Source organism: Chionomys nivalis, chromosome 12 (assembly GCF_950005125.1).
Source record: "Chionomys nivalis chromosome 12, mChiNiv1.1, whole genome shotgun sequence".
Lineage (NCBI taxonomy): Eukaryota > Metazoa > Chordata > Mammalia > Rodentia > Cricetidae > Chionomys > Chionomys nivalis.
This window is the reverse complement of record NC_080097.1, coordinates 42,571,025-42,715,203: the sequence shown is the minus strand read 5'-3', so window position 1 is coordinate 42,715,203 and position 144,179 is coordinate 42,571,025.

Here is a 144,179-nt window from a genome sequence, read left to right as displayed (position 1 = left end):
ACTGGATCGGGCACACAGAAAAGACAGAAGCGACCATTCCACCCACATCTAGCTTGGTGAACGATTGGGTTTAATTGGGATTCCTAACAGGAACATGGGTGATTTAAGACAGCTACGTCACCCAAGAGGAATGCATCTCCCTACTCAGCAATTGTTAGCTATCTGTATATCCAGGGATGTGGGACCGTGCACATCATCTCATGAACCATCCTCTCTGTTTCCTTGGTGGGAGGTTAGTGGGCCCAGTCTTGTGAGGATCCCATGAAAATAACCATAGCTTTTCTGATTGTAAGTCAGTCATAGCCTTGTCATACCTAAGGACAGAGTTTCTTAGGAAACACCATGTCCAAGGTCACCTAACTGTAGCAAGTGTACAAGATGGTGGTGGAAGGGGGAGATTAGCAACCAGGGCCTTCTCATCCATTTGGTTGCTTGCTCCTTTTGTTTTGTTTTGTTTTTTTGTTTTACAAACACATACCATGTATCTCCTGCATGCCATCATTAGAATACAAATGAAGCCTTTGTCTAGGGAAGCTCTGAGTTTAATGGAGGAGGCCTTCTTTGCAATGTGGACAGAATACAGAGAGTTGGGCCTAGTGCACTGCACGGGGTGCTCCAAGGAGGTGTTGTATTAGAGTCCACCAGAGAAACAAGCAACAGCAAGCATAGAAGAAACAGAACGTATTATATGGAATAAGGTCATGTGGCTACGGGGGCTAAGTCTGATGGTCTACCCTCGGGCAGCTGGACAATCAGGAAATCCTGTGGCATAATCGCAATACAAGTCCAAAGGCCTGAAATTCGAGAGTCTTCATAGTATGTCTGAGCTCATGACCAGGAGCCTCGATGGCTCCGTTCCAGACATGCAGCATGCATGAATGACATACATTCAACCTTCTTCTACCTTTCTAGTCTTTGATGGTCCTCGATGGGGCATATGGTGCCGACTCCTATTGGAAAGGGCAGAATACTCCTTTATTGGCTTAAAAATTAAGGCCTTTTGGAGACACCCTCACAGAAATAGACAGATGGCTGGGTGCCCTCTAGCCAAGTCAAGTTGCTATATAAAAATAATCATTCTGTTGGCTGAGTGTCAGTGCAAGGAAAGGCTCAAGTAGCTTCCCAAGTTTTGTTAAGTGCTGGATATGAAGCTGGGCTAAGAAGCAGGAGATGCTTGACAGGGGTGGCATCTCAGCAGAAGGACCAGGTACAAGTGATGAGCAAGTGTGCAGACAGCTGAGGGCAACTGCCACCCTTGGCATGCTGCTAGAATCTCATGGGCCCTGAGCCAACAGGAAGCTCATATGCCAGGGGGAGGGTCCTGTTAGGTGGGAGCCATGATCTAAATGCAAAGACAAGGAAAAAGTTCACGAGCCGCAACGCTGTGGTGAGTCTCACCTCTGCAGCTCTTGAACACCCCTCTCTCTAACCTTTAAGACTCAAAGCCTATTTTGATATCTTAGTCCTTCAATATCAGTACTACATAGTTCCACTCCCTGAACTGGGGTTTGAATATTTATGTCTCCTAAATTTCATATGTTGAGACATAGTCTCCAAAGTGGTGATTTAAAAGGTGAGGTCTCTTGGAGGTGACTCATTCAGGGGGGTCTGAAATTCATGTTTTTATACACTCTCTTTCCATGTGAGGGACAAAGAAAGCACTATTATGAGGTTCAAGCCCCCGCCAGATTTGCAATCTTTTGGCAGTTTTCCAGCCTCCATACTAACTTTATATTTGTTGTTTATAAATTACAGTCTGTAGTATTTTGTTATAGTGCTGGATGGACCCGCATTAAGTGTTCTGCTACGATGACAGAGTACTCTAGACGGGGAAAATTATAGCAGGAGTTTATTTCTCTCACAAGTGCCCTCTCCTCTCAGAGTTAGGCAAAAAATATTTTGAAGCTTGTATTGAAAAGTAATCCGGAAATACATGCGAAACATATCTGTGAAAAAGAGTTCCAGAAGAACATGGAGGGACTTGTTCTAGGGGACAAGAAAGCTCTGTGTCCCTGCGGCATCAGCATAGGCAGCTAGGTAGGCTTATGGGGGAGAACAGCAGAACCAAGACGAGTCCAGTTTATGTGTAAGAAAGTAGTGGTTCGGATGATGTCTTCTATCAGCGTGACAAATGTGTTTGTGTGGGGGAGTGGGTGATGGTGGGTGGGAGCTCGTGTCTGTGCATGCATGTTTCTGTGTGTGTGGAAGCCAGAGGTCGTTGCTCAGTCTCTTCCTAGATTGCTCACTACCTTGTCTTTTGAGACAGGATCTCTTTCTGAGCCTGGAGTTTGTGGATTTGGCTAGGCTGGCTGGTCAATGAATTCTCTGGGTTCACCTGAACCTATCCTTTCCCCCTCCTCAGGGCAAAGGGTACAGCTGCTGTACTCGTACCTGTGGGTACTGCGGATCCAAACTCACGTCCTCTTGCTTATGTGACTGGCATTCGATCCTGTCTCGCCACAGGTCCTGCAAAGGGGAATTTTTAATCAATGCTATTGGGAGAGCAGAGAAGTCGTTTCGGGAACAAAAATACTTTGGCTCCGTACTTCACCCCACTGCACTGAGGAAACCTCCTAATGGATCCAAGAATTAGGCGCTAAAAACAAGGAATGTAAAATTAACCTGAGAACACTTGGAGTCACTATGGATAGTGGTGGGCTTTGTAAGTATGGTGTAAAATCTAGCAACCATAGAAATGATGGCTGCATTTGAATAGATGTATATATATTAAATATTCTGCATATCTGGGATATCATATTCAGTCAAAAGCCATTTGACAATGTGGGGGAAAAGTATTTGCAATTCATATCACAAAGCACTAATCCCTTTAGTATGAAAAGATTGAGAAATTGAGAAGATCCATAACCCAATGGAAAATGGTCAAAGGACATGAACATTGAAATCAAAAAGAAAGAAATGCAAATGACCTTCACCCATGAATAGGCAAGTAGCCCATTCATGATGAGAGGAATGCAAATCAAAACGACACCAAGAGATACCATTTCTTGTCTCTCCAGTGGGCAAAGGCCCCAACTCCTGACAAAATGCAATGTTGCCGAAGTTGTGGGGGAGTCTGAGTTTCCCCTATTGCAGAGTGTACAATCGACGACCTCTATGGCAGAACGACAGTGATGTCTACCATGTCACCAATGTGTCTGCCCTCGGGTCTCGTTGCCTGAGGATCCATCCTATAGTGTTCACCTGCCCTGGTGTGAAGTCACATATATGTAAAGTCCATAGCACAGACGACCGGAGCTTCCTGTCAACAGGGGATAGAGGAACTGGAACTGGGAAAACGCCACGGAGGCAGAAAAGGAAGAGAGAAGTTTCAGAGTATTCTGTTAAATGAGACAACCGAGTACAGTATGTAAATTACATCACTGATTTTTGTAAGATAAAAAGAGAAAATAAGCCAAGGTAGATACCTTTGTGCTTATATTTACGGAAAGAGACCCTGTGGAGATGGCTCACTAGGTAAGAGAGAGTGCTCTGGAGGCATAAGAATTTGAGTTCAGACTGGAAGCACCCGTGGAAGACTCTGGGCGCTGACATGCTCCTGTAATCCCAGCACTGTGGAAGGATAGGGATGGAAGGATGGCGAGGGTTTGCTGACCGCCTTGCTCCAGGTTTAGTTGGAGCCCTTGTCTCAAGGGAATAAGGAAGAAAGGGATATATTAGGACACTTGACCTCCACACTTGTACCTTGTTGAAATTAATCCAGAGTCCCAGAGCCCCGTTTACAGTGGTTCCATAAACTTACATTTTCCCAGGGGTACCAGCTAACTGAGGCGCAGAAAATAATGAGAAATCACCGAGGCTCATTCCTTGAGGCCCACGAGGCCATAAGGGACCAGATAGAAGGAATTCCCCCAGCATCATGATCCTTCTACTTGTGTCCTACATCCCAGACTGATGTGTGAACATCTGGGAGCTTTCTCTTGCTGTGGCAAAAGGTGTGCCGAAATCATATCATAAGGAAAACAATATTATTATGGTTCATGGTATCTGGGGTTTCTGTTTCTGTTTGTTTGGGACCTGTGGTGAGGCAGACTGTCACGACTGTCAGGGAGTGGGCAGCAGAGAAAAACTGACTACCTCACAGAGACCTGGAAGGAAAGGCAGAATTAAAGCTTAGAGTCCTGATATCCTTCTCAAGGATACACCTCCAATGGCCTAACTTCCTCCCACCGGAAGCCACCTCCTGCAGGTTCCACTGCCTCCGCATAATGCCTTCAGCTGAGGAAAAAGTCTTTAACACGAGAAACTGGGGAATCTTCCAGATACAGCTATAGTAACATCCTACTCCTCCCTGTAGACCTTCATCAGCACCGGCTAAGGGCTGGGCTCCATCTGCAGAGCACAGGATGCTTGTGGGCTGGCTGTCTCCAGCAAGCCAGTGGATGCTGTGGGGTTTTAATCTTCCTCAGCTGACAGGATGAGAAGAAGAGTCGGTGCACTTTGTGTTCGCTGAGTAACGGTATTAATGCCCTGGATTACCTTTGCCAACTCCCTTCTCTCCTCTGGGGTCTTGATAACGTTGAGGACATCTTCCTGCTCCCATCCAAAGATATCCAGCTCTCATCTTTGACCTTATTCAGGATGAATGAATGGTGGGGGCTTTCAGGGGAGTGAGTTCCTTGTCCTGCTTCCCCTCCCAGGAGCACCGCCCCCACCCCAGCAGGGGAGTTGACGGGACAGCCCTGGGACTCTAAGGACATTTCTTGCTCCAACAGCTCCTCCTCTTCCCTTCCTTTCTTCATCATTCTATCTGTCCCATGTATAGCTGGGTGGCAGTCGCTGTATTTGCTGCTTCTCCTCCGTGTCAACCTTGACCCTGGATGTAGGCACACAGGCTCTTTTCTGTTTAGGTCACGACAGGGAGCCATCCCAATGGCTGAGAGAAGGAGGCTGGTCTTGGTCACTGGGCAATGGTCTTGTGGCTGTCGTTGAGAGGGTATCTAATTGAGAGGATGCTTGTTAAGGAACCAGGCACCAAGCGTCAGTCTCTGAGATTCTTAAGAAGCTTCGCATTTTGCCAAGGAGACTAGGGAGAGGCCTAGGCTTTGGAACCTTCCAGTCAGGCTCACTGCATTCAAGGGATGGGGGAACTGTGTCCTGAGCCCAAGGCCAGCTGCTCAGGGTGCTGCACCCTCCAGAGCCTGACCTTTGGCCCCACTCTCATCTTCTTTGCTTTTCTTGATTATTGTTTCTTTCTTGTTCTTTGTGTGAGGGAAAATGCTGTGTCCTTCCTGCTTCTCCTGGAGGTCTTGAAGGACTCATGGGAGTCTGTCTTGGAAAGGCTTGGGAGTTTGGAAGAAGTTGCTAACCACCCAGATTGGGAGGCAGATGGGATTTGCCAAGCCCCAGTCTGTGGTAGGTATCTAGTGGGAGGCATTGGCAAGAACAGCTCCATGCCTCCCCACCACCCTGCCTGTCCTGGATCACACCCTTGGTCCCCCAATCCTTGCTTGCTTGATACTGGTGTTGCCCTGGCACCCCAGGGAGAAAGGAGAAGGAGCTGTGAGATCTGGGGTGGACCCCTTCCCCCTGTTGACCTCAGTTCCCCCCCCTAATAAAATGGAAGTTGTCTTGGGGCATCTCCACAGTCTCTTCTGCCTGGACTGTTTCCTGACTGCTCTCGACTGTATTGAATCCTCTCTTCAGAAATCTTTGGGGTGGTGGGGAGCCCCTCAGATAGGATATAGACAGCATCTGTCTGTCCTGTGAAGAACGTGGAACTGCTTCTGAAGAATGCCTTAAATAACCGGGGTGCCTTACATGCCAGCTGTACCGGGGTGCTTGCATCATGGAGCTCAGACTGCAGGGCAGAGTGGGTATCTGGAAGCCGGGGGCAGAATGAAGCTCATGCCCACTCCACCCACTCGGCCTGGCTGTCCTGTGTGTCTTTGCTCCATCAGCACCTGAGCAGAACAAAAGGCTGTGTCAACCTTCATCTCCATCTGGAAGGAGATTTGCAGTTTCTTTTCTGTAGGCTTGCAGGAGGGCAGGCCCACTTCCTGCTGCCCCCGCCCGCCTTCTCTTGGCTGTGCTCCCAGGTCTTAAGCCAAACCTGCAGAGAGATTTAGGCTCTCACTTCCAAGGGTATTTGGCCTTCCAGCACACTCTGGGGACCAATGGGGCTCTGTTTACACTCCCTTTACTTCTTTTTCCTTCCCTTTCTCCTTCTACAGCATTCAGTTTGCTGGGGGTGGGGGTGGGGAAAACAGGGCTGTCTTCTGGGGAGACCCAAGCTATTACGAAGGGTCTCATGTTTGGAAGGGGAAACGGTTAGACTGACCCTCCTGGAAGGCATTTTCAGGTAACAGTTGTTCACAGTGGACAGTTTTGTGGGCAGCCAAGGTTGCCTTTGGAAACTTCCTCTAGTTGCGGTCTTAGGGTCTCTCCTCCTTTTGATCCTCATCATTGCTCCTTAGATTTGCTTGTTTTGTGTTCCCTATTACATGTTCCCACTCAGAAGGACAGACCATTGTGCACGTTGTTGAATGGCTTGTGTGCCAAGGCACACTGGGAACAGAGCCGTCTAGGAACTGTGGGTCTTCCTTTGAAAAACATCAGCCGGGGGTGGGGGCAGGGGAATTCCTAGAGCAATAATGACTTTACTGCTGTAAGTCTTTGATACCGGTTTCAGAAAACCCCGAGAAGGAAGAGACATAACGGTTTCTTTCTTTCTGTCTGAAGCTGGTGTCCCACAGAACCTGCATATTTGGAAAACAAGTAAATAGAAAAGATGTACTCATGTTTGGATGTCTGAAATAGGTCCCCTCCTAGTCACTTCTCCCTGAACAAGACACCCCAAGACCAAGTTCTCAGCACAAAGGAGATTTATTTGTCCCAGAGATAGAAAGGACAGGGAATAAGAAACAAAGATAGGAGGTAGAAGATGAAGGAGAAGGGGAAGGGAACAGAGAACAGAGGAGAGCATACAGGGATATTTGTCCCAGGGGGATGAAGGACAGCCTCTGTATAGAGGGGAGTCATATGTGACACACAGGAAAATGGCAGTTTATAAAGGAAAAGCGGGAAACCCCTGAGTTAGGATAAGTTGTTTAATTTTAATTGGGCATGTTAATTAGGGTAGCCAAAAGGGGCTTTTGACTGTTAGACTTCAATACTTTGAGAGCTGGACCTTGGTAGTCAGCCTGGGGAGCAGAAAATGGCCAAATAAGGGAATAGACCTTGGTGGCTAACTTTAGGGATGCAATCTAAAGGCTTAGCAAGGTAGGGGGATGGGGGAGGGCAAGACTTGCCTATGTGCCATGCTCTGGTCTGTTAGAGCCTTTTCACTCCCTACATGAAGGGGCTTGTAGAGTTACTTGGAGGGGTTTATGGTCTGAAGGGACGGGATAAGGCCTGCAAGTCTTAGCCTTAGAATGTCAGCGTCTGTTACTGGGGCTTGGGACAAAAACTCCTCAGGAGAGATAGGCTATTATATTTTAGCAAGGAAAAGAGAATGAAATATAAACAGTTGCATTGTTATTAAGCCCCTACTGTGCTGTGTTACTGGCACTATATAGCTGTCCTCCCCCCCACTTCACTCCACACACATTTTATATGATCCTAAAGATAAAAAGAGAAAAAAATAACTAAAAAAGCCGGGCGGTGGTGGCGCACGCCTTTAATCCCAGCACTCGGGAGGCAGAGGCAGGCGGATCTCTGTGAGTTCGAGGCCAGCCTGGTCTACAGAGGGAGTTCCAGGACAGGCTCCAAAGCTACAGAGAAACCCTGTCTCGAAAAACCAAAAAAAAAAAAAAAAAAAAAAAAAACTAAAAAAACCCAAACCAACTGATATGCTTGCTCTACTTCCCATTTCACAGATAAGAAACTGAGTTAGTCGGAACTCAGACTCCACTTCTTTCTAATTCATTCTGTTGCCTCCTTGGTGTTTGTAGAACTTGAGCCTGACTGAACGACACCAGTGAGCAAAGTGTTTCTTAATGGTGCCCTTGGGTCTGAGTGCAGACGTGTTCATGGCCAAGGTCAACTTTGGGTGTCTTTTGGTATTCCTCTGGAGGGCAGTGTGTGTGTGTGTGTGTGTGTGTGTCCGTCCATGAGTGTGTCTGTGAGTGTGTGTTGACAGAGGCTGCTTGTTCGTTCCTGGCTGCCCAGACCTGAAATAATCACACAGAAACTGTATTAACTAAAGCACTATTTGGTCAATAGCTTAAGCATATTTCAACTAGCTCTTACATCTTAAATTAACCCATTTCTATTATTTTATGTTTTACCACGAGGCTTGTGGCCTACTAGCAAGGTTCCAGGGGGCTCCCTCAGGCATCTTTCTCCTTCAGCGGTGGCTACATGGCATCCCCCTGACTCTGCCTACTCTCTCCTCCTCTATCTGTTTGGAATTTCTACCTTGCCTTGTTCTGCACTGATATAGGCCCAAAGCAGCTTCTTTATTAATCAATGGTAGTCACAGCGTACAGAGGGAAATCCCACATCAAGTGTATGTATTTGTGTATCCATGAGTATATCTGTGAGTATGTGTGTGTCCATGGGTGTATAAGTTAGTGGTGTGTGTGTGTGTGTGTGAAGGGTGATAAACATTGAGCATCCTATCATAGCATTGAGGCTTGATTAGCGACTGACTACCTTTCAAGACTTAGAAGTTGCTAAACTGGGGAGAGAAGCCGGATTCTTCATCTGATGTCCATTGAATTGTAGGCTAATGGTTTTTGTCCTGTTTTCCTCATTCAAGGGAGCATCCTGGCCAGGGTTAGGGAGTGGCTCTGGAAAAAGAGCATCATTAGATGACAGATAGCCTGCCTCCTCTTCCATTCACCATGGTAGAGAAGAGAGGGAACATTTACTACCTGCTTGTTCCTTCATGAGAAAGGACGTGTGAGTGTTTGGGGCTTGGGACAAGCAATAAACAGAAGATTTAAGGATCATTTACTTTTTGGGCCTCAGTTTCCCCATCTGTAAATGGAGGTGACCATACTCACATGGCCTTTTATGGGATTAAGTAGAGGGCAGGGTGAGAGAGCAGAAAGAGGCGTATAGCAAGGAGTCTGGCCAAGTAGTCCCTTAGAAAGACCAGAGACTCACTCTGCCCCTCCGCCTGCCTTCCTGGATGCAAGCGTGGGGATTTCCAGGGCACTAGTGCTCATGCATAGGTGGCCACTTCTCTGCAGGACCGGCCTCCTGGCTGCTGGGCCAACAGCTCCCAGCTCAAGTGTTTCCTTCCGACTTCTCCCCACACAGCCTTGTAAATTGCCTGTGTTGGATTCTACACACACCTCAGTGGAAGGGGAATTACTTGCCAGATATACGGCGTCTGAGAGAAGGGCCTCTTATGAGTCAGTGTTCAAATATGTTACGGGCTCAATAAACAGAGGTGGTTTGTTGTAAATTAAGGAGAGGAAGCGAGGTGCCTGCACCGGCGCTTGTTCACCTACTGGTTCCTATTAACGCTCTTCCCCTAAGTGCCCAGTAATTCTCCAGGGGACTTTGCCTGGAGGGAGCGGGTGGGCAGGAGGAATGGCACAGCAAATGTTAGGCAGATCCACACAGAGAGGTTAAGAGACAGATAAGGCAGTCCCTGGGGGCTTGACTGAGCTTCTGGATGGGGTGGGACGAGGGCTGCCCTTGGGATGCTGCAGGGCATCAGGGCTGATGGAAGCAGGAGCATCCTGGCCAGGGTTAGGGAGTGGCTCTGGAAAAAGAGCATCTGCCTGTCATCACTGGAGTGAACTGGAGTTGCTACGCCCACACCCCAGTAAGAAGCCCATGCTTATTGATTGGCAGGGTATTGACTCTTGCTACATTCTGGGCAGAGATGGTAGGTTGCCATTAGGATTGCCAAGACCAAGGATTCAGCTAGAAAGAATGACGTGTGATGGGGTTTGAGTTGAGGCAGGGTGTGGGGCTGAGAGGAATTGGCCATAGATGAGACCCAGCTGAGAATCTAACAGGGCATCTGGCTGGCTGGTAAATCATGCCCTTGGGAGACATTTTCTGGTACTTTCTCCTCTTTATTTCCCTTTTTGCTAGGCCCTACTGGGGAGAGTTCATCCCATTCATGACCCTCCCATCCTGATCAAATCCTCTCTTGCCTCTCTCTCAGCCTGATAGATTTCAATAGTTCCTCTTTATACCAGGCATCCTAGGTGCCCAGGGAGATGCTAGTGAACTGTAGGGTATAGGGTGGAGGAGGGGGAAGACCCGGCTGGTTTTGACATCAACTGCTCATGCTGGTATCCATCAAGATGCCATTGTCCCCATCTGTCCTTTGTCACCCATCCGTGAGATTGCTGCTAGGGGATTCCTGTTTCCACCATCTGGCTTTCTCAGACATGTCTCTTTTTCTCGTTTTGTGCCAATGGCAATACTGTTTAGAAAGGTCATCTGAGAACCCCATATCTCTGAGACAAAATCCAAGTCTTCCAAGGGTCTCAAGGAAACAAGCTTTTGACATACAAGGCTAACCAGAGAAGGCTCTGGGCCTGTTGGCTTCCCATCCCAAAGTGCCCTGAAGAAATGGTTAAGGGAAGGCGAGTTGTTGGAATACGGTGGAGGAAGGAGCAGACTGTGGAGGACAGAGGGACAGATTCTGTGAATCAGAACTGCCAGGGACTGGGTATCATGTCGTTTAGTTCCCTTGGATTATGGGTGGGGACCTTAGGTCCATGAGACTGTGACATGAATGACACTAGTTTTCATTAAGCCCCCATTAGCATCCTTTCTACAGGTCAAATGCTCCAAGTCTAAGTAGTTAGAACAAGCTAGTGAATCAAACAGATGTGTTGGTCCAGGAAGACCCACTGAGAAGATGCTATGCTGGGATCTGGCTTCCCATGGAAGGAGCAGGTGCAGGTGGCAGAGCCTCAGACAGTGGCCCTGATGCTTGAAGTGTGATTCCAGGGATGGTTTGTCTGGGCTAGAGAGGAGTCCCTGAACTAGAGTCATCACCAAGGAAGTCTTGCAGAATGGACTTGCCTTAGGGACCTCACTATGCTCTGCTTCACAGCCCATGGGCAGTGCGAATGTGGTGGTGGAGGCTAGGGCTGAGACACGCTTTCTCACGGTAGAGATAAGAGCAGTGGTATTTATAATGGGTTTTGCAAGAGGCTCCTTTTTGAGACAGTAGATTTCAGAGAGGGGAGGAAGAGGGGAGAAGGGGAGGGGGAGGAGAACTAGAGGGAATGGGATGGTTGAGATAGGGGAAGCACAGAGATGGAGAACAGGGAAAGAGAATGATTGAGGGAGCCATTATGGGGCCAGTAAGAAACCTAGCACTAGAGAAATACCCAGGAATTCACAAGGATGACCCCAGATAAGACCCTAAGCAATAGTGGAGAGGGTGCCTGAACTGGCCTTGCCCTGTAGTCAGATTGATGACTATCTTAAATGTCATCATAGAACCTACATCCGGCAACTGATGGAAGCAGATGCAGAGAACCACAGCGGAACATTGGACTGAGCTCCCAAAGCCCAGTTAAAGAGAGGGAGGAATGAGAATATGAGCAAAGAGGTCAAGACCATGATGGGGATACCCTCTGAAACAGCTGACCTGAGCTAATGGCCTGACAGTGAGGGAACCAGCATAGGACCAAACTCGGCCCTCTGAATGTGAGTGACAGTTGTATGACTGGGGCAGACTGTGGGGCCACTGGCAGTGAGACCAGGATTTATTTCTACTGCTTGTACTGGCTTTTTGGAACCAATTCTCTCTGGAGGGATACCTTGCTCAGTCTATATATGGGGGGGGAGAGCCTTGGTCCTGCCTCAAAGCAATGTGCTAGATTTGTTGACTTCCCATAGGAAGCCTTATCCTCTCTGAGGAGTGGATGGGGAGGGGTGGGATGGGGTAGGAGGGGGGAAGGTGGAGGGAGCAGGAGGAGGGGAGGAAGTGGGAAATGAATTTGGCATATAAAATGAGAAAAGATAGTTTTTTAAAAATAATAATTTTAATGACGACCACAGCAGACAGAGAGTTCTGTGGATTGAGGAGAGTCAGGTGACATTTAGTCAATGCCAGCCTCGTGATTTGAACAGGGTCACATGTTTGAACACTGGGTCTTCAGCTGGTAGCACCATTTTGGAAATTTATGGACCCTTTCACAAGTGGGGGTCTTGGTGGAGGAAAGAGTCAGTGGGGGTGAGCCTTGAATTTTACAGTCTGGCTCCATTTCCTGTCCCCTTTCTGTTTCTGTCTCATCCTTCTGCAATGCCTTTCTTCCATGATGGATTGTACTCCCTAGAACTGTAAGCCAAAGCAGCCCTTTCCTCTCCAAGTTGCTTCTTGATAGGTGTTTTGTCATAGAAGCCAGGAAAGGAACTGGTCAGTTCATAAGTCAGAGGGGTCAAGGACACCATGAGAACATGCCTGCAGAATCAACTAATCAGGTCTTAAAGGGCCTCACAGAGACCGAAGTGACAATCACGGACCCTGTATGGATCTGAGCTATGTTCTCTGCATATATGTTAGTTATGGCTGTGTAGCTTGGTTTTCTTGTGGGACTCTTAACAGAGGGAGCAGGGCCTGTCTCTGACTCTTGCCTGCACCTATCTAGTCTTACTGAAACTTTATATGCCATATTTGTTTGATATCCACCAGAGAAGACCTCCTTCTCCTCCTCCTTCTTCTTCTGGAAATGGAAGAGGAGTGAATCTTGGGAAAAGGAGGGGAGGAAAGTGAGAGGAGTGGAGGCAGGGGAAACTGTGATCAGAATGTAATGTATGAGAGAAGAATAAAGCAAACAAACACAAGAAAAGAAATAGATGGTTGGCTGAAGTGAGAAGACAACAGGCTAGAAGTGCTATAGGAAGTGGGATGGGTGAATCGTGACTAAGCAGCCAAGTGTACAGGCAGGGCTACAGTTTGAGAAAGTTAGGCACAGTGAGTCTCACTGCGAGGGTTAGTCTGGGCTGAACCCTAGAGCAGGGAGGGCGTTAGCTTCAGAGCACTCAGCTTCGCTTTGGGTTGTGTAAGCAGAGAGATGTGATCCTCACATTTCATGGACAGGCTTCTGCGTCTCTGCTGGGAACAGATAATGAGCAGCTAGGTTGGAAGCCTGCAGACAGGCGGGAAGCCACGGCCTGAATTCGGGGGAGGAAGGTGTGGGTGCAGGTGGGGAGGAGAGGCCAGAGTCTGTGTGTGTTTTGGGGACAGCAAACTCTAAGATCATATCAATTTACAAAAATGTAGATGGGTTGGGCTCACATTTTAAATTACAGAGACTCATTTTTTTAATTGAAAATTTTTTCATACAATGATCAAGGTTTTGCTTTCTCCAGTCTCTTCCCAGATCCTCCCCATTTCCTCACCCATCCAACTCCATGCCTTCCTTCTCTGTCTTTAGAAAACAAACAGGCAAATAAAAAAAAAAACCCAAATAAATCAGAATATAATAAAACAAAGAGCAAAAAAGAAAAAGAAAAATCCTGAAAAGTGCATGTCGGACACACACACACACAGAGTCACACACACAGTCACACACACAGCCATACAGTCACACACACAGTCACACATTCATACACACACACTGTCACACACACAGACACACAGTCACACACATAGTCATACACACAGTCACATATACAGTTATACACACAGTCATACACACAGAGTCATACACAGAGTCACACACACAGCCACATAGCCACACACACAGTCACACAGTCATACACACACATACACACTGTCACACACAGAGACACACACACAGTCATACACACAGCCACACACACAGAGTCATACACACAGTCACACACACTGTCACACACACTGACACACTGTCACACACAGATAATCCATCAGAACACAACAACACTGGAGACTCTTTTTTTTTTTTTTTCCAGAAAAGCCAGCAACATCCATTTGTATGAACTTTGAATATAACACTGGGGGAAGAAATCAGCCTCCCCACCATCCGCCCCCAACAAGCCAGAGCTTGCTGGTCTGGATGCACGCACTGGTGACACTGGAGACTCTTAAGTTGGAATTCAGATAGAGCAGAGGATCTGGGACTCTGCTTTCTGTCCAACACATGCAAAGGGTTGGCAGTAACGACCAGAAGAGACAACAAGCTAATGTGAACCGGAAGAAAAGTTACAAGAAATAAAAAGATGTTATTTCAGTAAAAGGAATACAAGGATCACAACCCTATAAAATGATGAAAAAATACATACTTAGCCAGATCGCCTCAAATATCTGTGTGTGCATAGTTAATATACATGTAAGCACTTAGAAAAAGCAGGTGCAAAGACACAGAGAGAGATAAATAAATCAACCATTTTATATGAATATTTTAAACATATTCCCTTCACAAGCTTACCGAGCAGGCTGACAAATTTATTAGCTATATAGAAGATTTGAACAACTTGTTTAATAAACTTGGAAATAAGCGTATTGTTACACACAAATGTGTAACTTTATAGCTAACAGAAAATACACCTTTTTGGGATTAGATGTAGAATGTTCACAGAGATGCTCATAAATTGTGGTACAAAGGCGGCCTCGATAAATTCCGAAGGATAAACATCACATGAAGGCTTTTGACCAAAAATGCAACGAAACAACAATAGCTGGAAGCTAGGATTTTGAATGTTTTTTTTCTCAAAGAAATGATACAGATGAAAGGTAACGTAAGTATTCTGAGCTGGTCAGTACGGATTGTTGAAAGGACTTAAGCATCACATGGTGCTCCATGAAGATATGTAGCTACCCTACCTGCTAACCACACCCACAACCAAAGATGGGGGCTGGGGAAACAGCCTGGGAAAGTACACAAAACACTTCAGAGGTAGGAAGTATTACTTGGAAAGATTAAAGACATAAATGACTTGCAATTTACAGCAACGAAAATTACAGAAGCCAAGTCGAATGTTGCTAGGTCTTTGGGGAAGGTGGCTCATGGTGTAGGGAGGATGATGGTGGGCTCTTTGAAAGCTAGGCTCCATCTGGATGTGTTTCCCTCCTCTTCAGTCTTGCTTATTTCTCCTCTCCTTCCTCTTCTCCTCCCTCTCCTTTCCTTTATTTTCCTTTCTGACCACATAAGGATGAAAGGTGTAATGTCTTCTAACAGCAGAAGGAACCCTCTGTGGGAATCAGGGTTCCAAGGCCCTTTCTGACCCTTCTTCTTGGCCTCTGTGTTCCCTCCTGGGAGCCCTCTGACACATCTGTGTTTCTGTCAGCCCTCTCACTCTTATCTTGTTGTCTTCTCTTTCGAACCCTTCTAGACCACGAGAACCTAGAGGAGGGAGGAGTTATTCCAAGCAAAGTCCAGATATGTGTCAACATCCTTAGCTCAAAGAACCAATACAATCTGGTTGGTTGCCCCAAATTCAGATTCTTGTAAGAACTACCCGGTTGTTGTAGAAGATTATTTTAAGGTGTGTTACTTTTGTTGATGCTCTGGAACATTTGTTTAATGATGCAAAAATGTGTTTGATTAAATAAAATTCACCTGTGGTCGGGAGGCTGCATCAGCAACTAGCTGACAGGAAGCTGTAGGGAGGAGCCAGGTGGAGCAGGGATTATAAGGAGGGGGCGAGGAAAAGCAGGAGGACTTCTTGGGTGATGTGAGGAGGTGAGCTAGGTGAGCTGCTTGCTATTCAGCCTCTCTGGGAAGCAGGAAAAAGGGGAGGGGAGGCAAAAAGAGCAGAAAGTAAAAAAACATCATATCACAACACTCATCCCCCATCAGGCAACTATCCAAGTCTAATCAGAGTTGGCCAGCCATGTGGCAGGCAATGGGCTTGAGGTGGGGCCACTGGCACAAACATGGTCCCAGGGACCATTTGAGTGAGAGGCTGGCCCCTTTAAAGGGGAACATGGATTGGCTGGACTCTACAAGGGCAATCTGAATCTATCTTCATCTAAAATAACTAAAATACCAAAAGGGAAGTCTTCCTAAAGTCTGGCTGGAGAGGGTGACATGTGACTCAATGGCCTAAGACAGCTGCAGCTGGGACACAGACCACACAGAAGCGGCGCACAGCCTGGTGATGTCTGAGGACACAGAGCTAGCTCTAATCAGCAAGAGGAAAAATAAAAAAGAATTCACAACAGCTTGACACCCTCCAGGCGGAACCCGGCAATTTTATTTTTACTTGTTCAGGAGAGGAAGCGTCATCCCTGTTTCCACATTTACTTCACGCCAGCGGACTTGTGAAAAATGACCTCAAGTGTAAAATATTGTCTACCAAGGAATTAACTTAATAGATAATTTGGATTCAATTATTGGCTCAATACTAAAATTTGCTGGGAAAAGCACCGACAATATTTTATGACTGTCATATGATGCAGAGATTGTGAAATTAGTTATTAATGACTTAAGAAAGAGACACTTAAGAAGAGTCAGTGGGGAGGGGAACGACGGCAGGGCAACCATCATTTCTCAAGCCAGTCCGCTTTTGCTGACTGACCCACTTGCCTGGGCTTCTGTCCTTCTCTTTTTCCCCATGTGTGTGATTTGGGGCTGGAGCCATACGCGTGGTCTTTTGGAGCAATTAGAAGCTGAAGGTTGCCGCTATCCATCATGGAAAGGTGGCCGCCATTTCTGCCTGCCCTGAGAACTGGTTGTTGACCTCTGACCTCTGCTCTAGACCATTCATTATCTATGGCCAGCATCTTTGAGCGCCGACTGAACTTTTAAAAGTAGAATGAATTGCCCACAGTTAATGACCATTACTGGCTACCTATGACCGGATTGCTGGTGGGAGGAAGTTTTTTTTTTTCCCCCTCTGGAATCTCTTTGGTGGCAAGGATGATTCACCTCCGTTAGTAATTTGAAGTTACGGCTACAGCTATCTTTCAATTCAGTTCATTTCTTCCTTTTTTCCCATAGGTACTCACTGGGCTCTTACTCCACATTGAACACTCAGGAGAGATGAGCTAGCTATGTTCTCTGCCCACTGTGAGCTGAACCCAGGGGTTGCCTGCCAAGCAACGCAGCCAGCATTGAATGGGGAGGCATCCAGCTCAATGGTTGAGACCGAGATGGGGCAAGGGGTGGAGGTCACTGCTGTACACATGGCCCACAGCAGGGGTTATAAGGATAGAGTCACCTGGGAGGGACATTTTGAGATGCTAACCCGGGAGCCCTTTGAAGGAGCTGCTTGAGCAGTCAACAATGAGCCTGGGTTTTAGTTAACTGGTATCAGGATAGTTCCAGGAAGTTCTGGGATTTTGAGACTCAAAGAAAACACCACAAAAACAGAGTAAGGCTCCGTGTAGCGTAGATTTGTGTGTGTGTGTGTGTTTGTGTGTGTGTGTGTGTATGTGTGTGTGTGTTTGTGTGTGTGTGTGTTCGTCCATATCCAGAGAAAAATCAGCACTCTAGAAGAGAATACAGTACTGAGAAGACGGGGCCCTGGACACTGGTGGGAATGGAAGGGAGGGTTTTGAATTCAGCAGCCAGGGACTCAAGGAGGATGACACATACATACTAGGATGTCCGAGGAGGGAAGCCTGCCTTCCAATTGTGGCTGTCTGTGGTGAGACTCTGACAGCGAGAGCAAGCACCAGGGTAAAAGCTGCAAGATGGGAGTAGGTGTGACCTGTGAGAACCGGGCGGTGGTGGCCCACAGCTGTTGGAAGACAAAAGGGCAAATGTGGGTGGGGCTGGGTAGAGAATAGAAGGCGGGGGAGACACTGGAGCTGTGACAGACAGAGCCTGCTGTAGGGCCTGAAAGGCTGTCCCTCTGAAGTGAAGCTTGGGACCATTAACAATGGTGAGGCAGGATCTGAACTGTTTAAAGTGCTCTCTGTCTGTGCTGCGGCCGGGCTGAGGAAGATCACCTGGAAGACCCCCTTCTGAAGCTAACCCAGTAAGCCAGGTAGAGGAGGACTGGCTGAAGCAGGGAAGCATCCGAGTTGGCTGTTTTTTCTTTTAAAGGCTGCCAGGCTTTGCTGACAGAGTGTTTATAGGAAGGAAGGAGAGAACTACAGGTAGATTTTAAAGACCATCCCCCAGTAAATGTTGGGATTGCTGCATAAGCTACAGAAAGAGGACCGCATCTTTGGTGTCTTCCCCCTGTCTTCTTCTGGCATGTCCTTCTGAGTATAGCTCCCCCAATAAGTCACTCTCTGAAGGGTGTCCATCTCATTCTATACTTTGAAGGAACCCAAGTGAAGATGCTAAAAGTTAATCAGGCCTGTAGCTCCAGCTAATAGGGAGGCTAAAGCGTTGTCACTTTAGTGTGTGGGCTGCTACAGAGTGAGTTCAAAGACAACCTGGGTAACTTAGAGAGACACCGTCTCGGAAATAAAAGATGCTGAACTGTATAGATAGCACAAGCCCAAAGCCTGCCATCTAGATCAAGAAATGAGACATGATCAACTCCCACCAGTCTGCAGGGCTGTTCCCAGATGCCATTGATTTGTGCTGTTAACAGTGTAGATCAATTTTGTGTGCATTGCAATTTAATGTAAATGCAGTCAAACACCATGTATTCTTTTTTGATCTGGTTTTCTTTGCTTGAAATTACATTTGTTTACGGTCTTGCATGTATCAGCAAGTCATTTTTCATTGTATAGAACTGCACTGTGTGAGCAGTCAAGATTGTTCCCTGGTTTTAACTATTGCAATTGATCATCCCCCAAACGTCCTTGTATGCTTCCGTTATTATACGTATATGTAGACACTGTTTGACAGGTATATGTTAAAGTATGGAACAACATGGTTATAGAATATGCAAGTGTTTTGTTTTTATTTTTTCATGGGGATGGAACTCAAGACCCCGAGCATGTTAGATAAATTCTCTGCCAAAGGCGGCATTCCCAGCTCTGGCTTTGCTTCAATAGGTGCTGCCAGGCGCTTTTCCAGTGTTGGCGCCATTAGAATCTTTATATGAGCAGACGATCATTCCACTTGCCTCACAGACTGCTTGACACTTGGTACTGTCTCTTTTCATTTTAACTTTTCTAATGGGTGCACAGAAACATCCCATAATGTTTTTTATGAGCATTTCCATAATAACAACAACAGCAAAACAGGGATCAGTTAGATTAGCTTTTCATGTGCACTGACCAGTTCAGATATGCTTATCTTTGTAAAGAATAAAAGTCCATTAACAAAATTGGGTTGTCTGTCTTACCCATATTTAGGACCTCCTTGTATGTCCTAGACATACATCTTTTTGGATATTATATATTACACACACATATTTGGGGAAATAAATATAATAGAAATGCAATTTCCCATTTAGGGTGCATTTTCATTGCTTTATTTTTTGATAAGTTAGGTTAGAGTGCTTTGTATCTTTTTTTTTTTTTTTATCTTTGCTGAGATTCCAAGATCTTGAAACTGTGGAGCTGTGTTCTCTGCTCAAAGGTTTTCTATAACTCTTTCTTTAACTGCACACCTGGAAGGTGGAGGAGTCTCCACTAGCTGAAATGGGAAAACAGGGCCAAAGGTTCTAAGGGGACTTGGGGTGGAGATGAGGAGTCCAGCCGAGAATGTGTTAAGTATGAAGTATGTGACAGCCATGAGTAATGTTATACAGGCAACTGGAAGTGTGAGCTGTGAGCTCAGGGAGGATAAGTGTGCAGCAGTAAGCAAGGACCATTTGAGAAGTGGACAAGGACTGAGTCCCCAGACATGGTCGTATTAACAGCTCTGGTTGAGAAGGAACGAGGAGACGAGACTTCAGGGAGGAAGGTGGCAAGATAGAGAAACACTCCAAGACTGTGAAAATGTATCAGGGAGAAGGGTCAGCATTCTGGGGGATTATTGAAGAGGAAAGGAAGACTGGGTCTTGAAGTTGTATTCACACATTGATGGCATTGATGAAAATGTTTTTGGGGAGGCAGAGAGGATAGCCTTACTGGAGAAGATTCAGAAGCAGAACTCTCTAGCCTTTGAGAGGTGGCCAGGACACAGTGAGAGCCCACCCAGATCCAGAAGCTGAGAGGGACCTGGAAGGCACAAGCCAGAGCAGTAGGCATAGCAGTGAATTGGAAAATGCTGCCTGCCCTTGAGGCTGGTTTTTAAAAATTAATTAATTCTTTATCTCTCACATCAGGCATCTCAATCCCATTCATTTTCCTGCCCCTTTGTTTTGCCCTCTGTCCTTGCATCCTCCCCCTCATATAAAATGAAATAAAATTTAAGGGAAAAAAGGAGGAGAAGAAGAAGAAGAAGAAGGAGGAGGAGGAGGAGGAGGAGGAGGAGGAGGAGGAGGAGGAGGAGAAGGAGAAGAAGAAGAAGAAGAAGAAGAAGAAGAAGAAGAAGAAGAAGAAGAAGAAGAAGAAGAAGGAGAAGAAGGAGAAGAAGAAGGAGGAGGAGGAGGAGGAAGAGAGAGAGAGAGAGAGAGAGAGAGAGAGAGAGAGAGAGAGAGAGAGAGGTGGTGTGACCCACAGGGACACACAGTAAATGCTTTAGACCATATGTCTTTACTGGCAAGTGTTCTTTGCAAAGAGTCATTGGTCTGGTTTAAGGCCTTTGGTTTCGGCTACACCATCAATGCTGGGGCCTCCCTGGGACTCTCCTTGGATATCTGGTCATTGTCCCGTGTTGTGGAAATCCTGCAGTTTTGGGTCTGCATGTGCTTCATGTGCTCCAGTAGATCATCGACGGGGTAGATGTGGTGTGGGTCAACTTATAGCCCTGGTTGTGGTTGCCTAGTTGGGCAGCCTGCCACCTGTGCCCCATCCTCACCACCAGGGGGAGCTCTCCAGCATTGCCCCTGGCTAGTTCACCCTATGCTGCTAGGAGCAAGGGTGGCAGAACCAATTCTCCAGCTTTCATGAGCTCAGGTTCATCTTACCCACACCTAAACCACCAGCCAGCTCTATTGTATTGCAGGGGGTCCACTCTCTAGAGTGCTGTGGCTGATCCGAGAAGCAAGGACAGCTCTCTAGCTCATATGACCTCAGGGCCAGCTCTCCTACCTGTCACAGGTGGCCAGGGGTAGGGCATCTCTCCCTCACCACACCACCATAGGGCAGAGGGGCGAGGCCAGATCTCACGCTCTTGAGGCCAGCTCGCTCACAGCCCTGGCAACAGAGTCAGCTCTACTGTGCTGCCCAGGGTGAGCTGCAGAGCCCACTTTCCGAAGTGCTGCAGCTGGTAAGGGGGAGGGTTGCCTGAGGTTGCTCTTAAGGAGCCATCTGAGGAGGTGAGCACTGTCTAAGAAAAATCATTCAACTAGAGACTCTAGGGTAGTGGTTCTCAACCTGTGGGTTGCGACCCCTCTGGGGGGTGTCACATATCAATTATTCTGCAGATCAGATCAGGTATTTACATTATGATTCACAACAGTAACAAAATTACAGTTGTGGTGCAGCAATGAAATAGTTTTGTGCTTGGGGTTCCCCACAACACAGGGAGCTGTATTAAAGGGTGGCAGCATTGGGAAGGTTGGGAACCACTGCTCCAGGGATTCTGCTCAGGTAGACATGGCTTAGTGGCCATGTCCAGCTCTTTGGTAGGAGACCCAGTGTTCTTTATGGGTTGGCTCTCCCTCTTCGGTTCCTTTCCTGACCCCTTTTGCTCCTTCAGTGTTGGCTCATTGCTTGGGACTTGCATCACACTCTCTGCTCCGGGCCCCTGCACCTCTTTACTTGAAGACCCTCTACCTCTCCATCCCATCTGAACTGTCCAGGAGATTTCCCCAGAAGTTTACCCTACATATTCTTGACATCAGCATCCATTCCCTTTCCTTCTCGTTGGTCCAAATGGTCTTGTTATCTCTGTGAATGGGATTCTGCCTGGTGTGCTCCTAGTGGGCCATTTCTGCTCACGAGGCCTGCCCGATGCTGGTGCTCTTCTCTGAGGGCCATGGAGATGCTTGCAATGAAGGTAAGACAGGGCTAAGCATTCGGGAGTGAGGGTAAATTCTGGCCAGGAGAACGGTGCTGGGGTGAATGAGAAACACATCCACAAGTTGGGTGTGCATGCAGATCTGAGAGCTGGCCTGGTTGAGGGCTATAGATTAGAAATAGTTGACAAAGAAGGAGCTCTGAGTTCTGGCCACATGCTAAGGAGTCAGCAGGAACATGTGTGTGCACATGTACACATTCACACACATGTGGCAGTGGAGAAGAGCAATTATAAGCATCAAATCGAGGCAATTTACACGGATACGCGCAGCCAGCGAGGCCTGGCGTGACTGATGTGATTTATTCAGGCAGGAGGGGCCCCAGCAGGGAGTTCCCTTCAGGTGAGTGAGTGAGTGACAATATGGCCATCAGTGTAAATAATCCATCTGTCTGCTGGAGTGAGAGGCAATACTCTCTGGTTAGTGTTGGAGAAGGAGGGGGCAGCAGTTACTAACACTTTCTAGAGAGCTTGTTTCTTTTTTTACTGTCCCAGGAATATTGGAGGACTATTTTTTTTTTAGATTTTGACAATTTCCTACATGTGTGCAAAGAATCGTGGTCATACTGACCCCCATTACCCTCTGTGATCTTTCTCCTCACCTCTGCATCCTGTTTCCTCCCAACTTTTACTTTCACGTGTGTGTGTGTGTGTGTATGTTTGCACATGTGTACATGTGTGTGCATAAGTCTTGTGCAGGTAGCTCCCATTGCTTTGCGTTCAGGATTGCAAGCGTCATGCCCTATCTAAAAGACAACATTTCCTAGTGTCCTTCCTGTTCTCCGGCTTTATAACATTCCTGCCCCCTTTTCCTCAATATTCCCTAGACCTTGGGGGTGGTGGGGTGGGAAGATGTGCCATCCAGGGCTGAGCACTCAACAGTTACTTACTGTTGTATTCTGACCAATTAGGAATCTTTGCATTAAGTGTCACCCACTGCAAAATGATGGTTCTCTGTCTAAGGCCAAGAGCTGCGCCATGGGTGTATATGTAGGTATCTGGAAGGTAGTTTGACACCATGTCCATTAGCAAAACACCAGGAACAGCTTCCCCTGGACTTTCGTAAGTAAGTTTCATTGCTTTGAATTCTCACTGGAAAACTGAAATATATCCAGTATAGAACACTTAAAGAATACAGACTGATATAAAGACAATGGCTCAAGCATCTGACTGTACTACCCAGAGCTAAGTACTATCCATACCAGGAAGGATTCTTCCCAGCATTATTCCCATGTTCAATCTTTTTTTTTTCTTTTTTCTTTTTAAAGAATCCCCTGCCAATTGCAGCCTGGGCTTATACTCGGAGTTTTGTTTGAAATTTGAGATTACTATTCTTGTTTTGAAGTAGTCTTACTATGTAGCCCAGGCCTTGAAACTATAATACTCCTGTTTCTCAAAAGCTGAGAGTTCAGGTGTGTGTCATACACCTGGCTAAAAGAATGTTCTAGAATTGTCCCTCTGTCACTGAAATGAAATAGTTTCAGTACTCTACTTTGTGGGCGCGCTGTGGCTTATTCAATGAGTCCTCAATTTGTGAGCACTAAGATTCTCTCCAATTTTTCATAAAGAATATGGCAGTAAACCTCTGGGCATATATCTTAGAGTATCTTGGGTTGTTCAGAATAGATTTCTAGAAGTTAGATCCTTATTCATGCTTATGTTTATGATTTTCAGAGTATTTGAGTAGGTGAGGACGGTTTTCCTGCATTTTATTTTGTTTTAATCATTCTCCACTCTTTTTTAGCAATTATTGCAAATGATCATTTTATGGCACTGGATATTATTATTAAAAACGTAAAATGGCCATTTGTATTTTTATGTAGCCCATCTGTATCCATTGCCTATTTTAATTGCTATCGTTTTCTTTTACTGTTAACTCTGCTCTCACCGTGTAACGCAAAAAGCATTGTTACATTGTATCTGTATTTTATTTTATTCTAGTGCTAATTTGCCGTTGGTTTTTAATGAAGTTTTTGACACGCCTGGCTTTAATTTTACATGCAAGACTTTAAAACAATCTTTCTCCTTAAAGTTCTCACTTTTTTGCTTAAGTAGTCTTTTCCACGGCAAGGTAAAGGAACCGCTCACCTGCATTTTTCTGCTTGCTTTATGACTTCACATGATGTATGAGTTAAAAATTCACCCATCTGGAATTTACTTTGATGAATATTACTTTTTCAACTATTAACCAGCTAGCCCAAAGATGCTTCAAAGAATCTTCTCACTGTCTCATGATGACACCTATTTTAAAAATAAGATTCTATGTATATGTGTGTTTATGCACTTGCATTTGCTGTGAGCTGTGTGTTAATTTTCCCATCACTTCCATGCCATTGGGTTGCTGTAGTTAGAGTCACAGCACGTTCCCCTTATTACTCTTATTTTCTATAATGGCTTTTGCAAAGTATTGCATCTTTGTTTTTACACGTAGCCTTTAGACTCTCTTACTTTAGGAGTGGAAACCGGGATTGGTGTGTAAAATGAGGAAAGATTTATTTAAAAAAAAGAAAAAATATCTCTTGGAATTCTGCTAAATTTGTAAGTTAATATGTAAGTTAACAATAACAACAAAAAAACTTTCTTACTATATTCAGTCTTGCCTTCCACAATTACACTATCATTATACAGTTTTTCTTTCAAAGGGAATAGACATATAGGACATATATATGACCTATTTATATGACTAAATCACATATATACATACAATGTACATATACATGTATATACGGGCCTAAGGTAGTTCCCCCAGCTCAGATGAAGGATGGAGACAGGAGACAGTGGTGCTGGGGAGTCAGAGAGGTTTGGTGACATCTATTCACCTTTAACCCCATAGTCTTTACTGAAGCCCCAGGAGAAGAATGTCCCTACTGGGAGGCAGTAGCTATTCTTCACACCTGGTTTGGAAGCCTCGGCAACACTGCCTTTGTTTCTAGATTTTTCTTTTTTTTGGGGGGGGGGGCGTGTTTCTGTCTTGTTTCTTTTGTTGTTGTTTCTGATTATTTATCTGGCTTTGGTTTTACACTTTTATTCTGGGTAGGTGGAGGATGAGCAGGGACTATCTTGGTATAGAGGGGCAACACCTTAGGTGGAAGGAAGCTGGCAGACACAGACAGGAATGACTGCCCAGTGTGGTGATACTTACTTGGGATTACCTGGTACATTAGTGAGTCACATAAATCTAGGACATAGCTTATTCTTTGATGGGTTTTCTATCTCAAGATAAAATCAGAGTTGTCCCTATCACTCTGTGTGTGTGTGTCTTTAGTAAGTCCTTTTCTAAGAAACCCGCAACCTTGAGTCAACTGACCATTGCTCCTTCACTACTTTATCTGAGAGTCCCCTTGGAACAAGGAGGTAGACCTCTCTTGAGCCAAGTCTTTTGTTCTGGAATGAAAGAGAAGTAAGTTGGACACTTCAAGAGGGAATTTGCTGTGGTCCTGAGGCTGGCAGGATAACACTGGCGGGGGCATGGGGGTGGAGTGGGGGACGGACATCCACGTTCCAAAGCTGTCCTGAAGTTCCAGACTGACGAGATTGGTGTCTTCAGTCTTAACCTAGGCTTAGAAAGGATTTCCTTAGAAGGGAGAGCCTGGAGCCAGAAATCTGTATCTATGGTCCACCTGCCCCAACTGGAGCCTCCACTTTTACCCTTGGCCTAGGCATCTTGCATGGTGTTTACAGTGCTCGACTTGTAGAGTAGATGCTGTTTTCAGCTTTCATGGCCTTGACAAGAAGGAAGGCCTGGAAGAGAGGGAGCGAACAGAATACGGTGCTCTGTTCAGTGTCTCTGAGAGACACTCGAGTTCCAAACAAAGTTTTTCTTGCTATTTTGATCCCTTTATTATTTTTATTTTATTGGTGGTGATTGGGGTGGAAGCCAGGATGTTATTTGGGCTACATGAGCACTCTACCACAGAACTACATCCCAAGCCTTTCCGTAGGCCTTTGGGAAACAGAGGACAGAAGGTCAAGGAAGAGGAGGAGAGGGAGGAGGTCTCTGATACTCTGTTCCCTTCTTGTCTGGAAGGTAACCATCATTTTTGTATGACTGTCTTTGGTAGAAAGGACTTTCTTCCTCCCTTCCCTGTCCTCCCCTGCACCCATCCGCTCCCTCTAGGTGTGACCAGGGAGCTTCTCTGGTCCATGAACTTCATCTTTCATCTGTCTATCTCCCCGCCACGCCTCTCCCACACCTGAAGGGCCCTTCACCTCCCAACTCCCCTCCCAAGAGTTGGGCTCCATGTCAAAGTCATACAGAATTGTCTAATTATAACAGATTAATCCATTAGGATTTATGCCTTTCTATTTATTGGCTGGAACTATCCATTTCACAGCTGTGGCTCCCACATCTAACCAGCTAGCAGGCAATTTAAATATAGAAAGCAATTTAACCTAGTTGGATACCGAGGCATCTCGCTTAATGTACTGCATAAATTTTGGAGCTCTTTGCTCTCAGCCCTCAAAAGGGCAGCCAACAGTTTCATGTCCCAAAAAGACTGGGCTTTTCAGGGAATTTACACCCCAGGAAGGGAGCCTGGGTGTTGGGCAAACGAAAGGAGTCTTTTCAAATGAGGTCAAGGGGGGTTTTCTGGGTGCTTCAACTTTATAGGTTTCTTCCTCCTTTGGGGACCATCATCTTCCCTAAGCTTTCTGGGAGCCTGACACTGATTGTGGGGTATCTGCATCTCACTCTCATTTTTACAATTGTATTTACTGCTGTTTGGGTAAAGTTTGTCTCCCAGTCGTTGGAGCCAGCCTGCCTGCCAGGAACTTGCAGTCTAAGAAGCGATTACCAGGTCTTGGTTCCCCTGGTGGTCTCAGCTCCTGGCCTAGAAACCCCTCATCAAAGTCAGGCATCTGTGACTCTGTCGTGATGGTGGGTGACTGGGTTTTTCCTGTCTTCTGCAGGGCCCCTGATGGCAGGAATAATAATGTTTTGGGTAAACACGGTAGGAATGTCTGATAACATCCATTTAAAATGATGGGGAAGTGTGGTCTGTGTGTAGTTGTGTAATCCCAGCACTTGGGGGGTGGAGACAGAATTACCAGGAATTCAAGGTCATCCTTTGCTATGTAGTGAGTCTGAGGCCAGTCTGGCCTACATGAGACCCTGTCATATTGGGAGACCCACACGTATTGAGAGGATATTTGCCCAATACTATGTGTGATCTGCCATGGTGCTATCACAAACCCAGAATTTCCAACAAGCAGCAGCTGGACAGAGTCTAAGAATAGAATCTTCTGGAGCCCTCAGAGGGAGCACAGCCCTGCACACACCTTCACCTCAGGGCTTAACCTCCATAGCGCAGAGACAATAAATGTGTGTGTGTTAGCCACTCAGTTTGTGTTTTTTATTACAGTAACCTCAAAATCCAATATGCACTTCAGCCCTGCTATTAAAATTGCCATTCTGCTCCAGGGAGAATTAAATCACCAAAGGCAAGACCCAAAGGAAACTTTCTCTCTCTTGCCTGGGGACTATTGAGTAAAGCGACAGCTTCACCAGGCCCCAGGGCCTGTAGTTTCCCTTCTCCTCTGCAGGGGGTGGAGAAAAACAGCAGCAATCCAGGTTTAAGATTCCCTGTGACAGAGGGAGGGGTGTGTCTAGTCACAGACACTCATAAACACACTCAAAGGTATCTAGTCCTGTCTGGTTCTAAACTCAGTACCTTCTGCTTGTGACTGGTTAGCTTCAACTTAAGCACAAATAGTGGTCAAAAGTGTGGAAAAACCCAATCACCCATCACCACGGCGGAGTCACAGATGCCTGACTTTGATGAGGGGTTTCTAGGCCATGAGCTGAGAGCACCAGGGGAAACAAGACCTGGTGATCACTTCATATCTCCAATATGGCCCTATTTTGAGGTACAGGCTGTCTGAATATCAACACACAAGTTTTGGGCTAACAAAACTCAGTCCTAAGATGAGAAAGTGTGGGCTATGAAGTGATTGGCTTGACTGCAGGACCCATGAAGAAAAACCACTTCCTAAACCAATGGTTTTCTAAAGAATCTGTTCTCTGTAAACCCCCAATAGGCATAACATCTTTTTTGAGCTCTAAAGAATGGAAACCACAATTTAGTTCCTAATTATGTCCTTTATTGTATTTTTCTGTAAATATTATTATTTCCTTCTTTCAAGTTGTTTGGCTCAGATATTTTTGTCATTGTAATGAAAGCCGAACATATAGGAAGCCTAAGATATTTGTGATATCTCACTTACCCATGGCTGTGAGGTAGATGCTATTCAGTTCATTTCATAGGGAAGCAAATAGTTTTTAGCTCAAAACCAAGGATCCAACAGGTAGGAGAATTAGGGTTTGAACTCCACCGTCTAACTAAGGTTAATTTTCTCTCTGTTACCCCATGTAGCTCCCAAACTTGCTCATGAACTTTTCAAATGAAAAATCTGCTATGTACCTTTTGCTGCTGGATCAGTAGTATTCACTGTAGGGACCCTTTCCGGTTCTCTATGACAAAGTGCTCAGTGATCTCTTGGCCCCCGTTGTTTATCATGCTTCACAGGAGAAGATCTCTTGGTGATGAATTCCTTGGTTCACCTTAAGTTAGGAGTTTGAAGACGATTCACTGAGCCAGACTGTCAGAAGGAAGCCCCGGAGAGGACCCGACTCAGCAGTGGGCAACTGTGTGGAAACTGTGGTCCAAGGCTTGTTCTCTGCTTTGAGACCAGAGGTTGTGTGTTACTGTCATTCCTCCAGGGCCTCGGGTCGGGGTGAATTGATTTAGAGTCTCTCAGCTCACTGACATCTTACTGATCAGTCAGAATACTGATGTCAGAGACACGGGAAGATAGAGTTGCTAGAAGAGTGAGTGGCTGGGACAGCTGGACATGTGTTCTCTTCCCTGGATAAGGCTTCTCACTCCTTCGAAGCAATGGGCTTATTATTAAACTGTACTAACCTGACTCATTCTTATTGTCTGTCTGTCTATCTGTCTGTCTGGTGTGTGTGTGTGTGTTGGGCCTTTTTCAGCTTTATTGAGGAATAGTAAAACTGTATGTGTTAGGAAGATAATGGCATTTTGACATTGTAGAATGATCACTTTAGTCAGTCTATCTATCTATCTATCTATCTATCTATCTATCTATCTATCTATCATCTATCTATCAGCTATCTACCATCTATCTATCTATCTATCTATCTATCTATCTATCTATCTATCTATCTAATTTTCGTAGATATTAAATATACAAGACAAAATTGCTTATTATGATCTCATCACTATATATATAGTAGATCCCTAATGTTTATTCATTTGCCAACTGAAACTTTGAATTCTCTGGCTAACATCTTCCAGGGTCCCCAACCTTGGAATTACTGCTTTACTCTTAGCTTCTACAGACTTGACCTTTTAAGATTCTGTATGTGAGATCATGCTTCTAGCTAATCTACACACAGCTTATTTCACTCAACATAATATCCTACCAGTTCATCCATGCTATTATGAGTTGTGGGGTTCTCCTTCTTTTGTTGTTCTTTAAAAAGATTTGTTGCTGTATATTCATGGTATATGGTACTGTGTTATACAGACATACAATGTAGTTTAACCTGTTCCCCCATATCTGTATCCTTATGTTTCCTCCTTATGCATGAGCTTACTCACACTAATAATAATACCGAGTAATAGAGAGAATACTTGTGAATTATTATTTATAGACAATTACATTGGTATAGATTCTTGTATATTGATACAAAGTTAAATTTTATTGAATATTGTATGCATGCATGCTTCTATCTCTGTATAAAACATTTTTATATATGTTTACCATATTACAAAGTACATTTATTTCTACCTCTGATCAAGATACTTACACATTGTTTACGTTTGGAGGTCATTATCCTCATTTATTACACAGTTGTTTATTTTCTTAGTCTTTAAGTTATATAGGTATTAAGAATTATAGATCAATAGTCATCTATGTTTGTCATACTTATAGTTGAACTAATCAGGTTCTTTAGATACATAGAGATTATATTCTGCGTAGATAGATAATCTTCAACCACTTCAAAGAGCTGTAGGAAATGGCATTTAAATAACTTAGAGTTCTGTTGAAGTGAGACACAATTGCTCCTGGCAGCACAGATCTATTCCTGAGAGAATGTTGAGCACCAAAGACACTCCACTTGGAGCTTGTTTTCTTCTTGGCAAAAAGTGGCCTTTGGGCAAAGAAAGGCCCATGCCTCAATCACTGACAAGATATATAGTATCCGGAAATGGATAAACAGGACTGTCATATCTTGCCAAGACAGGGTAAGATGGTTTTGAAAATTTTCTTGCTTTTGAAAATGGTCTGTCAGTTATTCTAGGCCTCAGCCAAAGTTGGTTGCTTCAATGTTGCAAATACACTTTGGGTGATTGCCCAGGTAGCCAGTTATCTCTGTCATTTGTTGCATGATTTGGAAGTTGCTTGATTGCACTTCCTATTCACTCAAATAATATTATTTCCCTTCTCGGATCTTTGATGGGGTTGAAGACTAGATAATTGTAGTTACTTTCCTCACATGACTTGGCCAAGTTATTTATCGTATAAGGCTTAAGTTAATTAGGATAGAATAATTATTAACTATATTTGTTTTTATTGTATACAATTTTGTATTAGGCTTAGAACTTTCTTATTTAAAGAAAAAGGGGAGGTGCTGTAGGAAATATTACAGCTTGTATTTGCCCGCCTACAGGGGCGTGGCCTCTCTTATTATTTACGGGGAAGTCAAGTGAGCCTGCGCTCCTTCTCTTGTTCCCCTTGCTCCGTTCTTGGCCGGCTGCTCCTTTGGATCATGTGATTCAACCGATTAAGTGGAGAATTCTGATTTGTGAGTTTACCCCTTAATACATACATATTTATTGCTCAATTCTGAGTTAGTGTGGGATTTTCTTTTAAGCATCCAACCGCCATAACTCTTGGAACACCCTTACCCAATCCATTAATTTCATTTGCTCCCTAGACAGTTTTGTTTATATTATCATGTCACATATATATCATTTTATTGCTTTTTATTATTCTATTTGCCATTGAATCACATGAACTCCTTACATATTTTGGGAAACACACCCAATCCTTGCTTTCTAAGATCTGCCTACCAAATAGCTAGAGTATTAGGCCAGCAGGTCAGGCCATCTTCCACATAGCTTACAGTCGACTGTGGTTTGAAGTGTCTCTTTCCTGCAAAAGTTCATATTGTGACATCTTGGACCCCAGAGCATTGCATTACTGACAGATGAATGATAGTGAGAGTGTCCTAACTTTATTGAAGGATAAACGTCTGATGAATTTACAGCTGAATGAGCTGTTAGGAGCTGGGTTGTGGTTGAGCTTCCTGGTCACGAGGAGGCAAGCAGCTTTACTTTGCCACACCCTCCTCAGCCTGACATTCTCTGTTTATAGGCCCACAGTGTTGGATCCAGGTGACCACGGGCTGAAACCTCTGAAATCAAGAACGAAAATGAGCATTTCATTGTTTAAGTTGTTCTCTTCAGGAATTTCTTCACGGCAACAAAAGGCTGATTGACAGGCGCGCTCAGTTTCCATGGCAATACTGACTATCCAACTACCTGCATTTGGTACAGCCTACCGTTTTCATATAGCAGACCCCACAAAGGACAGAGGTTTTGCTTTAGGCTGCCTCTCTCAAATGGCCAGTATTTACTGAGCCCCGAGCTGAACTCTGGGCTGTGTATTGGTGAGGCCAGAGAGACTGAGCGCTCTTCGAAAAGCATATGCGTATTCCTAAATGATAATCTGGGACAGTGAGTCACATGATGGGGGTTAGTTTGTGGTTACTTGGAAAGACAGAAGATTCAGGAAGACATCCAAGAAATCATTAGGCTGGAAAAGGACTGCGAAGAGAAAAGGATTAGCCAAGACCAAACCCTAAAACTAGCCAATATGCCCTACAGAGTTAAAAAATTATGTTCACAATTATAAACGCGTTAGACAAAATTCATGCACATCTGCACTCTCTCTCTCTCTCTGTGTGTGTGTGTGTGTGAATTAGAGGACAAAGTGCTGGGAGATGAGGTGAAGTAGTCAACAAATCATGGAGAGCTGTCTAAAACCAGGTTAAAGGGCAAAGACTTTATTAGCCCTGCTGGATGGGATGGCTAAGTGCTTCTAGCAGCTGAGTAGCACAGGCAGACTGGTTTTCTGTCAAGGGGGAGTTGGCTTTTGGAGGGTTTCTGCTGGAAGAGTTGGGGTCTTCATGCTCCCCGCCGTGCAGATGGCTGGAAGAGTCACTCTGAAGGTAGCAGGAGGATCTCTTCTCAGTAGGTTTCCTGGACACATGCACAGGCACCTCTAGCAGAGGAGTGGGAGAATTTCCGGTCAAAGGAGTTGGGTTTTCAAGTTCATTTTCTTTCAGAAGTTTAGAGTTCTGTATCTTGGCATACACCGTAGTCTGTCAGGAGCTGCTAAAGCATTGGAGGAAAGGGGCATGGGATGTATTTGTTTTGCATGTGTGCATGTGTTTGCATGTGAGTTCATGTGTGTGTGTGTGTGTGTGTGTGCATGTGCGTGCGTGTGCAAGTGATCACATGCACTGGTGAACTCAGCATTAGTTAGTAATATACGAGTTCTTCTCTGTTCACTTTGCGTCCAGTCTAGTGTGGACTACGTTGGGTTTGTATTTCTTTTCTGTCACATTTACTTGAAGGTGGGCAGAGACTCCCTTCTCCATCTTGGAGGTAATCCCCCAATATATAAATATTCAGCAAATGTTTGTGGGACCCGCGAGGAAAGGTAACGTGAGGGTTTGTGTGTGTGCGCTCCCTCATAGAAGGATCTGGCCAGGGAGCAGTGGATAGACTCTCCATGAGGCAGTACATCTTGTCTGTGGCAGCTGAGAGGTCAAGCACATTTATATAATCCTTTTCCTTACCTGGTGTTTGTTTAACTGGGAATGGTTGGCAATATGCAGAGCTGCAAAGGCCTCTCCATGCTGCCATCTTGCAGTTTTAGCTGAGGAAGGGAAACCAAGTCAGGGGGTAGATGGGAGACATGTAGGAACACAGGGAGAGGTGAGGAGGAGGTCAGGAGAGGGATGGGCAAGGGCACACGCCTATGTGGGTTCTGGGGAGGCAAACCCCGGCACAGAGGCAGAGACCACAGGCCCCACTTGGTGGCCATGGAACACCGAGAAAAGACCACAGATCTTTGAGACATTTCTGTCCTTACTATCATGAGTCAGCTGCCAAGACGGGTGGGCCAGGAAGTCTCAGGACTCTCCCTCTAGGGTTCACTGGCTCTGAGCTAGGGCGAGATTAAGCTATCTTCAGTGGAGAGTAAGGTCTTTGATTATTGTATTCTCTTTTGAGGGAGATTATATTCTGAGAACTTGTGATGCTAATGGGAAGGTTATGTATTATTAGTAGAGCACAAGGGTGATTCACTGGTTATCCATTTCAGTTGGGTCTTGGACATGATCACCAGACTTCACCACCTGTCCTACAGTATACAACATTTATAGGCAGGAGGCATGGGCCCTTTCTTTCGAAGACCATCTGTAGTCTTTCTTCCAGCGGAAGGTGCTATCCTCTGTGATATGATAGGCCCCAGAAACTGGTAAATCCAAAAGTGCTAAGCCAGCCATGCAAGCTGGGCGTGGTAGTATGTGCCTGTAGTTTCCCTTCTTGGGTGGTTGAGGCTGCAAGGGCGGGGGGGGAGGGGCGGGTTGTTTGAGCCCAGAAGTTCAAGGCCAGCCTGAACAACCCAGTAATAATTCATCTTCTCAAGAAATGGATCTATTATTAAAAAAGAAAAAAAAAGATGTAAAACTTGTGCATCTTAGCGCTTTGCTTTAGTTTAAATTCTTCTAAGGTACATAGCATGCCAGCGCTTGGCCGAAGGAGGGTTTGCTGTTTAAGCTCTTCTTCACTTCCTGGCATGGAGCAAGCTTGAGTTGTATTTATTATCTAACTCTACTCTGGGTTCCTCTACAGTGGAGTCAGAGCTTCCAAACCCATGCAAGCTTCAGCAACATCTTTTTGGGATCATGTTCGCCTCTTCCCCAGTCTGCTCCTCCAGTCCTGGTCATCTCACCCACACTTACTCCACAGCAGCTTTAATGCCACACTTTCACCCGGTCCCCCTGAAACATCCAGTGTGGTGTTCTTACAATCACCAGCTTCCTTTGCATTCCGTATTCCTTTCACAGCTTATTAATTTGCATAACACTTAATCTAGTTGCATAATCAACAGTAATGAGTACAATTGGCAACAGATTCTTGGTAAAAAGACACTACAATGTGGGGAGGGGTATGGGGAGGGGCATGGGGAGGGGAATGAGGAGGGGCCTCGAAGTCCTAGAAGCTGCCTGGGTCATTTACTGGACCCGGCCACTGGAGGAGGTAAGAAAACTCTGGTCATATGTTGTTTCTCAGAGACCTAGGGCTGGCCACTTCTGCTCCTTTTGCCAGTCAGGGCTTGAGACCATGGCTTTCTGAATGTCTAGGCTCAAATATAGACCCCTTGGCCCTCATCAGAAATACTGTTTCAAATCTCACCTTCATTTCTCTGTTTCTTCCAGTCTTCTGCTCTCGTCTTCAGGGTCCTTCTGAAAAGAGACCTGGAGATACTTTAACTTTAGGGACATAGGTTTCAATATACATTTTTTTTTTGAGTGATATAAACACTATGTGCATGGCGAAACCCTTGTGCTGCTCTGGGCCTCCAGATTCGAAACACAGAACAGCCCACACCATCTGCCATGTGGGTCCAGGGTAAAGGAGAGGGGAGAGAGAGAGAGAGAGAGAGAGAAAGAGAGAGAGAGAGAGAGAGAGAGAGAGAGAGAGAGAGAGAGAGAGAGAGAGAGAGAGAGAGGGAGAGAGAGAAGCTCCTGAGGTGCTGGGGTTTATCTGCCTTGGCTGAAGCACAGGCTGAGATGGCTCTGAACTTGAGGGAATAAGAAAAGCCTGCAAATGCCCCGTTATGCTCTCTGTGGCTCATACATTTTTGGTTCCGGGGGATGTGTTCTAATGTGTGTGGTGTTAGATACTACAGCCCTAGTTTACAGAAACTGAAATTGCAAATAAAGCCCCATTTACCACAACAAGCCACATGAGAAAGAGTGCTGCGGGATGCAAAAGAACTCCGTCAAAATTTCAGCCCTGCCGTTTTCCAGCTGGAGCCCCTTAAACAGAGGAATTAATTTCTCTGCTTGGTGGTTCCTTATCTGTGAGGAGGCACAATCATATCTACCTTTCAGGGTTGTTGGGAGAACTAAGTGCACGCGACAGTTCTCAGCATATAGTGGGCAACCGTTAACACCTTTTATTTATAATCCATTCATTTGATAGGACTTTAATGAAAACCTATGAAATGCCCCAAACCATTTGAGGAGCAGATGAGGCAGTGGCCACCCTTGGGTGATGGCTCTTTAACTGAAGAAGTATGCTGCCTGTACATGATTCTACTGAGTACCATTTCTGGATGGTATGGGGTCATACAGAGCAATTCTGGAGGATGCTGTCCTTGGCCTGAGGGAGACTTCCCAGAGGAGGGGTCAAGAGGAGGCGATGTCATCAGGGAAGAAGGGTGACGGCTGAAGCAAAGTTTCTCTGGACTTCTGGTCCCCTTTGCTTCTGGTCCATAGCTTGGGAAGGCTAGGGAGTAGAGCAGATGGAAGGAGACTTGGGAGTGCTGGGAGCAGCAGACTAAAAAGTGTGGGCCTGAGTGTGTCCCGTGTGCAAAGCTGATAGCGGATTATCAATGCTACCTCAGCGCAAAAGCAAACCAAAACCAAAACCAGCCTAGCCAGGGGAGCCTTTTGCAGGGGGCTAGTTAGTCATTGTCACCAGGTTAGCCAGCTTTGATGCTGCAAACCATGTTCCTGGACAGGGGAGCAGCTTCATTACAGTCCCCGTGTAGGGATTTAACAGCCTTCAGCAGACGGCTGCCTCTTTCATAACCAAAATGTGGAGCATGGCCCCTTGTCACTGGTCTTTGTTGGGGCACCAAGAACAGGCAGGGCTGGTGACACAAAGGGAGGAGACGCTTGACATCCTTCTTAGCTCATTTTTGGGCAAGTCTCCAGTTCTGCTGCCACCTCTGCAGAGCTTCTGTGAGAGCGCTCCACCTGCAGCAGCCCCTTGAGCTCTTGGCATCGCCAGTCAAGAGACCAGAGCTGTCCCTCCAGGACTGACTGTTAGTAGACATGCTATCCTTCATGAGGGCAATGGTGGCCCTCTGTGCCCAAAGATCCCCTGTCACTGACGTGGGCCAGCTGTCTCTCTCCCTCTCTGGGGTCCAGGTCCTCTGGCTGCTGTTTTGCTGTCATAGATCCTTTTGTTAAGTCTCTTCCAGGTTAATTAATCCTATTATTATCTCCACTGCAGTCTATAATTGGGCACACAGTGCAATTAGACCATCCATCCTGCCTTTTTGATGTACAACTCACTAGCCAATGATAATTATTAATTATCCCAGTGGGCTGTGCTATACACAAATATGACACTTCTCTGGGTGGCTGGCTATCCGGTGTCTGGGGATCTCTAGTTAGGATCTAAGCTTCCTGTATTATTTATGAGCATGTATAGGCTACTACTGTAGAGCAAGACCTTGGGCAAGGCCATAACTTGGGAGTATCCTTAGGAAGACCAAGGGGTGGGGTGGGGAGACTATGTATTTTGGTCATCGACCTTCTCATCTAGGCCTTTTCTATCCCAGGCAGGAGCCTTGCTGCACACAGTCACCCAGTGATGCTCCTTTCCAAAGCCAAGGCTTGTGAACAATAAGACCATCATTATATCTTTTGATCTATTTATCTCTACTCAGAGTTCTACACATGGTATCCTTTTAATCATTTCTATGAGGAAGGTATTATTAGTCCCATGTTATAGATGAGGGAGTTAAAGCTCAGAAAAATTAAATAACTTGTAGCAAAGGTTGCAATTGATGTTATGTCAAAGCCAACACCTTCTTGGCATTAGCAAGAAAACCACATTTTATGAACAATACGGGGAGACGGGCACTGGGATAATACTTGATGCTAGCAGGAAGAAGATTTAGGGGGTTTCTTGCATTAACTGCCAGGTACTAGGGAGCCAAAGAGTTCCCAAAGCTACATGATGTGAGTAAGCAGTTGCCCCCGCCCTGTGTGTGTCTCTCTGTGTGTATGTGTGTTTTCTAACTTCCCCTACCCAGGCTGCTGCTGAGCAGGAGGTATTGGATATAGTGAGCTGGATCTGGGAGCCTTTTCACAATTGTGTCCCTTATACTTCATGAGACTTCCTAGGGGGAAGATGACATGCCAAGGCAGATATACTCTGGGCTGTTTTGTCCCTAACACTATATGTGTTTGTGAGTTGATGAGGGACTTGGTTTTCTTTATTGGGTTTGGTGGATTTTGGGAAGTCCATGAAGATAAGGACAAACAAACCACTCAGTGATACTGTATACACCCTCTATTTCCTGTTCTACATGTCCTTTTGTTCTGGCCCAGGCAGAGTGTAGGTGATATGATGGTGGGGGACAGGAAGCCGTGTATCACAGGGCAGTGGTCTGAACAGGGAGGGCAGGAGCTCTCTTCTTCTGGTTTGACCATTGCTAACTGAATGTTGCCTTGTCTTTGTTCATGGTGATGAGGATGAGCCCGCCAGGGCCCCCTTCTTCTGCTGAATTATAGTTGGTATTTTTGATGTTTTGACTGCCTTCCCAGGGCTCATTCTTAGAGACAGTGAACAAGTTGTCTAAGAATGTCATTTCATGTACCAGAAAAACTGTTTCAAGGCCAAACCCAGTCAATTCCTGTGTCTGTTACGCTTCCCAAATTTCATATTTTCCTTGCCCCAAATCACATCAGGACAATGTACTAAACTACCACCATTACCCTTCTAGCCCTGAACTGCTGTGGGATAATGCTCTTGTATACTGTAAGGGTTGGTCACATGTATTGGTTTAATGGAACACTGATAAGTCAGTAGCCAGGCAGGAAGTATAGGTGGGGCAGTTCTGGGAAGAATTCTGGGAAGAGGAAAGGCAGAGAGTCAGTCCCCAGCCAGATGCAGAGGAAGCAAGATGAGAATGCCTTACTGAGAAAAAGTACCAAGTCACATGGCTAAATATAGATAAGAATTATGGGTTAAGTTAAGTTGTCAGAGCTAGTTAATAAAAAGCCTGAGCTAATAGGCCAAACAATTTATAATTAATATAAGCCTTTGTGTATTTCTTTGGGACATAATGGCTGCAGGACCAGGGAGGACAGAAACATCTGTATATAAATGGTACCCAAATACATGGCAAGAATTTCCACATAAAACCTGAGAAAGCTTAAAAAAAAAAAGGATTCTAGACAGACAAGAACAGAGACAAGGGCAGCTCCTCGGTAACCCTCTTACTTGGGTAGGCTCTGTTTGCTGGTGGCAAGCAGAGTCAGGGCTCCATTAAGAAAGGTTTCCTGACTCACCATTAGCAGTAACACTGCATGGTAGCTTTTTAAAGAGGTCCTGCCACCAATCACTTAAATGGTGCTCATGAGCTGCCAGCGGCATGCTTCTTGATGGTGGCATGGACCTAGAAACTCCACAGAGTTGTGGCAATAAATGAGGCTCCTTCCAATACTTCCACCATGAAGCTAGACTCTCAGGAAACAAAGCAATGGGCAGAGCCAGCCATCAAAACTGCTGCTTTAATCCTAGCCATGCTGTTTAGCAGATTAAAGACTCATGTCATCAGAAGAAGATAGAGATACACAGTTAAGACAGATTCAGATGAAACAACCTCTAAATGATTTACAGTGTGTTTAAAATATATGAAGGCTTGGGAGAGAAAAAAAAGATAGAGGAGGTTCTTAAAAAAGAAATAGAGTAAAAAAAAAGCCACATAAGGATGGAAATTACACAGAGTCTGGGTACTATACAGTATTGTGTTGTCTTTGAATTGTTTGACTGCTGAGGAAGGAGCAACAGCTGCTAGAAGACATTTGATTATAAATGCTACTGGACTAATCCAATCTATATATTTTGAAAATGTCTTGACTTCAAAATTTAAGTCAAGAGATATGTTACTTTAGAGAAGAAGTTTTGTTTTTGTTTCCACAGGAATTGAGAGGCTGTGGATTCATTCTTAGTAAAGAAAAATAATGTTTGATCAAGGAAGATCCTCTGAAAAATCTCCAGTAGGAACAGATGATCTGATGTCAGAGTACCTTTGTTGCAGTTTCTTCTGAGCTCTACTTCCAGAACAGCCTCAAGACTTCTGGCCAAGATGGTCCAGCCTCACAGAATAGTCCAGCCTGGACTTGACCATAATCCTAAATTTTCTTTGGGTCCCCATTAGATTATCAGTGCCCCCAATGAAGTAGCCTGGAAAACTGTCCACATTCCCCAAAAATGGACTATGGATGTTTGTCTTTGTTTAGTGTGTTGGTTACAAGTTGTTATGGATAATGGTCAGGAAAAAAGTTGAACAAAGGATATTAGATTCAGGGTCTTGTTTTGAAAAGAAAAAAGAAGAAATACTGTGGGACAATGCTCTTGGACACTGTAAAGATTTGTCACTCCTATTAGTTTAATAAAACACTGATTGACCAGTAGCTAGGCAGGAAGTATAGGCAGGGCAACCAGACTAGGAGAATTCTGGGACGAGGAAAGGCATAGATACAGTCACCAGCCAGACACAGAGGAAGCAAGATGAGAATGTCTTACTAAGAAAAGGTACCAAGCCATGAGGCTAAACATAGATAAGAATTATGGGTTAAGTTGTAAGAGCTAGTTCATAATAAACCTGAGCTAATAGGCCAATCAGTTTATCATTAATATAAGCCTCTGTGTTTTTGTTTGAGACTGAACAGCTGTAGGACTGGATGGGGAAGAAACTCGGGTCTACACTGAAACAACAGATGTTACTGTAAACAGCTCATGCCACACTTGGGCTTGCTCTGCTCTGCCTCCCCTCCCTGGAGAACATGGTGCAGGCTGTGACTGATTCTTATTCACTAAGGTGCTGACCCACTTAGGGGGCTCTGTTTGCTGAGCTATTGTATACCTCTAGTTTCTATGGAAACCATATCAATGCAATATTTCAAAGGCATTATTCTCCTCCAAGTTATCATTTGGATATATTAATGTCCCACAGATACATTTTAATACAACTGGATTAGGAAAGGGCAGGTTCTTGATTCTCAATTCATTCTACCTGAAACCTTGATGGCACCCATCACATGTGTGGGTGGTTGATGATGATTGTCAAGGACTAAAACACAGGTTCTGAGAAGAGGATGGAATGAAGGTTGTTAGTTCGTAGTTTACCTGGAAAGTGGCATGCTCAGCTTCTTGTCTTTAAGAGATTTGGGGTTTCTAGATAAGGACATCCCAGATAAGGCATAGATATTTTTTTTAAATATTTATTTATTTATTTATTTATTTATTTATTTATTTATTTATTTATTTATTATGTATACAACATTCCTTCCATGTATGTCTGCAGGCCAGAGGAGGGCACCAGACCCCATTACAGATGGTTGTGAGCCACCATATGGCTGCTGGGAATTGAACTCAGGACCTTTGGAAGAACAGTCAGTGCTCTTAACCTCTGAGCCATCTCTCCAGCCCCCAAGGCATAGATATTATCTGATTCCCCCATTCAGGGTCCCGAAGAAGAGATCCAGAGATTCATTGAAGGAGAGAAACATATCTTCTGACTAATCTTGGGAAGCAGAGGCAGTACCCAATGCCTCAGTTTCTCCATCTGCTAAATGGTACTCAGAACACTTTCTTCCTTTGCACTACAGGATTGGAGCAGAGGTGACTTTGAGCATCTGTGTGGGAACTCCTTAGAAAGGCCTGATTTTGGAAGATGAGGGAGGGTCAGTGACAGCCAGGGATTTGGGTGGCGGGAGTTGAGTCCTCCAGGCCAGAGGAAGACCTATTTTTGTAGCAGTTCAGTGGCTTGTTTCAGGACTCCATAGACCCAGCTATCTAATTAAAGGCAAACTCTTTCCCTGTAGCATCATTGTCCAAGGAAAGTTGAGAAGCACAGTAATAAGAGTAATGATGATACAAACCAACAAGAATGTAATCCATGACAGCAGCCACACTGTCCTGGGTTGGCTTCAGGGTCCAGATGGACTGCAGCTGCCACTGACCTTGGGATGACTCTATAGGGCATAGCAGAGAGTGCCCTTGTGGCTTCTGTGGGCCTCGCATCTGTTCCTCTCTTCATGACTACAAAGTTCCATCCAGGACCCCAGACATGTCCCAGGTATGGATGTGGTGTATGGGCTGCCTGGCTGGCAAGGGGAGTGGGGGAAAATGGCCACCATGTCTTTGCTTAGGCATACACTTCTGGGATGTTTAGATACTTAGGTACCTGCACCTAGAGGAACCAGTGGCAGAGGTAATAGGTACTAAGCAACTCATCTAAAAACTTGGGGGATTTCATGGGTAAATTGGGAGTGTGAGAGAGAGGAAAGAGGGAGGAAGGGGAGGGGTATGAGGGAAGGGAGTGGGGAAAAATGTATAGCACATTCAAAACAATTAAAATGAGGGAAAAAAAGAATGAAAAAAAGTCGGGGGGATTTAAATGCTTCCTCCAGACTTAGAAAAGACCCATAGCTTTATCCTCTCATTCATTTTTCTCTTCCCTCATATTCTCCCCTCCCTCCATCCTGTCTCCATTCCTTCCCCCTTCTCATCTATCTGCCTCCCCTCCCCTTTCCTCATTCTCTCCCTTGGGTCTCCCTCCCTTCCCCCTTCCCTTCCTTTGAACTCCTAATGATGCCACCCAGTGTTAGATTTTTGGTCCACAGAGATAAATGGTGCCCAGTGTCTGCCCTTGAGGAATTTTAATTGGATGTCTAAGTCTGTAGAGAATTATCAAATGTCATTGACCTGCAGGAGAAAAAATGGAGTTTTCTTCTATCTGATTTGGAGGCCTGTTCCCAAGGCTGCTCTTGAATTCCTGCCCTCACAGTTTCCTGGGTTTCTTTATTCCATTTATTGGTACTGCAACAGAGTCCAGAGACAAAGATGGATGATAAACTAGAGGGAAGTTAGGGGGCACAGCAGGAGTATCTGCCGCGAGCACAGAGAGAGGGTAAGCGAGCATGTGCAGGACCCAGAAGAGGCAAATGTCCTTTTTGTCACAAATCCACACTCAAGATAGCTTACCTAGTCCCTTGATAATAACATTAACCCAATGGTCCAGCTGCCTCTTCAAGTACCCACCTCCCACTAAGGTTACAATGCTATGGACAGGCCCCCAGAAGCTCCTATATTTGAACGTTTGGTTCCCCATGGTCGGCTGTTTAGGAAGGATTAGGAGGTGTGGCTTTGTTGGAGGAGGTGTGTCACTAGGGGTAGGCTTTCAGCTTTCAAAAACCCATGCCAGGTCTAATGGCGCTCTCTCTCTCTCTCTCTCTCTCTCTCTCTCTCTCTCTCTCTCTCTCTTTCTCTCTCTCTCTGCCTCTTGTTTGTGAATCAGCTGTCAGCTCTCAGCCACTGTTCCAGCACCATGTCTGCCTGCTTGCTTCCATGTTCCTGCCCTGATGGTCTTACTTACTCTGAAACTGCAAACAAGCTCTCAGTTAAATGTTTCCTTTTTATAAGTCGACCTGGTCACGCTGTCTCTTCACAGCAATAGAAAAGTAACTAAAACAAATGTCAATTAAATGTGAGCAGTTTTAGAGGGGACACTCGAATTACAGCCCTGAGGAAGACTGGGAAGTGGCGTGCAATGATGGAATGCCGTAGCTGCTTAATATTTAACAGCTTATTGACTAACAGGCCGGACAATTGTGCTATGCACCAGGCACTTTGTGCTTTGTGGTGACTGGGGTCATTGCGTCTGACCCTTGCAGACTTCTGAGGAGAGTAAATGGAGTACAGTGATTCACCCGAAGACACTCTGTACCATGTGACTTCTTTGTGGTTCCCCGAGACCTCAGACCCAACATCGGAGAGACTGCACTTATTTTTAGCCTGCCGTTCTCCAATGGCTCTTCCTCTGGGGCTTTCGGTCATTTTCTGTTCAGCCATCCATAGCTGAATATCCCACACTGGGTTTGTTTTCTTCCCCTCATCCTCATTGTACTAATGAGTCTATTGTCTACAATACCAACATTTGCTATTTATGTCGTGTTATTATTATGTAGCTTTTAATCCTCAAAAAACTCACATGAGGTAGATGCTACTATATTCCTTTAGCAGACAGGGACATGAGAATGGGAGAGACGAGATGCTCATCCTGGCCTTGCCTATGACTGCAGAGATGGGATAGGCACCCGCTTCTTCTGACCCCTGCTTGCCTGTACCTCCTGACATGAAGGCGTGCTGCCTCATCCAGTCAAAGCTTGCTACAGGCAATTGGTTGGGCTTCACACTGGATTCTGAACCATACCCAGGGTAAGAGTCCCGCTTAAGACAATGTCGTAATTCCTGGGATCTGGTTAGTGGAGGCTGCAGAGGGGACTGATGTTACTCGCCAGCTTTCCTTGAAGGAAAGAGACAGCTAGCTAGATTCTCTGTGTAGGTCCAGCATGATCACATTGGTCCTTGAGTGCCGGTGAGAATGGCAGGAGCCAGTGTCAGAGAGAGACTTGAGGGGACTGTGCTGGTGGGTTTGAGAATGACAGGCAAGCAAAGGAAAGTGGTGGCGAAGAAATGGACTCTCCCTTAAAGCCTTTAGAGAGGAATCTTGACTCTGCAGTTCCTTGATTTTAGCCTTGGTGGTCCATTTTAATGGCTAAACTCTAGAACGGCAGACAATTGGCGTTGTTTGAAGACACTGTGTGCTAATTTGATGCATCAGCAGGAGGAAGCCCATGCAAGTCTACGGCCTCTCAGCTCAGGACCTAATTTCTTCTCTCCCATGTTGTGACTTCTACTTGTGTCCAATCTTCTTTATACAGAGCCTGTATTTTTGTTTTAAATTCAGGCAAATATTTCTTGCACTCTAGTCCAGAAACTGACTGCCCTCCCCCTCCATAGCCATGCAAACGCCGGCTCCTGTACTCATGTACCTATGGGCTTCCATAGACTTTTTGCATGAAGACCAGATTGGGTTTCACTGTTTTCAATGCAGTACAGATGCTGCCAAGTCAGTATGGCCTCAGCCGCTTCCTCTCTGCTTTCCAGATACGGTCACCCAAATGTCATGGGGATGTGGTGAGCGTCTCAAACCTGGCGAGGTTCCAACTGGAGCTCTGATTCCACACCCCTCAGCCTGACCTGACCCTCCCTGGGGCTTAAGCCTAACTATAATAGTTGATTCCAATCTCTTATTCTCCCACCTTCACACCCTGGCTCTCCCCACAGTTCCCCGGATGCTCACAACCGTTCTCTGTTCTTGTATTGTTTTCCCATGACTTAGTCTGCACACAGCAGTCCAAGGACCTTTTTAAAGCTAATATAAAACACATCTACAGAGAACTTTCAAGAACGGTACAGGCAGTCTCTAGGGCTCTCTTGGCCACTATTGTATGACATGTTCAGCACAATGTAGGAGCAAATGTTGGGCCCTTACTGTTGACGAAACCTCACACTTTGGATTTTACAAGTTTGCCATCAGTATTCATTCTGTTCCAGGACTCCACAGTGTATTTAGCCATTGCATTTTCTAGGCTCCTCTTGGCTTCGACGGTTTCTCAGGCTCTCCTTATTTATAATGACTGTTTTTTATAACTCACTTTATAACTGCTTTTTAATATTTATAACTCACTGTTTTTACAAGCATTAGTGGGGTGTTTTTGGGTGCCCTTCCATCTGAGTTTCTTTGGTCTTTTCTCATGCTGAGGCTGGAGTCCTGTCTTTTGCGTGAGGGGAAATGATAGTCTCGTGACGTCGTACCAAGGATGCACACTGCCAGTGTGTGTTTTCACTGATGGTATTGACCTTGGTCATCAGCCTGGTACACAGCCTGCCAGGTTCTTCTCTGCAAAGCCACCTGGTTTCTGTCCCTGTGCGCATTCTGCAGTTTCCAAGCAATTTGACAAGAGCAGCCCTCTCAGGATGGGTAACAGAAGGGAGCGGAACTCCACCTCCTGGAGCCCAGTGTAACCACCTATGGGAGATTGGTCTCCTTGCCCCCACTTAGTTACTTAATAATTCCTCATTGATTCGCATCAATAGCAGCTCATTTTCTTCATAGCTGGTTATAATCCACGATTGTGTTGTTTCAGTGTTGCTTAAGTTCTTCCATCTTTGGCTTTTGAGGACTCCTTCATGTAGGCTCCTCTGTCCCTTATCTACGAGTTTACTCATTCCTTCCTCCCTGACTCTCATAGGTGATCTGGAATTAGTACTTCCTACTCAGTCACTAGACACAGGTATGTCTGGGAGCTCAGAGGGCTTTGCATGGTGAAAATGGAGGTTGGAATCCTGGCTACCGAGCCAAGGATCTTCTGAAAATGCAAGCGAAGACATCTCTTTTTCCCTTAGAGTAAGATGTCCACTTCTGACCCAGTCTTCAGCTCGCTCTCCAGTTTTGTTCAGAGCTACCCACAGCCACCTAAAGTCATAGCTATTCTCCCATGGGATATTTTCACTTTTTGACATACCTAGGGAATCCTCTCCAGACTCTGGTATCAGTGACAGGTGATTGTATCTAACTCTATGAGAGCTCAGGCAAGGGCTTTGGCTGCCTCCGGTACCTTTGTCCAGCCCTCGGGAAAGCTGAGGTAGCTGATGGTGCTAGACTCCTGCTTGTGGCGTGAACAGCTGCCTCTGACCTCCATACTGCCTGCTTCCTCTGGCTTCTGATGGAAAGTAAGTCTCCCTGGAAAATGTAATTCTTCTCTGAAGGTCTAGCTCCGAGCTGGTCCCTCATGACCCAGAAAACTGTCATTTCTTCTTTTGCAACTGGTGCTCTTTGTGCACAGTTCTATGGACATATTCAGCACGTGGAGCTTTCAGTTGCGACGGTTCTCATGGGGCGAGCTCTCTAGGGAGTCAGGCTTTCACTCTGGCATCTACGCTCCTCTGTTCCGGGCCAGTAAGAGTCCTAAGACTCTCCTTGCACAGTCCACAGTAACCTTTCACATACCGCTCCCTGGGCAAGGAGGAGCTTTCTGATGCTTCACTGGCTCTAAAGGGGGTCCCTTCCTCCCCATTCTTATCTCAAAATCTCCTTGATGTCTGTGTCTTTCTCTTCCTCCTCTCCCACCTCTGAAGATCAATAATATTGTAGAAGTGAGAGATCAAAATTCTTCAAGTGGTGGGTGAGCAGGGGTGGGCGTTGGGTGGTGGGTGCAAAGAGACTTTCTAGTTAGACCATTGCCTGTGTGTTGCTTCCAGAAGCTTCTGGGTGCTCAGCCACCAGCTTCCATCTTTCTCCCTCTCATTCTTCATCCTTTGGCCTCCCCCTCCCCACTTTGCCCCATAAACAAAGCCACAGCCTCAACAACATCTTGTAAAACACATTATAAAATGCTTCTAATAAATCCCTAACAGCCTTGGCCATAACCGGTTGAAAAAAGGGTGATTATGACATAGAAGTGTCAGGTTAGAACAACAAATTGGGCCACGCAAGCAGGGATTTATTCATCTTTGTAAGTGTGCTATAAAGGTCCATATAATTTCACAAATAAATATGAACATTTCCTAGCAAATGGCTCCTGGATTTAGAGCTCCAGGATCACAGGAAGGAGGACATTAGCATCGATGAGATGATTTCAGACATAGGGCAAATCAACCTAGGGCACACCAAACAGGAAATGCTCAGCCCCATCGCTGTCCCTCCTCAAGTGTGTGGGGTCTTTAGGTCAGGGAGGTCAGTAGGGTGGACCACTGTTGTGTTCTAGGATTGTGCTGAAGTCAGCTCCGGCTCGCAGGACAGTCTCTGAGGCTCCAAGTGAGCACAAGAGACCAAAGGAGGCAGACTTTGAGTTCTGGTGGATGTGGGGGGTGTTGTCAGGCCCAGCGTAAACTGACTCACATGGAAATTTGAGTGACAACCCTCTCAGTTTCCCCAGCATGCCCTAGGAGGCTGGAATTCTGCTTTAGATGGCCACCCCACCAGTCACAAAGCAGGACTCCCGGACAATGGTTCATGCTATGCCATGTTAGGGGTGCAGAAACAGGGTGTGGGGAACGGGAGAGGGTTCCGAGGCAGCGGAACTGGTGAGGCTAGTGCTTTCCAACTCTGCCGGCCTCTGTTGTGCTTTAAAAATTCCTTTTGATTTCTGACCCCATTTCAGTCCACTGAATCAGAATTTCCAGTGTGGGTTCAGGCAGTTTTTATGTGTGCGTATGTGCAGATATTGTGTACATGTATATACAGAGACCAACCTAGGGTATCATTCCCCAGGCAGTATCTACCTTGTTTAATGACACAGGCTCTCTCATTAGCCTGGTGCTTGCCCATTTAGCTAGGATGGCTGTCCAAAGAGCCGTAGGGGTCACCTCCTTTCCTCCACGGACATGCCTATTTCTACCTCTCCAGTCCTAGGATTACAAGTATATGTCACCATGCTTAGTTCTTTTTAATGTGAGTTTTGGGGATCAAACTTAGCTTCTCATGCTTGTACGGAAACCTTTTTTTTTTTTTGTCTGAGCCATTCACCCCAATCTGTGATTCAGATGTACACTTCACATATGATGCCGGGCACAGGCAGACCCACTGCAGGGCTGATCCCTAACTGTAATTTATTAGGGCTTTATAGGAACCGCTGTTTAGCCCATCATTGTTTTTCATTGTTGTCACCGTCCACCTCCTGTCTCCCATCCTTAAGCACCAAATCAGATTGATTCCAACAAAACATATTGGCTGCATCAGTCACGAGGCCACTAAGAACACCACTGACCCTTCTACCATCTGCTGGTTTTATGTGTCAGACATTGCCTGAATAAGGAGTAATGACCTGGATTGTCACACTGAAAATATTACAAATGGGAAAGGCCATCCTAACAGACATTCCGCTCTAGAGGGAGGATAAAACTGTGATGAACTTGGGTAGAGCATGGATGTCATCCGTCACTACGTCTTCCCGCTTGATGTCTGGGTTATTGGCCTGGAGGCTACTTCTCATTTTATTGTTATCCAGCAGAGAAGGCCTGGCAGGACACACAGACTAAATATAGCCTTGGATGTCTAGTTGAAATTTTTTTTATGCATGGGGTGAGATTTGGATTATAGTTTTAGACTTTGGGATAGTGACTGCTCCCTCTATGACCTGGCAAAGAGGAGGACTGGCAGATTAGAAATGGGTCGAACTTTCTAAGAGAGGCCACACGGCCTCTGTGGAAACCCGACATCAGTTCAAGCCCAGCTTCTGCCACGAGACTTCCTCATTGGTCTTTCTAGGTCACAGTTCTTTGAACTGTCACCTGGTGTCTGCAGTTCCAAGTCAGCCTCTGGATGCCGGTGACAATAAAGTCTTAATTACGCAGGACTCTCTTTTCTCGGCAAGCACATATAACCAGGCCCTTTGTGTTTCTGGCATTCAGTTTCCTCTCATCAAAAGGTGGGAAATACAAAAAGATTTAGAATTTGGTTCCTTGTTCTATTTTACTTGATGATTCTTTGACCTGGAAAAAAAAATCACTTAACACTTTGAACCTCAATTTCTTTTTCTTTGTTGTGGGTATAAGAGGATCATGGATTCATAAAGCACATATAACCATATCATATACAGTGCCCCCACTTGACTGCACCGTGTTTTCCATTTCTTTCCTTTCATATGTCCAATGAGATCATCTTATATCTGATGCCACCTTTTTTATCATCGCACTTCTAGTTGCTGCCCTAACCCTGATGGACCTTTGTGCTCCTGACTCCATCTAGGAACCAGAGGTACTCATTCTTCTGTGATAGATTACGAGGGTCTGCCCCAGTCCTCAGAACACCTGCTCTGCTTTGATACTGCCCAGACTTCGAGGACCACAGACAAAGCCTTCTCTGTTCTCCTTTAAGGGCTCCTCTTCTCTTAGGGGCTGAGCTCTTTTTCATTCTTTTAGGTTGTTAAGTTCAACTTTTCCAGAAGGGACCCTCTAATATGTCAATCACTTGGAATAAAAGAGAGAAGGAAGCCTTAGGTTTCTGCAGAGATTCGTCATGACCACCCTATCTCTGCAGGCCATCTCATCTCTGAAGGCCACCCCACCTCCACAGGGCATCGCATCTCCAAAGGCCACCCATCTCTGAATGCCACCCTATCTCCGAAGACCACCCCACCTCTGAAGGTCACCCCATCTCTAAAGGCCACCCCATCTTCAAAGGCCACCTCATCTTTGAAGGACACCCCTCCTCTGAAGGCTGCTCCATCTCTGAAGGCCTCCTCATCTCTGAAGGCCACCCCACCTCTAAAGACCACCCCACCTCCACAGGGCACCCCACCTCTGAAGGCCACCCCCACCTCCACAGGCCACTCAACCTCCACAGGCCGCCCCACCTCTGCAATCATACACACAATCCCAACTCTTTCACTTCACTCAAGTTCGCTTGACCCTTTCTGTCCTTATCTCTTTAAAGCCCCTCAATTTCTAAGACTCAGATCTAGACCTTCACCCCCATAAGGATTGTCACCCGTGATGTTCTCATATGACTCCTCAGGCTGGGCTGTGAGCTGGGATCTTCTTTTGGTCTCCTCATGTCTCCTTCCATCCTGCTTTGTGCTCTGGGAGGGTCTCTGGGCTCCTATGACTTTTGGATTCAGCTTGGGCGTAGTCAATGGAATGAAGCAGTTGGGGAGGGAGGTTGTAGTGGGAGGAGAGGGAGAGAGAAAGAGGTGGGACATCTCCTTTTAGTCTCCCTCAACTTGGGGCATCCTCAGGTTGCCACAGTTTTGCTCAGTGAACCTCTCTACATAGACGCTCTCTCTGACTTCAGCGGTGTTTCTTCTAATTGGTCTCTTCAAACCTGGATATTATCCCTTGTGCTTTCCCTAAGCCCTTCCCACTTATTCTAAAATAGGACTCTCATTAAACTCTCCTCAATTACCCAGCTTGAGTACACCATCTGTTTCCTGCTGAGACCCCCGACTGATACGGCTTCTGATGGTGCAGTATCCAACTTAACACTTTAATGTGGATTGTTTGATTGTTTTACTTTGTCCTTCAGCTGTTTATCTCACGCTCATTGTGGTTAGGCTCTGAAGAGCAAGTGTGACTATCATCCAGCTTTCCTTGGAGTCTTCAGATGGGCTTGGAGTCCATCATGCTGGCCTCATGCTGTGTGTGAAGCAAAAGCTTGCAAAATTGCCCAACACGAAGATGGTCTCTTTCTTCTCTGTCCCTGCTAAGGTGTGGGCAGTGGGGTAATTCTGTCCCTGGAAGTCAGGCTCACATTCTGGATGGGGAGAGGCAGTGAAGTAGGGCCCTGTAGCTTAGGAGGCAGTTGAGGAGGTTTGAATGTGATATTCTGAGAATATCGGTTCAAGGACAACGTGAGGGCATTGGCAGGACAGGGAGTAGCATTGTGCCTTCTGGTGAGCTGATGGGCAGAACTTGGAGATGGAGAATCTGGTCCTAAATGAACTATAGCTACATGATAATGAGCTCACAGGTCACCTAAACTAGAAGGGACCTTTAGAATATACAGCCTTGTATCACATCTGCTTTGGTGACCTCTTTACCGTGTCATGATTACTGAGCAATTGAAAGGTGATTGATGTCACTTTTTATATGCTGAAGATACAAAATAGATATCAGATTTCAAAGCCAAGTTAGCAAAGAATAAAAATTCCTCATTCAAATATTTGTATTCACTATATGTTGAAAGGATAATGTGTTGTTTATATTATATTCAATGATATATCTTAGGTTCTCCATCATTTGGTTTCCCTCCTATAGTGTGACTACTAAAACACTTGAACTTACAACTACAGCTTGAGTTGCTTGTACACTGGGCAGCGCTGACAGACTTTAGCATTCTTGGGAAGAGAGCGGCCCAAAGTATCATACCTCGTAGAAATTTAGCCAGGAAAGCTGGGAGGCTACATATTATTCCACTATATCAATTCTTCCTCATGCCAATGGCAGATCTCAATGGTTCTGCTTCCCAAGGTTGATGCCAGCAATTCAAATATAGCCTATGTTTGGGGCCTTTGCATGAGTTTGGATTAGAGGCTGGGGCCTTTCTCCTAGGTCCACCTGGTCCTTGCCGTGCATCTCATCTTTTCGGAAGCTCACATGTGATGTGGGTTTTTATATTATTTGCTGGTAAGGGTCCTTCCCATATGTGACCTCGGCCCAGGAAGCCTGGATTGGACATGGCAGAAGAGTCAAATGCTAAGGTTTGCAGAGACCTTTCTCCCTTATCATGGTGGGTGTGACTTCTGCAGAGTCCTCCAAAGCTGCATGACTCAGTCATGTCTGGATTGATTCTTCAAGTATTGTATAAGCAGATCATTTGTATCTAGGACAAGAAAAGGAGAGGGGATGGTTTCTGTACTCTTTATTAACATTCGGGAGCAAGGTAGTCCATTATCCATAGAATAACTCTAGAGCTATGGCGTATACTATAGATCCTTCCCAAGAGACTGTCTCAGACTACAGTTGATAGGGTGGCCGTGGTCATAAAGGCGGTATGGATTTGTGGAAACAGAGTCAAGACAGAAGAGCTCTTGGATAGTTGTGGTCTTGCTATCAAATTCAGTGATGTGAGCAGTTCGTAGTCACCATAGCCTGAGTGCCCTCCTTAACTTAAGGAGACGGTGCCTGCTATCTGGTCCTCACTCCTAGGTACGGCTGGGCATAGTGAAAATGTAACACATAGCTCTGGAAAGGGTATACTCGGGGCTGAGGTCTCAGTGAGAGTGGAAAGGAACAGAGGGAGCTCACAAGGGAGGTTGGCTATGCCATTTATCTTCCAAAAGGGTTGTTTGGAGGGTATAGGAAGATGCTATTAATATTAAAATTGGGACAAAGGATGAAGAACAAGAACGGTCTATGTAATTAGGACACATTATCATTTAAGTGTAGCCTGTATTTCCCTTTTCTCTTCTCAGGCCTTGCCTTCTTTCAGGCCCAGTTGGTGGCATGGTTTGCTGAAGTTGTAGAACTTTGGGATATGGGACGTTGTGGACAGAAACAGGTCATTGGGACAAGCATTGGAGTCTCTCTCTCCTTTGTATTTCTGACCTCTTGGCTCAGCTGCCATGGACATGCGCACTCTCCCTGCCATGGACAGAGCCCCTCATGCAGCCATGTCTTCCCTGCTGTGATGGACTGGACCACCTGAAACTGTCAACCTGAAGAACTCATCCCTCCCATGAGTCATTTCTGCCAGATCTTTGGTTCACAGGGATGTAAAAGGAACCAGTGTCAGGTATACAACCATCTTGTCAGAGACAAAAGGGAGAGCTAAGATCCAGCTCATTCTAGTAAATGAAACATGGTGGTAGGGACTGAAGGCAGGGGAGGGTCTAGAGCAGAAAGAAAGGTAAGGATAGAGGATGAAACAGGAAGGTGTATTCTGAATACTGCCTCAGAAGCAAGGCTACTTGGAGGATGTGGGTAAGTGCTGGCCTTGGGCTCAGAGTGGCTAGCCATGTAGTCCTTGATTGACCTTCCAAGGTATCAAGAGTATGAAGGGACACATGGTAAGTGACCTGACACCACAGACATATGTCACTACTGACATCCTAGATGGTTGTTTTGTAGACATTCCTCCGGCTGCTGAGGAAAGAAAGCCTGCTGCTCAGAAACCACCGGAGAAAGCATGAAGATGCTTCATGCGTGAGGCCATAGTCTCTAGCCTCAGAGAGGAGCAGTTCAAATGGTTGAGACCTTGGGTGCCCCCAGGGCCTGCCTCTACCCAGAACAATGCTCTCTGTTGAGTTCCCTGGTTCCTAGGCAGTAGGAAGCCCTGGCCCAAGTAGTGCACAGAAGGTCTTAGCAGAGGTGCCTCTGTGACCTCTAGCTAGGCAGGACAAAAAGCCAATTCTTCTTGCCCTGGGCCTGGGGTGGGAAGGACAGCACTGCCTCTTTGTCTGTGGAGAAACATGAGTGGCCTAGTGTTCCAGCCTTTGGCCCGCGGCAATCTCTCTTTCATCTGCTGACCTCATGGGGTCCTGCTTTAAGTCTCCTTTGCCTTGGTACAACTCTGGGGAGAGAGACTGTCCTTTCTTCCCCAAGTGTGGCGCATGTGGGCTGGGCCTCTAAGGAAAAACCATCATCCCCTCATTCAATGGTTCTTAGACAGAGCCTAACTGTATTTCCTGTCTCCCAGGGAAACACCACTAGTTGTAAGGGTAACCAACATTTTTAATCAGATAGGGCATGATGTGCGCAGACGCAGACGTGAGTGCCCTGAAAGGAAGATATGTCTATCCTCAGAGGTCCATGGAAACTGATGTCGCTGTGATCAGGGCCTCGTCGTAAGCTCCACAGTGCATCGGGAGGCAGAGGGTCCGAGGTGAAGGTGGGAAGAACTTACATTGTGGTTGCTATGGGAACCCAAGTAACATGGGTGAGCAGACTGGGGATTGGTCAGTGTGAACAATAATAGCGGACTCTGAACACAGAGCTTGGTTTAGGATCCTGATTCAGGGGTGATAAGAGCCAGTGTCCAGTATCCAGGAGTGAGGCATCCGAGTTCCACAGAGGGAATAGTTCTAGGACTCAGTCTTTCTGGAAAGGGCAATGGTGTGGCCCTAACACATTGTCCTATCATAGACATCTGAAAACGTGACTGTTATCCATTTATTCTCAAGGATCAATAGACGGTTACCACTCTGCCACCAAGATCATTCATGGCTCTTCTTAGTTTTTTTTTTTTTAATTTGAAGCCAGAATCAAAGCCAACTTTGGGGAGCATTTCCTCTTTTACCTCTGGGGTCCCCATTGGAACTGTTCTCCTCTCCTATATGACCATCTGTCTACATGCAGGTCTGTAACACATTCTGAATGAGCTGTGTTTGTGTCCTCTCCTCCCAAGATTCAGGAGCCTCTTGAGGATTCCCCTTGTCTTATTTCTCTCACAGCCTGTGGCACAGAACAGATGCTATATGTGTTGACAGGATGGGGGATGAAAAGAAAATAGACCTTTGGAATGTCTCCAGACTTAAGGGGGTCACGTGCTTGCTGTGTTGGTATCCCTATGGAGAAAGTACCAGGAAATATGAAGTGTGGGGATCAGACAAGTCACTCATATTCTCACAATGGACACCATAGGTGGTCCTTCCTTGGCCACCAGAGGATGGCCTCTGGAGGAATTTCGGTACATGGACCTTGCGGAGCCCTTCAGGACCTGAGCTTCATGCAACATGGGCATGTGGATTGTCCTAAGGGAGGAAGTGAGTCAGACTTTGGAATTGCTCCTAATTAGGAATAGGCTAAAGCCGTAGAACACAGGTCCTTGCCAAGGCTGTGTGGCTTGAAGTTGGTGTCTACCTCCCAATCTTGAAGCTATGCCAAGCTGTGCGCCCACTGTCCTCATCAGGGTTCTCCCATAGTTGTGGATATTGGATTTCTCATAGGTTAGTCTTCTAATCTCCAGATCTAGTCCTGACCATAAGCTGGAAGCACTGGGAAATATTCTGTATTGTAAGCCTTATACCAAAACCTTATTCTGCTTATTCTGACCCTGTTCCCTGTGTCTCAGAAGTGGACCCCCAGACAACATCTTATGCCAAGTGCCCCTGGGGACATAGCTAACATTCCTAGTGATTTAGATGAGTGACTTTCTCAGTTCCTTGCCCTTTCTCCTACCTACCCTGCCAGGTTGTCCTAACCTAGAATAGTTGCGGAGAGAGTTTTCAGATGCTAAGGACAGCCCCATTAATACTGTTGTTATTATCAGCCGCAATAGCAACAATACCAGTGACCACCATTTTCTCAAAAAAGATTGCTAGTTATAGCAAGAACTAATGCAGAAAGAAAGTAGACACGTTTATTGACGCATGCATGAGATAATGTATTGTTTAGGGTTCTGGAGAGGAACAGAACTGATAGAAGGGCTACATATTGAAAAGAAAAGAGGCTCATCATATTAGTTTCCAGTCTAGGTGTTTTTTGTTTTGTTTTATTTTTGTCAACATGATGCAGCTAGAGTTAGCTGAGAAGAGGGACCCACAATTGAGAAAATATCTTTGTAAGATTGGGCTCAAGGCAAGCAAACCTGTGGGACATTTTCTTAACTGGTGACTGATGTGAGAAGCCTGGCCCATTGTGGGTTGTGCCACTGGTCTAAGAAAGCAAGCTGAGCAAGCCAGCTAGTCAGCAGCATTCATCCAGGTCTTCCGCTTGGGTTCCTGCTTCGAGTTCCTACCCCAAATTTCTTCAGTGATGTAGTGTGACTCTTCACTAAGAGACTGGTCACACAGATTCGCTACAGTTGATTTCTAGAGGTGAGTTCTATGAGGGTAATACTTGGACCACTGGCTTCCATGGTAACTTCAGAGCCTGGCAAATACACAGAGTGGATGGATTTAGAGGACCACCCAGGGCTTGGGTCTTATTCAATTCTGTTTTGAGATACAATCTTGTGCTTGAGTTGTTCCATAGGGACAGTGTGACAGGCCCTGTCTGCTTCGTGTATCCTGCCCTCTTATCCTGAGCCTAGAAGTGAAGAGAGGTTGTGATGACAGACATGGCAGAAGGTGTTGCAGGAAGCCTGCTTCCCCGATTTGCTCTAGACTTCCACAGGAAATGACATCCCTCCTCTAGCTATGTCTTCTCCCTCAACCACCCATTCCCTGGGGACTCACAGCTCAGAGCTGATCAGGAAGGATAGACTGAGTTTCACTGGAGCAAGCATGTCCCCAGCAGGACAAGAACAGCTCCTTTACCCAGGGGTTCTGCCAGGCAATCGAGGCGGGTCGACCTCCACACCAAGGGGGGCCAGCCGGGATCTCTGAGCTTGGGCTTGGTGCTTCTCCTGATCTCCGATCTTGAGAATCCTTTGCCCTGGCAGTCTTCTATTTCCCATTCAACACAGGCACTGGGTGCTCAGAGGTCTTTGTCTAGCTCAACCATGGGTTTTTAAAACACAAGCAGGGGCCTTAAATCTCCTGCTGCCATTGTCAGTGTTTAGAGCCATGAGAGCAAACACTGGGAGCAAAAAACAAATTCCCAGCAATTCCCTGGTCTAAGAAAGATGAACCATCTAAAGTCAAGTTTAAAATGGGCTGCCAGGGTTGGTGAGCTGGCTTAGCTAAATTGCTGTTAAACCTAAAAACTTGAGTTTGATCTCCAGAAACCACACGGTGGAAGGAGAGAACCAATTCTTGCAAATTATACTCTCATCTCCAAATGCACGCTCCAGCAACACGCCCCCACCACATGAATAAATAATTAAAAAACAAGTCTTATGGGGAGTCCGGAGGTATAGACACTTGGATAAGTGGCTGGGGGAACCACTACTGGGGACAGTTAGATACTCATGCAGCAAGAGGACCCGGATGGAGTCCTGAGTGAAGCTGAACTAATTACAATGGTTTTGAAGCTGTTTTGCAAAGCTGGGTATGCCAGGAGTCATTTGAGTCTTCAAAGAAGAGGAGGCATTTGATACAGAACCAGACTGGTCCCACCGGCTCTCCCTGTGGCCACACTTCCTCCCTCCAGAAATCCCTGCTTCTTTTGGTTTGCATTAATCAATTAATCCACCAGGCAATTGCTCGTGCCTTTCTTTCATGCATCCCCCGCCTCCCTTCAAGGGGAATCTTACACTCTCACTGAAGAGGGACAGTGACAGACAGACAGATGCACCCCCTCGGCAGGCGGTGAGCATGTTGTGATGTATATAGATCAGGTCCTCATAGAGCTTACAGCCAGTTCTGTCTCCAACTCTGGTCTTCAATTTCTCATTAGTGAAATGGATCTAAAACTTCCAAACATGGTAGAGTTTCAGTTGTAATCTTAACTGGCCCCAACCGTGGAGGGAAAGTGTGAACTTGTGCTGTTCTGGACACACACACACACACACACACACACTCACTCACACACCACTCACAGGGAACAGGGAACGTCAGTATCCTCAGTTATTTGTGGGCAACCCACATGACCCCAGGTCCCAGGTGGATTCTGTCAGGCGGATCTCCTGGCATGCTCCAGCTACATACACACACATACCGGCATCTTGATCTTCTACCCTGTGTACTGGCTGGTTTTGTGTGTCAACTTGGCACAAGCTGAAGTCATTAGAGAGAAAGGAGCCTTATTTGAGAAATTGCCTCCAAGAGAGACAGCTGTAAGGGCATTTTCTCAATTAGTGACCAGCGGGGGAAGGGCTCAGCCCATGGGGGGTTGTGCCGTCTTTGGGCTGGTGGTCCTGGGTCCTATAAGAAAGCAAGCTGAGCAAGTCAGGGGAAGTAAACCAGGAAGCAGCATCCCTCCATGGCCTCTGCATCAGCTCCTGCCTCCAGGTTCCAGTCCTCTTTGCGTTCCTGTTCTGACTTGACCTCCTCCAATGATGGACTATGATCTGGACGTGTGAGCCAAATAAAATCTTTCCTCCCAATCTGCTCTTTGGTCATGGTGTTTGGTTGTAGCAATAGAAACCCTAACTGAGACAAGTTGGTATCATTTAGTGGGGTATTGCTGTGACAGATCTGACCATGCTTTGGGAGGACTGTGGAGGGACTTTGAAACTTTGGATTAGAAAAGCCATTGAGTGTTAAAAAGCTCTGTGGGATAGCCTATGGGTCTTGGGAGATAGGAATGTTGAGAGCAGTGCAGAGGATGGAGATATGGCTTGTGAAGTTTCAGAGGGAAGTTTCAAGACTCTACCAGGGCCATTTGTCATTTTGATTTCGAATCCTCTGGTTCTGGTTAGCTGGGCCTGAAGAATCAGCTGTGATTAACAATATACCAGAACCACCAGCAAGAGACCTTTAAGTTACTAGGACAATTGATGCTGGTCAGCTGGAGTGAAGAAATTACCAGTGACTAAGAAGAGACCAGCATCGCTGAGGTGACATCTTCTGTGAAGTGTTTCCTGAGAGCACACAGGAGCTGTGTTCCAGAGGTGGCCATGGTTGTACCTCATGTTGGCAGCAGGACTTGGTAATGTGTAAACGTCACCCAGGTGGCACTGGTTTTGAAGGCATGAAGGGATCATGGAGAGCAACTGAGGCCTGTCACTGTGAGAGACCAGGAGAGGCCATTGGTGAAGGTGCAGCCTCAGAGTTGAAAGTCCAGGACTGAAGGGGTCAGCAAAGAAGTTGAGGCTTGGTAGCATGAGGAGAGCCTATGAGAGGTGACTGGTGGAAGTACAGCCCTAGGAAGGGACCCTAGCATTTTGGAGATGCCAGTACCATGGAATGACCACCAAAACCAGTCACAGCAGTGGAGTGGAGTCAGCTGGAGCCCAGAAGATAAGCTGTGTGTGCTGCCGAGGGCAGAGTGGAGAAGTGACCCAAAGCCCTTTGAAGGAGTCCAGGAGATTGTGAGTAAATCCCAAGAAATTGGATTTTGAGTTATTTATACTGTTAGAATTTGGTTTTTCTTGGTTCAGATTATGATGGTGCCCTGGTTATTCCCTCTTGAAGAAGGTATTTAATTTAATTTTGATTTTTAAAGGAGCCCACAGATGAAAGACTTGAACTTTTAAAAGCTATTAGATATTTTAAAGGAACTGAAATTTTAATATGTTTGAATTTTTGAAGACTGTGGGACTGTTAAAATTATTTGATTTTAATGTGAGATCTTGGAGATGAACAAGAAAGGAAAGTTTGTGTGGTTTCATAGTGGTGTGTTTGTGTGTCAAGGTGACAAGGGGTCAGTTGTGCTGGTTGGTTTTGTGTGTCAACTTGACACAGCTAGAGTCACCAGAGAAGGAATCTCAGTTGAAGTAAAGCCTCCATGAGATCCAGCTGTAGGGCATTTTCTCAACTAGTGACCAATGAGGGAGGGCCCAGTCCATGGCAGGTGGTGCCATCCCCGAGCTGGTGGTCCTGGGTCCTATAAGGAATCAGGCTGAGCAAGCCAGGGGAAGTAAACCAGTAAACAACACCCCTCCATGGCCTCTGTATCAGCCCCTGCCTCCAATGATGGACTATGATCTGGAAATGTGGGTCCAATAAACCCTTTCCTCCCAATCTGCTTTTCAGTCATGGTGTTTTGTTGCAGCAATGGAAACCCTAACTAAACCACCCTGCCATAGGTTGCCTGTGGGTAACAGGAAGGTTTGTGTCACGTGGGTGCAGGAGAACTACTTCAGTAGAGGTTTTCTTTTGCTGGGACTAAACACTGAAACAATTATTGTTTAATTTCCAGGGAAAGGAGCACCGGAGGAGACATGGTGTGACCTTTCCTGTGTCTGTGTCTATAGATAGAGATATACAGACATTGGAATTTATTTCCCCGGGGAGACAAGTGGCACTGTGCTGCCAGCTGGGCTTGTGTTTGGAGCTGTGTTTGTGTACAGTGTTATGTGTAATTTATTTCCCCAGGGAAGATCAGCTAAGATGGTGCATCTGATTTTTAGGAAAGGCTTTATAAAAATGAGCCAAACTACCCTCCGCCGTGGAAGAAAATTGTCTCCTGCAGCCAGCTGCCTTGTTTGACTGATTACACGGAGCTTCATAGTGACACAACAGAGGACTGGAACCGTGGTCCCCATACTCCGCTGTCCCTCTCAACTCAACTGTCTCCAGTCCTTCTGTTGCTTTCCTGACTATGGGTTGGTGCGCTGGGGCTGCGGCTGACCGAGGCCAAGGACATCCATTGTGGAGTGTGTGTGTGTGTGTGTTTTCTCTTTTCCTCAGCTAGGAGGCCTGGGAAGGTCTTTCTTATCTCTGGTGGCTCTGCCTGGAACTGGCTTTGGCCCCCTGTTCTCTGAGGGAAGGGATGTTTAACCCCTTACTCCCAAGCCTACTTTTTCAAGCAAGATGTGGGTGACTCTCTGGACTCTGCAGTAATACGCAAGATCCACGTCTCTGGTCCTTGTCTAGACCAGGTGATTGGGAGCCTAGAAACTGTGATGGCATCACTTGGCAAGTGCAGTGCTTACTTTACTTTGACAAATGCGGTTGGTACCAGTGTCCACCAGTTCCAGTTGCTATAACAACCATATATTTCCTTTGTAGTCACTGCTTCTGATTCTCCTTTATTTGTAGACACACACATGCTTTGTCTGGGAGCAAATGGAGGCTTTTTTTTCTTCCCCAAGTGCTTTCTCCTTGGTTTCTTCTCCTTGGGTGATCTACTTTTTCTGCCTTTAGGATCTCCCCGTATGTTTGGATCTAGAGTAGAGATACTCTGTCCCTTCATTGGAACTGTGAGCCTTGAGTTCTCAATGACACACCCAGGTACTTCAGGCATATGTGAGCGTGTATCTAAGTGGTGTGATTTCAGGATTTGCTAAGAAGCTACAAACCTCAAACACCCATCCAACCCAGGTATCACAGCACCCCAAACTCCCTCACAAGAGCCCATATGCCTTGAAAGCATTTATTACTTTTACATTAAAAAAACAAAATTTATATATATTTATAATACTATATTTGGTGTATGTACAGATTGTGAAATGATTAAATTAAACTAATTAATCTACCCTGTAATAGACATAATATTTGAAGTCTGCTGTCTAAGCAATTCTCAACATGCTGTGAAGGTCTCCAGATCATAGCCCTCCCATTTAATAGAAGCTCTATTCCTCCTTCCCACATCCCCTTACCAGGCCCCATTTATCACTATTCTACTGTCTGACTTTGTGAATTAAGTGGCTTATTTCATCTCATGTAATGTCCTTCAGTTTAATCAATGTTGTTGCAAATGATAAAATCTCATTCCACTTTGGGTATGTGTGTGTGTACGTATACATAAATAAATAGACACACATACTACATGGCCCACAGTAATATAAATATCACAACACTTAGGTTGACTGTTTCTTGGCTATTGTGAATAGTGAACATGGCAGTGTAGAGGTTCTTTGACATACTGATTTTATTTCTTTTAGATGTTCCTGTTAGAGATGATTGGCTCCTACGCTAGTTATATTTTGTAACTTTTAAAAAGAATCGCCACACTGTTTTACATACTGGTTATACTAATTAACATTTCCTTTTCATCTCAAGCCCTCATTGATGCCCGTTATTAATATTAATTTTTAAATAATAGCTACTCTAAAAGGCATGAGATAGTATCTTATTGTAATTTAAATTTGCATTTCCTTGGCTGATGCAAGAAGACTTTGAATTTGAAGCCACCGAGGCTATACAATGAGATCCTGCCTTAAAATCCCAAGAGGCTAGAGAAATAGCTCAGTTCGTAAAATGTTCTCGCAAACTTTAGCACCCGAGCTTAGTCCCTATAACCCACATTAAAAAAAAAAAAAAAAAAAAAAAAAAAAAAGAAAGAAAGAAAAGAAGAAAGGAAGAAAAGAAAAAAGCTAAGCGTATAGACTGGGGAAGCTGAGACAGACAGTTCTCTAGAACCCATTGATTTGACAGTCTTGCCTAGTAGGGGAGTTCTGGTCAGTAAGGGAGCTTCCAGATACAAGGTAGAGGGCACCTGAGGAATGACATCTGGGGTTATTTTTTGGCCTCTAAGTTCATGCACACATCTGTGAGTGTTCATGTCCCCACCCCCCCCTCACCCCCGGCACCTGCTTATAAGTGAAAGCACAAACAGAAACAGACAGACAGACACACATACACAGACATACACTCTAATAAAAATCCATAAAACAAGTAGACAATATAAGCCCAACCAACAAGACTTTAAAAAAAATGCCCCAAACCAATTTATTTCTTGCTGCTGAGTTGTTTGAGTTCCTTACGTATTTGTGTATTAATAGCTTATCAGATGTATGTTTAGCAAACTTTCAACATGTAAATTGTCTGTCTCCTCAGTCTGTGGTGCAGAGGCTGTTTGGTTTGCTATTACCCCATTCATCTCTATATGCTCTTATTGCCTGTGCTCTTGGGGCATTCCAAAATATCTCCTCCAGGACCAATGTCAAGAAGTTTTCCCCACGTGTTTCCTTTGAGTAATTTTTCATTTACTGTTCTTCCATTGAAGTCTTTAGCCATTTTCATCTATGATGTATTAGAATTTCATTGTATTGCCTGTGGATCTCCAATTTTCCAGCACCATTTATGGGGAAGACTGTCCTCTCCACCATTGTGTGTTCTTGGCATCTTTCTCAAAGATTGGTTGGCTGTAGACTTGTGGTTTGTTGCCTGTCTGTGCCAGCACCACACTGTTTTAATAGCTTTGTAGTGTCTTTTGGAATCAGGTAGAGTAAAGCTTCCAGCTTTGTTCGTTTCATTTAGGATATGGCTTTCAATATTTGGGAGCCCTTGTTACTCCATGCAAATTTTAGTTTTTTTTTCTATTTGTATGAGAATTTTTATAGAAATTTTATTGAATCTATAAATTACCTTGGGTACCAAGGCATTTTTAAAGCTATTAATTTTTCCAATCTTTGAACATGGGATAGTTTTCCATTTACTTCAGCCTTCTACAATTTCTTTCATCCTTTTTTATGAACCAGTTTCAAGTGTATAAATTTTCTTAAGTCTTTGTAGTTCAGTCTGGCCTATAACTCTGTGTATCTCAAAACAGATTCAAACTTGTAATTCCTCTGTTTGGCCTTCTGAGTGTGGAATTATATGGCTGTATCAACATGCTTGGGGAATGTACAGATCTTTTAAGTGCTTAGTTAAATTTACCATCAAAATATTTTTAAAAATATTGTAATAGGCTGTTTTAAAAATTCTTTCCTTTTAGGTTATTGTTTTTTAAATACCAATGACTTTTTAAGGTTGACTTTACATTCTATAAGTTTACCGAATTCATTTAGATTTTTGCTTCATTATTCTTTGTCACAAAAAGATTTGTGAATGTGTATTTGTGTGTGTGTGTGTGTCTGTGTTTGCATGTGTGTATGCATGTTTGTGTGTGCCCATAAACTATAGGGTGCTCTTGGAGGCCAGAAGCAGACATTGGATTTATAAGATATAGTGATTGGCCATGTGGGTGCTGGAAACTGAACTCTGGTTCTCTGCAGGAACAGCAAGTGCTCTTATCTGTTGAACCCTCCCTATCTCCAGTCATTCATCATCATCTCCTCCTCCTCCTCCTCCTCCTCCCCCTCCTTCTCCCCCTCTCCCCCTCCTCCTCCTCCTCTTCTTTTTTGAGACATGGTTTCTCTGTGTTATAGTCCTAGTCCTAGATGTCTTGGAACTAGGTCTTGTAGACCAGTCTGGCCTTACCCTCATAGAGGTCTGCCTGCCTCTGCCTTCCGAGTGCTGGGATTAAAGGTATGAGTCACCACTGCCTGGCTGTTTATTATTCTTAACAGGTTTTCTCAGCATGAACTATCTGGAGTTTTCTGTATATAAAATCATATAATCTGCAAAGTGATTTGGCTTGTTTCTTCCGTAGTTGGATATTGGAGATGATTAGCTAATTAGTTATACATTTATTTATTTTTTCTTGCTTAACTACTTTGGATAGGATTTCAAAGGTGATGCTGAATGTAGTGATGGGTGTGGGATTTGCTCCCCTAAGGAAAGGCTAGTGCTTTTGGAAGAGATCAGCTGTTCCAAAGCTTTTGTGTAGGAAATAATGATAGGCTTGGTGGGTTCTGCTGGTTTTGGGGGGAAAGACTAACAGGCACCTGGGTCGTAGAGGGAGCCAAAGGTGCAGGAAAGGAGCTGCGCCAAAGGACTGCTCTTGGATTTATGCTGTTTGTGCATTCTTTTGCTGAGGAAGAGTCTCCTTCTTTGGCCTGCTTGTGAGTCTTGAATGGCAACAGTACAGTCACAAAGCTGGACCCCGACTACTCTGTGGGCTGCGAGTAGGGTGTGAGCTCCTCTAGATTTCCTCAGCCTTTCTGAGCAAGGGTGACCTACATGTCAGCAATGAAGGATGCCTCCCTGGGGGCTGGTGAGGAGTGGTGAGACACGGCTGTATTCCTTGGCAATTGGATTTGTATTGCAACCTGAAAAGAGAGAGAGCCTAGAAATTGCCTCCCCCAGGGGCAGAGAGATGGGTGGTCTTGGTAGGAGCACAGAACTAGTACTAACTGGGTAGAGTACAGGAAGGTCAGGGCATAAGGAAGCTGGGGAAATGACTTTAGTCTGCTGTCTCCAAACTTAGTCCTGAGCTTAGACCCTCATTGAGAACAGATCACAGATGGTTTGTTTGTAAAAATGACCCCAAGCAGCGCCGAGGCAGGACAGGAAGGCAAAGAACAAAGGCTATCCTGTTACACAGGTGGCTTCTTTGGTAAACCGACTGCTAGTACTGCTGGGAGACACTGTGAGTGAGTTTTGAACACATTGGCAAATCACCCCAGCCAAAAGAAAGAGATGTGCCCTCCATCACTGAGCACTTTTGACTGCTGGTTGCCTGTAGGTGCACCACTCCCCCAACACTTCTGGGGAGCTCAAGGTGAAGCTTTACAGGTTCTGTGGGTGCAAGGACTGGAGCAGTTAAAGGTCAGGGGATGTGGTTGGTGAATCAACAGTGAAGCTATAGCCTAACTGTTTCCTGAACATGGGAACTGATTTTTCATTTTGCACGAAAGAAGACAGTGGGAGGGGGGCAGTGAGGCAAATCAAAGCGTTTGCTGCTGCAGCTGAATCTGAGGTTGCAATTGATGTGCTTCTTATTACTCTGCCACTGACAATTCCAAATTGTCCTCACGGCCAGGCAACGCTTCTGCTCTACTTTGCTTGTCTGGTGGGATAAACTAAGCGTTATCCTCCAGAGATGAGGTACTACTATCCCTTTGTGGGCCACTGGTTAAGATGCTTGCCCAGAAGCACAACACAGTGCCCCCAGGAAACTGCTCAAGTGTCAGACATGCTCTTCTGTCCCTTTGATGCTTGTGGCTGTGGTACTTTCCTTCCCTCCTTCTTTCTGTGTCTGCTGGCATATCAGCAGGAGGACCCCCAAAGTACATAGGACCACTTTCACACTGATGGAGGAGCTTTTCCTCTGGGCCCTGTTTGAGGTATTCCTGTGCTCTGAACTTAGACTCATCAGATACCCAAGTCCAGAGCCAGGAGACCCCAGCCTTCAGATGATTTTGGGAGTGGCAGGGAGAAGGGCTACCTCTTCTTCCAGCCCTTGATTTTCAGACCTGTGCATTTTAGTTCTTGAGGCTGCAATATCAGAAAGGAGCCATTAGTTCACATGTGTTTCCTATCTCGATCAGTGACCCGCCCAGCAGGTCCTAAATTACTCCAGGGTCTTGAAGAGGCACTATCTGAAAGACATGGGGGGGGGGCGGGGAGAAACGGACGCCAAGTAGTATTCCTTGTCAAGGCATCCCGTTTATTGAAGCAAGTTTGATGTCTTATATACTCCTCAGTGAGGAGCTCGAGCAGGGGGGAACTGAGGAAGGGGGAAGGGGGGAAGGAAAGGAGGGGCTCGGTAGCTAAGCGGGACAGTTGCAAGGTCAGTGGCTAGAGCACTTGCTGTTAGTGATAAGCAGCAAACAAAGAAGACACTCTGAGGTGCCGTCTGAAGCTTGAATCTCCAAAGTCAGAATACAGTGTCTTAGATAACTTTAAGTTTTTCTGTCTCAAGATTTCCACCTCAAGGCCCTGTGAGACGTGAGAAAGAAGAAGCCTGAAATGGCTCCTGACAGATCAGCACCCAACATTGTGAGCAACATGACCAAGCTGGTACTTAGATGAAACTCCAAGAAGTGGTAGTAAAATACCAGAACAGCAAGTTTTAAGAAGTGGGCACATGGCAGGATGCTGACTACTGTGGTCCTTAACCCTCTGTTACATTTCTTTTTATAAGATGGGTCTTTTAGGCTACAGTGACGCATTCAGGATTGAAAAACAAAATTACATGTTCTATAACCTTTGAATAGTAGTTCTGTCAAGATACTATGGTCCAAAAAGTCAATGTTATTCCTAGGCTGTACGCCAATACAGTAGACACCTACATATCTTCTAGAATCTAAGATTATAATACCATTAACTAGGCTTGAAGTGAGTGCTTGTTTTATAGCATGTTGAGAGCTAAGCACTGATCCAAAGGAACCATTTACATCCCTGTGAGTAGCTAGATCTGCTTTACCAAGAAAAAACCCGTGGGCAATCTCTGCCTGCCAACTTGTCTCTACCTATTGATTGGTGAAAGGCAGAAACTGGTGACTTGTAATCCTGTTTATTTGGTTGTCCAACGCTTCCTAAAAAAAATAAATTTCTTTGTTTTACATCCTGGCCACAGTTTCCTCTCCCTCCTGTCTTCTCAGTCCCTCCCTGCATCTCCCCTCTGTATCCCTCCATTTCTATTTAGAAAAGGACATCCTCTGATGGATATCAATAAAACGTGGCTGATCAAGTTGCAGTAAGGCTACGAACCTCCTCTTGTATTAAGACTGGGCAAGGTGACCCATTATGAAGAATAGGGTCTCGAAAATCAGCAAAAGAGTCAGAGGCAGCCTTGCTTCCACTGTTAGGAGTCCTACAGGAAGATCAAGCTACCCAATTGTCGCATACGTGCAGAGGGCCTAGGTCAGTCCCATGCAGGCTTCCAGGTTGTTGGTTCAGTCTCTGAGTTCTGTGAGCCCAGCTTAGTTGATTTTTTGAGTTTTCTTATGGTGTCTTTGATCCCCCTAGCTCTTACAACCCTTTCTCCCCCTCTTCTACAGGATTCCCCGAACTCTGCCTAATGTTTGGTTCTGTTTCTACCAGTTGCTGGATGAAGCCTCTCTGATGACAGTTTGGCTAGGCACTAACCTGGTCACAGGAGGTGGCCAGTTCAGGCTGTGTCCACTATTGCTAGGAGTCTTTAGCTGAGGTCATACTTGTAGATTCCTGGGAGATTCCCTTGCACCAGGTTTTCACCTGACTCTGAAATGTCCCCTGCCCCATACTCCTTTGGACAGGTCATCCAATACTTCTTCTATGGGATGTTTTTTGTGACCATTGAAAATGGGCCATATATTGCCCTCATATTTCACTATTGCTCCGTTCAAGCTTTTGGTTATAGCCAGCTAAGAATTTAATATTGCCAATGAATATATGAAGGTAACTTCAGGCTACTCCTCAGACCAGATCATATTGGTGGGCAGCTGAAGAGATCTAGGCTGTCTCTACAGGGAGACTTTTCCCTTCTCTGTGGACTCTAGGGGCTGTCCCTGTCTCCGTCTGTAGAGAGACAATTGTCCATTTTCATGCATAGAGTCAACTTATCTGACCCAGGAACAGGTATTTCCTTCTCCCTCAATGGATGAAAGGGAACTTATTATAGGTATAAGCAGACACACGCCACTTAGTTTCTTTGTATTCTTCAGAGTTGTTTGTGCCTGATCCCAGCTATTAGATGGTAGAATGCTCTGGTGTTCATGCAACTTATGACTTGGTGGGTTTCAACTACTCAGCTCGCGATGGACAACTCTATTATCATTCCTTGATGCCCCGTGCTTGGTCTTTGCTCAGACTCAATGGCAAGCTTAGAGCTACTTCTTTAACAATCTTTTCCAATCCATGGGCAGTATAGTCTTGCTCCAGAAACCTAAGGCTTTGTTTTGCGATTTCCTCCTTGAAGCTCAGCAGAGACTCCTAACAATACCACCATCTACTCGAGATATTGCTGAACATCATAGAATATCCCTGGTCTTGTGGTACTAAATATGAGGTCTTCATCTGAAAGGAGAGCTATTCAAATTTTTTATTAGTCATTTTTTTCTGTCCAGGCAACGAAAGGTCTGAGGGTGGGCACTTAAAGGAAAGAGATTTATTCAGCTCACAGTTGCAAAGGTTTTGGGGCATGGAACTAGCTTCGCCTCTATGTTGGTGATGCTCTCATGGGGGTCAACACCCACCACAAGAGTGTGAGCAAATTCAAGAGAGAGTGATGTCCTGCAATCAGGAAAGTGGAAAGGACCACTTCAGAGAATGGATATCAGTGACATAAAAACCTCTTGCTATGCTTAAATGTCTTAAAGATTTCACCATTCATTAACATTGCTAGGCTGGGGTCCAAGCTTTGAACACATGAAACCTTAGAGATATGCTTAAACCAGATCCAGCCTACAGTAAGGTCTAATGATTTCTCCTTTACCTCAGAGAAAAAATGATCTCAGTATGTCCCCGATCAATGAACCTTTACAGACCGTGTGATGCAGCAGGCCCTGAGTCTTTGTAGGGCTTATCGTCCATCCCAGGTACACAGATCTTACCGAGGTTTCTCAGTCTTGCCACTTCCTGTTCACCAGCATTACGATGATGATGCTATCAGTATAACGGACCAGTCTGGCATGTGTGTAAAGTCAGATAATAATAGAGCTACATAGTGACAGAGAGCAGGAGAGTTAAACAGATCAGGGGCAGTCATTTACATGTAGAGCTATGCATTACAACTGACTGCATTCTGACTCTTCTGAAAGAATGCATTCACCAGATTGAAAACTGTGTTCTAAGAGATAGAGGGTATGGAGCTGTGTTCTCCCAAATATATCTGTCAGTACAGTTGTAATTAAAGCACTAGTTGGTTACTAGTCCACTGTCATCAGTTTTGAGCCATATGATTTTTTTAAACTCTTGTGCGTGCACACACACATACACATGCACTTTTAAATCTAGTTCCCACATATGAGAAAGTATTTGTCTTTCTGAGCCTTGTTTTGCTTAACATAATCATCTCCTAATCTACCCATTTTTCTGCAACCGTCTAAGTTTCATTTCATTTAAATATTTAAAAAATTGATGTGTTTGAACACATGTATCTGTGTACCATGTCTAGTGTCCACAGAGACCAGATACCCTGGAGCATTAGATACCCTGGAGCTGGAGTTAGGAGTGGTAAAGAGTGGCCTCAGCTCAGGTCCTCTGCAAGAGCAATAACTCTTAACTGTTGAATCATCTTTCCAGCCCCCACACTTTCTTTCTGTGCACATCTGTGGATAGACATCCAGGTTGGCCCATTTTTTAGCTATTGAGAAGAAATAAACATGAATATGCAAGTGTCTCTCTGCTATGTTGATTGAATTCATACCCAAGAGTAGCATGACTGATTCATGGGATAGTTCCACTTTTATTTTCTTTTAAATAGGCCACATACTGACTCCCATAGTGACAGCACCAGCTTACCTTCCCACCAGCAGTGTGTGGCTCCCCCTTTTCATCACCTTCTCCCCAGCATTTGTTTTCTTAACAGTAGACATTCTGATGAGTGTGAGACGGCATTTCAAAGTAGTTTTAATTTGCTTCTCTCTGGTTAAGGATATTGAATGCCTTCAAGTATTTATTACTCATTTGTCTGTTTTTCCTTTTGATGTGTGCATGTGTGTACGAATATATGTACAGTATATCTCTCTTAGGGTCCCCTTGGTTGTCTAGGTTCTCTGGGGTTGTGGATTATAGACATGGATGCATCTAAATAGGAAAGATAAAAAGATATTCGGGACTGTGGGGGTCATGGGAGAGGGTAGAAGGGGAGGGGGAAAAAGGGAGGGGCGTGGAGAAAAACGTATAGTGCAATAAAATCAATAAAAAAGAAAAAAGGATGTATGTACAGTATATGTGTGGTAGATATACACACTTGTGTATGTGTGTACCTGCATTATGTATTTATGTGCTGAGTTACATTATTGATTTGAATATATTAAACCAAACAAGCATTTTCACAATGAAGCCGACTTGGTCATGGGCTATGATCTTAATGTGTTCTTGAATGTTTGTAAAAGTTTTGTTGAGGATTTTTTCATCTGTGTTCACCAGAGAAATTGGTCTATAGTTCTCTGCTCCCTCTCCTTCCCCCCTCCCCTCCATGTGCTCTCAAGGCCTGTTTTATGCTGTCAGAGTAGCATAGATTGGGTAGTTTGTAAAGAACAGAGCTCTAGTCTTTCCTAAGTCTTATCTGGCAAATTCAAGATCAAGCTCTAGCATCTAATGAGGATCTTCTTGCTGTGTCCCCACATGACATAAGGCCGAAGAACGAAAGAGGTGACAAGAGCTGAGCCCTCACATGACAGGGTGAGAGAACCTACCCCCCCCGAAGCACTTTTAATAGATCTTTAATCTGTTTATGAAGGTATAACCCCCATGAAATAAATACATTCCAAAAGCCCACAATAACCGGCACTAATATATTAGGGTTTAGTTTCAATATAAAATTTTGAGGGGACAGCTGGGCAGTGGTGGCGCACGCCTTTAATCCCAGCACTCAGGAGGCAGAGGCAGGCGGATCTCTGTGAGTTCGAGGCCAGCCTGGTCTACAAGAGCTAGTTCCAGGACAGGAACCAAAAAGCTACGGAGAAACCCTGTCTCGAAAATCCAAAAATCAAAACAAACAAAAAAAATTTGAGGGAACAAAAATAACTGTATGTGGGTGAGTGTGAACATGCATGTGTTCGAGTATGTTGGTGTGAGTCACTGTAAGCATGGAAGGATGAGTATGTTTGACGCATGTATGTATGCTCAGTTGTTATAGACGTGTTTAAATTGCCTGGCTTTAAGTATATAGGTGAATGAATCTGTAGGCGTATCTGAGTGTGTGGGTGTGTTTGAGTGTGTGGTGAGGGGGTTGGAAAGGAGGCTGCCACTTGGCCATCCTATTCTGGTGACTCTACTGTACCTGTCAGGGATGAATCCTACAGACTGCAATATTTACTCATCTAGATTATGGACTCAGAGACCTGGCCACTGACAGAGTGTGACAGCCAGTCCGCTGGAGCAGATATCTGCCATTCATCACATGACATTTCTGTGCTCCACGTTCTGATGGGGAGATATTTTTATAACAGTTTCAAAATACTCAGGCCTTGTATTCAGCCCACAATCTTTGTAATGTTGGGGCCTCTTTCTTTTCCCAGCATGCTCATTTCTGTGGAATCAATGGATCTTTGGGGGTTGGAGCAGAAATACTGTTACTGTATATATTTTCTGTGACATTTGCAGGCTCCCTGGTCAAGCAGCCTGTTCTATTCTGTTCTTGATGGTATTTGTGTCTAAGAACCATCTCAGATCTCGAAACCAGATGAGGGAATTATAGTTTTCTGTTGTGGCAGATTATATCACCCTCTTGATTTTTCCCTCTTGACCATTTTTAGTTATATAAACTAAATAAGATCTTTGTTGGCAAAGTACTTGTCCCACATCTGGGAAAGTCCTGACAGGCAGTCACTGCAGCAGCTCCCTAGAGGTCCCTATAGGTCCTGGTTATCATTCCAGTCTTCACGAATTGCATTTACTTTGCTTCTGACTTGTCCCTGGCTCTTCCGGAATCATAGATCCACTGAGATGGGGCAGTGGCAGCAGCCTCTCTACTTTGTTTTCTTTCTTACCTTAGACAGCCACCCCTGTATTTCTAGTCACAATGACCTATAATGTTTGCTTTAGTGAAGAAAGGAAGGCAGGCAGGCAGATCCTCTAGGGCATCCTAGGGGAGCACAGTCATCAAATCAAGTTCTCTGTCAACTCAGAAGGTTTAGTCGATAAAGGATACTTCTCTGAGCTTCCTGTGCCTTTCTCAGTGCACCAAGGCTGTTCTGGCATGCCCACACCATATACTGTAGCCATTACTACTTGGAAGCTTCAAGGAACCATTACAACAGTGTTTTAGATCTGGCTCTGCCTGTCCTGGCCAAGGCATTAAATACTGAACTATGGGAAAGTGCTCTTGTGTCAATAAACTGCCCACAATCCAGCTTTCTATTCCAAACATAGTCCAGCGTTCCCAAGATGCTTTCCAAGGCATATTATCCAAGTTTCTCCTTGCTTTGAAGCAGTTTGCATTTTTTTCCTTGTTAAACAATCCATTCCCTCTAATAAAAGTACTATATTTACCTAGTTGAGTTCTGTGAAGGCTTTGTCCTAGAAACTCATTGAGAGATAACAAAGAGAGGTGTAGGCAGCCATTGGGGAGGGTAAGCATTATGATGTAAGTCACTGGCTTCTAGGAAGGTTTTATGGATCCAGACCAATGAGTTGTCTTCTCTGCATGGACAGGCTGTGGTACTTCTGATGGTCCTAAGCAATGGAAGGAACTTAGGCAATTCTTAAAGGGCACCAACCTGTCCTATTGTGGGTGTCATGATCCTACTTATTGCTTGGCATGTCCTGCTCTACCCTGAACACTTCCAGGCTGTGAATCCAGCCTCCTCCCTGGCTCTGTTGTTCATCTAATCAGATGCAGAATCTGCTTTTCACTGCAGTCTGCTTTTCAGGTGCCAGAGAGTCGGTTCTCTTCCACATGGAATCTTGGCTTACATCTGGCCTTCAAGCTGATAGTTCTTCTAACTAGCCCCATCATTAGCATAGCTCATATTACTCTGGGGGTTTCAAGCATAGGAGAATGAACCTCAAGTTGTCTGCTAAGGAATTTATCAGTAAAACAATTACTTAAAAAATAGAGTAAAAATGTACCTGTGACATAAGTCTAATTCAAAAAGTTTTATCTATCATATGTAAAATTGTTATGTCAAAATTCTCATAGGTCTACTTTCAGTTTCTGTCCTTATCTTGTCAAAGACTGGCATCAAATAGTCCACAGACTGGTACTGGTCCATGGAACCCACTTTGAATAGCACAGAGGGAGATCTATGTTAGTGTTTCTCCTCCTTCTTTAACCACAGCACTTTAGCAGCTGTGATACTCTAGGATGCTGGTGTTGTCTGTGCCATGCAGACAATTGCTTTTTTTTTTTTAATCTATGTATTGACATCCAATCCTCCCTTTAGAACCTCACAATGGATGTCTGCTTCTTACTCCTATTCTGGCACCAAATTTCTTAGATCAAATTCTCAAGAATAATTGAGACAAAAATATGAGTGCCTCTAGTTTATTTGAATGAAAATAAAAGACTCATGGAAACATGAAACAAGGAAAGGAAGGAGGCTGTAAAAGTGTGTTACTCTGAAAATGACCACTGTGGAAACCTGAGTTTTAAGTCTACCGGGAACCGGGAAGTTAGGTACCAGATGGAAACATTCATTGGAATTATTTTTACCTTAGTTCCATTGGCTGATGGGTTTTTTCCTGGTAAGGTTGACTCAGCATTTCTGGCCTTACCTGTAATTTCAGACTTAAAGACTGCTCTCAGGAGAGATGGGCAATTATTGATGATACCAGGAAAGGATGGATACCCTAGATATGAGGAGGGCACTGCTATCTGATGGTGTTGAGAGAGAGAGGTCCAAGAGGGCAGCCACATGATGCCAATCCCAGCCACACACCAAGGCAGAGTGAACGCTGGAGATGACAAGCAGCTCATGTTAGTCTCAGAGATGCTCAGAGAAGAAAGCGGGGAAGAACAGAGCATAAAAAAATTAGGGTACAGGCTGGGTGGTGGCGGCACATGCCTTTAATCCCAGCACTCAGGAGGCAAAGGCAGGTAGATCGCTGAGTTTGAAGGTAGCCTGGGCTACCGAGTGATTTCTATGACAGTCAAGGCTACCTAGGGAAACTCTGTCTCAAAACAAAAACAAAAAGATGAGGTTCAGTTGAATCAAGTCTTGTCAGTAAGCAAAGAATTTTGCACTGGGGAGTGAGTGAGTGGTTCTCCAGAGACCAGATTGGACAACAATAGGACAGTTCTCAGTGAGGGAGGGCAAAGCCTGTCTTCTCTGTGAGTCCATCAAATGCTTTTAAAAACTTGTGGGAATGTCACCATCTTACAGAGCTGACTTCCTGGGATGAATGAGCCAAAGGGTTCATTGGGAAGCCTCCTACTCTTGCTTCAAGCACAGTAGATTCAACAGTCATCGTCCGATTTAGATTTTGGTTGAAAAAAAAAAAAGCCTTCTATTTCTAAAAGAATGATTCCAAACAACGGCTCTCATCTGAGATACTCTTAGATCTACATTTAGGGAATCAATTTGGCAAGGCAGAGGGCTAGACTGTAGGCTGACGAATACCCTGTGTCTGAGTTCCCCGGCACATAACAAACATTCCTGCAACAGTGCCATCTTGAACTTGTTTCTTTTACCTGTTTGTCATCCCAAGTCAAGCATATTTACAACGCAAGTCACCCTGTGCCTCCCCAGCAACACATACTTACTTTGGAAAGCAACTATGCAAAAACGGCGTAGAAAGTCCTCGAAGAGGATATTCATCCATTTGAGTCACAGGGATGCTAGCTGGTCCCTCCCACCTCATTTCCTAGGAAGGGAATGTGTGTGTCCTCCCTAACACAGACTTCTTTCCAAGGGCCCAGGCCTGCTTAGCACCTTGGACAGGGTCATGCAAGGCTGTTTCCAAGATGATTTCTCAGGGGAACAATTTACTGTTTGCTTTGTGCTTGTCAGCAGAGTTCTTAAATTCCGAGGACAGTTGGATGAAATTGGATGTAACCAATTTGCATCTTCAAATCAGTTTTGTACATCCGGGAGCGTGCACCGGCATCTCTGGGGACTGAGGGGAATGGTGTCTGACAGCTCATGGGCAAGGAGACGACAGTTTGCTCTGCTGCATCTTTGGGCACGGGCCTGTGTAACCTTGGGCCTCAGTTTCTTTTTATGGAAATAGGGGGTAGAGTGGGAGATCTCTGAGGGCTCTTTTAGCTTTAGTGTTCTATGGTTTTTACATCTATGGGGCGAGGAAAGGGCAGTAAGAAAACCAATGGTCCATATTCTACTATGAGGCTAAACTCAAATGGGGAGCATAAAACTGCTTTGCACAGGCCTGGTCTCAGACCCTGGCTCTGTTTTAATGTCACGGTGAACGCAGGCCTGAGGGTGTGCCGAGCAAAAGAGCAGTGGCCTCATGTGCTGCAGGCTCTGTGCAGCTGGGAGTGGCTCTGCATGATGCGCAAGCTCAGAGGGATGAAAAGAATATCTTCTAAGGACAAAGATAGGGCTCCGCAGAGAAGGCTCAGTAGTTAGCAGCACTGGCTGCTCTTTGAGAGGATCTGGGTTTGATTTCTTGCACCCACATAGTAGCTCATCCTGTAACCATGTGGTGGCTCATAACCATCTGTCATTCTAGTTCTAGGGGGATCCAAAGCCCTTTTCTGGCTTCCTCAGGATCCAAGCTTCATGCAATAGACATACATGCAGACAATATACCCACACACATTAAAAAAATTCTCTTTTTGACTGACTAAGAAGTAGAGTCTGTAGTTCCTGGTGTATCAAAGGTCTACAATAGTTTATGCTTTGGAACTTGTCTCTCTGTGTGGCTCTTTTTGTCAAGAGCAGTAGATTTGGGTGTAGACCAGGCTTCTCAGCTCTTCTTCTTTATCTGCTATAGCCCCCACAGCCCCGGGACATCTTCTCCTGTGGTTGTCCTCCACTCTCCCTTCTGCATTGTTAAGTTTCACCTGTCTACCCTCCAAGGAGATATTCCCATCATAATATACATACTCTATGTGTTCAGCCCTAAAGAAAAGAGGAGTCAGCTCCCTTGACCCCACATCTCTTTAGTGACCGTCAGTTTCTCTGCTTGTTTCGACGGCAAAACCAATCAATACTTACTTTAACCTTCTCAACTCCAATTCTCCCATGAGCCCATTCAACCAAGGTTTCATTCTGCACTTTCCTGAAATGTCTTTCACCAGTGCTGGCCTATTGCTAATTTTGGTGTCCTCAGACTGATCTGTGAACATTGCTTGTCACAGCTGGTCGCTGTATTCCTAGAAAGATTATCTTTCCTTGGCTCACTGTTCTTGAACACTTTTCTTTGATGAGCTTTTCACCTTCCTGACATATTAACAGTGGGGTTAGTCCTCAGGCCACCTCACTAGGCTCCTTTCCAACTCTGCGTCTCCAGCCCCAGCTCGGATGCTTCTCTTCTGCCATCTCAGACCGAGGTATCTAGCTCACTTTGTAGGCGCCCTGAATTTGGCACAGTCTAAAATGAATACATCATATATACGTGGTCGACTTAGGTTTCTCTGATTTATTTTGTTTAAAAATGTAATTGAATTTATTTATTGTGTAAATGTTATTTATTGTGTAAGTGTATGGGTGCATGTATGTTGTGACGTGTGTGTGGAGGTCAGAGAAAATAGCAATAGTCAGTTCTCTCTACTGTGTAGGTTTTGGGCATTAACTCCGATCATCAGGGTTGGTGGCAACTGATTTCAACTGTCGAGCCGTCTGGAAAGCTCAGATTTCTCCATTTAATGCTGGATAACCTAGTTCTCTAGAGATTCAGACCCCAAACCATTAGAATCACCTTAGACATTTCTCTTCTTTACCTACAGCTTGTCAACTAGATAGGCTAGCTTTACCTTCACAACAGCCTCCAGAATCTTCTTGCCATCTCCGCAGCTGTCATGGAGCAGGTCTTTATGATCACCTGACAAGTCACATGATGGTGACTCTTGATGGTGACTTGCTGGGATTTTAGTTACCCAGGAGGCACACCCTGGATGAGGTGGGGACAGCTGTTCACTTTGAAGCAGACTGGAAGCCAAAAGCCAAGAGCAGACTAGGGACCGCTATAAACTTCAAAGACATGCCCCAGTGGTAGACTTCTTTCAGCAAGTCCCCCGCCTCTCAATTTCCACAATCTATCAAAATAACACTACCAGGTGGGGACTAAGTTTCCCCAAACATGAGCTTGTGTGGTAACCCCTCACACTAACTAAAGAGCAATAATTTTTGTTCTTTGAGACCAAATCTGACTCTAACACTGGCTGTCCTGGAACTCACTGCATAGATCAGGCTGGCCTTGAACTCACATAGATTCTCTCTTTTTTTTTTAGAGAATTTTTCATAGTTATATTTAATAAATTGCAGAGAGGAAAATATTGTATATCCTCCCTCTATGTATAAATACAGATGGGTTTATAAATAAGCATCACATAGATTCTCTTGCTCTTCCTCACTGCCTTCTCTGGTCCCTCTGCCCACTCTTGTTTATCACCTCCTTCCTCCCTTGCCACCACATCTCTCCTTATGTCATGTCACGTGTGTCTCATCACCTCACGTTTCCTCCTGCTCCTTGAATTGAGGTTCAGCACACGAGAGAAAAAACCGTATTTTTCTTTCCGAGTCGTCTTCTTTCACAACATGGTTTCTAGCTCCGTCTGCTGCCCTGCAAATGTCTCAGATCCGGTTCTCTTCAGGGATGCCTGAGCCCTCATTGTATAGAAATTCCACATTCCCTTTATGTATTCGTCTGTCCACGGACAGTTTGTATTTAAGCCACGTAACTCTTGTTATGTCATCTGGGGGTTGCTCTGAGCTGTCTGCTCTGTCCTGCCATGTTCTTCTCTCAACAGACTGTTTCAAAACATGTTCGTTTGTTCCTCTGAGGCTAGGCCAGTCTCTCTCTCTCCAGTTGGCAAAGACAGTCATGCAATGTAAGGCAGTTGTGGGAATGGTATGTGCTTCACATCTCCCAGTTTCTATTCCTACTCAAAACAAGGTAATTATAACTCCCTCTGGCTTACTGGTGGACAACTTAGAATGTGTTTGCCAAGTCATTACTTTATCAAGTTGTCAAATTTTTATTATTGAATTCAAAGAGTTTTTTTAAATCATAGCTATAATGCTTGCTCTTACAATATTTAGCATGTTTTAACAATTCCATTAAAAAGTCACAAGTTTTATTTACAGTTGGTTTTGTTTTTGATTATTTTTCTTTATAGCTCGACGGATCTAAGAAATTTTTGCCTAACCAAGGTCATAAAGGGGTTCCCCAAGGAGCATTTTAGTTTTAAGTTTTTACGTATTCTTTCTATTCCATGAAATATTTAAAATTAGCTTTTAAATCCTATGCTAAGGTGTAGAGCAGAGCTACCTGAATATGACTCCAATTTGTTGGCACACAGTTCTGCAATTGTATTATAGTTTCTCCAAGTTTGGCATCAGAACTAACAATAATAGTGCTGATTGTGTCAACTTGACATTAACCTAGACATCTGGGAGAAGGAATTTCATTTGAGGCACTTCCTGGATCATATTGGCCTGTGGGGTCATTTTTTTGATTGATGACCAGTGTGGGAGGCCCAGATCACTGTGGATAGTGCTACCCCAGGCCATGCTGCCCTGGATTGTATGAGAAAGCAAGCTGATCAAACCAGGAAGAGCAAGTCAGTCAACAGTTCCTCCGTGGTCTCTGCTGCTTCAGTTCCTGCCCTGACTTTGCTCTGTGAGGAAGTAGGACCTGAGAACTATCACAGAAACAAACCCTTTCCTCTTCCAGTTGCTATTATATTGATGTCCTATTACAATGAGAGAAAACAAGCTAAGATAATGACCTGGTTCTCACCCTGTGGGTCATGACCCTTACAGGGGTCACATATCAGATATCCTGCAATCAGATATTTACATTATGATTCATAACAGTAGCAAAGTTACAGTTATGAAGTGGCAACAAAATAATTTTATGATCCAGGTCAGTGCAACATGAGGAACTGTGTTAAAAGGTCACAGCAATAGGAAGGTTGAGAACCACTGCCTTAGAGAATGGGTTGGACAGTGTTTCTTCTTTAGTTCTTTTTGGGAGAGTTTATGTAGAAGTGATACTATTTTTCCCTCAAATTTTGGTAGAAGATACCAGCGAAATCATCAGGGTCTGGAATTTTCTTTGTTGGAAGAAATTCATTTAAAGGATCATCAGGTTATTGAGGTTATCAATTTTTTGATTGAACTCAAATGGCTTGCATATTTCAAGGAAGATATTCATCTCATTTAGATTGCCTAATTCCATGACATAAAACATTTACAATTCTTAGTATCCTTTGAACACCTGTGGTGTAGTTTCTATCATTCTTGATATTGATACCTTGGCATTCTCTCTCCTTTTCTAATCAGTCTGGATAGGAATCAATCAATTTTATTGATCTTTTCTACAGAACTGTCTTTCAGTTTCATTGATCTTTATGTTTATTTCCTATTTCCTACTTTATTGATTTTGCTCTGATCTTTATTGCTGCCTATCTTTCACTTACTCTGACTTTAGTTAGCTGATCTTTTTCTGGTGTTCTAAGAGAGAAACCCAGGACAGGAAACTTCTATTCTATTTGTAAAAGAAATGAGTTTAATTCTACAAATTTCCCATGAATAACCTGGCACTATCTAAAGATTTTGCTTTGCTGTGTTTCCATTTTCATGTGGGTCAGAATACTTGCTATTTTGATTCCTTCTTGGAATTCTATGTTGTTTTGGTACATGGGCAAATGTCTGGGGGCTTTCCCAGAGAAGTTTCTGCTACTGAATTCTAATTTAATTCCATGTGATTAAAGAATATAGTTTGTATGGATTGAGTTATTTTAAATTTATTAAGATTTAAATTTCTAGCTCAGGATATGGCCTGTTCTAGTAAATGTTCTTTATGTGCCCCAAAGCAATGTGAATTCTGTTATGTTGCAAGGACATTTATTTCTTTAAGTGTAAAGCAGGTCTAAATAGTGGGGAATCTTGCTTTAATCATTCATGTTCATCCTGATTTTTCTTCCTACTTCTTTTATCAGTTATTGAATGAATGAAACATTTGAATTATTGGCTCAAATCATGAATTTGTCATTTTTCTTGGAGATTTAATTTGTGTATTTTAAAGGATTTATTAAATGTGCCTCTATTTGAAGATTGCTGTGTCTTAAAACAATGAGCCCTTATCACTTGGTACACTGCTTTACCTCTGACATATTCCTTTCTATGTTACCAGTTATGTATGTTATTGGAGCCACTCCAAGTTTCTTTTGACCAGTTTCTATGTTACCAGTTTTTTCACCCACTTTCATTTTAATTTATTAGGGATATTTTTCTCATGTTAAGTTCGTTGTGGACAATTATGTCATTAGTTTTGCTTTATTGACCAATCTGACAAATCTCTGCCTTTTACTTGGTGTATTTAGACATTTACATTTAATGTGGTTATTAATATAGTTAGGTTTCAATATGTTATTTTGGCCATTGTTTTCTATTGTATCATCTTTTTATGTTCTCATTTTCCACTTTCCTACCCTACCTTTCCCTTTTTGGGGAATCATTATTTTTATTGTTTTTATTTGCAAACTGATAATCTATATCCTTTCTTATTTTTGTTTAAGGGTTTACATATATACAGATTTCATTTATCAGTCTAACTTCTAGCAACAAGTATTTCACCTATAATATTGTATAAGAACATTTATATAGATATATAACTATTTATATATGCACATTTACATTTCTCTGCTACTGCCCATTATCTTATTATTTCCATATATTTTGCTTTCATATGTCCACACAACTTGTTACTTTTTGCAGTGCGTTATCTCTTACCTCTAGAAGATAATAATGTTAAAGATCCAGTTCCCCACCTTCCTTCTCCACATATCCTTCCTTTATTATTTCTGCTGACCCAGTTCTCTCCTTCCTCCAAGACATTCAGCACTAGAGCCAGCAGCATGTGTGCCAGAACTTCACTATTCCTCTAGCAAAGTCATGTTAACATTTTGAGAGCTTCTCTCAGTTTCCTTCTGTGCCTAGCATAGTGTAAGTCTCAAGAAGTACATATTGGTGATGACCTCGAGTATGACTATTTTTGTGTATGTTATGTGTCCTATTTTATCTGTATTTTTTTCACAATGCCTCTTTTGCAGGCTGGTAACGTCTTTTTAGGAAATTTCAGAAGCTATGCTATTTGAATTGCCTTGAAACAGATATTTTAGAAGACCTGTGATGTTGCCAATGTGTTGAAACAGTGCTGTTTGTGCCAGAAGACAACAATACTGAAAGGGGTTGGATCTGAGGCAAAGCCTGCTGCCAGGAACTGAACTGGGTGCCTCCTGAATGACAGCTCTGAGCTCCTAGTCTTCAGGGTGATGGTCTTTGGAGGTGGGCCTTTGGGAGATAGTTAAGTTTATTGACATCAAGAGGGAACCTTCCAGATAAAAGTGGTAGAAGAGATGCTAAAAGCTAGATGTAGCTCAGTGGTAAATGCTTATCCTTAGCACCACAGCAACCAAACCAAAACAAGACAACAGAACACCAGGCTATCAGACTGCTCCCTTTCCCCACTACAGTGTAAAAATTCCAGAAAGAGAGCCTGCATTAGAATGTAGCGATAGGCCATGCAACTCAGATGGGCAAAATACACCCATAGGCCAGCCTGGGTCCTCATGGTCTGGGCTGCCTGAAAGCATCTCATCTGCAGGATGCTGAGGAGGTGGGTACCATTATCATGAGCAAGTATATTGTGGAGAAATGGGAGAGAAAGAGAGGTAGAATGGTTTGTGTGCTGTGTTAAGAGGAAGATTTGAAGAAGTGAGGGTGATGAGGAATGGGTTGGTGTTGGCGGCCTGCTTGCCTCCCAGGACCACAGTGATGTCTGAGCTGCTGCCTAGGGCCATGTCCAGTCCATAGGCCAGCAGCAGCCAGTGACTGAGTTGATGTCCATGGCTCCTGTTACCACTGAGGCAAGGTGGTTTTTTGTTTGTATTGTTTCGTTTTTAATTGCTGTCTTTGGGGAGTTTCTTTACAGTGGATGCTTGAGGGGAGAATATGGAGGAACTGGGAGGTGAGCAGGATTGGAGTGCACAATGTGAAATGAATAAAGAATTATTTTAAAAAGAATGTAACTATATTAGCATTTGGATTCCACTAGAATGTAACTACACTAGCATTTGGGTTTCTAGCATAGAAAAACATTTTTAAGACATGAGCCTATGGCGTTTTGTTCTTGTACTACCAGCTGGCCTCTATATACACATTCCAGAATATTGTAGTTTTGGAAGCTTGGCAAGAGGAAATCTCACCTCTAAGACAATGTGCTTGACAGTTCCTTCTCTTGAAAGAAAGTGATAGTATAGGCACTCTAGGCAGTCACCTGTCTGGTTATTCTACTTCCTGGATGGAACCAGGACAGGGGCATCCTTCCATGTAGCTCTTCCCAGCTCTCTTATAGTGGCAGTGGAGCCAGGGTTACCCTGATTTGGACTATAGAAATAAATTAGATAGATGGTCCCTGGCCTTTCAGCTCTAGGCAACTCCTGGAAGAGTCCCTCCCCCCCATAAGCACAATACTTTATACTTTTGAAGTTCAAGGTCACCTCTGAGAGTGACTTACCAAATCCCTTGGCTTAACTGTAGGACTGGTCCCTGGATGATAGCTAACTCATGGTTAGCTGATTCTCCTAGCCACACTCAAGTCTCCATCCAGGTTCCACAGAGTTCACACTAGGTATCTTCTTTCCTCCTGAGCTTTCCCTACCAGTCAAGCCAGTGTGATCTCCCACCCTGCTCTTCCTTTGCTTGCAAATACAGACACATGGCCCTTGTCCTATCTTGTTCCCAAGAGAGACGGCCTTGTCACCACTCCTTGGGCTTGTCTGCAAAGAATGGACTCCCTCCTGTCTTCTTGGTTATAGCTGGTGAGCATTGTTTTTGACTTTCACATAAGAATTTCAGGACAATTGCAATCTTTGAAACCTCCAGCTGGGATCTTGCCTGTGGCTGACAGAAAGAGTGTACCTTGGAACATGGCCAGTCAACTAGCAAACTAATACCAGCGTTTTAAAGGCTGCTTCAAGTTCACCAATGTGTATAGTTTCCTTCCGAGAATGTGGCCACTTTAATATTAATATTAAAATAATAATAGCAGCTTGACATCTTACCTGGTTTTGTCCCTTTTTTTAAAAAAATATTTTCTATTGGAAAAGGACTTAGACTTTAAAAATTCACTTTTCATATTTATGGTCTTGTATCTCTCCAGCCATCAAGGAAAAAAAAATAACTTTGGCAGAGGTAAGCGTGGGCTGGTCATTCTTATCTTTGTCGAACTCAGGGGAACTGCTGTCAGATTGCTTGGCTTGTGTGACATGAAGATTTTTCTTCCAGTCTAGATCCTGTTCCTTGGCAAGCTGGGTGCAATTTGTCTTAACACTCAGACCACTTGTCAGGGTGTGCCTGATCTGGGCGACCCACAGTGTTTAGAAACAGTTTGATCTTTATTTATACATGCTGATCTCGGAGCTGATTGGTTCAGGGGTCTCGAGTGCTAACATTAGCAATGGCTTTGCTTGGGAAACAGGTGATGATGACTGCCATGTCTTTAGAAGAAAGTGGACCAATCCAATGGGGTCCGGTAGCATGAATATATACTGCCGAAGTGACTCAATCTATGGGACTCGCCTAAGGCAGCCCAAGCTGACCACAACAGGCACCAGACTGTGTATGTGAGCATGAACTTGCTTCTGAGTAGAACCCATAGACTTGAATGGCCGCTCATGGAATCTGTGGCAGCAATTTGGTCTGCACCTTTCCCTTATTGTGTTACTTTTAACACTTTCCTCTCCAGCGATCTTCCACCTTGCCTTTCCAGTACTTATGTGAAAATAGGGAACTAGAGGCTGGAAAAGGAGAAAGGATGTCTATAGGAGGGGAAGCAAGGCTTTAAGGGAGAGACTAGGTGTGTAGCAAGCACATATGATAAAATAAAAGCTGGAGGGAAGTGCTGGGGGTGGGAGGGTCTACATATGGATGAAGAGCAGGGAGCCAGAAGGAGAAGGGTGTGCAGGGACGACCAAAGCTATGTCTGTGTGGAAATGACAAAAGAAAACCTGCTAATTCATACAGACGGTTAGAACTTGTAGAGTAAATTAAATGTAAAAAAGTCAAGAAAGGAAACAATTTTTATTTTGACTTAGACCTTCTCTCTCTCTCTCTCTCTCTCTCTCTCTCTCTCTCTCGCTCTCTCGCTCTCTCGCTCTCTCTCTCTCACAAGTGTACATACATACACACAGTGAGTCTTACTTTCCCAGTAACTCATTTGGGCCAAAACTCTTTTTAAATTATATTTTATTTTTTAAAAATTTGTGTGCATGCATGTATGTGTGTGTGTTGGGATGCATGTGCTCATGCAGGCACCCATATGGGTATAGGAACCATGGAGAGGATGTCGGGTTCACTGGAGGTGAAGTCATAGATAGTTGGGAGCTGCTGTCTAATAAACGTACTCTCTCCAGCCCCTTGACCAGAGCATTTAAATCAAAGAAGAGAAAGAAATCTGGATTATTGAAAACTCATGTCAAGCAAGCAAGCAAGCACAAGCAAACAAACAAAAAAATCAGAAGGCTCCAGCCAAAGCCTTACCAAAGCTAACATATTTGAAGTTTTCCGTCACCTGGAAAACAGTTGTTCTTTTATAATTTAGTGAGGTGACCTGAGTGTCACTGATAGATCTGGTAATAAGGACAGATTTTATGACGATTACATGAGGCACAAGCCTGGGGTTAGGACTGAGGGTTAAGACTTCTCTCTGGCTCTTGAAGACTCATTTTCTCACGTCTAGAAGCTCCGTTTTGTAGTTATCAGTTTGTTCTTGGTGTACCGGCGCATGCTCATAGATTTCGCGGCAGTAATGAATCTAACACGTTAATTTAGATTTCACTTGTTGTTGCCATGGACTAGAAGGCATCTAGTGGTTGGAACAGGGCTCTGGTCACTGTCTTTTTCCAGAGGATGACACTGGAGGAAGAGCCACAGAAGACATTTCATTTTCAATTTTGCTCTGTGAGATTCTCATCTTTTAACTTTTATTCTTTCCTTTTTTTTCTTTTACAGTGAAATACTTCATGGTTTAGAACACCTTGGGTTAAACTACCTGCATATCTCATTTCTGGCTTCTCCCTTATCCCTGTTTCGACTCCTTTTCATACTTTGCTACCGCTTCTAACCTTTGTCTTGTTGCTGTAGCACATTCCTGTTGTTATGGGTGATTATGAAGTGTCTTTCTCCTCTGCTTATGGGTTGAAGTCCTGTCCCCCAGTGTGTAGTGCTATTGAGAGGTGATTGAATCATGAATGCACTAACATCATTAATAGATTAATCCATTGATGACCTCATAGCTGGATGGACTGTTAAGAAGTGGGAGCAACCTAGAGGAATTAGGTTGCTGGAGGTGTGGTGGTTTGGATAGGTATGGCCCCCATAGACTCATGTGTTTAAATGCTTGACCCAATAGTGCTATAGGGAGTGGAACTGTTAGGAGATGTGGCCCTGTTGGAGGATGTGTATCTCTGCAGGCAGGCTTTGAGGTCTTATAAATACTTAAGCTATGCCAAGTGTGGGACACAGTCTTCACTTCTGTTGTCTATAGATCAAGATGTAGAACTCTTAGCTCCTTCCCCAGCACCATGTCTGCCTGTGTGCTGCCATGTTCCCTCTACAACAACAATGGACTAAGCCTCTGAAACTGTAAGCCAGCCCCAATTAAAGGTTTTCCTTGATAAGAATGGCTGTGGTTATGATGTCTCTTCACAGCAATATAACCCTAAGTCGGGGTTTACATTTGAAGGGTGTATCTTGTCTCTGGATCTTTCTTTCTTCCTCTTTCCCATGTTCCCTCTTCTTCCATTTCCTTCCATCTTTTCCCTCTCTCCTCAGCCCCTTTGGCCATCTTAAAGTGATCGGATTTTCTCTGCCATGCCTTTATGCTATTGTATTTCTTCTTTTCCATGGACTTAAAAACAGTGGAACCAGTTGGCAGTGGACTGAAATCTCAGAAAGTGTAAGTTAAAAGAAATCTCCCCTCTGTTATGTTTCTTATCTCTGTCTAGCAGTTTTTTTACAGCAATGAAATTATTGAACACATCCATACATCTCTTTAAAACTTGTCTGTACAGAGTAAGGATACACACAAATCAATAATTCTTGGGGTTGGGCCTGAAACTCAGTTCTTAGATTACTTGCCTAGCATGTAGGAGGCACTGGAGTCGATCCACAGCATCTAATAAACCAGATGGCAGTGCCGTGTACCTGCAATCTAAGCCCCTGGGAGATGGAGACAGAGGGATAAGGAGTTCAAAGTTACCTTTCACTACATACGAATGCCAACCTTGGTTACACGGAATCATGTGTCAAAAAAAAAAATGACAAAAAGTACTTCCAGGAAGTAGGTGCTGTCCTCCCATTTGAGAGATGAGGAAACTGATGTCTTGAGGAAAAGTAGTTTGCCTAGGGTCATAAATCACTGAGGAAATGGTCAGGTGTGACTGATCTGCAGCCCGTTTTCTTCTCGCATCCTCCTCCCCAGAAATGTATGCAGCAAGATAGCTAGATTAGAGTGTTTGGGGGATCCTGTGGCCTGTAAGTGATGGGATATGAGGGCCACACTTCATTTTATATCCAGGAAGGACATGTATAAGAACTAGTGTGGTCATCAGGGTGTAAGTAGTCTGTGGAGTCAATCCCACTTGTACTGTAATCTTGATTAACTGAGAGTGGTTCATTTGGATAATTGAATTGTCAAGTGAACTGAAAATCAGCTCAATAGACTCAATTTTCTATATAGCTATTAAAATTTTTCTTTTTCTTTCTGACTATATTCCTACCTCAGTTGCTACTATGCAATGCACTGTTGGAGCCATTATTATAATTCTGTAATATTATCCATACATAGTATAATAATAATATTGTAATATGCTCCCATTATCCCTGCAACATGTGACTCAAAGACTAGAACACAGTAGGTCTTCAGTCCTGCTCTTGATCCCTCTGAAGATCAGGAGCCCTCTTGGGCTATGGGAGTGAAGCATGCATCTCCCTGGGAGGGACAAGAGTGGTCACACTGGCAAGGCAGAGCACTGACTGCATTGCAAGCCTTAATGTATTCCCCTAAACACCCACCGAGAGCCTCTCTAGTCTACTGACCTGAGAATAACCAGATACAAGTCTTGTGCTGTGTTTTGCCTGTTTCAATTATCATAGAAGCTGGATGATTTAGTTAACTTGAGGGTCCAAATTGTCAGATTCTAGGCAATCTAGTTTGCTTGCTTGTGACTTTTTCACAATCTATGGATATTTGCTGAGCACCTTCTAGGTACAGAAAGGAATGTTCTGAGTGCACAGGATCCAGAGATGAATAAAGACTAAAGAAGCTGCTATCTCACAGGACTGCACAAAGCAAGCTGATGTTGATTGACTCGTGTGTTTGAGGTGGCACGAATCCCCTTATGTACTGGAGTGTACTACAAGGAAGCCTCAGACCCACCTCTGGCTTCTGTGAATAGCTCAGTTGTCTGTGTGGCCTCTGTGTCACCATCTGTATGGTAGAGCAGCTGATGCCACTCAGAATTCAGTTAGAAAGGCTCGAGGTCATGCATGTAACACCGTGGCACATGACAAATAATACATAACAAATAACACGTAACAAAACTCAGTAAATGGTGGCTGGGAATAGTGTGTCTTCCTTAATATCAGAGGAAGCATTTTCTTCCTATTTTTTTCCAAAACGCTTTTGAGACTAGGTAGCGTAATTTCTGGGAGCCCCTTTTAGCACAAGCTGAAGGCTAAGGCCACTGTAAACTGCAGACTGAGGACCCACAGTTCTGTAAATAATCTAGCCCTGTAGCTACACAATCGAATGCCACCTCCTGAATCACGGCGAGGTTGTGCACATGCTGCCACTAGGCATCATGCAGCAGCTAGGATTTTCTGTGCACATTCATGCAGCCACACAACTGCCACATGGAAAAAGCACCTCGCAGCCTTGCTCCACACTCTTTGTGTGGAGCGACAATAAGCCCAAAGAGAAATGATGGCTTTTCTCTGCTGCGGAGAGGGGTGGGAGCTGCAGGCCTCAGGGTACATGGTGGCTTCTATGCACATGCTGGAAAGGCTATAGATACTTGAATACCTTTTCTCACTGTGTGCTTGTGTGTATGTGTACAGGCACACAGATGTATGTGTGGGCTCTTCATGTGTTTGTGGGCCCAGGGGCCAGCAGATAACCTTGGATATCTTTACGCAGAAGCCATTCACTTTGATTTTTGAGCTTGGATCTTTTATTTGCTTGGTACTCACCAAATAGGCCAGGCTGACTTGTCAGCAAGACCTATGGATCTGTGGTCTCTCCTACTCCAGGACAAGGATTACAAGTGCACACAACCATACCTGCTTTTAAAATATAGGTCCTGGGGACACAGCTTGTACTTCAAGAGCCCTTGTACTGCAAGGACTCTTCCTATAAGCCACTAATGTTGAGCTACTCAATGAGACTCACAATAAAATCCTTTGTTAACATTATTCACCTGTCCTCATGTCACATGCGGGTTCTTCCTACAGGAGACAATGGACCTGGGTTTCCAGAGAAGTACAAGCATCCGGATCCAAGGTGGCCAACACTTTCGAGTAGGATGGAGGTATGAAGTCAGGAGAAATGGACCTGAGATGACCTCATATGTCTGTCATGGCCTGGCAAGAGCTGGAGAGGCAGTGGAGGGCCTAAGCAGTTCAGAGCATGATGGATCTAGGTCTAGGCTGAGGAAAAGGGACCCAGCACTCGGGAGGCAGAGGCAGGCGGATCTCTGTGAGTTCGAGACCAGCCTGGTCTACAGAGCTAGAGAGCAAGTTCCAGGACAGGCTCCAAAGCCACAGAGAAACCCTGTCTCGTAAAACCAAAAAAAAAAAGTCATGGCAACACGAAAGGGGTTCTGTGCTGTGGGACAACGGTTTTACCCTGTAAAGATTTGTTTCTTGTACTTGTTTAATAAAAGACTGATTGGCCAGTAGCCAGGCAGGAAGTATAGGCAGGCAACCAGGCAGGAAGGAGAGGTGGGACAAGGAGAACAGAAGAATTATGAGAAGAGGAAAAGTCAGTCTGCAGTCGTCATCCAGTCACAGAGGAATCATGATGTGACTGCCTTGCTGAAAAAGCTACCAAGCTACAAGGCTAACAAAGACAAGAATTATGGGCTAATGTAAGTTATAAGAGTTAATAAGAAGCCTGAGCTAATAGGCCAATCAGTTTATAATTAATGTAGGTCTCTGTGTGTTTATTTGGGACTGAATGGTGGGACCAGGCAAAACAGAAACCCCCGTCAACAGTTCTGCATTTCTGCTCTGTATATCCAGTATTCTTTTTTCTACTTTATATACTTACTTTGAACCTTAACTCCCTAGTTTAAAGAATGGATGTGTGATTCCCCCCTCTGTCCATCATGGAGTTCTAGTGAGGCTCCAAGGAACTAAACTGAGTTAAGAAGCACAAAACTATTCCTGACTGTGAGGTGTGGAGTGTTGTTCCTACAAAACAAAACACTCTAGGGGGTGTAAATGAGATGTCTTCTCTCTTAGAGGCTGAACTCTCAAGACAAAGGGCTACTGGCCCTTTGTGAGACCCTCGTCCTTGACTTGTGGAGGGCTACTTATTGTCCTCTCATAGACTCTCTGTTCAAAGAAACAGGGAGAGACAGAGAGAGGGAGAATTTGAGAGGAGAGAGAGAGAGAGAGAGAGAGAGAGAGAGAGAGAGAGAGAGAGAGAAGAATAGAGGGCTCTAGGAAGAAGGACAGTAGAAACTAGAGAGATCTGGTATTGTATTCTTGAAAGACCATCAATCCTTCAGAGTTAGGGCCTCAGTCTAATGACCTCACTTACCTCCTTAAAAGTTATGTATCTTGCTACAGTCCCATTAGGAGTTAATGTCTCATCATACATATTTTGAAGGGATACTATCTAGTCCATCACAATGTCTGTGCCAATGAAAGCAGCCAATTAAAGCTATCTCTTGTTCTGTTCTCTTGACTCCCAACATACAAGAAGAGAAGATGAGGTGGTCCTTATTCCTCATCTAGGACTTCCAAAGGCACAAAAACAGAAGTCACATGAGGCCAGATTACATCCTCTTGCTCCAAAGCAGAGGTCCATCCCTAGAAGGGAAAATGTTAACACAGATCTAGACTGATGTTCAAGATGAACTGAGGTGTTTAAGAATGAACCCCAACCAGAAGGCCTAGAAGCTACCTATCACACTGTTAGAGCTCTTTTCTGCACAGAAGGAGCTATACCAAGTGTCAGAAGGCCAGGGTACTCTCAAAGCCCCATCATTGCAAGAGCTGAAATCTTCCAAGTCCATCTGCCATGAACTTCTCTAACATGCGCCCCTGGGAAGACCATCCCTTCGTAGTGCTGCTGCCAGAGGGTAGCACCACATGGGAATGGCCAGCACTGCCTTCCAGAGGAGGAATGTCTAAACTGGAGGCCCAGGAGGCAAACAAAGGACCTTAGATACATCTCAGTTGAGGGCAACAAAAGCAAACATTGCTTCCAGGAAAATGACCTAAAGGCATGGGGGCATTTTTGCCTGTTTCTAAAACCACAGTTTAGCTCAGGGTCATAGTTTCCCGACTTTGGAGTTCACAAAGGGAAGAAAAATAATTGTTGGGAATCAATATAGGGCATCAGCTTTGTGTTTGCTAAGAAAAGATAGAAGGGAAAACCCTGCTGTTCTTTGTCATCCTTCTTCCTGAATGGAGGGGATATTGTGATATCCCATCCCAAATCAGAGGAAAAAAAGGTCACAATCTCTCAATAACAGACAGCCCTTTAACTTGGATCCATCTGGCCTCAGTGGCTCTTTCCACTGGTTTTGCTGAGGATAACATAATTTGTAAACAGAAGAAATATCTGTGGGACATTTCTGTCCCATATGGTTCCACAGCCATTCAGTCTCAAAGAAGCACACAGGAGCGTATATAAATTATAAATTGTTTGGCCTATTAGCTCAGGTTTTTTGTTAACTAGCTCTTACAATTTAAATTAACCCATAATTCTTATCTATGTTTATTAGTCACATGCCTTGGTACCTTTTCTCAGTGAGGCATTCTCATCTTGCTTCCTTTGCATCTGACCAGAGACTGTGCCTCTGCCTTTCTCTTCTTCCCAGAATTCTCCTAGTCTGGGAAGGACTATACCTATATTTCCTGCCTGGCTACTGGCCAATCATCATTTTATTAAACCAATATGAGTGACAAATATTTACAATGTACAAAAGCATTATCCCACAGCATTTTTCCTTTTTTCTTTTCAAAACAAGACCCTGAATCTAATCTCCTTTTTTAGCTTTTTTCCTGACCATTTCCCCTAACAACTTGTAACCAACATACTAAACAAAGATAAACATCCATAATTCACTTATTGGGAATGTGGACATAGTTTTCTTGGTTACTTCCTACAGATTGGGAGTGCTAATAATCTTATGGGGACCCAAAGAAAATTAAGGATTATGGTAAAATCCTGAGTAGAGTATTCTGTGAGGGCTGGATCATCTTAGTCAGCAGTCTTGAAGTTGTTCTGGATGCAGAACTCAGAAGAAAATTCAACAATTGTTTCCAGTAATCTGAGCTGAAACTGAGTTGATATTGTCTCTGTGTGGGCATATGTACATGTGTACATGCATGCATGTGTGTGTGTGTGTGTGTGTGTGTGGTCTCTGCAAGTGGGTTTATATCTACAGTGTGCTAGTCATGGGTTATGAGCAAAGGTAAATGCCAGCATATCCACCAGTGCCAGAAGGGGAGAAGATGGGAATGTGAGAGTGTGTGGAGGAGGTATGAGTATGAGTGTCATGAGGGGAGTGGTGAAATGAATGAATTGAATGGTGTGTCAGCAATTATGAATGTGAGGATGGTAAGGAGAGGAGGTGAGACATTCCAATTTGTAAGCAGATGTGCATTTTGGGGAAGAAGTGAGATGCGTGTATTAGTAAGTAGTTTTGTGTGTGTGTGTGTGTGTGTGTGTGTGTGTATGTGTGTGTGCATGAAATGTTCCCAGAGCCTTTTCCAAATGAAGCATTCATAGTTTCTGAATAGGGGACACTTTAGTCTCTGTCGACCTCCACTAGCATCTCTGTGCATTGTCCTCTCTTCTGTTTCTTCTCTCTGATAGCCACCACTTGCTGACCCTACCCTGGACAGAGGACAGTCAGTCAGCACCAGCAGCCCTCACACTTTCTGCCAAGAAGCATTACTGCTCCACAATAGATTGCTTACTGCCTCTGACACCTCCTCACTCTGGGGAAGCAGAACTGGGCCAAGCCTGTCCACAGCAGCAGAGAACTAGCTCCCTCAGGCCCTGGCCTTTCTTAAGCTCCTCATGTGGTCTCTGACCTTGAGTCAGTGAAACTGCTCTTCTGGCCTTCTGGATAGGAACCTGCCATGGTTGATCTCCTAGCTTTCTGGAGTGACCCTTTGACCCTCCCTATTTGCTTTTGACTTTGATTAAAACTCCAAGAGTGAACCTTAAGTTTGCTCTCACTGGTCCCCCTTGCACCTTGACCATCCTTGTCATTGTCCATCAGGAGAGCATCTTGCTATATCTAATTGATCACACCTGGAGTCCCTTGAATTTAGCATCATCTTTCATCCCCGCCACTCCACTTTGTTTTTGTTTCCTTTCTCTCCCATTGAAATTCTTTCCTAAAAGAGCCTATCAAAAGTCAAATATGACTTCCAGGAAGGTTTTCTGCTAAGTACCTAGCCCCTGAAACCTCCCTCACTTTATATAAAATCCATTGCTCCCCATGCTCCCCAACTCGGCCTCTGCCTTGCATTTTGGCTGAGGTATTATTGTTTGAGCTTTTAAAATTCAAATTAATCTCTCCTGGCCCCCAGTGCTGATTTTGCCCAATTGTTTTTTAAAACCATACTTTTGTTTTTATTGTTTTTAAGTTTGTCTTTTTATGGAGTCATTTTTTAAAACACTTATTATTTCTCATTGATTTTACTTCTATGTTTAGTGTTTTCTATAAAAGAAGGACCAGAAAGCAGATGCATGGTGCTGGTAGGGATGGATGGATGTTGGAGATTGGGACATTTGGATCAATTCCCTCTGCTAGGAGAGGGGAGTGGGGCCTGGAGTATCATAAGTAAACCCACTCTGCCTCTCTGAGTCTCAAGGGTTCCTTTTGAAAATTCAAGTACACGGGGTTGTCATGAATTACAGTGGATGATTCAGCTAGTAAAGGTGGTTGCTTCCAAGCCTGATGATCTGAGTTCAAGTCTAAGGACTTACATTGTAGAGGGAGAGAACTGACTGGCATGCTCACTCTCTCTTCTCTCTCTCTCTCTCTCTCTCTCTCTCTCTCTCAATATAATAAGAAACAAACAAATAATAAATTATGGTGGAAAATTATCTCAGTAATTTGCATATGCACCACCTTACATTTTGCTCATTTTTAGTGATGTTCAATGGTTGTCCATGCCTCTTTGTCTGAACTCTGTCATATCCCTTAGTGAGGCTGGTAATTGTGCATCTGACCACCCAGACTCCTTTGTGAGCAGCTGCTGTGACTAGCTCCCTACTGCCTCACATACATTCCATGTGTGACTGATACATTCAAGCTCTTGCCTCTATCTTTAGCCTTGTGACAGTCGATATGTTCTTTGAAGACTGAGACTGAATTCCTCATACCTTTGTTTGGGTATTTCTCTGATTTTATGTTCTCATCCATGATATTTACTCATCTGTTTTCCATAACTATAATAAAATACCTGGGCTTGGGTATTATCTTAGTCAGTGGTCTATTGCCGTGACATGATGAGGAGACACCGTGATAATGGCAGCTCTTAAAAAGAAAGCATTTAATTGGTGCTTGCTTACAGTTTTAGAGGTTCAGTCTATTCTCATCATGGTGGGAAGCATGGTGGCATGGAGACAGACATGGCGCTGGAGAAAGAGCAGAGAGTTTTCCATCAGATCCACAGGAAGCAGGAAGAGAGCTTCTGGGCCTGGTTTGGGCTTCTGGAACCGACTCCCAGTGACACACTTTTTTCAACAAAGCCACACCTCTTAATCCTTCTAAGCAGTGCCACTCCTTGGTGACTAAGCATTCAAATATATGAGCCTATGGGGGCCATTTTATTGAAACCACCATATTTTATAAATATCAGTATTAGATTCAAGATTCTGTCCCTGGTGAGGAGACCCTGGAAGACCCTGGAATGTAGCATATGATAGTTGTCATGTTTGTGAAAAGGAGAGATTACATTCTGGGACAGGAAATGAGAAAGAGAGAGAGAGAGAGAGAGAGAGAGAGAGAGAGAGAGAGAGAACAGAAGCCAGGGTTACTCTTCCACCACTTAACTACCTTACTCTCATCTGAGAGCACAGCACCAAAGCCCTAAAGACCTCCCATGAGGCCCCATCTCCTAAACATCCCAACACTCCTCTTCTTACCACACTGTGGACCAAGTTTTAAATACATGAATGTGTAGAGAACTAACCACATCCCAACCACAGCACTGAGTTCTTTGGCTGAACCCTTGTCATCTTTTGGGGTCTAGTCACACGCCATCTCCTCTAGGCATCCTTTCTTCATCTTGAGGGGTAGAGAGTCCCACAGTCACCTTTATTCTGTTCTAGTGCTGCTGGTGCTCAGCACACTTCAGACCATACTTCGTGCAGCCGAGACTTGTCCACGTCACCTACTTACACTGAAGTTAAATATAGGCCTCTTGACCATTTGGGGGTCAAAGTCTCTGTTGAAGGCTCAGATGAGTGTACACACATATTAACAATTTGCATATAATTTCTGGGGCTTTCTGCCTTCTGAAGCTCATCCATACCCACCTGGGGGGTTGCTGAATAGCACGCTAGGATATACACATGCCTGTGTGTTCTGAGACTAGTTTTGGCACTGAGCTGGATGCTGGATGCCCTCAACTCATTAGCAAAGTTGTTTAAACTTCTAGAGAAAGATGACACCAATAGAAACCTTCTTATGAGTTACTATGTAGAGACAGTGCTGAGCATAGGGTCTGATAAGAGTCTGACAAATATGGGTTATTTTTCTTACTGTCATGATTAATTGATGTGCACTGAGAGAGCCAAGGGGTGCCAGCTGGGAAAGCATTACCTGGGTACCCTCCCCATGCCTGTCCCTGTCCTGGTGTTGTCATGCACTTGCTATCACCTCTCAGGAGAAGAATTGGCTCGTGCACTTCCTAGTGCACTTCCTAGTGCAACAGAGCAGATTTTGCTGGTGGTACCTCTCTCTCTCTCTCTCTCTCTCTCTCTCTCTCTCTCTCTTTTTCCTCTTCTGTATTTCCCTGGATGAAAGTAAACAAGCAAATGGAGGCCTAGTGAGGTCTTTCTCTCTGCTTCCCTTGGAAATATCTAAATTATTTCCTCGCCTTTTAATAAAATGCTATTGACTTTAATTTTCATCATTTCTAGCAATGTCACAAAGCTACCTGTGATCTCTTCTCAGCCCATTAGCTGCTTGGGTGGTTAATTACTAGCCATTAATTTTGGTGAGACCTCTGCAAAGTGATGGCCCCCAAAAGTCACCTACCTGTTTATTCATACTGTATACCAAAGACCTATTTCTCTTTGCAACAGCTTAGTATTAAGTATGTGGCCTGTTTTATTTATTTATACAAAAAAGCCCTGACCTCCGAAGGCCCCTTGCTTTTCATCCTGGTTTCAGAATCATTCATGTCTTTTAGAAACCATGCAAATGAGCCTCCTTTGATTTTAGAGGATTTCTCTGGAATTGATTTTGGGATTCTGTATTAATTACCACTCCTTAGGCACAGGGGCTGTCACATAATGGATATATTTAGCAAGAATGACACGGCTGATAATTATGTACAAGGAGCCTCCGAAAACAGATTGTTTACTTTGATGTTTAATTTCAGCAGACTCCTTTAGTTTGTTAAACTTAATCAAAAGCAATCAAAATACACTGGTGTGAATTACAGCGAATTAATTTCAACCCAATGGAAAATATTGTGTCTTTCAAATTTGTATGTTGAGCTGGAATTTTTGAATGATCCACTCCAAGCAGGAAAGCAGTATGTTCTTGTTGTAGAATAAGATGGAACAAAAACTAGCATGCCAGAAATGGACAAAAAGAAACAAAAGAAGGAAAAGAGCCCCCTAGCAAAGGCACAAGAAACACCGACCCACTCAGTTAGACATGCAGGAGTCCCATGAAAATATTGCACCCAAAGTTATAATATATTCATAAAGGGCCTGGTGCAGACCCAAGAAGACTCGGTTAATACTGTTTCAGTCTTTGGGAGTTCCTATGAGTTCCCCTCTGTCTCTTGTACTCTTTCTGCTTCCTCTTCCACAGGGTTCCCTGAGCACTGACGGGAGGGATTTATCGGAGCTATCCATTTATGGTTGAGTGTTCCAAGGTCCCTCACTCTTTGTGTAATGTCTATGTTGGACCTCTATATTTGTTCCCATATACTGCAGGAGAAAGCTTCTCTGATGATAGCTGAATGGAGCTCTGAGCTATGAGTATAGCAGAATACCGTGAGGAGTCATTTTAGATATTGGATGGTTACTTCCACACCATCTTTGTGTCACCAATAACCTTGCCTATATTTCAGGTAGACCACCATTGCAGATCAAGAGTTCGTGGCCAGGTTGGTGTTTACATTTCTCTTTTGTTAGTGTGTGTATAGCACCTTCCTGTACCAAGCTTATGTAATGATGGCTGAGCAAGGAACTAATCTATGAATATAGCAGAACATCATTAGGAGTCATTTTATTGCTATTTTTTTCATAATACTAGTATTTGGATTTTCCTAGGTCCCTGGGATATCTAGTCTCAGGTTTTTGGTCATCAAAGCAGTGTCAGGTATGGGCTCCATCACATCAAAATGGACCTGTACCAAAGACACTAGCACATAGGAGTGAAAGCTCTATGTAAGCAATGGCTGGACTTCTTGATATTCAATGAATTATGTAGGTGTTGTCTTCAGCAATAGGACCTTGCTATCAGTTTGTGGAGAGCAACCTATAGTCTTGCCAACAGCCTTGGGATTGTTTGGGGATTTTCATGGGACCCTTTTGGCCAACAACTCATTAACTCAATTAGATGTAACTCAATCCTGATAAGAGAAACTTCATTTGGCGACAAGAAATGTCCAGTTGGTACTCTGTCTCCCTCAATATTTGATGATAACATTTAGATCTCCTTTATATCTCTATATATTTTAGGAAGCTTCTACTATAGTCAGATAGATATTCAAACTATACCTCAAATGGCCTTAATTGCGGTCATATTTCCATGCTTCCTTTTCCATCACCTTTCTCCCTTCTCCATCCCACTTGATCCTCCCATTCCAGAAGCCCCCATCCATCCATAATTATCTTATTGCCCTTATCTAACAAGATCTTTCTGTCTCTCTCATCCCTTATGCTATACCTAAACTTTATGATTCTACAGATGATAGCTTAGTTATCATTGACTTAACAGCTATTATACACAAACCATATTTGTCTTTCTGAGTCTGGGATACCTCACTTAGGATGACTTTTTTATTTTCATCAATTTACCTGTAAATTTCATTTTTTTTGAGATAGGGTTTTTCTGTAGCTTGGGAGCCTCTCCTGGAACTGGCTCTTGTAGACCAGGCTGGCCCTGAACTCACAGAGATCTGTCTGCCTCTGCCTCTTGAGAGCTGGGATTAGAGGCATGTGCCACCACCACCCAGTGAATTTCATTTTTTTAGCAGCTGAGTAACACTCCATTGTGCAAGTGTACTGTGTTTTAAAAAATCCATTCTTTTGCTGTAAGATATCTAGGTTGTTTCTACTTTTTGGCTATTATGAATAAATCATTAATGAACATGGCTGAGCAAGTATCTCTGTGGTAGGATGAAGTTTCTTTTGGGTATATGCTCAAGAGTGGTATAGTTGAATCTTGCAGTAGATCAATTTTCATCTTCCCGAGGAACTGCCACTCTCATTTCCATAGTGGCTGTACAAGTTTGCATTCTCACCAGCAATGGATGAGTGTTCCCCATACTCCACATCCTTACCAGCATGAGCTATCACTTGTTTTTTATTGATCTTAACCATTATGATGGGTTTAAGATGAAATTTCAAATTAGTTTTGATTTACATTTTCCATATGCACCAGGATGCTGACCATCCTTAGTTCTTCAAATGTTTCTCAACTATTTGAGTTTCTTCTTTTGAGAACTTTCTTTTTAGATTTGTAACCCACTTTTTCACTGGGTCATTTGTTTTGTTAATATCTAATTTTTGAGGCCTTTCTATATTTTGGATATTAGCCCTCTGTCAGATCTGTAGTTGGTAAACATCTTCCCCATTCTGTATGTTGCCCCTTTGTCTGAATGATGGTGTCTACCTTGTAGAAGCTTTCCAGTTTCATGAGGTCCTATATATTGCTGATCTTCGTGCCTGCGCTAACAGTGCTCTATTCAGAAAGTCTTTTCCTATACCTATGAGTTCAAGGATATTTCCAGTTTTCTTTTCTATCAGGTTTAGTGTGTCTGGTTTTATGTTGAGATCTTTGGCCCATTTGGAGATGAGTTTTGTGCAGAGTGATAAGGATCTATTTTTATTCTTCTGCATGTAGACATCCAGTTTGAGTAAAATCATTTGTTGAAAATGTTGACTTGAGTGTGTATTTTTGGTATCCTTATCAAAAATCAAGTGTCCATAGGTGTTTGAATTTATGTCTGATTCTTCAAGTTGATTCATCAATGTATATTTTTGGGCTAATTCTATGCTGTTTTATTGTTACAGCTCTGTAGTACCATTTGAGATCTGGCACAGTGATACAGATCTTTTACTGTTCAGGACTGTTTTAGCTATCCTGGATTTTAGGATATTGTGTTCCATATGAAGCTGAAAATTATCCTTTCAAGATCTTTGAAGAGGTATGTGTTGGAATTCTTATGGGGATTGTATTGAATCTATAGATTGCTTTTGGTAGAATGGTCAGTTTTACTATGCTAATCCTATCGATCCATGAGCCTGGGAGATCTTTCCATCTTCTGATATGTTCTTCAGTTTCTTTCTTCTATGTCTTAAAGTTTTTGTCATATGAATCTTTGACTTGTTTAATTAGAATTACTCCAAGGTATTTTATATGATTTGAGGCTATCAAGAAAGGTGATGTTTCCCTTGTTCTCAGTCTGTTTGCCATTTATATATAGGAGGGCAACTATTTTTGTGAATTAATTTTGTATACATCATCTTTGCTGAAAGTGTTTATAGGCTGTATGAGTTTTGCTTCCTAGGTTCATTTTCTTGGGATTTCTTTTTTTTTTTAATCCTTTTACCTTGAGGTGATGTTTATCCTTCACATTAAGGTGGCTGTGTTTCTTGGATGTAGCAGGATGGAGCCTATTTTTAAATCCATTGTATTAGTCTGTGTCTTTTATCAGGGAATCAACATCATTGACTTTGAGAGATATCCATGAGCAATATTTGTTGATTCCTGTTCTCTCTCTTTCTTTCTTTCTCTCTTTCTCTCTCATGTGTAGTTCCCCTCTTTTGGTTTGCTGGATGGGATTTTTTATTCCCTGGGTTTTCTTGGGTATGGTTAACCTCTTTAGGTTGGAATTTTCCTTCTAGCACCTCTAGTAGAGCTGGATTTGTAGATAAATATTGCTTAGATTTGTTTTTTATCATGGATTTTTTATTTTCTCCATCTATTGTGATTGAAAAGTTTGTTGGTATGGTAGTGTGGACTGGCATCTGTGGTCTTTTAAAGTCTGTAGAACATCTGTCCAGATCCCTCTGATTTTTAAAGTCTCCATTGAGAAGTCAAGTGTTATTCTAATAAGTCTGCATTGATATGTTACTTGATATTTTTTAATTATTGATTCTTTGTGGATTTTGTATCATGCGTTTTCATCCCACCCATCTCCCCATCCCTTCCCTTCCACCCTCTACCCTTGCAATCTACCTCCCACCCCCAGATAAAGCAAAATAAAATTTAAAAGAAAAATCTCACTGTGGAAGCTGTACTGTGATGCAATGAGTCACACAGTATACCCTTTAGTCCATATATCATTACTTGTAAGTGTTGATTGCAGTGAATCATTGATTTGGTTCAACACTTCTGGTTTTTGCTATACTGTAGATACTAAGCTCTCATTAGGGCTCTTCTTGGATATCCTGTTGTTTCATGTCACGGAGACCCTGCAGTTTTAGATCTGCAGGACCAGCCCCTTCATGTGCTCCAGCAGATCATAAATGGGGTAATGGTTCAGGGTCTTGGTGGTTGCTGGGTTGGTCAGCCAGTCAACTCTCCCGCATCCTCACCACCAGGGTGCTCTCTCCAGCACTTCCATAGCTAGTTCACACTATATAGTAAACAGCAAGGGATGGACTGGTTCCCCTGCTCTCATATCCTCAGGACTGGCTCTCCTATGCTTACACCACCAGGGCTAGCTGTACTGTGTTGCCCAAGTGAGGTATAGTGGTCATTCTGTGCAGTGCTGCAGCTGGTGAGAGGCTTGTGATCTCAGGGAGAGCACTACCATCTACCATAGGCCTGGAGAGAGGTAGGGGGCTTCTCTCTCTTGCCCATGTCACCATATGGCAGATGAGGGGTGGGGCCAGATCCCTCACACTTAGGTTCCCAGGGCCAGCTCACCTGCACCCAACAGGGTCAGTTCTATTGTGCTGTCCAGGTGAGGTGCAGGGCCTGCTCTCCTGAGTTCTGTAGCCAGTGAGAGGCAGGACCAGTTTCTTCACTCTTATGACTTAGGGGCCAGCTCTTCTGCCTTCTGAAGGCAGCCAGGGGTAAAGGCAGGCATGTGTTCCCTGACCATGCTGCTCTCATGACGGACTAGTAGGGGGATGAGTTCTCCCATGCTCATGCCCTCAGAACTGCTCACTATGCAGCTGCCAGTAGGACCAGCTCTACTGTGTCGCCTGGGTGAGGTGTAGGACCAGCTCTCCTACTCCTGCAGCTGGCTGGACCAGCTCACTGGTTCTCATGACTGCAGGGCCAGCTCTTTCACCTGCCACAGATACTGAGGGGGCAAGGTGGGAAGGGCATCTTTCCCTCACCCATGCCTCCACGTGTTAGATGAAGGCGCAGGACCAGCTTGTCCACTCTGACACCCTCAGGGCCAGCTTGCCCACAACCTTGCCAAAAGAGTCAGGTCTGCCGTGTTGCTCAGGTGAGGTATAGGGAGCTGGTCTATCTACTGCTGTAGCTGGTGTGTGTGTGTGTTGGGGGGGTAGGGCCAGTTCTCCTTAGCATTTCAGCCAGTGGGGGGAGGAGAGCCCAATTCTGTGCAGCCCTATCCTCTTGGCCTTCTTTGGTAACAGGAGCTAAAGACATCTATACAGACTACAACTTCAGAAGATTCATGGGCTCAGGCATGGCCCTTGGCAACAAGTCAGGCGTGGATGTCACTGTGGCCCTGGGTGACCAGCAAGCCACCGACCTCAGCTCATTCCTCACTGCCTACACCTCTTTTGATCTGCCTCTCTCCACAGGGCATGAACCATTCTGGCTCTTTCTCTTTCATACCCCACCATGTATTTGTTCACTATAATAGAACACATTGGTCCCTCCTGGTGCCGGGCAGGCCTGTGTTTTCTCCTCCTGCCTTGGGATGGATAGCCCCAGACCAGACATGAATCTTTGTCTCCCTTCAGTCTTAGCGGTTCTTGTTACTCGGTCTTTTACCTTTCGGTTTCTAATATTCTTTCTTTGTTCTGTACATTTAGTGTTTTGATGATTGTGTGCTGAGGGGACTTTCTCTTCCCATCTATTTACTATTACTGTTCTGCATGCTTCTTGTACTTTGATGGGCATCTCCTTCTTTAGTTTAGGGAAACTTTCTACTATGATTTTGTTGAAATATTTTCTGTGCCTTTGTCCTGGGTTTTGTCTCCGTCTATTCTTATTGTCCTTATATTTGGGTTTTTTTATGTGCTCCAGATTTCCTGGATGTTTTATGTCAGGAGTTTTTTAGATTAAAAATTATTTTTTTTACTGAGGTATCCATTTCTCTTATCTCGTGTCTTCTTCTGTCTTCTATCTATGCACTTCCATCTCCTTTATTATGTTGGTGAGGCTTGCCTCTACAGTTTCTGTTCCTAGATTTTTCATTTCCAGGTTTCCCTCACTTTGGATTTTCTTTATTGATTCTATTTCCACTTTCAGGTCTTGAACTATTTTATTCATTTCCTTTCACTATTTGTTTGTATTTCCTTAGATATTAAAAAAGGGGATTTACTCATTTCCTCTTTAGAGACCTTTATAATATTCATAAAGGCTGTTAAAAGTCTTTTTTTCTTGAGCTTCAGCTATGCTGGAATACTCAGGACCTGCTGCGGTAGGGTTTCTGGGCTCTAGTGGAGACATACTGTCCTGGCTGTTATTCATTGTGTTTTTATACCAGCACTTAGGCATCTGAGTTTGGGAAGATTATAATTCTAGGTGCTATGATAGATGGTCTTGCCTTTGTTTTGTTTCCAGTTTCTGTTGCTCTTTCTAGTTCTTAGGAAAATGTGCTGCCTATGTGTTGTCTGGTAGGAAATTCTTCCAGGATTTTGATCAATGTAGCCACTGGTGTTTCTAGGTATTGGGAGCTGACACTTAAGAATGGAATGGGTAGAAGGGGGCCTGAGTGGGTAGAGAGGAGCTAGGGTAGCTGAGTGATCCACCAGGACTTTCTTAGTCCCTTGGGAACTGGGGAAGAGAGTGAGGCCACAGCAGAAGGCCTGCTACAGAACTGGTGGTAAACCTGGGCACTAGAATTGGAAGAAGGCTTGCCGGCAGGAGTGACCTGTGGGTTCTCTGGGAATGCCTGTTGGAGTTGAGAGCTTGGATAAAGCGATGAGTGGAGAAATGAAGTTTGTAGGGGAAGATCTGTGTGATCCACTGGAGAGGAGGCCAGGGGAGGATGTTGCAGGTGATGTGGGGTGGGTGGGATGGGCGGGGATTGGTTAATGAGGAGCTGAGAGGAGATGTGAAGATATTCAGTTAGCTGATCTGCTTCCCTGACCAGAGTGGTCTGGGGAAGTTAGGAGAAGATCTCTGTGTGACCCCCTGGAGACAGAGCCAGGGGCAGGGGCCCACAGAGACTGCAGCAGGTAGTTAGGTGGTCTTCCAGAGAGCCAGGGATGAGATGAGGGATTGAATTTGGAGGAGCTGAGAGAGAGTTGAAGATATGCAGCTATCCCACCTGCTTCCCTAGCTGGAGAGCAGTAATATGTTTTAAAGCATGGAACACTTGTTGAGAACCCTAGTTGGGATCCGGGTAGGGTCCGAGCAGTCTTCTGTCAGGAATGATGCTTTTTAGGGGGTGGTTGAGGGCCTAGGACTGACTTTCAGTTTTTGCTGTAAGGAAAATGTGCTCAATAATATGGGAAGACCATGTGGACTTAGCTTTTTAAGATCTCAGTGTCCTTGGCAGCGCAATGTTTGCCTGAACACTACTGTTAGCAAAGTTATTCCTCTCTTCTTTGCTGGATGTGTCCTCTGTTAGTATAAGTCCAACAAAGGCTTTGTCAGGTTGATAACCTCGTCTAACAGGTGGGACGCATCTCCGAGACAGAGCCTCAGCTCTCTCACCTCAGATTGCTTCTCTAGGGATATTATGTTTAATTTCAGACGACTTCCTTGCTTTGACAACTTAATCAGAAGCAATCAAAATATGCTTATGAAACATATAGAAAATTAATTTCAAGCCAATGTAAAAGATTATGTTTTCAAACCGTGGAGAATAAAGTGAGAAAATGGATGTGCAAATATTATGTAAAATGTTGATGACTATGCTAATGAGCAGTAGTGAGACTAAGAACGTCAGTCTAGTAGACTGCACTACCCAGGCTGATCTATACCAAGACACACTGTCCTCCGAGCTCATGACTCATCACAGAGATTTGTGCTTCAGTGGGACCTGTGGAATCATTCCAACAGTGAGTCACTAAATACATTTTACAAGGACCTACCTTGATTGAGGCATGTAAAGGGGAAGGTAGAACTTAATAAAGTGTTGCCTTGATGTCTGGGAGTCCGTGGTGTGATGAGTGCAAGACAAGGAGCTAGTGAGAATGAACCAAAAACCGATTTTGCATTATTTTCCTTGAAGACACAACCCTGTGTGCTTAACATAACAGGTGTTAGCATCCCCCAGTGCATGTGAGCAAGCACAAAGATCTTCATCGGATTTGCACTCAGAAGTCTGGAACAGATGTGCTTTCTAGCCTGTAGGTGGAGATCGCTCATTCTTTTCCTGGTCTCCTGGACCCAAAATAATCACACAGAAACTATATTAATTACAACACTGCTTGGCCAATAGCTTAGGCTTCTTATTAACTAACCCCTACATATTAAATTAACCTATTTCTATTATTTTATACATTACCACGAGGTTTGTGGTTTACCAGTAAGGTTCCGGGTGGTCTGTCTCCTTCAGCAGCTACATGGCATCTCCCAGACTTCACCTTCTTTTCTCCTCTGTCTCTGCTTGGAATTCCTGCCTTGCTCTATTCTGCCCTGCCAGAGGCCTAAAGCAGCTTCTTTATTAACCAATGGTAACACAGCACATTCACAAGCACATCAGGTGGCGTTGACTCAGTCTGTGTGGCTGGAGGCTTTAGAACTGGAAATGGCACAAATTAATAGTCTTTCAAAGCCTGTCTCCAGTGACATATTCCTCCAACAAGATCACACCTCCTAAACTTCCCCAAACAGCGAGACCTACTGGGGACAATGTGTTCAAATACACAAACCTTTGGAGGGTACTTTCTTTCAAGCCACCTTAGGACTATGTAGTGTGGCTCTGTTCACCTTCCCTTAGGATTCCTAGTGGCATCTCCACCATTGGGCATTGGGGGCTACACACAGCCCCTCTCCTCTCCTGAGAGGTAGAGGTGAGGATGAAGATTCTATCCCAGTTCATCTCACAGCCAGCCTCTTCCTGAAGCTGTTGAGGTGGCTTTCAGAGGTACTGGCCACCTCACTAACAGACACTTGGGTGAAGTTGAAAGGGATGAGTTGTGAGTCACAAAAGCGGCTCCCATTACTCTGCACTCAGGAAGTTCCAATGGTTTAGAAGCTCAGCGTCTGGAACTGCAGACAAAACCAGAAAGCTCTAACAAAAGGGGTCTCGTCACCTTTGTCACTCAGGAAATTTCAAGAGCCTTAAAAGCTCTGTGCGAGGGACCGGGGATGGAGACCATGTGCACACTTCTTATCCTGTCACAATGTCGGTGTCTTTCAGAACAGACGACAATCAACTGAGTCTTGTACAGACTCAGGTCTTAAGGGACAGGAGGCCCAGAAGGGTCCCTCCCCCCATATGAAGAAAACAGTGTGGAGTTGTTAGTCATACACGACGCTGATGTGACTGATGGTCCAGGTTCCTCTTTGATCATCAGCACGCTACAGATTGAGTGCATTCTTTAGGTTTGGGAGGAGGGGAGTGACCTACTTCTGAGAGACTTGGTGTTGTGCCTCGCAGCACAACTCTGTCCCAGATTGCACGGGCCCTGAATCTGTGTATCACTCTTTGTCAGCTGATTTGTATTGGGCAAGTTGCTTAACCTCTCTGTACCCACATCTACTCTGTCAAGCGCACAATGGCATGCCAATAGTCTTTTTCATATGTTGTGAGGGTTTGTGAATCATAACATGTGAGGAGCATCTGGAAGGCACCCAGCACACGCTAGCTATGGGTGGATGCTAGCTGTCCTTATTCACTTGTGCCCGGTAGCCTCTGTGGGACCCCAGGCTTGTCACTCACTCCTTGGACAACCTCTGTGCTAGGCTCTGTCGTCCTTGCCTTTTCCATATTTACGAGGAGGCAGAGGAGGTGTATCTGTTAGATCAAAGGTTACTTGGATATGCTTGTGAAATCTGATGTTCTGGTCCCACCCGAGAGCCTGTCAGGGAAGATACTGTCCTGAGTTGAGGAAGATGACCTGTGATGGGTGGAGGGCTGAGTGAAGTGTGGAAGGGAGGAGGTCGCTGTTTAGAAGATGCTAAGCATTGGGAAACCCAGAACCAGAGCCTGCCTGGTAGATGCAGGGGCTGTGAGAGGTTTTGCTGTGGATGTAGAGAGTTTGAGGGGAGGAGCATAGAGGGAGGACATTGCTGTCTCTAACATAGGAGGAGGATTCAGAAGAAGGAGGCTGGTGATGGAAGGCTGGGGTGATAGGTTTCTTGGGATGGAGACAGATGTGTGGAGAGGGATTTTTGGAATCAGCCCCCAGGAGTTAACCAGTAGCTTTGAATGGGGACTCTGCATGGGACCCTGCACTTTTTGGTAGATGAACTTGCCTTTCTTTTTTATTGTGGTGAAATACACCTGACATAAAGTTTACCATCTGAACCATTTGTAGCTCTACAGTTCAGTAGCAGCAAGTGCCTCCACATTGTTGTACAACCATCCCCACCATCCATCCCCAGGACACTTTTATATTCCTGGGCTTGAGACTCTGCGCCCGTTAAACATTAATTCACCATCTCCCCTCCCCCAGCTCCCAGCAACTACCATGCTATTTTTCTTTTGCCTGTGAGTCTGGCCTCTCTAGGTGTCTTCGACAGTAGACACATGCCACACTTCTTCCTTTGTGAGCTGATTTCACAGCTTCCCTTCAAGGTTTGCTCATGGTGTAGCACATATCCGAATGTCCTTGTGTTTTAAGGATCATGTGACATTGGGAGGGTATAAACTGTATCTGTTTATTTGCTACAGCGACAGACACTTAAATCACCCCAATTCTTTGGTCCTACTGCCAATCCATGAGTGTTTTAATTTCTCCACATCCAGGCCAACGCTTCTTTTGTTTCTTCTTGCACCCCCTCTCTTTTTCACCCCCTTGCTTCCTTCCTCCCTTTCTCTCCTTCCCCCTTTAACTCTTCTCCTCCCTCTCTCCTTTGGAGAAATACCTGAGCAGCTCTCTCTTTATTTTTGCATTGAGACTTCTTACTGTTGGGAGTTGTAGTAGTTATTTCTTCTGGATTTTAGTCCTAACCATATTTGCAAATACTTTCTCATGTTCTCCTATCTCACGGTTGGCTTTTTTTATATCTCTGAATGGAGGTGTGTGTGTGTGTGTGTGTGTGTGTGTGTGTGAGAGAGAGAGAGAGAGAGAGAGGAAGAGAGAGAGAGAGAGACAGAGAGACAGAGAGACAGAGAGACAGAGAGGGAGGGAGGGAGGAAGGGAGGGAGGGAGGGAGAGAGAGAGAGACAGACAGAGAGAGAGACAGAGACAGAGACAGAGAAGTTCAAGTACCTAGAAGGCCAGGAGAGGGTGTTTTATCCTCTGGACCTGGAGTTACAGGTAATTATGTGCTTCTTGATCTTGGCACCTGGAGCTGAGCTTGGGTCCCCTGTGCCAAACCATCTCTACAGCCCTGTTTGTTTTGAGACAGTGTCTTGCCATGTGATTGAGGCTAACCTCAAACGCATGATCCTGCAGCCTCAGCTTCCTGAGTGCTGGTGATGCACACATGGGCTAACTGCACTTATCTCATGAAAGCTCTTGACACTGAAGCCCACAGTACCTGGTTCTTCTTTTGGTGCCTGTGCTTTTGGTGTCACACACAACCCCATCATTTTATGTGTCACTTATGAAAGTGACATTATTATTCCCAAAGTGCCTGGGATATGCTGTGACTACATGTTTTAGCCAAACCTGTCCTGTAATTCTTGTGGGCTATTCTCAGTACAAGACATACAGATGTACAACGTGGAATTTGCAGTTGTCACTCTCCTGCCTTCTGAATTCCTTTTTGTGTATCAATGGTCCCATCAATCTTGGAGTCCGTAGGCCTGAAAATAGTCACTCTTGACTTCTGGTCCCTTCTCTCCACAGCTAGCTGTAGGAATTAGGAAATTGTTCTCCTGTGTCCTTCCAGCCTCCCTGGAGGGAGAAGAGTGGGACACTTGCTGCCTTCAGGCCTGGCAATGCCACCTGTACACAGCTCTCTCTGCTCTTTCCATGTTCTCTCCCTGCCATCTTTCTGCCTTCGTATGCTGGCCTTGTGCATGGGACCCGAGGTCTCTGTGGGACTATGACACAGCCACAGGGTGGAAGGAACTTAGGGACTCCAGTGACTGCATGGGTCAAAACCCCTCTCCCTTCACATTGTCTTCTAATGTGCATAAAATAAAATAAACTTTATTGTGTTTAAATCGTTAGATTTTGTGATTTCAACAAAATGCAGCTGGCCTGTGCAGGTGAATTCTCATCTACGTCAGAGCTCTCGAAGGTCCCTGTCCTCAAAGGACCTCTTCCTGTGCCTCTTTTTTTTTTCATGTCCATTGATAACAGTTTTAGACTCCTTGCTGGTCCCCTCACCCCTAGACTCCTGGAATGACTTGCCAACTGATTACTGGGTCCAATTGTTCCTCTTTTCATTCACCATCCATACTCTCAGAAAAGACATATTTGAAAGACTATAAAAGTTGTATGTGATTTTATTAATAACTTTAGTTATCAAAGGGTTTCCCATTCTATGAAGCTTCTTTGTTCTCACATGGGAAGGCTCACCTTTTGCCTTTCTTTTGCCATCCTCTCTCCTCATCGGCCTCATAATTAACATTCAAGCTCAAGTCCAGGTATTTCTTTTCTTCCAACAAGCCCTTGAGGGAACTCCTTATTCTCTGACATACGGTTAGAACTGCCAACATTTTATTCTTCATAAGAGTTCTATGCTAAACGTCTTCTGCTAAACTATAGATTCTAATGTTGCATTAGTTAGTGGGAAACAAGAATATCTTGAAATATGTTGAAATCTGTGTTTGCCTATGTGTGGATTTTAAAATCAAATTTGTTTTTTGAAAATTGCATACATTCATACAATGTATTATGACCTACCCACAATACCTCCCTCAAGCTCCCCCAGGTACCTTCTGTCTTTCTCCCAATTTCTTGTCTTATATTTTTTGCATTAATAGCTCCCTGGGTTCAATTAGTGCTGTCCATATGCACACAGAGGTGAGTTTATGCCTTTGAAGAGGGGCATGGTAGACTATGAATTTTTCCTTTACTGTTGGGAGGCCACAAGAATGGGATGCCGATTTTTTTTAAAAAAAATGAAATTGAAATGTAACCACACCATTTTTCTTACCTTTTCTCCCTCCAATGCTTCTTGTGCCCCTCTCGTTGCTCTCTCTCAAATTCAAGTCCTCTGACCTCTTTGGAAAATATATTGTTTTTACACACATACACATACACACCCCTCAAATATAAACTGTTCTTCCACTTGTATGTATATGATTTGAGGGTGACCACTGGTGTTGATAACCAACTGGGAACTCTGCCCTGGGAAAGACTACTTTTTCCCCACTCTTAGCAACCCTTGGTTGCATGTAGTTGTTTGTTTAAGGTTGAGGCCCCATGAAATTCTCCCCTTCCGTGTTAGCATGTCCTTGTTCATGGTATGTTTAGGCAGTCGTGTTGTTGATATTTCATAGGCATAACTTCATTGACATTTCCAGGAGATGCAATCTCACAGCAGACATCCTGTAACTCCAGCTCTTACGAGCTTTCTGCTCCCCCTTTCTCAATGTTGCACGAGCCTTAGGTGCAGAATATGTCAGTTGGGGCCATGTTCCACAGAATCTCTTGTTCTATGCATTTTGATCAGTCACGGTTTTCAGTATTGGTCACCATCCGTTGCAAAGAGAAGTCTCTTTGTTGAGAGGTGAGAGCTGTACTTATCTGTGGGTATAAGGATTTAGAATGCAGTTAGGAGCCAGACTGGTCTAATAAAGTGGCAGATGTAGTTTCTCCTTTAATACCCATGACCTCACTGGTCCTAAGTAGTTTGTGAGGTCTCCAGTACCAGACATGATTTCCCTCTTGTTAAGGTGGGATTAAGTCTAATTAGAGATCTGTTAATTAGTGTCAACACATGAGTGACACTATTACACACTTAGGATTGTGCCAGCTGGTCATTGTTACAGTTAATAGGTGTCATAAGCTGGATAGACTTATTGTTTTATTCTCTCCCTTGGAAGTTTGCATGGCATCTTCTCATATCCTAAAAACTAGTTCTCTAGTCCCCCAGGTTCTGTATCTGAAGTACATAGCATTGACAGCAATAGGGGCTTACCTTTCATCTCTGGGAGAGCCAAGGACAGCAGCAATAGCCTGTAATGCTTTGGGGTCTATTGGACTCCCCTGACCAAGAGCTGGTAAAGGAGCTTCTCATGCCAGGTACTGAGGTTTTGTTATATAGTCTATGGCTCTTGGGGGAAAGCATTGTTAGCCTATGTGGGAAAATTTCATTTATAACATATATTTATATGTCTATACAAAAGCTTATATATTATATGTAATTTTAAGTAAATAGATATTATGATTCCTTATGACTTTTAAAGACACCCTTATTGTTATTTTATCCTCCTCCTTCCTTCTCCTTCCGTATTGACCTTCCCTCACCCCAACTAACCACTTGTCTGATTTTCCTATTTTTCCCTTCATGTAGGAGGAGGCTGCTTGTTTGTACCGGCCACCCAGAACTAAAATAAAAACACAGAAACTATATTAATTAAAACACTGCTTGGCCCATTAGCTCTAGCTTCTTATTGGCTAACTCTTATATTAATTTAACCCATTTCTATTAATCTGTATATTGCCACGTGGCAGTGACTTACTGGCAAAGATTCGGCATTTCTGGCTCTGGTAGCTCCATGGCGTCTCTCTGACTCTGCCTTCTTCCTCCCGGCATTCAGTTCCGTATTCCCCACCTACTTTCTGCCCTATCAACAGGCCAGAGCAGCTTTTTTATTCATTAATGGTAATCACAGCACACAGAGAGGACTCCCACATCACCTTCAGATTGCCTTTCCCCTGCTATTCCCCTTTTGATTGCTCTCCCCACTCCACAGTTCCTTCCTAGTTCCCTGGCTTTTGCAATTACTCCAGATTATATACTCATATCGGAAGAACCGGAGTTAGGGGCCACAGATGAGAGGGAACATGAGATGTTGTCATTCTGGATTTACCTCCCTCTATACAGTCTTTCCTAGTTTCATCCATTTGCCTCCAAATTTCATTTTTTTTTTACAGCTGAATAGTAATCCATAGAGTACATGAACACATTTTTGTTATCATTCATCTGTTAAGGGGCCTTTAGGTTGTTTCCATTTCATAGTTATTGTGAATAGAGTGGTACCCACTGCCTTTTGAAAGGAATTCCTGGTATAGAAAAGAGGTGTTACTTCCTGGAGTGGAGGTGGAGTCTGCTTATGTAAGCAGTATTTCTACCCTTCTGCTGCAGTAAGGAACATGCCTGGCTTCCAGAGAGGCTGTCAAAATCCATTTTATGTTGTTTTACAGAATTCTGAAGACTGGATCATTTATTAAAAAAATAAACCAAAAAGGTAGGTTCCTTCAGTTCTAGAAGCTGAAAAGTTCGAAGTTAAGGGCTCCATGTCTGCTAAAGGCCTTTTCTGTGCTTTATCTTATGGCAGGAGTTGGAAAAGCATGCGAACACATGAGAGAGGAATAGAAACTAGGCTCTCTCTCTCTCTCTCTCTCTCTCTCTCTCTCTCTCTCTCATCAGGAAACCACTCCAGAAATTGCCAAGCCATTGCATGGTAATCCACACCAGCCCTACCCTCATGACCTCATCACCCCTTAAAGGCTCCACCACTCAACTGTGCAGAATTGAAAATAAGGCTTCCTATGCATCAATTTCCAGATCCTAGAAGAGGCGCAATTAAGAATTTCTGCAATTTCCTTGATGAAGGGTGAGGACTACACTCATGGGTATAAGGGCAAATGTTTATAGACTGTTGTTAGGGATGATGCTGGTTTAGTAAGTGAGTAGTTGCAGACTCTCCTCAGGTACCTGCAGTTTCACTAGTCCCGAGTAGCTATCCAGGTTTCCAATATCAGACATGGTCTCCCTCTTACTGAGCAGCTCTTAAAAACAATTATAGAGCCGCTGGCTAGCACCAGGGTAAGTGCACTCACCGCTACTGTACCCTTAGGATTATAGGCTGTGCTGGTTGTTGATGTGGTTCATAGGCATCGTAGCTGGGTAGGAATGTTGGTTGCCTCTTTCCTTTGGAAGCTTGCATGGCATCTTCTGGTACCTTGATAGAGTCTTCAGGGAGGAGATACTCATGTCATTTCCAGCTCAGGTGTCTCCGAGTCCTGTTTCTGAAGGACGTGCATGGTGTCTCTTCAGCAATAGGGACTTAGGGACTTACATTCTATCTGTGGTGGGCATCCAAGGTCAGTGGCAATTGACTGTATGTTTTAGAAGTATTTTTGCAACAGATGGAGACCAGTATGGAAAATCATAACTAATCAAACTGCAGAGGTGTGGATCTCAGTCCCAGTGGATACATCTACAACACATTCTCACATTTACAGCTCAGGGGACACTGCAGAAGAGGGGGTGGTAAGAATGTAAGAGCCAGAGGATTAGGGAGTTTGCCATGAGATTTTTCTCTTGGTATTATCAGTATTTACACCCATAAAGTCTCACCAAAATAATTGCCCAAACATAAACTGGCAAGGATGACACCAGAGGACACGCCAGAGTGGATGGGGAAAAGCCCATGAAGCCTGAACCCTACACAAGGGACTACAGGCAACTAAGTAAATCTGGGGCCAGGAGAAGTGGTCATCCCCATAGAAGAGGACACTAATTGGTTGTTCAGTGCCAATGGTCATCTCTGAAAAACATACATGTGAGTAACATGATATTGGCTGAGGAGGTTCTATTTAGGAATATATATATATATATATATATATATATATATATATGTATGATATATATATATATATGCACACACACATATGCTTACAATAACAATTTGTGGAAAAGGAGGCCATGAATTTGAAGGCGAGTGAGAAGAGTATATGTGAGGGTTTCAAGGGAGCAATGGGAAGGGAGAAATATAATTATATCACAATCTCAAAAATAAAGACTAGGAACTTCATGTGAGAGTCTCATAAAATGACATAAGACCTCAGGACCTTTGGTGCACAAACTGCAGGTACTTTGGAATTGCCTGGTATGAACTAGAGTCTGGCCAATTAGACAACATCTGAGCCACCTTCAGACCCATCAGGGTGATGGCTACTTCTTGCACACTACCAGTTTTCTTACCCTAGTCATGCTTGATGCTAGCCGACAGATTCTACTCTGTGGGTCTGTCTCCACAGTTCTAAATCTCATAGATTCTTCCAGACTGTGGTTGGGGCCCAGTGGCTTCTGGTGCTTGCCTTCTCCAGGGAGGTGTGTGGAGTCCCACTGGATTCTTCTCCAGAACTGGTAGTGTTTGCTCAGCACCCAGCCCTAGCAGCCAATAGAATGCCTTGCTAGCTTTTTTCCTCCACAGCTCTTTGAATGTTTAATAAATTCTTAATTAAAAGCCGGGCACCTCATCTATTTCTGTCAATTGCTTCTGTGTTGTGAAGAAGGGAGGCCTCCAGGAGGGAAATGTCAGGCCCACCCTCCGCCCTCCATTCACACCCACAACCTTACACATGCGTGCGAGTGCGTGCACACGCACACAGCCCAGGACTTGGTGCATATTTACATAATTCTATTGACATTTTGAGGCTAAAATTATGTATGCTACTTTAATTTGCTGTTAAATTAAATTATGAATGTTTGGAACGTAGTAATTTCTTTTGTTCTATGAACAGATTGTTTTATATATCTGCCTATATTACCAAGTTATTAATTTAATGATTTCATAATAGCAGCTCATTCCTCTGGGTAATATAAAGACTGAAGTGTGTGCTCTGTACAGCACAGGCAGAAGCTGCTTGCCCTACGTGAATTGAAGGTTTTTGGAATAAAGATATTAGTTTTGGCAGAATGTTTAAGAGTGCGTAGGGAAACTGGAGGGATGTGTCAGGTCAGTTCTGGTTCCCCAATCTCATTTTAAAAAGGCAGGGCATAGTCCACTGCCCATGAGACTGCAGGAAAAATAATTTTCTCAAGTAAAGTCAGGCCCTGGCTGAGCACTGACAAGTTTGAGAGCTGTGGATCCCCATCTTGTCCGTTAGCCTTGGACACAGCGTGGGCTCTGCTCCAGGCTGAAAGCAGGGTGGTCTTTTGTCTAGAGGGTCTCTTCGGTCACTATCCAATCTGCACGCTGGAGATGTGTTGCTATGGCAACTTGGTACTGGCCACATTACTCTGCTCCTTGTTGGTACCTGACCCTATTTGAGTGAAATGCCCAAGGCTAGATACACTGTGTGTGTGTGTGTGTGTGTGTGTGTGTTCTGGAGCACAAAGGATTTTCCTTTATGCTAGCAAGTTGTGCCTTCAGCTTTCTGTGCCTCAATTTTCCAGTCAATAAAATGGAAACATTGATAGCAGCTGGGTAATCAGTGTAGGAATGAATAGGACTCATAGAGGAAAGTAGATAAGAATATGCTTTTGCTAATATCTGGGGCCTGAGTTGTGTGGAGTTAGGAGGGTGAGCACCACCAACCACCACATACTAGAGCAGTGATTCTGACAATGGCCATGGTGATTCCTTTTACTTATCAGGTGATTTTCTATAGGTGTCAATGTCTACAGGTGATATTGGAGATTGGAACATGAGGGCTTCTAAAGTTATCCTCACCTCTGGTACTTACTTTTGCCCTGTTACATTTCAGAAGAAAAAAATGATTAATTTCACTTGAGAATGCCACACTGAAAACATGCTCACTGAAGAAGTGCTGTGTTTTCTTCTGTTGCTGTTGAGCCCTCCTGACTCAACAAGGACAGATGTGACTTCTGCTTTCTCCATGGTGACACTCCAAACGGACCAGATGACTAAAAAAATACATGATCCTTTCTGTGTTGGTAGAAGTGTGGGCTGGAAGAGGGCAAAGGAAGTTGGACTGAGAGCAAAGGAATGATTATGGGTCAGCTGAACGATGAAGAAGTAGGATGGCGGGCAGGGCAAAGCTGTCAGAGGAAGAAGCAGAGACACGGAGGGAGATGGAATGGGTGAGACCTGTGTGGTGTGGATGGAAGTCCAAGCTTGGGGCAAGAGTGGTGAGACACTGGCTAAAGGGATCAGCAGGGTCTAAATTGGTGACATGGAAAGTCTTACTAGGCCAAAGGCAGTTGCAAAGGGAAGATCAATTGGAGAGCCTTTGGAAGAGGACAGAGTTGGAGGCAGGGAGAACAGTCATGGGACCGTTATAGCCAGCGAGATGAGAGGCAGTGACATGGAGGAACACTATGAGGAGGCCCAGAGGAGAATTGCTAAGGTCTGGCCTAGGGTATCTGGAGGTGATAAAGGAGAGGGCATTGCTGGTGGTGGGCAACCAGGGTACTGTGAGATCACCCTGGAACCTTTTAGTTTTTCCTTTTCTGAATTTTTTGTGATATCCTGAAAGGTATTCATATCAATCACTTTACCCATGGGGGACACACACTTGCATACACACAATGGTTTATTCCTAGATACAAACACACACACACACACACACACACACACACACACACACACACACCCCTCTACTGCTATGTGCTCCATGGGGTAAGACAAAATGTTTCTTTGTGAATCCCAGTATGACAGTTAGGTGAAACATTCTTGACTCTCCCCTGAGAAAAAAAATAAGCTTCTTTCTTCTGTGTTTTATCTACAGTCTTGGATATCACGTCTTTGTCTTCATGAACCACCCCCCCATTAGGGTGTGGCTTAACAATTGTCTAGGTTCCTGGTGACTAGCAACATGTCAAGCAAATTACAGTCATCACCGTGAATGATTGATAAGTAAAGAAGCCTAAGGGTTTTGGATCTTCTCCTTTTTGAGGGTAATTAACTGTACTTCCTAGTCTTCCCAAGAAGAGAGACTACATCTTCTGTCTTGAGAGGTGAAGAACATCTTGTGACCAGTGTCCTACCCAAGTACCAAATCTTTGGTCCTTTGGTGCCAAATACTTTACAAATGTAGACAAAAGGCTAACTCAATAGCTGGAGGTAGGCAAGAAGGGAAATTCTGAGGTAGGGTTGGCTGCGGCTCCACACGGGTAGAGGATAAGATAAATAAGAGAGACTGTCTACATAGGTATAGGACAGAGAAATAGAGAGAAACATGGATGAAGATGGAGAAGATGACAAAAATGGTCAGGAAATCCAGGGGTGACTCAGGAGCTCAGATTCAGATGGAAGATCAACAGCGGAAGTCACTGTTATGCTGGGCATAGGGGAAGAAGTCTGGAGCACTCGTTAACTATGGTCCAGGGACAGAAAATGATTGAGGACCCCAGGGAAGACAGACAGCAGAGAGGAATTTGGATGGAAACCCCAGAAGCACAGACAAGATCACAATAACGGCAAGATGCCAATGCCTGGCAGAAGTTTGATGAATTCCTTGTGCATCATGAAGAGGGAACAGAAGAAAGGGAAATGCCAAGAGGTGGGAGAGAGGCCCTGTCTCCAGGACCTGCATCTTAGAACTTGCCTTTAGGCAAAGCAGGGTGAAGACAGATCTGGGTAACACTGCATTTAAGACATTTCTGAGAATCCTTCTGTAGTGGCAAATTGTTGGTTATACACTATAGTTAGGCCAGATACTGATATGTTCTGAATACTCCTGTCAAATTATTATGTTGAAATCTAATCATCTTCAAAGAAATAGTATATTGAAGTGGAGCCCCTGGGAAGTAGGTTATTTATGGCCAGCCTCATGTGTAGAATTAGTGACCTTATGAAAGACTTTTGTGTTAGGGTGCTCATTTTGTGGCAAATACCCTAATCAATAGCAGTTTAAAGGAGGAGATCTACCTGACTCACTGGTTCAGGGGTTCTGTTCATAGTCTCTTAGCCCCATCCCTTAAGTCCTGAGGGTAACATCATGGCAGTAAGAATGCATGACAGAGGAGGCCCTTAACTTCATGGTAAGCAAGGATCGGAGATTAAGGAGCAGGGCTCTCTTAGAAGATTTTCCCCACTTCCCCTCCCAGTTCACATCTATGAGATGGTGCTGCCTGCATTCCAGATGGGTCTTCTACCTATATTTAATTCTCTCCAGAAACACCCTTGTTGAAGGAACTGCGGGCTGTGTTCCTGCCACCCAGCTCTCGGCCGCCTGGCTAGCTTATGCCCCAAAATAACGACACACAAACTGTATTCATATAAACACTGCTTGGCCCATTTCTATTAATGTGTGTAGCACCACGAGATGTGCTTACCAGGAAGATTCTAGTCTACGTCCATCCTGGGTCGGAGCTTCATCGTGTCTGCCCTGGAGAGGAGCGGCCTGGCATCTGAGCTCACTTCCTCTTCCTCCCAGCATTCTGTTCTGTTTACTCCACCCACCTATGTTCTAACCTATCAGGCCAAGCAGTTTCTTTATTAATTAACCAATGACCTTCCTCCATCACACCCTCACAGACACATCTGTGAGGTGAGGCTTACTCATTTCCTAGATACCGAATAAGGCAAATCAAATTGGCAATCAAGATTTACCATCACAGCTTTTAAGAGTGTCATGGAAGGACATCTAGAAGGTGCTGATACACAACAAGCTATTGGCATCTTGTTTGTGAACTTACTGTACTCTAGAACTAGTGAGCAGCAATGTATCTTATTAATGTATTGTTGCTCATAAGTTACTTAGCATAAGGCATTTTGTTCACTGGCTTAAATGAACCAGCATAATCACTAAACTCCATGGGCTGGGTGATGATGACTCAGAGGTCCATAGAGACTAATCATTGGGGCAGAGGTCAGGGTCAAGGGGGCAGATCTGTAGTCTTCTAAATAATGTTTTCGGAGGTAGAATTGGGGTAGATTTGAGGAGATTGTGGAGTGCTCCACCGATAGGCTACCTCTGTGCATAAGAATGGTGGCCATGGCGATGGCTAAATTCAGGAGGGAAAAAACCTGGGCTCAAAAGAAACAAACAAAAAAATAAACCCCAGAGACTTATGAGAGGCCATCTGAAGCAATTCTCTGTCTGGAGCCCTGGGCTATTTAGTGTTTCCGGCAATGAACTAGACAATGAAACCGAGAGCATGCTCATTAATTTCATAGATGACACCCAGCTGAGGCTGGAGGGGGCACCTTGGAGGAATGGATTAGAATTCAAATTGACTTCAGTAGGTTTTAGAGATTGGTCAGAAACCAACCAAATGAGATTCAGGAAGGACAAGGGCAGAGTGAGGGGAAAGCTGCCTCAGGAAGGACTAGGAGGAGTGACTTGCTTTGTTTTACTCCTGCCTGAAACCCGCAGACTCTCTTGACCTCCCTGGCCTGGCACATCGCGGCTGACATTTGCACGGGAGGCTTACAGTGAACTTTCACAGGTCTCTCCTTGGAGCCTTGGGTGATGACATCCTTAGAGATGGGCTGTTAGGAGGGAGCAAGTTCATGGGGGGATTCAGAGATGTTAAAAAATCTGCCTAAGGCCACCCAGCTGATAGGTGTCAAAGCCAGATGCAAACTCAGTTAGCACTTTACAGCATCATTAGACACTTACCTCAGAGTGCTTTACTGTCTAGTTGATCTATGACCTCATTCAGTGGTACAGCCTCTGAATCCGGCTCCGTGGCCCCAGGCAGGTCCCGTTTCCATCGATGTCAGGCCAAGATTCCATGATGTACCTGTCCAACACAATTCTTACCAGCTGCTTTATCCATTTGGATAAGACTCACCAGCTGGCTTTCACGCCTGGGTGTCAACCTAACTATCTGTCAATACTCCTCCTCACCTGTCTTGTTGAGAACCCTTGGAGAAATAGCACAATTGGGTAGAAGTAGAAAGAGTCACTGTGGAGTTATCAGGCAGCCTGTTGCTTCCCAAACAGTCTTCCCAGACTCTGGTCAGCTTGTTCTCCTTAGGCCCTAACCTCATTACTGACCCATTTGCTATTATTGTCATCCTACTGAAGGGAGCACAGGTCACCTGGCAAGTGGTCCCTCAACTCAGTTCTTATCATCTCCCACTTTGTCCAACTCTACAGTAGCCCTCATCTCAGTCCTCCTGGCTCCCTCTTGCACGTATAGCTCCTGGTCCTCTCCTCTATGCTTCCTTCCAGCCCTTAAATTTGTGCAGCCTGATCCATCTATGAAACTTTTCCCAAAGAGAAGTGATCAGGGAAGAGCAAGAAGTATACAGCATCTTCAATCCATGTTCTGATTCTTAGGCTAAGTAGAACATTGTAGATTCCTTCCACATAATATAGTACATAACTTTGGGTCATCTGAAAGGCAAGTAGCCCTCCTTCAAGTTATCATGTGAATGACAAAAAACTATCCATGGTCCTTCATGTTTCTCATTTGCAGGTCACTTCACTGCCTTTCCTGAGACCCTTTGTTGCCTCTTACCACCCCACAGACCGCCATTCTTCTTCCCGCTGATGCTGAGCTCCCTATGGCTCCGTTGCTCCCTCATCGTTCCCCAGGCCATTTTGTCCCATTCTCTCACCCTTCCTCGGCTGGAACTCCATGTCTGTTCACTAGCCCGTATATTCCACCTTGGTCAGAACTTGAGTTTTCACCATGAACGTTATGTTGAGCTACTACAGGCCGAATCCATGGGATGGATGTGTGCAGTCTGAACTTGTGTTATTGCCTTCCTGGAGTTGACTTTCTTCGGCTGGCCAGCCCCTGAAAGTGCTAGAATCCTCCTGCATTTTACTCTCTTTCTTCGTAAGCAGTTAATAATGGAAACTTTGTGCCTGAGTTATTGTCACTATTCCTGGTCTAGTCTCCTTTCTGATGTCCTGGCTCTACCCTTGCCTCCTATTCACCTGAACTTACCATGCTGTTTCTCTCCTTGAATGCCCCAGCTTCCTACCTAGTGTCAGTTTACATAAGTCTAGATTCACATGATCCATGGTTTGCCACGATCTTGGTGCCATCTGCGCTTAAGAAGCAACTCCAGCCCTTGCCACACCTGGCTGCTTCTAGATAACCAAGGGTACCATCCTGCTCTTGCCACGCTGCAACTTGTAGGTTACCAAGGACTCCATTGTGCCCTCTCCCCTGTGCCCTTGCCTCCTCCTCATGGTCCCCACCAGGCAGCTGTAACTGCAGTGCTCTGGCTGCCCATTCTGAGGAGTGACACTCCATCCTAAGAATACCACACCTGGTGTCACACTGACTAGGTTTGGTTCTTCTAGCTCTGTGACTTGGGCTGTAGGCCCCAAGGCTTCCTTTCCTCCCCTGTAGAGAGCAAATGAGGAAAGTGCACTTCTTGGGACTCTGTGGGGTTGACCATGCAGATGGTGCAAAGTGCCCTCTCCAGTGGTGGGTCTGTGGGAAGTTCTTGCTAAAGGCTGGTCCTCACAATGCTGAAGACACTGCCATCCTTCAAGATCCAGGTGCCTGTCCTGTGAAGATGACTCTGACTTTGCAGACAGATGCAACACTACTTTCTTACTTGGCATTACCTCTTTAGCATTGTCTGTGTCTCTCTCCTCTTCCAGCATACTATTATGTTAAGTGTTGCCCTTGGTATCTGACCCAGTACTTAACAATAGACAGCCTCACTCCCCGTGCCTTAGAGACAAATGGCTTTGACCTTCATTGATTAGTGTCGGGCCACCGTGATTCTGAGTCACGTTTATCATCCAACAAACTGAAGCCATTATAGTTGTATCCTCATGGTGTATCCCAAAAGAGACTCAACAGAAGTCAGGCCCACAGTCCACTATAAATCCCTCAGTAACTAGGATGGATTATCTAGAAATTTACACTGGCCAGTGGGAACACATTGTCCGAGAGGGATTATAGCTACAGGGAAAGGGTAGGGGAACCGTGTTACATAGCACAAGGGGGTGAGTACATGTAATTGTCAGCCCATGGTCCTTGACTGGCAGGGAGCGGTGAGCTGAATGACAGTAGCCTCATTGTTCTCTGACCCTGGGTTGCAACAGCTGGGCTGGCCATTCTCCCCAACTATGATCTCAGTGGGCAAAAATGATGTTGATGCACTAAGAGAATGCAAGAGGGGGGACTTCCCAGGATAAAGGGAGATGCTTTTGTGGGCTCTCAGTTGCTGCCAGCTGCCTCATGGGCTTGCCAGGACATTCTTATGCCTTGGTGTGGTCAGAAGGCAGCCGATTGGAGAGCCCTAGATGGGTGCCAATTAAGGACAGACTGCTGGTTGGCAGTGTTTCCCCAGGGTTGAAGTGGACAAGATTACATGATTCTTGTCTGAACTCCTTGGAGTGGAGGGAGCGAATACAGGAGACAGAGAGCACTGGTCTTGGGTTTCTTATGCTCTGCTAATATCTGGCCACCTGATTTTATGTCCCTAGAGTCTCCTCTCTGTAGTTCTTACAGACCAGAGAGGAAGCTGGTTTTAGGGCATATTCTTCCAACTTTGATCCTTCTTTTGGGTATGGCTGTCAGGTTCCCATTCTAAGCCTTGTTCACCATGAGTCTCTGAGTCCAGCACCCACCCTTTGTTTATTGGATATTTAGAATTTTGTGGCCTACCCATTGATGGCTCTTGGGGGTCATTGATCACTCTGCCACACCTGATCTCCACCTGTACATTGGAGGCATTGGCTCTCACATTCAGAGGCTGGGACAGGAAGATTCACCATCCTCTTGGGGGCAGAGGTGGTTGGACCCTCAGTGTGGTCTTTGTCCCACACCAGTTGATGTCACCGGCTGTTTCTCCAGAAGAACCAGTTCCTTCACTCTGTTTTGCTAGGCATCATCTTACGTCCTGGCTGGTCATTTGCTGCATGAGCTGGCATGATATAGCTCAGGGGAGGAGACTGGATTGACGGACTCTAATACAGGGCAGGATGGTGTTGAGAAGGAAAGGGATTTAAGGACTTCTAGGTGAAAGGCACATGTTTGGGGGAAATGATGTCTCCTGTGTAGTCCCACAGCTACCAATTAACAGCACTTGTCAGTGAAGGTGGCATTTAAAAAGAGGCCTGTGCCCAAGGCCATCAGAGATGCCCACTGCCATGTTGGAAGCTGAGCTGCACGCAGGCCCGCTAGCTTGTCATCTTCCATGTGGCTTTGTGGGATGAAGACATTGAAGCCGCTGTTCCCATAATGACCTTCAGCGGAGAACCAGGTCGGCTTCTGAGGCTGACATGGCCCCGCTTTGGCACTCTGCCACCCAGGCAATTAACTTCTGCTGTAATTCTGGGCCTCTGCCCCCGCACCCCCCCTTTCCAAACAACCATGTTGAACAAGTGACTTACAGGGGGAGGGAAAGGGACTGTCTAGTCTGGAGGCTGAGAGATGACAGGGGCCTGAGCAGAGAGCTGCATGTTTTGAGTCACTGGAGACACTGTTCCGGGGAGCAGATGTGAGGCACCTGCGGAGACGACTCTAGGCTGAGCACCCTGAGGATAAGTGGGGGTGACATGCTGAAGACAGGAAACTCTCCCAGTCACTATCCCCCCGGGGCTGGCCCCAAGCCCTGCCAATTATCTCCTTAGCTTGCTGGTTTCTGCTCCCTGCGAGAGGGGTGAGCTAATTCTGTTCTGGGATGCTGGGCAGTGAGTGAGTTTGGGGTTTAGTGACCCCCTTGAAAGAACTGGGATGGAGGTAACTAGGGAGTTGCTCTGGGAGGTCGGTGCCTGCTGTTCTGGTGGGGACCCTCTGGTCTCCCCATGTGCCTCTTTCTACCTCGCAGCAGTAGCTCAGCTGCAACCTGGGTTAATCAGAAGCCGCTGACCCTGGGAAGACAGTCTCAGAGGAGAGAACCTATTTTAAGCTGGTGAAATGATTAGTGATACTAATCACACATCTTCAGCCCAGACCCTCTGGCCTACTTTACTGTTCTCAACTTTCTCTGGGCCTGCACACTTACCTCAGTCCCGATCCCTCTGTCTCTTCTCTAAGCAGCGAGTTGCTTTCGCCTCTCTTTCTCTGTTTGCTTGCTCCTGTTTCCAAGGGAAAGAAGGTCCTAGAAACCTCTGGTGGCTCCGGTCTGCCCCTCTAGGAACCCCTAATACTTCCAAGTGACTCCAAGGACTCTTAGGGCTAAATTATTCAGACTACAAGCTGACCCTAGAATTATCTGCACAATAATGTTAGCAGATGTGAAAAGGGAGATGGTCTTTGGGTACTTATATGCATAAGGGTTTTCTTAGGGCCACAGGGTACAGTCAGGGGTATGAGGGAGTGATGTTGGGGGGGATGAGTTGGAAGTGGGGAATCCTACCCAGGGAAGGATCCTACTGTTGTCTAGGTGTCACAGTTACCTTAGGGCAGTGACAGTGGGGCTTGTTGTGTGATCCAGGCTAGAGCTATGCTCTTGGGGTGATTAGGGCAATGCAATGGTTTGGACTTGTCTCCCAAAGTTCATGTGTTGGACATTCCAGCTTTAATGTAATAGAGTTAGAGGTGGCACCCAGACACGAAGTCACAAAGGTTCTGGCTTCTTATATGGAATAATGCCATTAGCCCAGGGGTGTGTTAATGTCTTGGAAATGGATCCCTGATGGAAGGAGATCAGCTTGGCGGTGCTTCACTTACACACATGTGCCTGTATACACATGAAGGCACACATGTCATTTACACTTCTTTTAAGCTTCTAGCAAGAGAATTATAACTGATTTGTAAATAGGAAAACCAAGCCATGGTGGGGTTAAAGTATATAGCTGGACAGTCGATGGATATTGACTGGGTAACTCAACTCCAGCACTCGAGTTTTAACCTCTGCTGTAGATCTATACCCTCGGTGGGCCACACCCGTGGCTGATGGACTCAGACAGCAAAGTTCAAGTGTGTGGTTCCCAAGGAAATACTGAGAACCAATGGTAGCTTCCCTGCTCTTATGCTTTGAATATAAAATGCCCACCATGAGTTTGTGTGTAGCTGCAAACTTGGTCCCTAGCTGGTGGTGCTCTTTTGGGAGTTCTTTGGGACTTTTGTTGGTGTAACCAGCATCAGGCAATAGGTCACTGGGGACAGGTTCTGGTAGGCTCTTGCCAACCCTTCTCCCCTCTTTTCAATCATTCCCTTGGTCAGAATGTCTTGCCTCACCAAAGGCTTAGCAACAAGGACTCTGGTGAGCATGGCCTGAGTCTTTGGAAAGTGTGAGCTAAAATAAATCTTTACTTTTTAAAGCTGCTTCTTTTGGGTACTCCATCGAGGTAAAACAACCACAACCACCACCACCACCACAACAACAACAACAAAACACCACCACCAACAAAAAAACAAAAACCAAACCAAAACTGACCAGCACACCTCTGATGAATGCTGTGATCCTGAGTAAGTCACATAACCATTGTAAGTCTCAGTTTGCCCATCTACTAAGTGGGGATAATAACTATGGGATCTCGTTTATAGGGCTTTTGTATGATCTAATAAGACAGTGCACGTGAAACCACAGTGTCTGGCACTTAGAAAACTCCTGATTAAGGCTAGCCTTCAATCTTGGTTCTATACTTTCCTGTCTTTCCTCACCCAGGAGTACAGCAGATGAGACTGGATAACTAGATCCCTGACCAGGGAAGGTAAAAGTACTTTGTGTTTACAGTAACTATTAGGATCTGAATGATAACTTGGCTTCCTCTCTAAACATGTCCTCCCTCTTCAGGTTGTCTACCTTTGACTACAGATATTCTGTCTTTTGAAGAAGCCATTCCTTCCTTCCTCCTGGTTCCCAGAGAAGATGTAGTCAGACAAAATTAGGTCAAGAATACCAGACCCATGTCATTGGAACAATCTTGGGCCCATAGAAAGTGAAGTGCTCTGTTTTGAATCTCTTCAAAAGATGTACATGTGCGAGCACGTGCACACGTACACACACACACACGCACACACACACACACACACACACACACACTACTAAAACCAATGGCCCAGTTGCAAACCTCAGTGAATTGCTGAGCCTTGAGCAATTTCATCCAACTGATGAAGATCCCAAATAATTTCCATTCTAATCTACATTGCTTGACTTCTAAGGAGGTAATGGTCCCTTTGGTGACATGCTGTCCTTTCTGTACACAATTTATTGCCGTGACTTGCCTTTCTGAACTGTGTGAAGGAAAAACAGTCTGTGACTTACTGCTAGCCATTCTTGGCTGTGATGCTGGGTCCTAGAGTCCAGCTAGGATGTATGTGGTAGCACCGAAGCCAGAAGGAAGGTGGTAAAAATGGAAGTAGGGAAGAGATGGAACTTGAAACCAAGAGATGATGGAATTTTGTTAGCGATGATGACAGTGACCATGAATGTACTTTATAACTGCAAAAATTACAAATATTACGCCCATTTAAATTGTGTGTGTGTGTGTGTGTGTGTATACCAGTATGTATGTTTAGGTACACATGCTTAAACATTCACATATATGTGGAGGACAGAGATCAAAGTTGGATATCATTGCTCAGGCTTGTTCCACTTTTGGGGGTGGGGCATGATCGTTCCCTTGGACCTGCATGATGTCCTGATGAGGCTAGGCTGCCTGGCCTGTGAGCCCCAGCGACCTCTTATCTCTGCCTCCAACACTGGATTAGAGATGTGTCTCATCATATCTGGCTTTTTCTGTGGGTTCTGGGGATTTAATTCAGGCCCTCATGTTTTCACAGCAGCCTCTTTCCCAGCGAGGCCATCCTCCAGCCCTCTGTCCATTTAATCCTAGCAAAATGTCATTGTGCCGGGGGTGATATTTATGTTGGGACAGACATTTATAGTCGAGGAGCAGTCACAGCAAGCCCTCGGTCTTCTGGTTGCTGTGCAGTAGGTCTGAAGAGTTGTGGGGGCTGAGCTTTCAGATTCTTTATTGGGTGTCTAGGAGTTGACTTGTTGTCTTCCTGGGTGGGTAGAAAATGATTCAAGGTCATGTCTTTTGTCCTGCAGAAGATGATTCTCTGGCTCTGAGCTGAGACTGGTCATGTCTGGCCAGGGACTCCTCAGCTGTGGTTTCTGGGGAGGTGGGACAAGCTGAGCGAATTGATTCATGCCAGTGTGTTATTTCTGGAGAAGGATGCAGAGCAAGGACTTTGCTGAGTGGGCAAGGCTAACATCTCTGTAAAGCTCAGCTCTTGTCTGTAAATAGGTTTGCAACAATCAAATCATTTTGAAAACTAAATGGAATAATATCAGAGCATAAATAATCACAAGTCTCCTAGTAAATATCCAGGAATCTGTCTTTAATTACTGCTGTCCCTGTCATCACCACCTTCGTTTTCCCACTCTTGTCATGGTTGTCATCATTATCATTGTCGTCATCATCATCATCATCATCATCATCATCATCATCATCATCATCTCTATTTGCAAGAAGGAGAGCATAGATTGCAATCACTAAATGTATGGAGCAACACTGAATTTTCTGTTGAGCTTTATAAAAATGTGGCTTCCTGTCCACATCCTAGCATCACTGATTCAAAAGTTCTCCGTGAAACTGAGATGTCTTTCTTTTGAACAAGCTCCTGGGTTGATTTTGTATGCTCAGTTGGCGGGCTTTGAGAACCCCATTGCTTTTAAAATGAGGGATAAGTTAAAGGAGGGTTTAATGAAACCATAAAATCAGGGCTCTGTGTGCGTGTATGTGTGTGTAATTTACATCTTTGAAAAGGTTCATAGATCCAAGTGAGATCATCAACCTGTGGTCCACAGATCACCTTTCAAGGGAAGAAACCTCCTTGAATTTATTGCTCCATCTAGTTTCAGTCCCTTGGGGTGAGCTGCTTAGAGGATGTGTGTCTAAACACCCACATGAACTTTGGCGTTAGGACTGACATGGCAGGGTTAATACCAAAGAAAGAAGTACTTATTTATTCTAACAGCATGGAACAGCTAATCTGCTTTATTGCTGCAATTAAATATCTCAAAATGAAGTTGGAGACCGAACCTATGAGCTGGAGCAAATCCTTCTCCAGAGCTTCCCGGAGCAGGCATTGTCCCTAGCTGCCCTTACCCTGCCACAGAATCTTGAAACAGCTCCTCCAGTGGAGACTGGGCACTGACCTTGTGGGGTGCCTTTTTTATTTTTTTTTTAAATAAGGTCATACTAATTGTGCTATGATGGGTCTTTAGAAGAAGGATCTCATCTAAGCAAAATGTATAGCAGGTGTCCTGGTAGCTGCCAGGTGAGACTCGGACCAGTACTGTGAGGGGAATAGTGACGACTCTAAAGCTCAGATTTGTATCCATTCATCTGCAAGCCAGCTAGAAGCTTTCTGGGGTAAATACTCTAGCTTTGTCCACATCCGGGCCTCAGAAATGATGCAAACATGTTCGGTAAACTGAATATAGAGGTCAGGTATCCAAAGACACATTTCCCAGATGAGCTGAATCTTTGTGGGAGAGAAGCTTGCTGGTAGGGTGGCAGGGAGAGATCCAGAGGCAGACCCAGGTTCAGGGGCTGCAGCGGTTTCTGACTGCAGAATATGGAGTTCTTATTCTGGAAGTTCTAACACTATCATTGTGGGGAACATGTCTTTGCTCTGGGGAAGAAGGAGGCTTTGAGATATTCCCTTGGATTCTCTAGCTGGGCTCCCTGCAAGCTACAAGGAAAAGAGAGTTGATGTTCTGGGCTGCAGAATGGCTGGGCAGCAGCTGCAGCGTGGGCATCCCATATGCTCAGGTTTGTAGCCAGAGCAGAATGGAGGTAGAGCAGAAAATGGTGAGGGTCCCAGAGAAATGTCTCAGCAGGTGAGGCCCTTGCTACTCAAGCACGAGAACTGGAGTTCAGATCTGAGACACCCAAGTAAACACTGGGTGGGTGTGATGGCCCTCTGGTATTTTCAGGGTTTAGAATACAGAGATAAGCAACCCTATCTGGACCAAGCTGGGGAGCATGACCAGCCATATCAGCGAGCCCTGAATTCAGTTAAGAAACCCTGTTTCAATGAATAAGGTGGAGAGAGATAGAGAAAGACACCTGTCATCAACTTTAGGCCTCCATATGCATTCACACATATACCCCCACACACGTGTACATATACACACACACATATATACACACACATGCCACATATGCCACTCGTATGCATAAAACCCAAACTAAAAGCAAAACAAAACAAAACAAAAAAACAATCTGGGGTCTGATTTCAGAGACGTGTGGAGGGATGTATAGGTCTTCTATGGTTGGCTGGGGGGACCATGCCCTGGGAGGAGGCTGAGAAGCATCACTTAGGAGGGGAGGACAGGTGGGTGCAGGATGATGAAATGTGCCTTCTGGCATGACCATGGCCAGGTAACCTGCGGGGGTCACACTGATGATGCTGTTGTGGGCACTGGATGTATCTACATTGCCATTGATACTGGATATGGGTTTCATGACTAAATCCCCACTGGGTTCCTCCCTTCCTAGTCTGTATCTTCTTTTTAAATTCCATATTCACTTGTAGTGCTCTGGGTTGTAGGACTCTGGTAACTACTCTGGTGTGTATGAGAGAATGGAACCCAGGAACTTGCCATGGTGTTATTATATTAGTCAGTGTGTGTGTGTGTGTGTGTATGTGTGTGTGTGCGCGCATGCGTGCATATCTATGTGTTTACATGTGGAGATCAGAGGATGATATTGAATGTCCTCCTCAATCACTCCCTTTCTTATCTTTTTGAAAGAAAGTCTCACATTGAACCTGGAATTTACAAGTTGTTCATACTGGTTGGCCAGTGTCTTCCAAGAATCCACTGTCTTCTCCGCTATAGGTTATATTTACCCTGACACACTCATCGTTTGCCTGAGTTCTGGGGATCAAAACTCGTGTCCTCATGCTTGTATGACAGGCAGTTTAGCTACTGAGTCACCTCTAAAGTTCTTTCTTCAACTTCTCAGTTCTCCACCTGATCTTCATGAAGAACAGTTTGTGACTTTATGTTGAAGTATTTGCAGAACATTTAATTTGATTCCGAGGAAAGGGGCACGAAAGGCAGCCTGTGGCTTCCTGCTTGGGAGCTGGCATCTCCACCTTGCTTCCTGGCCACTGTCTCGTGTGGTCCAGCGGGGAACGCACAGGTGCTGAGTTTCACTTAGAAGTGCCACAGCAGGTGCTGGTAGCTAAGCTGGTAGCTGTTGGCCGTGCAGGGAAGGGACCCAATCTACAGGAAGATGCTCACAGTTGTCCCGTGAGCCTGTCTTTGTGTCATTAGCCCTCTGGTGGTGACTGCATGTCCCAGAAGCTTAACCATTGTGACCATGCTTAGCATTGTTGCTGAATGAAGGTGATGTTGTGGACAGTCATTCTGTATACTAGCCATCTGTTAGTAGAGATCCCAGCTCTAGGGAATCATGCTGCCTAACAGAACCAGTGGGGCACTGACGGATATCTACAGGCATGGACTTCAGAGTTCTGCCCCAACTACCACCACTTTGCAAAGTCTGAAGAGGTATGAGCCCACTTGACTTCTCTGATTTAGTCAGATGACATTTCCAAGTCAAATTTTTACCAGGGGTCTATTGTTACTGTTGGGGAAGATGAGGGAGGCAGAATCTCTCTGTAGTTTTGGAGAGCTGGCTGTCTGATGAGGGGCATCAGCAACAGGGATGAGACACCCACAAAGCTGTGTAAGACAATGATTCCTCTGAAGACTCTCAGTGGGTCTTGACAGTGACAGTGACCATCTGAGTGAGACATAGAAAGTCACACACCCTATAGGAAGTCCCATACCCCATAGGAAGCCCCATACCCCATTTGGGCATCTCATACCCCATAGGAAGTCCCATACCCCATAGGAAACCCAATGGGGAACCTCAAAATCCTTAATAAGTCACTGCCTCCCTTCCCTCCTTGCAGTACATGGTGACCAACTGCCTATTTCCATCTCAGAATTTCTACAACTAATTTACTCCTTAGGCCGACAAGTCTGACCAGGGCTTGCCTCCCTCTTTAGCCATACCCTATTCCACTCCCACCACATCTGGTTGGTGGTTCTGTAATTTCTTACTAAACCTAGACTGCTTTGCATTTTCTTCCTGAGAGCTGGTGAAACATGCCTGACTCTCTCTGGGATCTGAGAGGCTCTCAGTAGTGACCCTTCACTCTGAGTCATGGCTCTGGGAGAGAAACAATTTGAGAAAGCATGAAAGTCCAAACTGTAGAGTGTAATGCAGGGTTGGGGGTTGTTCTCGGCTCCAGGTAGGCAGCTTCTCCATGGCATATCTCCAGGTGTGGTTTCCTTTAGAATGCAGATTTGCCTAGATGTGCCTTATCTAAAGCACAGGGTGACACCTTAGATGCAGGCAGTGAAAGCCAGCACCTTCTGCTGGGAACTCCAGGACATCAGCAGCACTTCCTCATGGGAGTGGCTTGAGAGCAGACTGTCTTCTCAGGTGAGAGGGGATCTTTGTGGAATGGGAGTGTCTGGATCCCAGGCCTTCAGGCCTCCTGCTTTCAGGAGTGGCCCTGAGGATGAAGGCTGAGTGTCCAGGACCCTGGAATCTCTGTCCCGGTAGAAGGGCAGACAGTTCACGCTCCTCACGATTGGAGAGTTGCCAGCTCTTGCCTGTCTGTGTGCAGCAAGCTCATCTGTTCAAGATGAGGGGCCAGGTGAGCCCCTCCTTGTCATTTGCCCAGTGTCTCATTAATTTATTCAACCACACAGTCACCCATTTCCGTCCATTCATTGCTTCACTCTCTCTTCTTCCTTCCTCCACTTTTTCTTACTTACTGATTTACACACACCGACTCACAGCCAGGCACAGTCCCTTTGTGGTCTTTCTGCATGGGTGACGCTGGTCCTCAACAGCAAGCACCAAGGATGCTCCTGCACACGCTTCAGTGCAGCCACTGTTCTTCGCTTGCCTTTGTTTACCCACATATTAAGTCAGTCTCATTCATTCATTCATTCATTCATTCATTCATTCATTCATTCACTTATTCTCATGTACTCATTCTTATCAATTCTCTCATTCATTCATTCATTCATTCACTCATTCATTCATCATTCCTCACTGACTGATTCACCCCTTCTCACTAACTCCTCACACACTCATCCCTTCACACATGTATTCTGCACATATTCATTTGTTCTTGGTTTCCATCTGCATTGTTTGATGACAGCTGCTAGTCACCGACTACTTGAAATGTACTAGTTTAAAATTAGATAAATCATAAATGTAAAAATGAACCCTGGATTCTTAGGGCTTAATGTAAAGATATAAAATCCTTATGAATAATTTCTCAAAAATACTGGTTATGTAGAGACATAGCATTTTGGATATTTAGGGTAAAATAACATGTAAAGTACTATACTTAGTTTTAAAAAGTGTGTATGTGCACTCATGTGCATGCACACACATGCATGTGTGTGTGCATATGTGTGTGTGTGTGTGTGGTACCTGAGTATATGTATACTACATCAGTTCAGATGCCTGAAGAAACCAGATGAAGGCATTAGGTTCCCTGAAGCCGAAGTTATAAGCTTAAGTGTTTGAGTTACAGGTCCTGGAAACCAAACTCAGATCTTAACCACTGGGCAATCTCTCAGCATCTGTGCATCTTACTCTTTAAAGATGAATAAAAACACATAAATGTATTTTTTCTTGGTCATTAAAAATGTGATTGCTAGAAGACTTAACTCTTTTTCTGTGGTTGGCATTAGGCTTCTACTTCCCAAAACTAGATTCCTCTGAAGGACAAGAAGGCATGAGGTTGACAGATCCAGCATACGTGCCCTTAAACATGCCAAGGAGGGAGGGAAAGAGGGAGGAGAGCTGGTTCCAAAGTCCCCCAGACAGGGACAGGGTACCCCAACCATGAATGGAGGATTTATTGCAGGCCTCTCCTAGGGGACTTAGCACAATGTTTATGATTGATAAAGGCACTAAAGCTGTTCATTAGTTATGTTTGCTACTTTGTACTTCTGTGCCTCTCAGCAGTGTGGGAAAAGGAACAGAATAAATTACCTAGTGATCTGGGAATTCCTGTAACCCACAACCAAGTAATCTGTGTGTGTGTGTGTGTGTGTGTGTGTGTGTGTGTATTTTAATGAGATGCAATTTTGTTTCAATTTGGAAACTCCCCAAAGCTTTCCTGCTTAGTTCTCTCCAGTTGTAGCCTCGCAGCTACGGAAGCTGCAGCAAACGTGGAGATGAAATGGCAACAGCCAGGCTCACGCCCTCTTCAGTCCTTCTGAACTGGCGACTCTTCCTCAGTGACGAATGCCAAGGGTGTGCCCTTCTTACTCTTCAGAACTGCGGCCTCTGTCCTTTGCTTACCGTTGGTCTGCTTCTGGCTTGAGGACGTACACTCAAGCTAGAGTGTGAGCCCTTAGTCCAGAGTGAGGCATTCACAGGGTCCCAGCTGTGTGCAGATGCTCAGGCTAATTACAGGTGCAGGTTGAGCATTGGAGAGGCTGTGCTAGAGAGACATACTCACTGCCAAGGATGATTCAGGGACACTTAGGTGTGCTCTCCATCCAAGTGACAGGCATATGCTGGACACATGATCCTTGCTAGGTGCTGGGGAGATAAAAGTGAACAAGACTTGTTTCTTGCCCTCAGAAACCTTCCAGTGAATGGGAAAAGTGTATAAAAATGAAGTATCACTTGGTGATGTCGTGTCTGGGAAGAAAGAGCTGACTGCCTATTCCGTTTTTAAAATTTAAAACAGGATAAAATCCTCTGGATTTTTTTTTTTTTTTGATAAAAGAGAACTTAAAGATGGGGCAAAATGTTGAAAAAAAAGGAAGGTGCAGAGTCTTGGTGTCTCAGTACCCAAGAAAAGACCTGATAGTTAAATTATCTGGCTTTTGAAAATGGATTCGAAGTATGAATAGGGCAGAGAAGCAAAAACTCAACAGCCCAATACAAACACATGAAACTCTTAGTAGAGACTTTTCCTCATCATCCCAGGCCAAGGGGGAATATTGACTCCACTATGACCAGGCCATAAGAAGATGCTTGGCCCCTCCCCTGTTCTGTTGATAGAGACTCCCATCACTGCCCAGTAATCAAAAGTCAGCATTGCATTAGTAGGGGGCACCTCAAAGGGATGAAAGGAGAATTTCCACCTATTCCTTTCTCTGTAAAGAAGAAGAACAAAAGGAACACCTATCTGAACAGCAGGAAGGAAATAGATTGGAGAACTGAGTGATCTCAGTGTCCTAGGGGATTCCAACAAGGAAGCTAACATGTGTCATTAACAACCCCCCATCCCCCAATAAAAGGAAGACTGTGGAGCTGAAGAGTATTTGAAGAAATTATGACTGCAAACTACCAAATTTGGCAAAATTTGAATTCTATCAACTCAAGAAATGGAGTAACTCTCCAACAAGTTAAACTTAAAGAAATTTGCACAACAAAACATACCACACAGGCGAAATTTCCAAGGGTAAAGACACTCTGAAGGCAGCAGCAGAGCCTCGTTGCCTCTCATATGTGGGTGGGTAGGTGGGTAGGAAATCTGAGTGACAACTTAGTGGTTGGCAGGAAGTGACACCATATATGTATAAAATGGGCTGTTATTTTCATGTCTTAATAAGAATACCCTACAGGATAGAAGGGTGAATAAAGACATTCTCAGATGATGGTAAACCCAAGCAATTTGTAGCCAGCACACCTGCCCTAAGAGACTAGCTGAAAGGAATTCTCTAAACAGCGAGGGGGTGTGATAAAATAAGCAACCCTGGAACACTAGGAAAAGGCATGATGAATATTCCACATTTACTTTTTACTCTTGATTTTCTACATTATGTTTGGTGGGGAGAAGCAGAAATTATAACAGCATGACATAGTTTTAATATGTATGCTGCACGTATTTAAGACAATTAAAAACAAGAGAGGACATGGGACTATAAAAGGAAGTCAGATTTCTATAATTCTAGTTGGTAAAATGTCAACTAGGGGCTGGGCAAGTCATGTAGGCATAATGCAATTCCTACATTGAGCAGAATGAAAATACCACATATCAAAGTCCGTGGGACACGGTGACAGGCAACTCTGGGAAGGGAATTTATAGCTCTAAATTTATACATTATAAAAAGGTCTCATATAATCTACATTTCCATCTCAAGACTCTAGAAAAAGGGGAAAATAAAATCAAGAAAGTAGAAAAAGAGAATCCTAAAATGATAAGAGGAAATCGAAATGGAATTAAAAAACCCAGAAAAATATTAAAAATTGGTGAAATAAAGATTGATTCTCTTAAGAAACAATCAGTGATACCTGGCACATCTCAGCATAAAACCAACAAGAGAGAAGACAGAACTTGCCAAAGTCAAGGCTGCAATGGGTAACAGTGTTACAAAACCTACAGGCGCTATGAGGTCAGTGAGGGAGTGAGTCTAGGGACTTTACACTCATGAACAGGCAGGTAAGAGACAGACAATCACAAATCACAAGAGTTCACTCCATATTTAATGGATAATTTCAATGTCCTTATGACTTTTTTGTTGAAAATCTGACTTCAATTTGTTTAATTTGAAGTTTTAGGTATAAAAATCTCTCTACAAAGAAATTTTCACATACATACAAATTTGTTGGAAAATTAAAAAAAAAGCATTAATATCAATCCTACATGTTGTCTTCAGAATATAGAAAAAAAGAAACAGTTCCAAGTCATGTTGTCAACAATTACTTTAGTCCAAACCAGAAAAATGGGGAAAAGCATAGACCAATACCTCTTGCGAATATAGACACAACCTCTTTAAAAAATGCTATGAGGAAGATATGTTTATTCCATATATAAAGAAAAAGAATCACATAGTGGCTTGGTTTTACATATCAGTACATAATATTCTGTTTGCATTTTTGGCTTAAAACAACTCAGAAAAACAGGGGCAGAAGAAGTTTCCCAATTAGATAGAGATGTAGACGCTATGCTCAATCATGAAAGACAGAACACTTTCCCTCTAAGAGAGACAGCGAGGCAAGAAGATGAACTCCAACCAATCTTATTTGGCACGGTACTGGAAGCATAGCTGGTGTGCTAAGGGAAGAAAAGGAACAAATAGAATAATTCCCTACTTTTCTGATTATGTAATTGTCTAGGTATAAAATCCCAAGGATACCACAAAATTCTTAGAAGTAATATGTGATTTTTAGCAAGAAAAAAAAGACCATGGGATAAGAAACAAAATGACATTGTAATCATACAAAACAAAATACCATAAACACGGAATCAAAAATAGGAAATGGGGGAGGAAAGAAGAGAAAGGAGAGGAGAAGGAAGGAAGAGGAAAGAAATACTTAGATGCGAATATCTCTCTCTCTCTCTCTCTCTCTCTCTCTACACACACACACACACACACACACACACACACACACACACACACACACGTGACCTGAATGCTGAAAACAACAAAATGTTGATGATAGAAACCAAAAAGTGAAAATAGTTGAGATGTACCATGTTCATGGATCAGGATGTAGTACAGGTGTTGTTTCCCTTCAAAGCCATATATAGGCTCAATGTGATTCTTTTTAAAATATAAGGATTTTATAGAGAAAATTCTAAAATTTATATGGAGATGCAAAGAGATTAGAGTAACTAAGAAATTTTGTAAAACTGGACTTAATGGAAAAGTAAAAAGATACAGCCATTCTGGAAGGAAGTTTAGCAGTTTCTTAAAACAAACATGCAACTGTACAATCCAGTAGTTGAACTTTTCAGCTTTTATTCTATACAGAAGCCTTATGGCCACAGAAATATCTCATGAAAATGTGTTCATAATGCTCATAATTAGAAGCAATACAGACGTCTTTCAACAAATGATCCAATAAGTTGTGGTATGTCTGCAACAGAGAATAGTGCTTAGTCATGAAAAGGAACTTCTATTGATACATTCAAACACTTGACTCAATCTCCATGTAAAGAATTATGTGGAAAAAGTTGGGCTTATGGTATGATTATTTTCTGTAACATTATAAAATGGTAACATATCAGAACCAAGAGCTGCTTAGTGGTTGCCAGGGCCTACAGGAGATAAGGATGTAGCTAAGGGGGTTGTAGGTGACCATGTTTCTATCAGGGTAGCATGAGAGATCCTGTGGATGTCAGACATGGTCTGTGTCTTGATTGTAATCCTGAACACATTCTCTCCATGACACTATACTCTAGTTCTATGAGATGCTACATTCAAGGAAACCTGAGTTCCTTAAAGGATATGTGGGATTTTTCTGTATTCTTACAAATGCGTCATAATAATCTCAAACTAAAATGCTTAATTAAGAATATTATGAAAAAGGAAATAGCATAACTCAATATGCAAGTGGTAATACAAGATTCAATATAAAACACTTCGAGATCCTGGGGATGGCCAGTTACTTCCGCACAGGGACAGTTAGTGATGGCTGCAGATGCCAACACATGTCCAGGGTTCTAAGGAAGGAAATTTCATTTCCCTTTCTTCATATTTTACCTTTCTGCTATAACATCCCCTAAAGGCTCACGTCTTACAGGCTCAGGCCCCATCTTGGCACTGTATGTAGGTAAGGGAATCCTCAGGATGTGGGGCTCGGGGGGAGGTCTTGGTCATTCAGGATCCTGGGCTCCTTTCTTCCTCTCTCTGCTTATTGGCCACCGTGTGGTTAGCTGCCTCCGCAGCCATGTGTTTCTGTCACTGGGCTGCCTCCCCATAGACCCACACGCAATGAGGTCAAGAGACCATAGGCTGAAACCTCTGAAACTGTGTTTCCTCTTTTTAAGTTTTTCATTTCAGTTGTTGTGGGACAGTAATGGAAAACTGATTATCTTGGCTAAGGAGACGGCTCAGTGAGTAAAGTCTGTACAGGTGTGAGGACCTGAGAACAGACCTCCAGCAACCCTAGAAAGCTGGGCCTTGTGGCATACGCTTGTGACTCAGTAGAGGGAAGCAGAGATGGGGGATTTCCAATGAATGAGCTCCAGCTTTAGTCAGAGATCCTGTCACAAAGATAGGAAGTGATTAAAGAATTCTGGCCTCAACCTGCACACACACAGTAAGTGGTTAATGTCTAGAATGCATCAAGAGGTACGGGGAGGGAAGGAAGGAAGGAGAGATAGAGATAGATAGAGAATATTCTACTATCACTGACTTTTTCAACATTGTCCGCACTGTTTATTTATTCATAGTTTGTTAAGGCCATGAATTGCTGCACACGTCTTAAAAATTAATGTAACAATTCAAGGAGGCAGGTGCTATTATCTTAGACAAGCAAGTAATGCTTGGAGAAGTTCCTATACTTTGCCTAGGTTGTTCAGAGGACAAATGGTAGGACCACCCTGGTATGTTTCAGGGTGGTGATTATTCAAAAACATCTTTGGCTTTTTTCTTTAAAGTCTTTTATTTTTATCTTTATCTTCATTCCCGGCATCCTTTTGGATTAATAATATCATTTAAAATATTTTGTCTTGTCTTTTCTGCTTGATTTATTGCTATATTTTTATTTTCAAAAGTTCTTTGTCTAGGGCTTATAATATTCGCGTTTTACTTAATCACAGTCTACCTAAACTGATATCTCACCTTGTTATCTAATCTTTTGAAAAGGTCACGCTGTTCTTCTGCGCGTCCCTGCCTTTTCTTTTCTGTTGCTGTCACATTCTTAATTCTATTTCCTAAGCACCACACACACCATTATTAATTTCCTTCAGTTAACTTTCTTTTCAAAAGTGAAAGTTATAAAGATTAGAAGTCACCCCCAGATTTACTTTTTTCAACTCTTCTTATCCCTTAAATCCAAATTTCCACCGGGGATCATTCCCTCAGCTTGAGCATCTTCCTATTGAGTTTCTTTGTAGTGAGGCTATTGGTGATATTGTTTCTGATTTTTACTGACTTACAAACATATTTATTTTACTTTACTTTTTATGTTGTTTTAAATTGGATATGGAATCTATGTTGAAGACTTTTTCCTCTTTCTACAGAGACAGCTGAACCAAGCTCATGGACATTTAGGAACTCTTGACATGACAGCTGTGGAGCCTCCATGGGATGGCACTAGGCCTCCCATATGTGGGAGACAGGGGTAAGCTTAGACTATCTGTGGGGCACCTGGCAATAACATCAGGCTCTATCCCTGGTGTATAAGCTAGCTTGTTGGATCCCATTCCCTATGGTGGAATGCCATGCTCAGCCTTAATGCAGGGCGGAGGAGCTTGGTCCTGCCCCAACTTAATATGCCAGACTTTGCTGACTTTGGGAGCCCTTACCCTTGGGAGGAGTGGATAGGGGTGAGCTGGGGGTGGGGCAGGTGGGGGTGGAGGGGGTAAAAGAGAACTGTGGATGGAATGTAAAATGAAATTAAAAAATAAATTAAAAATTTGAAAAAAGAGTCAAATTAAATGGGTACTAACGGAAAAAAAGCATGTTGAAGGTGTCTCTCTGCTACTTTCCAATCTCTGTTTCTTTATGAGAATCAGCTATTATTCTTGATGCTCTTCTGCTGTGTGTCCTGTGGCCCTTTCCCCCGGCTTCTTCTGAGATATGTTTTAATCACCTTTATATTTTAGTGAGATTTTCTTTGCATTTTATCCATATATAGGTTTTTCTGAACACCTGGGATCTGTAGTTCTGTTATTCAAATTTGGAAAAAGTTTGTCTGGGATTTTGCTATTTTGTTCCATGAAAAAAGTGTTAAGTGAAATTGAGATAAGGGACTGGAGAGATGGCCTGGCAGTTAAGAGCCCTTGAGACCCTTGCAGAGGACTTAATTCTACCCATGCGGTGCCTCACAACTGTCTGTAACCCCATTCCCAGGGGATCTGACACATCCTTCAGGTCTCCTCTGCCACTGAATAATGCAGAGCAAATATATACGTGTAAGCACAACACTCATATACATAAAATAAAATAAAAAAATGATGAATATTATTGATTTCCCCTTTGTATTCAAGTTCAAGACTTGGTATGTATTGTTCTTATCCTCACCTTTATTTAAAATTATGAGGATTAGAACCTTAATTTTGACTTGTTGAAACGCTGTATTATTACAGACTTCTGTTTGTCATTTTTTGCCACTTCCTCAAATTCTGTACCTAAGGTCTCACATATCTATTTTTAACTTCAGATATTTCTCATCTTTTATTTATTTAAAAGATGTTTCTGTTATTTCCAAGATCTATGTTGTCTATGGCTTTGTATCTATTGGCTGTTTCCTTCCTTGGTTACCGTATTTCCCCATTTTTTGTATTTCCAGTAATATGTGATAAATATAAATGAGTAATATAATTTGGAGGCTCTGGATTTAGTTTTCTTATTCTAAAGAGTATAAAATTATTTTCTGTATAATAGCAAAATTCCTGATTTTTTTATTCAGTAAATTTTCTCTTACACAATTTCTCACATACAAGCAATATTTACTCCCCCCTTCCCATATCCCTACCATTCTTCTCTATCCATGCCCCTCCTGCAAATTTCACTCACTCATTCATGCCTATCCCTGAGTTTTCTCATCCTCTGAATTTCATCAGGACCATATGGTTGACTATAGGTTTGGAACTCTCTACTGGAGCCTGACAGGCTCAGCAGAGGGTATACAATCTTAGACAACGCTTCTCCCCCTCCTAGGATTTATCAATAGTCAACACTTCGGCAGTAAAGGGTAAGCAAAGCACTCAAACACATGAAATAGAAAACAAAAGGATGAACATTATTGATTTCCCCTCCACGCTCAGTGGGACTTTGTTACAGATGCTTTAGCAAACCAATATTCTTTGTGGGTTAGTCAGCTCTCTGTTGCTAGAGCCGATACACAGCAATCAGCTTAGGAAGAGGAAAGGTTTGCTTTGGCCAACAGTGTTGGAGATGTCAGTCCATGGTTGAGAGGTTCAATCGTTGGAGACTTGAAAGGAAGGCAGCATACTCTGCCAGGGAACATGTGGTTGAGTATAGCCACTCATTTCTCATTGGGCATTCGAATGAGAAAGGACACTACAAAGGTCTTATAGTCCCATTCAAAAGAATGCCTACAATGACCCACTCAGAAGGATGCCTACAATGACCCACTCAGAAGGATGCCTACAATGACCCACAGCCTTTGTTTTCTAAAGCCTAAACTACTTCCTGTTAGCACCATGGACTGAGGACCAAACTCCTACTCCATAAACTCCTGAAACAGATTCAAGCTAAAAACTTTAGTAATCCCCTTCATTGTGCTATATAATCTTCATCTTTTCTTGGTCATTTCCAGCTCTTCAAACTCTTTTATACAAATATTTTGTAGAGCTGGGGAGTTAGGTCAGTCTGTAAAGTGTCTGCCCTGTAAACGTAAGGACCTGAGTTCTGGAACCCATGTAAGATATCCAGGCATGGTGGTGATGCACATATGTAATTCTAGATCTAGAGAGGCAGAGACAGGTGCTTCTCTGGGGCTTCCTGGCCAGTCAGCCTAGTCTAATTACTGAGTCCCAGGCCAGTGAAAGACCCTGGCTCAAGAAAAACAATGTGAAAGACTCATGAAAAATGATACTTGAGATTGTTATTTGGCATGCATATACATTCACATGTAATCCTCCACACAATGTGCACATGCAAATGTTATGTAGTATTAATAATTATTATGTAGGAACAATATGCACTCTTTTCAGGCATGCCCCCAATGACCTACTTCCTCCAACTAGGTCCTACCTCCTCTCTGTTATATTATCATGATAGAGATATCACAGGATCCACCCATTGTTTGGGTTTGGGTCAGAGTTCTCAGAATCCAATCACTTCCCAGCATTTGACAACCAAGTCCACCACTATACACGCCTGTAGGGGACAACTGATATCAAATAGCAATATTGACTCAACCTATACACACTTCTGCAGGCCACTTCCATGAAGATGTGTCTGTGGATACATGCATGTATATATGTATAGATGGAGTCAATGTTGTTATTTGATAACACACACACACACACACATATACACATCCTACTTAGGTAAGAATGCAAATCAGTTTCTTTGTGTTTAATGACATTTCCATTTTCCTTAAAGTTGTCAGCCCCCCTTTCAGTCACCAGTTGAACATATCTGTAACCTGAGGACTTAACTGTGGCTTAAATCTCCTAGAAGCAGCCTTGACAAGGAGCTTGGAGACTTAGTTCAAAGGACAACTATTAGTCCTACTAGATTCTCTAAGCTTGCTCTTTTTCCAGTGCATTTATTGCCAGGAAGACACAGGACATATACTACGTTACCCCAGCTTCCCAGAAACATTTTACAGAAAATAATGACCTAAGGCTGTGCCTGCAGTTTCCATCTGTGTTGCTCAAAGATAGTGGTACGAGGAATACTCTGCAGGCTTTGTATTACCACCACTGAAGACACTCTTCATCACACTGCTCCATATCTTACAGGAGGCTTTGTATTACCGCCACTGAAGACACTCTTCATCACACTGCTCCATATCTTACAGGAAGGCCCATGAGAATGGCACCCATTTTTCTTCCTTTTTAATCACAGGATCCTTTCTTCAAATAAAATATTATGTGGAAACTTAATGCCTAAAGTAGATCAATGTGGTTGAAATAGAAACTGGAGGCTCCTGAACCTTATCATCCCTCTGTCCTGTATTTTTTTTTCAGGTCTACACATCCTACTTAATCTTCCCTCCTCCAGTTCTCCTTCGTGATCTCTTAAGAACAATCTCCCATAGGCATAGTATTAAAACCACTAGTTCAAGTCTAAGGCAGAGGGCATTCTGAGAATTTAGGGCTAGCACAGAATTTGTCTCATCAGACAAAAGGCTGTATTTGTTTTTATATTACCCAGATTTAGAGCAGTTCTTTGTGTTTCCTTTCTTGCCTTGAATGAGACAAAATCCGCATATATTAGGCACTCACAATACAGTATTTCTTGTCGATCATTCTACAGAGAACAAAAGAGCTGGCTTTGTTTTCCCATTAAATGCATAGAGGTAAGTTGATCATCCTTCTCATTTCAAGTGCACCACTTGTCAGAGAAAGCATGTGAGTCCATGTGCAAGTATTTATTCTCCTTCACCCATTAGCTCTGTTCCTACTAGCCACTGTCTTTCCTACCCCATTCTACACCGTTTGATGTGTAACTTTTGTTAGGATGTGTTTGGTAAACACATTGTATTATTTCATGACCACCCACCCCGACTCCACACACACACAGACCCTTCCACCCCAACATACACACAGAAACACACTCATACATGCACCATTCATTATCACTATGGTAAGAATGACTCTACCTGTACACACTTCTGCAGTCCACTTCCATGGAGGTGTGTCCATGACTACATGCATACAAACGTATTACCCACTTAGGTAAGATTGCAAACCAGGCCTTTTGTGTTTAATGACATTTCAGCTTTCCTTCACTGTCACCCCCGCCCCTACTTTCAGTCACTAGTGTAGTGATGAGGTGAGCAGGCCTGCTTTTTGTCCCGCCAGGCTCCCACGTTGCTAGCTTAGCCCCGGAAATAATTACATAGAAACTGTATTCATTTAAACACTGCCTGGCCCATTAGTTCCAGCCTCTTATTGGCTAATTCTCACATCTTGATTAACCCATTTCTAATAATCTGTGTAGCACCACAAGATGGTGGCTTACCAGGAAGGATCTTGACCTACGTCCATCTCAGGCCGGAGCTTCATGGCGTCTGCCCAACTTTGCTTTCTTTTTACCAGAATTCTGTTCTGTCTACTCCACCCACCTAAGGGCTGGCCTATCAAAAGGCCAAGGCAGTTTCTTTATTAACCAATTAAAGTAACACATAGACAGATGGCCCTTCTACACCACACCAGTTGAGCATATCTGTAACTTGGGGACTTAACTGCTGCTTAAAGCTCCCAGAAGCAGCCCCGCACTGGCACCATCTACGTCCGCATGTGTTAATGTAGTCAACGACTTTCAACCCTGGAATGTTCTGTGGTGAGTAACCACAGCCTACAACATGTCTGTATTGTGTCCCCACTCCCTGTACTGTATTGTAGGCTCAGGCCACCTCTTACAGCTGATCACTACAAACACTGAAACAAATGTCCTTATACAGGTGCCTCTTCAGAGTGGTGTTTCTGAGATGCAAGTATAGGAGCAGAATTTCTGGGCTATCACAGACACGTATACTTAATCTGACTAGGCATTGGCAGAACTGTTCCTGGAAGACTGTATCCATCTACCGTGCAGAGGGTCCCTGCTTCACCAGATCCCTAACATCTCTTGGCATTATCCAATTTTCTGACGTCGTTCAGCTTTAAATATTTCTCTTTGCCTTTTCAGTTTGCATTCATTTTGTCCTTATTTATTGTGAGCAGATATTCAGATGCTTGCTTTGGATTTCTCCCTGCAAACTGTCAGTGTATCGTGCTTGTCATCGTCCTGTTGAGACTGTTGCCTTTTCCTCGTTAAGTTTCCAACATTTAATGCATGTTCAGGAATTGCCTGCAGAACTGCAATGTGAGCCTTACATGGGTAAAATGTTCTACCAATATGAGGGTTTGGGTCCCCAGCTTGTGATGCTGTCGGGTGAATAAAAGGTACTTAATGATGTGATTCCACCGTTCCTCAGCTTCAAGCTGTCTCTCAACCACTCCCCGCCTGCAGGAGATTCACACATTGGTCCCAATCCTCTTGCCCACAGGGCTGAGAACTGGCCTCAGAATCTAGCCACTTCAGTTTGTTTCAGACAGCTAACAGCCTGTGGAAGCTGGCAGGTGTTGTAGGTACTGAGACAGTTCATTTTGATTGTCAACTTGAGGGGATAAGGAATCCTTTCAACATGGGCGTAAGTGGTATACACAGGCCACTAGGGATGGGCCTTGAAGGTTCCACCTGCCTCTGGTTCCATCTGAGCACTCTGTATTTCTCTCTGGGCCACTGTGACCAAGTTCCCTCAGCCACCATGCCTTCCCTGGCATGAAACAGAGCCCCCCTCCATCAGGATCTTTCTAACAGTATTCTGTCATAGTGATGAGAGAAGTAACAGATATGGCGAACAATATTAAAAAGAGGTTTATTTGTTTTTCAAGCAAAACTATTTTCAGGAATATTCCTCTCCTCAATCTATTTTACTTAACCTGCGAACCGCAGATATCATTACATCAATATGCAATCAATGAGCTTTTCACAAGTCCTCCCACAACTGTTGTGTACTTAATGCGTCTAGCACCCTGCACTTTGGGTCAGTTATTGCACAAATGCTCAATAACAGCATGCGGCCTGTGGTGACTACTACACAGCGAAACAGCTATCTTTATAAATCACCTTTTTGGTTCTGTGTGTTGCTAATATTTCCTCCCGTTTTATGACACTGACTTCTTGATGGTTCTTATATATGTCCTTAATTATGATATCTAACAGGCTAAGTAGTCTTAATTTGTATACTCAGAAACACAGTCTTTCCATCTAGAATCTCCTTTTCTGCTCTTATCTTTGTCAGAGGCTCAAATATAAAAATTCTCTGCCCCAAAGTCCTTTAGAATAATGATGGAAGTGCTTATGTCTGTTGCAGGTAAAGCTGTAACAGTTAGGACAGCCACTTAGCCCCTTATTTCCCCCTCACCTGTATGGCAAGAGTCATAGGTTCATATATGAATGGTGAGCCCTAAGGGGTAGAGTCCTTATGGAATGCATATAAGCAAAACTAGCCTATAAAATTCCCAGGGACCATGCCACATTGGAGGTCTCAGTCATTTGAAAAGAGTTGGAAGGAACTGGTTTTAGGGATGTCATATTCAGCTTGTACTTGATTGCTTCCCATTTCCTCAAATACCAGAACTGCATTTATTTCAGTAAGGCACTTGTAGCAGAAAATATATAATCGAGAGCCTGCCACCCTTCACTCAGGAGGACGCCACCGAAGAGTATAAGGGTGGATATATTCACTTTTAAATTGTTCTGTCTCTCTTAATTTTTGTAGAACCTGAGTGATTGCTTTTGGGTGAATAAAAGGTACTTAATGATGTGATTCCACCGTTCCGCAGCTTCAGGCTGTCTCTCAACCACTCCCCGCCTGCAGGAGATTCACACATTGGTCCCAATCCTCTTGCGCACAGGGCTGAGAACTGGCCTCAGAATCTAGCCACCTCAGTTTGTTTCAGACAGCTAACAGCCTGTGGAAGCTGGCAGGTGTTGTAGGTACTGAGACAGTTCATTTTGATTGTCAACTTGAGGGGATAAGGAATCAAGTGGGAGACATACCTCTGTCTAAGTCTGCGAGGGCATTTCCGGGAAGGATCTCCCAGGATAGGTGGGCATTTCCAGGAAAGACTGACAGAGGGAGAAGACCCTCCCCCAGAGTGGGTAACCCAGGTATAAAGAGCTGTTTTTAAAGTGTTGTAAAGTGTTGACTGTCTGCCTTTGCTTCCAGTTCATCCCCTCCTCCCCACCCCCTCCTCTCTATTTTTCTACAATGCTTCTCTCACATCAAACCCCAGTTTGTCAGCCTTCCTAACCTTGACTCTCAATCTTAGATTCAGATCCGGGCATAGGAGGTGTCTGACCTCA